The sequence below is a fragment of the Glycine soja genome, chromosome 19 (genome assembly GCF_004193775.1).
Source record: "Glycine soja cultivar W05 chromosome 19, ASM419377v2, whole genome shotgun sequence".
Taxonomy (NCBI): domain Eukaryota; kingdom Viridiplantae; phylum Streptophyta; class Magnoliopsida; order Fabales; family Fabaceae; genus Glycine; species Glycine soja.
In genome coordinates this window covers 45,666,593-45,806,810 of record NC_041020.1, presented here as the reverse complement: position 1 = coordinate 45,806,810, position 140,218 = coordinate 45,666,593, and the positions used below count along the sequence as shown (strand labels likewise).

Here is a 140,218-nt window from a genome sequence, read left to right as displayed (position 1 = left end):
AAACTTCAATTAATGTGATTTCTATTTTATGGATGGTTGAGATTTGAAGTTTCAAGGTTTGAGAGTTGTGATAAAGTGTGGAGGCGTGGGTGTGTGTATCGGTATCTGATGGATCCTCTTTTCTTTTGCACTTGTTTTAGCAAAAGATGCAATGCAAAGGGTCTCTTCTCTTCACCTTTAATGGGTAGGATCCATTTCAGCCGTGGACCAATGTTTTCTTAGTACTGTAACTTTTTTTCAGATTGAGCAAAATCGATCTGTTGCAATTAATTATTATATCCTAATTGTGTATCCCGAAAAATTACTTGTGTATTTGGCATGACGCTAAATTAGGTATGTATGGATTTTTGGTTAAAGAATTCAAAAGAATATTTAAAAGAAAATCAGTTTGGATCTTATTTGATTTTCTTTTATTGGAGAAAAACTTTGTTTGCAAGTTCCACGTTTGGTTCTCTGTTGCCAACACATCAAAATCTTTGTTTTTGGGTGATTTTGTTTTTATTTGTTAGATTGATATTGAAATGTGTGTCATAACAATTCTAATTACAAATCAAATATGTATTAAGTTTACAAATTCTAATCCAAACATACACTTAAGAATTCACATTAACATAAAAAACCACATCAAACAATAATGCATAAAAACATATAAATTAGGCATGCTTTATGGAGATGTGGATCAACTTTGGTGTGAAGAAAAAATACCTCAATGTTTGAATCAACATTGATAAAAGAAAATTTAAATTAAATTGACGTGATATAATTTGTAACACCTCAAAATTTATATTAAAATATTGTTAGAAAATATTTTAATTTAATTTATTTTAGAAATACGCATCACTTTTTTAACTATTATTTATAAATAATAATAAAATCTTCGTATATTATTTTTTAAAAACAAAACACAATGGTGGTAAAATGCTAAATAGTTACATCGAATTAAAATAAATGCATATGTAGAGTAATTCAGTTTCCATACATAAATAAAACAAAACTTATAGTGTCACAAATAAATATATGGATACAACTCATAATAGTGTGATAATAACAAAATACATTTTATATTCCTGGTACAATAAAATACATGTTTGTGAGAAAAACATCTCTCAAAATTCAACAAAACAATAAAGAAAACTAAGACTAGAGCATATCACTTGTCACATTAGAAGTATTGAGTTAACTAAGACGTGTCCTTGAAAGAATTGTCACTCTCTTCTTCAAACATTGGTTCCAATTGCCTCAGTAGTTCTTGATACTCCTTCATCCCCTCAAACGACATGTCTAAATGGTCACCTAGATCCTTTGTAACTTTCAGTGGGTGTACTTGATGTATGTTGTATTTGGTCTATCAATTGACACAACATGGACTTGAGTATGACAAGTGTAATGTGTAGTCCGCATTACGATGTTGAGTCATACTCGCTTTCTTTGCAAGCTACATTGAGCCGACAAACACCTCGATGTACTTGGCACCATCAGTACCTGAAATTTGTTGGTTGTAGAGATTAATCCCTTGCTCCTCGAACGCCACAAACAACAAACAATAGTAAAATAAAATTTAAAACATACAATCTACATAACCACTGTGTGTAGTTATCTAAACAAATAACACTCTCGCATCCTAAGCACGTAATTATCACACTTAATTCACAATAAGGCCCAATCATTATCACAAATCCTCCCAGGTCTTGATGGTTTTACAAAAATCACATGGATAACAGTCGGGAGTAATCGCTACATATAGATACATTGTACATCGACCCATCATCTCCCTACTAAAAAAACATAATCTCGGAGCCCGTCAGGAGTAGTAAAGTGAGGTTTCTGAGTTACCCACGTCAAATGAGTACAACAAATGTCGAGTAGTTACCACTCGCTAATTCCCGTAGCTTCTTCGAACCTCTCTGCCCACTACAGCCCAATGTATTTCTGTCCATCATCCACTTCGTCAAAGCAACCTCACCTTCTCATAAAATCTACCTCTAAAGTCACTTCTTTCTAAGCACCTCTACCTTGGTAACTAGGGTATAGGTAACTCAAATAAAGATGACCTTAGAGATAGAGGAGAATACAGAAAAATAATCGAGATTTTTTTATTTCCTTTTTTATTCAATTTTTTTTAAAAAAATAACACAACAAAATCTATTTTGTTGTGAATAAAAAAACTTAAACAACAGAATTGAGATTCTGTTGTCATAAGGGGGTGCCAAAACAAATAACAATGGAATCTCAATTCCGTTGTGATAAAAAAAAACGTACATAATAGAGTTGAGATTTCGTTGTGATAAGGGGTGCAAAAAAAAAAATATAACAGCAGAACCTTGATTTTATTGTTATGTCTAGAGCAAAAAATATATATACAATGGAATTGTGATTTTATTATATAATATACAATGGAATCCTGACTATTGTGATAAAGGGGTGACTTTGGTTATGCAACAAAATCATGATCTCATTATATATTTTATTCAATAAAATCATGATTTTATGGGAAAGGACATTCTTGGAATAAAAAAAGTTGTTAGTCCCTTAGTAGAGGTCAAGAGCAATTCCAATGAGGCCAATAACAATCCCCCAAAAAATTGTTACTAAACCATGACCAAAAAAAGTTTGGCCCCTAACCCTACAAATTCTTTATTGCTTAACAAGTCTAGGGTATTACTTAACAAACCTTATTATTTGTTTTGGTATACCTCAAGTCAATTATAAATTGAACAATCCGTAATACAAACTTGTATTATAAATTGTCCAATTTACAATACACTTAAGGTGCACCAAAGCAAATAATGAAGTACATTAAATAATTATCAAAAAGTCCATTGTTGCTCTGCTTTTTTTTTAGTCTAACTTACTATGAGAGCCTATTATTGTGCTTAGGCTATAACAGTAAGAACAAGAAACCTCTGTATGCATTGTTTAACTATGTTAATTATGGATAAGAATTTTTTTATTAACTTTTTGTTGTTAAGCATTTTCAAAATTTTGTTTTTTTATTGATGAACATTTTTTTTAGTATTTCCGATACCTATGTTTTTTTTTCCTATTAACAAATTTAGTTCCCACAATCAAGTAATCACATTAATGGATATTGATGAGGTAACAATCATATTAATAGTCTATGACTTATAGTATCACATTTAGGGTGTGTTTGTGTGAAGGTAATAGCATTAATGTCTATGGGGTGGGTGGTTGGTGGCAGAAGCATGCATGTTAGGTTGTGGGTAATTCCTCCCACAAGAATCTTTTTATTTTTATTTTGTATATGTGTAATAACAAGTATTTTTGTCCCAATAAAAAAATAGGTATTGTTCTCACAAACTATTTTTTTAAATGAATGTAAAAAAAATACAAATAATAAAAATATATTAATGCTAATTTTAATATTTTAATAAATTAATACTACTTGTATTATTTTTATTTTTTATGATATTGACAATGAAAAAATTATAATACATTTTTAATAAGAAAATGCACATAAAACAATTATAATATGTAGAAACTTAAATATTTTAGATTTCTTTTGTTATTATGTTATATATTTTGTAAAAGCTTTAAATATTTTTCTTTTATCAAAATATTATAAATTATTTTTCTTTCCACCAAGAAAAATTTCTAAATCCATCACAGGTAACAATTGTTGGTGATAATAGCAATGCTGTTATTATTGATGACAATGATATGAAGGGTGATCTTGATGTTAGTAATAGTGGCACTGAAGACAATAGTGATACTTAAACTAACAATGATTGCGTTGGTGATGAAAATGATTATTATCAAATGTTAGGAGAATATATTTTTTAGACTACAAATCAAATTTATAATTTATTTTTTTAATTTAAAATAAATATAAAAGTATTTTAAAAATAAGTTAACAACTTAGCTCATCCTCTGTTAAATATGTTTTGATTTAAAAATTTCATTTAAAAATTAAAAAAGAAAACAAAAATTGGCAACTATATGTCAAACAGTCCTAAGTATCTAACAGTGTGCTGGAAAATTTGTTGAGGAATAGTCAGTCTAACGTGCATTCACAAAGCATTATTATTCTCCTTGGTAATTCATTACACCAGAACAACACACGTTGAATTGTCAAAGATGTGATCAATTGACTTTTAAATCATCATAAAAGCCAAGGGGAACAAAAAAATTAAAAGGAGTGGTTGTCAATAAAACTAACTAGTGGGTAGTTAAGAAAACAAATACTCCGTTGATATATATAAAATTCAATAACCTAATTTATCAATATTAAAAAATATTAATTTAATTGATATTAATAAATTTATCTTAAATTTATATATATATATATATATATATATATATATATATTTTAAATTATCGTTATCATTAATATTCATCTTTCTTCTAATTATTTGTCAATATGTTTTTTCTATTCTTTTAATTAAGGATATTTATAGTATAAAAATAATTAATGTAATAAACATCATAAATAAAATCTTTAAAAAACAAATATTATATTATATTTGAATCTTATAAATAGAAATAAATGGAGTAAAAAATATTTTTCTATTAAAATATATAAAAGTGAAGAGATATGTTCTTAAAAAAATGAAGACAAATGTAAAATTTATTATACTGTTAAGTGAGTTAAATTTATATAAATAATGAGTTTATTTTAAATTATTTAATGTAAATATTTTTATATTATTAATTAATTAAAAATCACTCTAGATATAACTTTTACAATAATCATTTACAAAATTCTACAATTTTATTATACATAAATTATATTAAATGTTAGAACAAAAAACATTTACATTATCATTGTATTCTAATAAAATTCACAAATAATATATTTTTATTTATTTATATCTTATATACCTATTGGTTCTAAAAAGATGTGATACTTTTAAATAAAATCTCACTTTATTTTTTTTCAGCAATACGAGTGCCAAATATGTTCTCACACGATATAATATAACTCCCTTTCAATTCCTGTGCTTCAAGGAATGCATGCTTTAGATTAGACTTTAGAGACCTTTGACTTTGAGAAACATTTGATTATAGATAGACAATTTAGACATGCACTTTAACTAATCCATGGCTTACTCATCTCTTTAATAAAATAAGTCCACAGAGACACAGATAATCATGAAACTTCACCCACCAATGTTGAGTACGCCTGTGAACCTCACCCATCTGCTCTCTCATCGACCAAAAAAATATACGCGTTCACACGTATAGTTAAAGAAAAAAAAATATTTTGAGATCGAAATGCCAGCCTAGATAAAAAAAAAAGGAGAAAAAATTTAACGATGATATGATGTAATAAAAAAACAGATAAAAAAATAAAAATTATTAGGATGTCAAAATATCATCATTCTATAGTTAGTTAATCATTTCCTCCTCCTCAGTACGCCATAGTGAATTCCTTCAAGATCATAGTATATGTTATTTTTTGTCGATTTTTTATTAGCCTAAAATATTTATTAACTTTATTAATGATTAATTTTTTTTAAATGATATTTTTGATGAAATCAAATAATATTTTCTCCATTTTCATATCCAATTTGAATTTGAAATTTTATTTAAGAGATTTAAGGTCAATTTCATTTAAATCAATCACATATTAGTATACTTATGTTTTGCACTAATATTTCATTTCAAATTCCATTAACCACATAAACAAACACATGCTAATAGTATCTTATTCTCCCGAAGATTTTGAGAAGAAAAAAATAATCTCCTTGCATTTATGATATGGAGGAAAGCAAGCAAACTATAGCATCCTAAAGGTATTGAGATTTAGGAATTTTAAAATATAAATATATTTATTGAAAGATAAAGATCGAATTACACTGTGCAAGATCTTTTTATGTTCTCAATTAATTATACTATGGCAAATGAATACAAAGAAAACGGTGAGAGGTCCCCTCATATGTACTGTTCGACTACTGTAATTAATAACAACCATTACGGCTGTATTTCATGCTTTCTGACTTCTTTTTTGTTTTATTTTTTTTCTGAATCATTACGGGGAGTTTAGATCCTGTGAACAACGATTGAATTACAATTAACAAAGCATTGAAAGTTAATTAATTAAAGTGAGGAAACTAAAGAAAAAAGAGAGTGAAAAGAGCCACAAAGCTAAGCACCTAGTTTATGTTATTGGCTGCAGCAACATCATTCTCAGCCACAAAAATGTTGTTACCACTCATATTGTATTATCCAACTTGGTGCACTAGTCAATTCAAAGTTTCAAACTGACACTGCCCGTAGTCAGTTCTGTTCGATTGCTTTCATGACTTGATGGTGAATAACTGCGTCTCTATATTGCATCAATAACAATCTCAAAACTGGTTTGGATTCTTCTTTATAATGCTGTTTGCTTTGGGCCACACTCCACATCTTGTTTCAGTTTTGTTTTTTGTTAATATAGTAATTCTTTTGGCTTTTCCAAAAATAAAAAACAACAGTCATATTATCACACGGCCGGGTTGAAACTGGTTTAGTTGTTAACTCTATTCATCTTGCCATTTTTATTTGACTGCTTTTTATTAAGCTTTATTTAAGTTGAATTAAAGAAAAGAGAGACACTCTATGTTTTTAATGTTTTTTTTTAAACAATAATAAAATAAGAGAGATGGATAGAAGTTAAATAGAAAATGAGAGTGCACAGTTAATATATATAGGGAGAGAGAAGAAGTTTAATTCATACCTTCTTTTTTCTTAATTTTAACTACATAAAAACAATAATTTCACTCGTGCTTCAAAATTTCTACAATGCCAATCTACTGATGTGTATAAATTTTTTTTAGTAATGCGTATGTTATAATCTTTTTAGTTTAAAATAATTATTTAAAAACAAAATTATTCATGCATGCTCAATTGTTAGATTACCTGCGTTTAGCATTAAGTTTAATAGGAGTACTTTTTATTTTTTTTAGTTATCATTTTATAGTTTTTGAAATATATATTGACTTTCTTTCTCCTATGGAAAAATTTAGATGGATATTTTTATTGAAAACCTCTTTTCAATCAGATATTTTCATTTATAAGATTTGAATCTGAATTTTTATATAAAGGATTTGATCATAAAGTTCTATTCAGACTATCATAATGTTGGTGGACAACTATTTATTTAAAATTAACTACTGAACATAAAGTTCAAATTTCTACTTCAATTGGATTATGGTCATAATAGTACTCCCCAGTTTTAAGCCTTTCGGTTCTTTAAATTTAGTGTATGCTTTCGACTTCTATATACCAATCTTTGTTCATTTATTATTACCATATGTGGCTTGACATGTGAACACATTGTACATTCGAAGATGAGCAAGCAAGTTAATTAGCACATGCACATTGATTTTACAATACATGACGTAGTAGCAGTCTTATTCGTGTAAATTAGAATATGTTCCTCTCTTAGTCGACGCATTCCAATAATGCGGGCGTGCATGTGAGTCATTCCGTATACGCCTTTCTTTGTCTTGTCACAAGCCAAACTCTATTTCTGGCGTAAGGCTTCAGAATAAACCCTGATTTGAACCTGAATTAAACTACCTATTAAGCATTGACCATAAGCATCACAATGCCACTGTTTCCACTTCTATAATTTATGTTGCATTTGAAATAATAATTAATTTCTTCCTTGACAACCTCTTTATAAATCTACAAACAAAACCTGGAAGGAGTTAATGCACCAAAAAAAAGGAATTCATTGTAATTTTGAAATTGTAATTAACTTTAGAAGTTTTTTTTTGCATTAAAAAATTAGTTTTTAATCAACAATTTTGAATGCAATTTATTATCTAAGTATGCATACTCACTTTAGACTTTAGAGGAATCAAATCCTAAACTTCTGTGATGTTTTAATAGTAAAAAAAATAACAAAACTAGACATAATCCTATTGTGGGATGAGTTAGGATACTTATACTTCAACAGTTCAACCTCTTTGCTTATTTATTCTAATTGAATGAGAGATTAAATTAATCATGAATACATTTTGTTACAATAATATTTTTTTCTCTCTAAAACGCCAATAAGTGTTATCTAAGTGAGAGATTGTTAAATATTTGTGGGTTAATTATTTAATTTTAGATTTTCAAATAAGATTGATTATTAAATTCATGTTATGTTATTTTAAATTATGTTGATGGATATTTGTTTTAGACTTATAATGTGAATAAGCGTATGATCGATGAGTTAAACTCTCACGTGATAGTTGATATTACAAACGAAGGGTTAATTACTAATCTTATCTAGAAGATATGATATTATCATATTTTTAAGATAAAATTATCATCTTTATAAATTAGAAGAATTTCTAACCACCAGACAAACAGGAGTTTTTCATCATTTCGTTGTTTCTGTTTTTCATCAAAGTAGAACGCATGGATTCAAATTCTGATTCTCCTAAAATTATTTTATATGTTATAAATATATCGAAATTGTACAAAATTTTAGAAACAAAAACAACGCATAGTCACGGACACTAGTGGACCTACGCTGCATAGTCAAATGCATTTCCTTCATCCTCCACCAGAAAAAAAAAAAAAGAGAAAATATCCAACAAATATTGCTGCATTTAAGATTTTTATCATTTCAAACGCCGAGTTATAAAGAGCTGATCAATACATATGGAAACATTAATGCAAGTTCATGGTACCACTCAAAGTTGAAAAAAGCATATGTTCAATTTGTTGCCAACATTTTATACGAGGTTGGCTTTACTATTAAATACATAATAGGATTGATTAGGTTCATATTGACTGATTTTTTTTTTCAGAAGTTATTTTTAGTGGGATTGATTTACTATAACTTCTGAAAAAAGAATCCACAAACACCAAATATTTAATTGAATCCACAAACACCTATATTCAATTTTATCCTAAATTCCAACCAGAGAAATCCACGAACATCAAATATTTTATCATGTTTCCTTAATTAACTAGAACAATGATTACTATTTTTTTAATCATGGAATTATTATTACTATGAATAAAGGTACTGAAAGTTATCTCCTAATCACAATCCTAACTAATCAAGGAAGTTAATAATGATAATTAAGATAAAAAAATAAGACAATCAATCCTAAAAAAATAAAGAGAAAATAAAGAAATTAATCTTATAATTATATTCTTTTTTTGTGCAATTAAAATATACTCTAAGATTTACATTTTAAACTATTTTAATATATAACTAACAAAAAAAATAAAAAATTATGTTAATGTATTTAATTTCTTATATTTTAACATTTTCCTCAAGTTAGAACTTATTAAAATTTTATGCTTGTTACACATAACTATTTATTTTTTAGGGAATAAATATTTGTTCTTTTATTACAATGAATATTTGTTTTTGGTATAGATTGATACAACAAATATTTGTTTAATACACATGATTAGAAAAATAATGTAATTATAGACATCAATAACAAAACACAGTCTTAAATATTTCAAGAAAATATGATAAGATATCTTCATACATTTGCATTTTAATAAACAAGTGCTTGTTGTAAATTTTCTGATATACATGCATGTATGTTGGGTTTGAATAAAAAACACGTATTTGTTTTAACTAATTTATGATTCTTTATTCCCATAGTTCAATTTTAGATGGGAAAAAAAATGAGGAAGTTTTTATTTTTTCCATTTTTAAAAGACATTCACTACTTTAATAATTATTTATCTTTTTATATATTAAAATTAAAATAATTGAGAGTGGTTTTAGAACCTATTCTTCAACAAGACTATTATTAGATTTTTTTTTTCTCGGTAATTTCTCTCCCTCTTCTATCTTTCAATTTATTTTTTAAAATAAATTATCAACAATTAAAAACCTTATATAAACAAAATGTATATGCAAAATATTGACCATTAAATTTCTTCTCATTATTATTCACTTTATTAGAGAGCGAGTTACACAACCAACATATGGTTTAATCTAAGTGAAATTGAGTTTATATTCTTAAGTAAAATCTGGCGTTTGAGCCTTGTGATTAGATATCTAAATTTTTTAAGTACACAATTTATCACAGTTTAATAATAACAATAATAATATTTTAAATTTCAATTTTATTTAAATTTAAAATAGTATGTACGGACAAATTGTTAATATTTCCAATATATTATATGTGTTGTTCATATAAGACCACCAGTTAAAATAGAAGTTAATAACTTTGGTTTGGTCAACGCTTTTCAATCATACCACTTGTGCCCCTCGCGTCCTTGCTTATTCGTTTTAACCCTCGTTCACTACTTGTTTATTATTAAAAAAGAACTTCCATTTCATCCGATGTATTTTGTTTCCTTCTCCTTTTGTTTTCACATTGCTTCCTGTCATCTCAAAAGAGGCTTCCAAATATAAGATTTATAACTTAAAAGGTCTTTATTTCCTATATGTCAGTGTTAATATTCATTCAGTCTCAGTAAAAAAAAAGTCAATGGACTAAATAAATAAACGACTATTTACAAGTTCGATGTCATAAAACTCAGTTTTCACAATGTGAATTAAAAAAAAAAACATTACTATTTTTTTTATATAAAAGTTATTGTCGTACAGGATTGTTTTAAGATTTAAAGTTGTCTAACACGAACATAAAATGGATTCTGTTCGTCTATTAGTCCTTCCATGTCTCATATAAGATAACTTGTTTCCTTTATTATGTGTTAAAATAAGATATAATAACATTAGAATACCATGGAGATATGATTATACACGTATTGCATATACTTGAATATCGAATGTGTTTGAAAACTGTTACACCCTTTACCCGACATATATATAAATAAATAAAATATATAAAAATATCGATAAATAAATTCACGTGGATAAAATGTTCATATTTACTTTATTATTATCAATTAAAATTTACTAAAAACATATTCAGCTCAATATAAGACCATCAAAATTTACAAAAATATTTTATTAAATCAGTGAGGTAAAATAAAATAAACTAACATCATGCAATTAATATAAAAACTTATGCTCCAATGTTACATCCTATCAAAACATTGTGTCCCAACGTCTTTCAGCACAAGGTTCCTTAAAGCAATTCACCTAGTCATCTGCTCCCCCGAACACAAAGTTCAAGATCATCACAGGATCCAAACACAACCAACACACAGAGAGTGAGTTATCACATTTCTAACTAATAGAGAAGCAAAACAACTAGATATACATATCATATAAATAGAATAAAACTTATTTAAACATAACTCATGTAATTCCACCACTTTGTCATTCAAAATTCACTTTTCAATTATCAATCACATTACACAAAAATCACACACTCCGATCAAGACATAATAACACATCAATTTCATAATAAACAATTAGCAAGCGTATGCAACAATTATGCTAAGACTCAAGCCTATATGCAATGTAGTACCATGTCACTGAAAAACTACCTTGGGACGCTTAGGAGTACATAACAAGACACACTACACAATGAGTATGTCAGGTCACTCCCACTAAGTAAAATCATAGGGAGATCAGTCAGGGTCACGTTGTTTTGCGAGAATGCTCCAACCATGTGAGATCGGCACAGACTTAAATGAACACTCAAATCGGGTGACCCCCAAGGCTTACACTCCGAAGAGTCTGTCAGGGTTTCTCCCTCCTGATTCAGGTCCAACCCTAAAATAATTTTTTGCATACAGACACTGCTCATGAATTATATAATACCCACGACTTCACATTCGTGTCTTAAACATGTTTAACACAATTGCGCTACAATTTAACACTGGTTCCTAAATAGGAAACCTACACTTTTCTCTTTAACACAGCGTATCAACACTTTTTTCAAGATAACACTAGTCGGATTATTATACAATTCACAGCTTACAACACAAGTAATGTCACATCAAGTGTTAACCACACACTTATTCATAGTCAAAACTCATTCACAATTTTACATCTCATAATGTCACAATCCATCATCACATGTTTACACGTATCTCACAAATTAACACATATTCAACTTTGCACTTATACTCAATCTCAATAACAATATTATAATCTCAAAGCAACATGTTATTCCACAATTCATCACATATTCCATTTATAAACACTGTTTATGAATTATACCTCACACTCGCGTTTCAAACATGTTTAACACATTACGTTATAATTTAACACTGTTTCCTAAATAGGAAATCTACACTTTCCCTTTAACACTGCGCATCAACACTTTTCTCAATATCAACACTGATCGGATTATTGTATAATTCATAGCTTATAACTCAATACACACATGTACCTCAAATCTAACCATAATATTCTCAAACTTCAACACTTGAATAATTTTTGGAATCACACTATAACAACACTACAATATTATTTATATAAAATATTAATATAAATAAATATATAGCTAAATCTATATATATAAAACCAACAACATACATCATATTGAATCATGAATTTCAAAGTAAGCTTTCAATGTACCAATTCTAACTAATTATATGAACATTTTCTCGTATATATAAGTATACATGAATTCATATATATTATCTAAGAATACAACACATAGTCTACTAGAAATCTTTGGTCAATTTCAAATATAATATTAATTTTAAACTATATAAAAAAACCTAAAAACATGAAAAAGAGAAAATACAAAATCAATATCTCACTCCATCTTATGCTAAATCTCTACTTAATTTCATCAATTTAAGTTAATTAGACAAAGATTCAATTTATAGGATTCACACTCAACACAAGAACACATCAATTTCATAACAATTTCTCATTGGGACATCAACTGGTTCATCAAAAATATATAATTCACACTTATAATTATAAGGATAGAATAAAAAATTGCAGAAACACCCAAAAACCCATTTCAATTGATACTCTAATCCCTACACATGTTCTCACTAATCCCTAATTGTGAATAACTTATCCCTTACCTCGATGTAGTCACTCAAGCGTTCTCCGTTATCAATTGTGATATTTCTGGTGTTCTCTAGAGCTCCTCCTCCGGTTGCTCTGTTAGGGTTCCCAAACGTTAGGGAGAAGGAGAAGGAATCGAAGCCTTCATTCCATGGTCCTACGTGTGATGCATCTTTCTCCCTCCGCATATAGTACTTTGCAAATCCCAACGGTGAAGACATGAGAAAATGAATCACAAACCACATATCCAAATTTCACGACAATCTAACGGTTAATGAATTCAAGATCGTAATTTTATCGAGACAACTCAGGATTTCTGCGAGAAAGGAAAAGTTACAATGGAAGGGTATTTCTCCCAATTCCGACATGTTCTCATAATTTCCAATGGTGGAAAGGCTCCAAATTGAGTTGCAAACCTGGTGCTTAAATTTCACAACGATCCAACAATAAATGAGTTCGAAATTATCATTTTTCTGAGACAGGTTTTGTGGTCTATGAAAAAAAGAGAGAATTTTGAGGAGAAAGGGAAAACGAAATTCAGAGGAAGAGGAGACATATCGGTGTGAAAATGGACCTAACACGTCTCTATTTATAGTCAAGGTATTTACAACTTATTATTTACTCAATTTATTTATTTTTATTATTTTATAAAACAAACTATATTTTATTTCCTATTAAATGAATAAATAAAATATTCTCTTTATTTTTTCTAAAATCATTATTTTAATTAATAAAATTATTTCTCCATATTTATTTAATAATAAAAATCTCACTATTTTCTAAAACTTTATTATTATTTTTTTTATTAAAAAAACCTTTTTAATTTATTAAAAAAAATGAGACGTTACAAAACCCATTAGGAACCTATTTCACACTTTCCAAAGTAATATCACCATGATTTTTTCAAATTAATTATATGTTACTTCACATTTGATAATTAATTTTGATTGATCCTACCACTACCCAAACATGTTAATCATAAGATATGATAATATAACGTGTATGAGATGATATGATCTAACCATCTGAAATTCCAGATTCTTGTTATTGGAGTGGGTCGATCGTTACCAATGAATCAAAAGACATTTGATTAGACCGGTCTATCATTGACCGAAAAATATACAGTCCCCTATATTCAAGTGTATAACAAAAAGAGACTAAGAATAAATTAAAAATATACGAAGTCATTCGTTCCCCATCGACGGAAGGGTAAAAAAATCAATTAGAATATTTGACATTTTGAATGATGAAAAAAAGTTTCATATGGTAGATAAATTCAGATCATTGGAACGGATATATAGTTAGATAAAAACAACACAAGTGAAAAAAAATAGTTGAGTCAAGGACTGCTTATCATATCATATGACGTGGTTAGTGATTTAACCTTAATCCGTTCAAGTAGTAACGCGTAACGACTAACAAAGAACAAACCCCTAACTCTCTTAACCCCAAAGCACACGGTTTGTAACCCGTTAACTTGTTAGACCCACCCACGCTTTCTCTCTCTTTTTATAACAAGTCTCAAACTAACGGCATATTCTCTCTCTCTCTATATGCCGCAGCGCATGCTTTGATCGGCCAAGTCATCTCTCTCGCTCCCATTCTCCGTATTTCCAAGATCCCAACGCACTGTCTTATCCTCCCAGATTCCGGTGAATCCCCCCTTCCCTTTTAATCTTAAATATATCAACAACCACAACCAACAACCTTAACCTTTTTGTTTGTTTCTACCAAACACCATTTTTTTTTTCTATAACAGAGTAATGGTGGTGAAGATGATGAGGTGGCGGCCCTGGCCGCCTCTCCTCTCGAAGAAGTTCCAAGTGAGGCTGCACGTGCGGAGGCTCCAGGGCTGCGATCTGCTGCAGAACGCTGCACTCCAAGGTTCAAGATTGGTCCTTGAGATTCGCTGGAAGGGTCCTAAGTTGATCCTTGGCTCTCTGCGATGGAACTCCGTCGCCAGAAATTTTACTAAAGAGGCGGACTTTGAACTCGACGGCGGTGGCGCCGCCGTCGTTCACTGGGACGAGGAGTTTCAGACTATGTGCAATTTGAACGGTTACAGAGACAATGTCTTTCACCCTTGGGAGATCGCTTTCACTCTCTTTAATGTCAGTCTCTCTCTCTCTCTCTCTCTCTCTCAACCTTTTTCCCCTTACAACGGAATTTGTTTCAATAATTTAAAAATTGGATTGTCAAATAAAAGAACCAATAAAAAAAAAAGAAGACGACTATTTGAATTGGTGAAATGTTGTTCCTCCTTCAAATTTGGGGATTATTACTGATCAAAATAGAAGGATTATTGTTCTAGGTTATTTTATTTTTAAATAAATGGTTTGGTGGAGTATTGAAATTTTGGATGATCGGGTTCTTTTGGGTTGTCACCGTCTTTGTCTTTCATCTGTTTCCTTTTCTTTGTAATAGGTTTGCATGTGTCTTTGTCTGGAACTATTGTTCTGTCGTATCTTTTATCTGCCTATCTGCCCTTTTAAATGAATGTCATAATACTGAATAGGTGAGCGTTTATTTGTGTTCCGCGTTACCGATAATAATGGTGTTGACTTATTGTTTTCTGACTACTAATAGGAGTTTTATTATTGAATTTTTTTGGATTTTTCCTTCCACAGTGGGAACTTTTGTGCAGTGGTTGACTTTTTTTGTCTAAATGATTTCTGTATTTTTTTTTTTTAATTTGTCATAGGTTAATTAATGCCTAATTTCAGTTCTTTTTTTCCACGGGTTAATAGGCAAGGGCGTTGTTTTTTTTTTTTTTTTTAAAATCTGAACAGAATTTGTATTTCACTTTTGTAGGGATTGAACCAGAGGCCAAAAAACAAGGTTCCTGCAATTGGAACCGCATTATTAAATATTGCTGAATTTGCATCTTCAACTGATCAAAAGGATTTTGATTTAAACATTCCACTCACACTAACCGGAGGTTCTGGGGAGCCTTCTCCTTTACTCTGTGTGAGTCTCTTTGCTGATTTCTTTTATCTCATGCCATATAGGAATTCCTGTATATAGGCTGGTCCAATTTACAGTCACAATCATTAAAATTCTAGCTTTCAGGTTTTGTCTTGGATTTTGATTGTATGCAGATATCAATAAGTTTGATGGAGCTAAGCGTAGCTCAAGAAAGCTTGGAGCCAGTTCAGAGATCTATAGTGCCTGTGCCATCGCCCTCTGCCAAGTCGGGAGAAACAGCCTTGGCAGAAAAAGATGAGCTTTCTGCAATTAAAGCTGGTCTTAGGAAAGTAATGATTTTGACGGAGTTTGTATCTCCCAAGAAAGCAAAAAAGGGTTGTCGTGAGGAAGAAGGCAGTGAAGGAAGGTGCTCTAGGAGTGAGGATGGTGAATACAATTATCCTTTGGATTCTGAGTCACTTGATGATTCTGAGGAAGGTGAAACAGATGGGGGGAAGGAGGATTCCAGTGTTAGGAAGTCATTCAGTTATGGAACACTGGCTTCTGCAAATGCTGGGGGATTTTTTCATTCCAATGCGAGAGTAAATTGTAATGATGAAGACTGGGTTTATTACAGCCATCGCAAGTCTGATGTTGGGTGTTCACAGAGGGAGGATTCTACTGCTTCTTCTTCTCAGCCTTATTTAGTACAAAGTTCCAAGCGCAGCATACTTCCATGGAGGAAGAGGAAGTTGAGTTTCAGATCTCCTAAAGCTTATAAGGGAGAGCCATTGTTAAAGAAGGTGTATGCAGAAGAAGGTGGTGATGACATAGACTTTGATCGCCGTCAACTTAGCTCTGATGAATCCCTTTCTTTGACTGTAAGAATTCTTTCTTAAAACCTGTTTCCTTCTCATTGGAGTATCAATCCATGTCTTGTTTGCAAACCTTCACAATTGATCTTTCTGGGGAGCAGTTTTAGCCTAGTCCTCATTTGTGTGGTAATGATTGTAAACTAACAAAAATGTAGTGTATAAATCTCCATTGTTCATGAAAGTATGATACATAAGCCATTAACTTTTGACATAATTTCTTAATACTTTTGTAACTTTTGTTTCACACTTAGTTTATTTTATTCATGTTAATGGTTTTATATTTTTTTGCCAGTGGTACAAGATTGAGGATGACACGTCTGCACATCGATCATCAATCTCTGATTTCGGGGATGACAGTTTTGCTGTAGGGAGTTGGGAGCAGAAAGAAGTCACGAGTCGTGATGGTCATATGAAGCTTCAGACACAGGTCTTCTTTGCTTCAATTGATCAACGCAGTGAACGTGCAGCAGGTGAGAGTGCATGTACAGCTCTTGTTGCTGTGATTGCTGACTGGTTCCAAAATAATTGTGATCTTATGCCCATAAAATCACAGTTAGATAGTCTAATTAGAGAAGGCTCCTCAGAATGGAGGAACTTATGTGAAAATGATGCCTACAGAGAGCGGTTCCCTGACAAGCATTTTGACCTGGAAACAGTCATTCAAGCAAAAATACGTCCGCTTACTGTGGCTCCTGGGAAGTCCTTTATTGGTTTTTTTCATCCTGAAGGGATGGATGAAGGCAGATTTGACTTTCTGCATGGTGCCATGTCTTTTGATAATATTTGGGATGAGATTAGTCGTGCTGGACAAGAGTGCCCCAGCAATGGTGAACCTCACATTTATATTGTTAGTTGGAATGATCATTTTTTCATCCTTAAAGTTGAATATGATTGTTATTACATCATTGACACTTTGGGAGAGAGACTTTATGAAGGGTGCAACCAGGCATATATCTTGAAATTTGACAGCAACACAATGATGTACAAAACGCCAAATGTTGCTCATTCATCAGACGACAAGACATCCAATGACCAGCAAACTGTAGCAGAAATATTAGATCCTAATAATAGTCAAACCCAACAAGTAAATAGCAAGGAGGTGGATTCTGTTGCAGGGGAAAAAGAACAGTTGAGGACTGAGCAAGAAGAACAAGTTATATGCAGAGGGAAGGAAGCATGCAAAGAGTACATTAAAAGCTTCCTAGCTGCAATCCCTATCAGAGAATTGGAAGCAGATGCCAAGAAAGGTCTCATTTCTTCAGCATCCCTTTACCATAGACTGCTACAAATTGAGTTTCACTACACCCAACTGTTAGGTGAAACATCACCAATGGCTGAACTAAGAGACCTTAGCTCTTGCAATAACTAAGGCTTCTACATAACCAAGCTGTAAATTGAAGAAAATGCACGTCTATTCTAACTTATTTTACTACTTTAACCATTGATGTTCTTCTGATTTTGAAGTGAATTTAATTAACATATGGAGGCTCGTTTAAGCTTTTGGTGCGAGCAATGAGTGAGCTGAGCTTTTATTTGTGCAGTTCTGCGTGGCACTTGCCTTGTTTTACCTGTATTTTTCCTTGGGAAGGTTATTCTGTAAATGGCTCTGTAATTTCCTTTTTCAAGTGAGTGTATGCTTTTGGCATCTGAAATGTAAGTTCTGAACAGATTCTACTAGTAAATGGCAGGTAACTTAGTTTTTAAAGACTCCTCAGGCGTGCTTACTTTTGTTTTGCACTCTGATTCCGAGGTTCTACTTAGTTGCTTCGGGAAAGATTAAAATTTTATTTTGACTTTCTTTTGATTCTTGTTTTAGGATGTAGATATGTTTTTTTCTTGCTTTGTTACTGAACAATACAGGTTCAGAAGATACAACTTCATTAGTTTTGGGCTCAGAAATGAGTTCTAATCTCCAGTTAACAATTTATCATCATTTTACTATTTTTACTGAATGTTTACTAGGTTCTACTTAGGTTCCTGTCTCCATGGAACTGGAACAATGTAGTTCACTTTTAAATTATAGGAAATGCAGTTATTATGAACATAATGAATCGTTTTCGTAAATTTTGAACTACAGAGTCTCCTTAAATTCCTCGTTGGCTTAAATATTATTCTCTCTCTAATTATAAGATATAATTGACAAATTTAAGCTTATTAAAAAAATTAGTTAATTTAATTATTAATTTAAATATGTCCATATTTATGTTTTTCCAAATTTATCCTTAATTTTTATTGAAAACTTACTCATTTTCTACAGCTTTATAGAAGAAAGAATTTTTTTTTTAGGATATTTTAATAAAAAATAATTAATGCACAAAAGAGATAAAATAAAGTCTTATAATAACAATCAAAATAAACTGTTAACTATGTCTTATAGATAGGGATGAAATATATGAGATAAGTGTTTTTTTTTAAGTATCAAGTAGTCCTTTGTTAAACCTTGATGACTAGAGTTGTGATGGCATATGCAACTAATGCAGTATTTAGTTCAATGCAACCTAAACCCTCAACGCATACTTATTTGATGAGTTTTTTTTTTTTTTATGGTATGACGAGAATAACATCAATGCTTTTTCTTCTTCTTCTCTCATTTGCATATTTCTTCAAGCCTTCCTCAATCCATTTGTATTTGTCCTAGGCACCTGACTAAAATAATCTCAATTCCATAGCATAGCACCCACCGTGTCCAAGTTTAGGGTGAAAAGCATCTCCAGCAACACAAATGTTGTCTTTACTATTATTTCTCAACATGCATGAGCTCCTGGGATGTTTATGGGTAAGTTTTTTTAAAAACATTTCTAAGAGAAAAAAAAATAAACTTCTTCATAAACTAAAATTAATTCTTCATTAGTTAATTAGTTTTGAGTATTAATCCGGAACATTGTTGGCTAGCTTTTGGATTCAAAATTTTGCGTTGGTGGCAGCACTAGGAAGGAGAGGTGTGATCCCATGGTGGAATGTGGTACGATGCTCTAGTTGCGGCGACACGAGGTCTAGGTCGCAGTGGTGCCAGGCCTTGGTTGCGGTAATGTGACAAGTGACAACGGTGGCTTGGTCATGTAAATGTGCGAGAAATTAAAAATTTTGGAGTTGCACGAAGCATGAAAAAAAAAGATGCAGGAAGCAAAGGCCGTTGTATAGGATAGTCATGCGTGATTTATTAATTGGACCTCGGACGTGAATTTTGCATAAAAATTTGGCACCAAAGACAGAACCAAAAAACATACATTATTATTATTATATAATTCATAACAATAGATAAAGGGAATACTGCATCTTGATCTCTCTTTTTACGAGATATATGTGCTCATGTATACTCTTCATAAATAAACCCATATTCTTAATCAAAGGTTAAAATGAAAAAAAAAAAGTATACAGAAAAAGTGAATCCAATATAATAAATAACCGCACATTTAGTAGTACTTGGATCCAAAGTGTGCTTCAAAACTCATGTAACTGCACAATACCTCATCTTTCAATTAGAATCGAAAATTTCCCACTTTCTTCAAAACATACGTAACTGCTTAATGCCCAAAAAAACACGCTAACTGCTTCCATTTTCATTTTTTATATTCAGTATCCACTCTAACTTACAGGGTTTGATTGAAGAGATGGTGAGGAGTTGTGTGTCGCCGAGTTTAAGTAGGTGTGTGGTTTCGACGTTTCACTTCTTTGCGCATTACTGACTCTTTAATTAAGGGCAGATCTACATTAGGTGTTTAAGGAAAATTACGTTGTCTGGTTATAGTAATTACAGTCTACTGCATTTGGCTGTCTAGGAACAAGCTTTGAAGATTATCAATTTTCTGTAATAGAGGTTATTAGCAAGATTAAGTTTCTTATGTATAGACAAGCACACCTGTTGCATTTGTTTTAGCATCTTGATATAGGTCTTCTTGTATTAGGGAAATTTTTGATTTTCTTTAACTGCGGGATATGCCCCATTTATTATTGTATCATTTTGGGTTTAATATAATTTACATTTTTTCCCAAGTAGGCGTGTGGTACTGGTGGCATGGGATTGAGAAGAGGGTTCACATACAGTTTGCATTTTTTTTTTCTTTTTCTTTTTTCTTTCTTTCTTTTCAGTATAGCTTTTGATTATTGCATATAGTATTTGTTCAATAAAATGTTCCTATTTTTTTTTTTTTTTGGCTTTTGTACAATTTTCTTCTTTGGCTAATTAATAATTTACATGTACATGTACATATAGAGTCTCTGCTAACTATATGGCCATTGGTGGAGTGAAGATTGATAGGACATTTTCCTTAATTTCATTTTTATTTTTTACTTAAATTCTTCCTTAGCTTGGACATGAATGTATTGTTGGTATTCATGTTTATCTTCATTTTATATAATCTAACAATACTTTCTCATTTTGCATTTTTACTATCAAATAATCCTATCTTATTAGTAATATAAATTCTTTAATTTTGTTTGATGGAGCCACTGCACATGAAGGGAGTTTGCTGCTGCGCATATGAAAATAATGCAGTGAATCAATCTTCATTAGATGTCATAAATTCTATTACTGACAGTAAATACATTTTCTCTCTAAATTTGGCATCTGAAATTCAATTTTTTTTGCTGATTTTTATTTGATATATATTTTTTTACTTAATGTAGTTCTACTGTTGTTTCTAGGAGCATTGCATAACTAACATGTCACTGTTAGGTGCCCATTTGTTTCTAGGACCATTACCTTTTGCATAGGCTTTTGTTGACGTACCACAACATTTTTTCTTTTTTGAGGCGTAAACGAGTTACTAAGCTAACTACTTTTATTTCTTTCTTTATTATAATTTATAACCCAAAACTAGAACAATTTTTACCTCCGCTTCTGTTGACACTACACTTCTACTCACTGTTAGGCCTAGCACACTGGAGGAGTTTCCTCGTAACTCTGTTGCGTTTTTTGTCTATTGAAAAGCGACATGTCTCCTACTAATTTTGTATGTGTAATTGGGTTTATCTTGTGTGGATGAGTTTCCACGGTATCTCGAGGAAGAGATCAATCCACGAGGATAGGATAATACGCTTTTACTCGGTTTCCATTTCATATTTTGTTATTGCTTCATTATTTTGTTTCTTTTCTTCTTTTTATTTTGGTTTCTATATATAGTAGCGAAATCTCTAGTATATTCTAACAGGGTACGTATAACTTCTTGTCCAACTACGTACCTTTTACGAAGTTTGGCTTCAAAAGCCATGGATCCTAGCTAGCTCCACTTAAATTAACACCTCATTTTTTTTTTATGAAATCATCGAACTTAATTTTCCCATTCAATCTTGCAGGACTAATAATAACCGAGTAACATGTTTACTAGTCAGTAGTCACTACACAACATTAGCTTGTAGTTTTTACATCTAATAGTACGAGTTTCATACAATGCCCATTTCTAAGGACTCTACCAGATAGGCAAGGCTGGTTCGTTACATGCCAAGAAAAATTAAGACTAAAAAGAGAAAAAATCAATATAGTACATGAAGAATGATATAGAACTTATGGCCACTTTTGCGTTGTGTTTTCTTTTCATTTTCAGTTGATATCAATAATTATAAAAAAAAACATCACTTTTTTTTTTTTACTTTCTATTTCTTATTTTTCCACAAATTTATAAAAAAAAACAGTGACAGCAAAACTAGATTAATTTTGTTGTCACCTTTTCTTTAACAAATTCTTAATTGAAAACAAGATATAGAATAAAAATAAAAATGATGCTTTTGTAATTAAAAATATATATCAACTGAAAAATGAAAACAAAACGCACCAAAGGTGAGATAAATATCTTTCTAGCAGCAAACGGGGCATTTGACAAGGCCATTCTCGTTGCACAAAGAACATCTAACGAAGCATTCATCGTTGTTTTTGTTGTCGCTATTGTCAGTGAACACTTTGCAACTTCCACAACAGTTGGAACAAATAGTGAATCTCATGTTGGCGCAGCCAGTGCAAGGAGAATCACTAGAGTGAGTTGGTGTTCCTTCTAGAAACTTCCCAAGCCACCCCATCTCATGCAACCCAACCACTTCATCAGCTCCTCCAATGTACCTTCCCTTGATGAAAAGCTTCGGGGGAATCACTTTCCCTCCCAAGATTTTCCACAACTCCTCTCTGAACTCCAAGTGAAGAGACACGTCCCTCTCATGGTACATTATTTTGAAGCTCCTCAACAAGAAACGGATCGTGTTACAGTCCTGAAAGGTTTTCCTTATCCCTCTCAAGCTTGTTGTGTAGAGAATGATTGAGTGGCTATTCCCCCCTTGTGGACGTAACTCTTTGAAGTCACTGAGAGATGGGTATTCATTATTGTTGCACGATGGCATTTTAGTAATCACTAACTTTTCTTCTGCGAGTTCTGTGATCTTTTTGGAACCAACGGTGGCTTCTTCCTCCTCAAAATGATTATCATCCTTAACCGCTAGCTCGGGTAGGTTGTTCCCTTTGTAGTCATCATATGAGGTTGGGAACTTTTTCTGAAGAACTAGGTCTTGTTTCTTCAAGTTGGTTATGGTTGGGACGAGTTTTAGTTTTCTCACAAACCTTCCTCTCACCATTATTCCTTTCGAGTTTTGTAGGTTAGAAAATTGGATGGCATGTGATTGGTGTTGTTGTTTGTCACTCAAAGATTGAAGAAAAGAAGAGGGTGAGAATGAATGAGCTACGGTGGGGTTAACGATGAGTTTTCTCTTTTGGTTTCAAGAGGGTATACAAAGTGGAGATTGAAAAGCTGTGTGTGATGTTGGGTTTGCTTTTGAATTATGATCACTGGGTGGTGTGGGGCCAAGGCTATACCCACTCCCCATCTTTTATCAGGTTAGAGTGGGACAGAGACGCTTTACTTACCAATACCAATTTGGTGCCTCAAATCATGGTGTGGAATATGTAGGTGTTAGAATACAAGTGTAACAAAGTTGTGAGAATCATAAGGAGAAAATTTATAAATTTAAAATTTAAATTTTAGATTAAAATATGTTATTAGGTTCATTTGTATTAGATTTATTTATATGATTGCTCATGATTCATTGATAAAAAATATATCGATATTTCCTCAATCTCTTAATTGCAAAAGGATATTTGATAATTGAAAACTATAGAGTGGCTAATATTCCCTTATATCATTTGCCAATTTGATGGGGCAAACTATACCAGCCTTATGTAATCTCAATTGGGCACATGATTCAGGTGGTTTTGATACCAAATGCTACTTGGGGTGCCCTTGGACCACAGTTATTTGTTTGCTGAATGCGAAGGAGACAAAATGTGCCGGTCATCATGATTCGATACATTCGGCTAAAAGCCGCGTTGTCCTCAGATTGTAACAACCTTTGGGATAAATGTTTAACACAACTATGACTTTGTTGGAAACTAAATGAGAATAAAATTGTATGTTAATTTACTTGTGTTGTGTTGATGGATCAACAATAGTTAGTTAGCTAAACTCTAGCCTTGTAACATAAATCTGTTGTAACCTATTAGTTGTGTGATACCCATTTTCTGTAACTAGAATTGATGTATATAAGTCTCAGCTGATGTAATTCTTGTAGAAAATATTCTTTAGATTCATTGTGATCAAATACAAAACTCTGAGTGCAAGTGAGGAGAGGCTATTGTAAACTTCCCTAGAAGTCTTGCTGCTGTATGCTGTGTAATTGTGATCAAATAATGAAGACAGAGTTGGCTACAGTGTGGATGTAGGGGTCTCAATTGCCCCGAACCACGATAATTTTCTTGCTGTCTTGCTCTTTTCTTTACCACCTTTGTTCTTAGCTTTCTTGCTGTGTGCGCTTGCATATCACCATTTCTGCAGTAATATCATCAAAGCAATGCAACAATTGGTATCAAGAGCCAGGTTCTTGAAGGGATCTTGCGATGGGGACAAGGTTTGATGTGGAGAAGTTCACAGGGGAAAATGATTTCAGCCTGTGGAGGATCAAGATGCAAGCTCTTCTTGTTCATCAAGGGCTTGATGATGCACTACAAGGAGCCTCCAAGCTTCCATCTACACTGTCAAGATTTGCTCAGTAAAGCTCACAGCACAATCATTCTTTCTCTTGGTGATGAGGTTCTTCGAGAGGTAGCTGAGGAGAAATCTGCAGCAGAGATTTGGCTGAAACTTGAGAGCCTGTATATGACCAAATCCCTAACTAACAAGTTGTACTTGAAGAAAAGACTACATCAACTGAAGATGGAAGAAGGTTCTTCTATCAAAGAACATGTTTCTTTGTTCACAAAGGCAGTTTTGATCTGAAAAGTGTAGATGTGAGGATAGACGAGGAAGATCAAGCAGTAATGCTATTATATTCTCTTCCATCATCCTTTGAAAATTTGGTAGACACTATGCTTTTTGGGAGAGATACACTCACCTTGGAGGAGGTTAAAGCTACCCTGAATTCTCGAGAATTAAAGAAAAAGATAACTGAAAATAAAGGTGAAGGTGGAGATCCCGAGGCATTGATGGCGAGAGGAAGATCAGAAAAGAGGGATTCAAAGAGCAAGAACAAGAGGAGGTCCAAATCCAGGAACAAGAAGGCCGGCTACTACTGCAAGAAAGAGGGTCATTTCAGAAAAGAATGCCCTGAAAGGAAGAAGAAGAACAATGGTAAATACAATGATGAATCTGATATAGCAGTGGTGGCTGATGGATATAAAAGTGCTGAAGTGCTCTCCATCTCAACTGAAAAGCACAATGAGGAATGGATTCTAGACTCGGGTTGCTCATTCCATATGACACCCAATCTAGAATGGTTCAGCTCCTATAAGGAGATAGATGGAGGGAAGGTTCTCATGGGAAACAATATGGCATGTAATGTCATTGGCATTGGAACTATTAAATTGAAAATGCAAGATGGATCTGTAAAGTTGCTCCCTGATGTGAGGCATGTTCCTGAGCTTAAAAGGAACTTGCTCTCTTTGGGAATGCTAGATCAATCTGGATGTTCATTCAAAGGAGAAGGTGGAACTTTAAAGGTATTCAAAGGTTCATTACAAATAATGAAGGGTACAAGGCAGAATGGCCTTTACAAACTGCAAGGTAACACTATCTTGAACTCAGCTGGCCTAGTTTCTATCTCTGAACCAAATGCTTCCAAACTTTGGCATTATAGATTAGGTCATGTGAGTGAGAAAGGGCTAGAAGAACTACATAAACAAGGATTGATCGGTAATGGGAATTATCAAAAGCTAAGTTTTTGTGAACATTGTGTATATGGAAAACAAAAGAGAGTTAGTTTCCATAATGCAACTCACGCAACTCAGGGTATCCTAGATTATGTACACTCTGATGTTTGGGGGCCAGCTAGGGTACCTTCATTAGGAGGAGCAAAATATTTCATAACTTTCATTGATGATTGGTCTAGGAAAGTCTGGACTTATTTGTTGAAACATAAAAATCAAGCTTTTAAGTGTTTCAAACAATGGAAAATGCTTGTGGAGAATCAAACTGGTAGGCATGTGAAGCTGCTCAGAACTGATAATGGCCTTGAATACTTAAGTGAGGAATTCAATGAATTTTGCAAAAACAATGGAATAAGAAGGCACAAAACTGTTAGATTGACCCCTCAGCAAAATGGCCTTGCTGAAAGGATGAACAGGACCATTTTGGAGAGGGTGAGATGTATGTTGTCCAATGCAAAATTGGCAAAGAGTTTTTGGGGAGAGGCTGTGAATACAACATGTTATCTAATAAACAGATGTCCTTCAAGTGCAATTGAATTCAAAACACCAGAGGAAAGATGGACAGGAAAAGCTCCAAGCTATGAAAACTTAAGAATTTTTGGATGCATTGTATATGTTCATTCTAATGAAGGCAAACTTGAACCTAGAGCTAAGAAGGGAATCTTCTTAGGTTATCCGGAAGGAGTGAAGGGATATAAAGTGTGGTTATTGGATCCTGCAGGTCCCAAATCTATTATCAGCAGGGATGTCTTATTTAGAGAAGAAGACATGATAGTAGATTATCAACAGAAGTCTGATTTAGTTCAAAAGGGTGTTCAAGCTGAGCAAAATAGACACCCTGATCAAGGAATTAGGTTGGAGGTGGAGAAGCTTGCACAAACATCAAGTCCAGTAGAGGATAGAAATGAAACATCTCGTGATGAACCTATGATTTCATCAATTCCTGAACCTGTTGATACTTCATATAACCTGGTCAGAGACAGACAAAAAAGGCAGATTAAAGCTCCTGTAAGATTGGGTTATGCTGATCTCATAGCTTATGCTTTGAGTATAGAAATTGATGATCAAGGCTCAGAACCAATTTCTTACAAAGATGCAATTTCCAGAACCGACAATGATTAGTGGAGATCAGCAATGCAAGATGAGTTTGACTCTTTAATGAAGAATGATACTTGGAAACTTGTTGAAAAGCCAGCAAAGCAGAAAGTTGTAGGGTGTAAATGGATTTTCAAAAGGAAACCAGAAGAAACAGGAATGGATAGCTACAGATACAAAGCAAGGCTTGTGGCTAGGGGTTTCACACAAAGAGAAGGAATTGACTATAATGAGATTTTTTCTCCAGTTGTGAAGCATACAAGCATCAAAATCATCTTGGCACTAGTTGCAGTTCACAACCTTGAATTGGAGCAAATGAATGTAAAAACAACTTTTTTACATGGGAATCTAGAAGAAACAATCTATATGAGTCAACCTGAAGGATATGAGGTAAAAGGGAAAGAGGAGATGGTATGTTTGCTGAAGAAATCTTTGTATGGACTGAAACAGTCCCCAAGGCAGTGGTACAAAAGATTTGACTCTTTTGTAGTGTCAAATGGTTTTAGCAGATGGTATGTTTGCTGAAGAAATCTCTGTATGGACTGAAACAGTCCCCAAGGCAGTGGTACAAAAGATTTGACTCTTTTGTAGTGTCAAATGGTTTCAGCAGAAGTTCCTATGACAGTTGTGTCTACTTCAAAAGGTTGAAGCCTGATTGTTTTATCTACTTATTGCTCTATGTAGATGACATGTTGATTGCAAGTGCAGATATGGAAGCCATCAAAGAATTGAAGAATCTGTTGCAATCCGAGTTTGAAATGAAGGATTTAGGGGCTGCAAGGAGAATACTGGGAATGGATATTATCAGGAAAAGAAATGAAGGTCTGTTATATCTATCTCAGTCAAGCTATGTGCAGAAACTATTGAGAAGGTTCAATATGCTTGATTCAAAACCTGTATCAACACCTATTGCTGGACATTTTAAATTGTCAATCACTCATTCTCCACAAACAGAAGATGAAATCAAAGATATGAGTAGAATCCCCTACTCGAATGCTACAGGTTCACTTATGTACGCTATGGTCTGTACAAGACCAGATTTAGCATACTCCGCTAGCATTGTAAGTAGATTCATGGCAAATCCTGGAAAACAACACTGGAGTGCCGTAAAGTGGATCTTAAGATATCTAAAGGGTTCAAAGTCTGTTGGTCTGGTCTATGGAAGAAATTCAGAAGGAATCAATGGTCTGTCAGGCTATGTTGATGCTGATTATGCAGGTGACATTGACAAAAGAAGGTCCTTAACAGGATACTTATTCACTTTGTATGGAAGTGTCATAAGTTGGAAGGCTAATTTGCAATCAGTTGTGGCTCTATCTACCACTGAGGCAGAGTATATAGCTCTCACTGAAGCTATAAAGGAAGCCATATGGCTTAAAGGTCTTGTTCATGAGCTCGAAGGAAAGACTGGTCCTGTTGAAGTATGGTGTGATAGTCAAAGCGCAATTGATCTCTCTAAAAACCAAGTTTTTCATGAGAGGACAAAGCATATTGACATTAGGATGCATTACATCCGAGACATCATAGCACAAGGTGAAGTTGAAGTGAGAAAAGTGGCTGGAGCAAACAATCCTGGAGACATGTTGACAAAAGTAGTTCCATGCTCAAAGTTTACTCATTGTTTAAACTTAGTGAACATTGGAACTTGTGACACTTGAAGTCTCTGTAAGAGACTGGAGGAAAGAGAGCTTGCTGGTCCTAATATTGAAGATCCAAGGTGGAGATTGTTGTGTTGATGGATCAACAATAGTTAGTTAGCTAAGCTCTAGCCTTGTAACAGAAATCTGTTGTAACCTATTAGTTGTGTGATACCCATTTTCTGTAACTAGAATTGGTGTATATAAGTCTCAGCTGATGTAATTCTTGTAGAAAATATTCTTTAGATTCATTGTGATCAAATACAAAACTCTGAGTGCAAGTGAGGAGAGGCTATTGTAAACTTCCCTAGAAGTCTTGCTGCTATATGCTGTGTAATTGTGATCAAATAATGAAGACAAAGTTGGCTACAGTGTGGATGTAGGGGTCTCAATTGCCCTGAACCACGATAATTTTCTTGCTGTCTTGCTCTTTTCTTTACCACCTCTGTTCTTAGCTTTCTTGCTGTGTGCGCTTGCATATCACCATTTCTGCAGTAATATCATCAAAGCAATACAACAACTTGCAATGGTGAAATACCACTAAGCTGGAGTTACTTAACTCAATTTTGGTAAATCCTATAATGTCATGCAAATAAGATTTAAGAACTTCACAAGTTTTCTTAAATCCTTAAGAACTTCACATAAAATGGATCCTATTATATTACAATTCTTAAGAACTGGTGCTTATATAAAAACTGCTACACCAATTGCTCAAATGGTGAAATATGTAAGAATATTCTTAAATATCTAAGAATCCTCACAGATAATCTTGAGATTTATAGTCACTCCATTTCTTTGTTTTTTTAGAAACTTGTTGCTAATGACACGGAAAAAGATACAAGTAATGGAAAAAGATTAATCATTGAGTAAATTCTCATTTGTTGATAAAAATTTAGCAACATTGTAAACAAGAAACTAATTAGACTACTAACTAGTCCTTTTTGAGAGACTAATGTGATTTTTTTTAAGGATTGATATGATTAATATCTGTAGTTCCTTAAGAGTCATGATTGAGGTTTTGCCTTAGAATTAATATCGATTATGAAATTTCTAGTAGACAAATTTAAGATTTGTTCTTGATTTTAGTAAGATTAAGTTTACAATTTCTTGGCAGTTTCGTTGGTTTTCATCCTTCCCAACTTTAACTATCATTTACACTTTTTATTACTCCAAAGTCAATATATTCATTTAATCTCCCTTTCAAACAAAGTTTACATGACTGAACCTTTTTCTGCAGAGACCACATATTTTTAGTCTTTTCCCATCCGCAATCAACTGCTGTTATCACGCACATAAAGTAACACACTAAATACCTAAAGATTAATTGTTGCAAGCATAAATTAAGTAAAAAACTAGACATCGCAACCGATGATATGTCTATTTCCAAAAAGGTGCATCAATAATTTATCCACCAAACATGTTGAAAGTTGAAACACATTTGTGGCTAAGCATATAATGCACCCTTAAGTCCTTGTATGATTTATAGATATGGGTATAAGATTCCCTGGGGGTACTTATCATATGCTATACAGGTTTTAATTAAAAAGATGAAATGAAGCATATGCATCCCTCGTGTCACATATCAATACGGACACAACTTATTATTCAAAATGTATGCTATAGATAAGGAATCTATACCATTGCAAAACAGCTACACCTTGAGCGTGATTAGCACATACAAATAATTAAAGAAGTACCAAGTTTGTATAGTTTAATCTATGATTTGTGTAGTGTAGCTCAGAATACTGATCAAGTTGTAAAATAGAAGGAACTAAGTATTAAAAAGATACTTTGCAGTGTGTACAAAAAAAAAAAAAATTATGAGCCTGATCAAGACCTAAAATTGAGTTTACTCGGCTATCAGCAACAATGGAAATAAACCCAGTATCAAAACCAAATCCAATGCAAGTCAAGTCTCATTTGTTGCCATCGAACATCTTCATCTTCAAAGAGTACGAACCCTGCAAACGTGGCACACGGTGAGAAACATGACAACACAAATAAAAATTAACACTAATTATACAGTATACTAGTGTAGATACTAGATACAGTGGCTTGTTAATTATTGTGATTTGAGTTATGCAACATGGTTTATAAGAGAGAGTTGAGAGAAAATAAGATTATTTGATTGGGTGAGTAAAATAAATACATTAAACCAGCCTTTTTTTATGTTTTTTTTTTTTTTTATAATTCCGTTCGAGATACAATTAAGTACTAAATGCGAACATATCTTTTAGAAAAAATTTAAATCCTAAATGTCACAGAAGACTAACTCCTTCCCTTAGACTCAACCCTTGTTGATACCTCAAGTCTACATCGAGCCATTTATAGGTATTAACCAATTGTAGTAACTAATTAGTTAATTAGTAACTAATTTCTAACAGCACCCACAAGAAGGTGTTCACAATAATACCAATTTGAGATGAACTAAGTGCATATGAGTTCAAAGGAAAATGCTAAAAGTTACAAATTCATTTTCGTAAAAACCACACGAACAGTGTATTTTGTCAAATTCCAGTTTTATTAATTTTATTTTTCAATTAATATCTGTTTTAAAATAAAGATCCCCCCGTCTGATATTACTATTCGTGCAGTGGCAGTTCATACGAAATAGCAACACTCCAATGAAAAATGTCATAAGTACATTAGCTGAACGGTATATATTTACCAAAACTGTCAAAAGTCAGTAGACAAAAACTTAACCATCAAGTAAAAGTCACAACACAGCTTAATCACTTAAAAGAAGTAAACATGTTTAACTAACTAGAAGGAAGAAGCAAAACAATGATAAATGCTTAACCACCAACAAAAGTAACCAAAGCTTAATCATCAAGATAAAAACTAAAATATGAAGCTTAACTACTCAAGAAGCATAATTAATAAGATAAGCTTTATCAGTTAATGTTGATTAATGTTCATTCTATGAATAGAAGAACTGTACTACTGTTCCATTATAAGCCTTACCGGTTACTTCAGATGCTTTCTTCAATTGACTCTGATTTAATGCTCTTGCAATCATTCTGGAATTTTTAGGCATTTTAAATAAATAGATTATAGGATTTTTTTTCGTGTACAAATAATAAGTAATTTTGAAGTTCTATGAATCTGATATAAGCTTCGCAAAGGTTGTAGCTTACATCTCCTTGGATAAGGTGTCACGTTCAAGTATTGTGTATAAAACAAATCACTGTCTGAGTTTTTTTTTTTTTAACAAGAAATCACTGATAGAGCTAATTTTACCATATTGTAAATGAAAAACTTGGATTGAATTTCCTCATGTTAAAGTGTGTTCTAGAAAGAAAAAAAAAGTTTACATATAAAATAACCTCAGGACAATTAATACAAAGATGTTAGGATTTGGGATTCGTGCTCAAAGTAGAGTGGGTTTTAGCCTTTTACTGAAAGTCTGAAACCAACTACTATGTTTATCTATGTCTAGTTGTGTATAGCAAGCGAAAGAAGCATCTCTTATTCGGGCTATCTTTTTTTCTTTTATTTTCATTTTTAGGGGTGACTAATTCAATGCTTGCAGCCATTTATTGTTCAGCAACATGAAACTTAGGCCAAGCATATGTCGTAGTCCAGCAATGCTTCTTGTTGCTTCTTGGTGAGTGTTAAGTAATTGAAGTTTTCATTAAACATACATAAAGCAGAGTACAGCCATACCTGATAGAAAAAAATCTTAAGGATTTACGAATAACAGTGTCTATATATATAAGGAGAAGATGTATCAAGTGAGAATATATATTTTTACGTAAAAATGAAAAAAATGAATATTAATTATTATATCTTAGTATAACTAATTAAAATTAAATATATAAGTAATATGAGTTGTTTTAAAAGTTATGTGACTCTTTTAAATGATCACCGAACTTTATATATATATGGTTAATTATTTATATATATGCTTATGTAATTAAAATTTATTCTTTTTATTCTTACGTACATAAGAATATTATTTTCAAAAGATATATGTATATATTTATATTTATAAAAAATATGTATGTATTTATGTATGTATATACACACAGTTGACTAGTTCTTAACATAGCTCAGAATTGTGACTTCATCTAGACTTACGTCAACTATAGAGTGCTGTGGTTCAAGAACATTTGGAGTGGGTCTTCTATTCCTCGTGGGTGGAGCAAATGACTCATGTGTTCTGGTGCAGAAGTAGGAAGTTAGAGTGAGGGTTATGATGAGCAAGAGAATTCCAATGGAAATTTCTATGTCATAACTATAGCCACTGATAGTGGCAAATCCAAGAACTTAAGTCAGTAGATATAAATTATAAAAAATAAAATGAGTGGATTCAATTATATAAATATAAATAAAATAAAATATAAAAATATAAGATTTTATTTACAAATTCAGTGAATTTTAAAAAATGAAAGGGTGCGAATGCACACCCTCATACCAATATAAGTCCGCCACTGGTCACTGATGTTGCTTGAGCCAAGGAATCCAGGGGAATTAATTGATGTGTTGCTACTCATCTAATGTATTGAATAATGAATAGTAATAGCTTTTTCTGGAGTTTAGGAGATCATAGAAATGGTTATGTTATGTCATAGTAAAGGTTAAGGGTTTGGAAGATTATATCAAAGTCAAGTACTGTAACATGAAATAAAAATAGAGATTATAAGGTATGGGGCTAACCAATAATAAATGACATATGTAATAATGACTTATATTTCATAATTAATCAAGTAATTTAAAATTTAAATTATAATTAACATTAAATATAAAATAAATTTTGTTAAGAGGATAATATCTATTTTATATATTATCATCCTTAATAAAGATTAATCATATCTTCTTATTCTTATGTACTAATAAAATGATAAAAAAAAAAGTGATACTGTGGTTGTGGTAGGCTTGCATCTAAATAAAGGAAAATTGCATTTGGCATTGTTGGGACAAATATATGGAGACAACGTAATAAGGCATTGCATGTGGAATTCCTATCACTTTTCTCGACCTAGTTTATGGTTACCCTCTTCATATGTTTTTGTGCAGGTCAATGATTCTTGTAATAAGCCATGTTAATATATATGCGTGCTGATTTCATGATTTGAGTTGACGTCTCTCTTTCAACTAACGTTACTAAATTTTATCTCTTCCGATCCAATCATGTGTTGATGATATGCGGGCTCCACATGATGCTATTCATTTTTAATCTCACTGAAACTAAGATCAAATGTACAAACAAAAATATTAGCAGTTATACTCTTGTCTCGGTTCATATAAAGTTTTTCCAACAAAAAAATATTAGCATAAACATTACTGACAGTGCGATGCATTATATTAACAAATAACAAACAGATCTGTTATATGAAATTCAAATATATATAATCAATGTTTCATATTATTTGTATATGAGTCGGCCTAAATTTTAGTTTACTCATGTCAATAATGTGTACCAAAATATTTGGACACCAAATTTATTGAATTTTATTTAAATAAAGTTAACGAAGTTATTAAAGAATTGTTAAGAAAAAGTCAAAGTTGGTTGCTAAAGTCATCACTCTTGACAAGGTTTATTAGCATTTAGCAAAGGAAAAGAAAACCAAATTTATTCTAACACTATTAGAAAATAAGATTTTTACATCGATTATTTAAGACTTTTAACATCGTTTATTAACCGATGTTGAAAGTACCAATATGAAAAATAATATCGTTAATATTGGTTTAAAAAATCGATATTAACTAATAAATACAATATCGATTATTTAAATAGTTGCGCTTTGAATATATAACAAAAAAAAAGTTGCGCTTGAATATATAACAAAGACTTATCATACAGAAGGAGAAAAAAAAGTTGTAAAACATAAATTAAAGACACAAAGAGGATTGAGCAACTAGAATAACAGAGATAGTAAAAGAAAATAAAAAATAGAAAGAAAAAGAAGAGAATAGGGAAAGAGAGGAAAGAAGAATCAAAGACCTAGCGAGGGCGAGAAAGCGGTTGGGAAAGAAGAATCAAAGACCTGTAGGAGAAGCTTGTGCTGGTGAGAGGTTAGGGTTCTTCGTCTAACTGAAATTAAAATTGAAATTGTGAGAATAAATAGGAAGAGAAAGAGGAAAAAGATCGGACGGTGAGAATGAAATGGGAAAGATGAGATCCAAGGGTGAGGATAATTATATTAACATCTTACGACTATTATTTGTTTATCTTCTTTTTTTAATAACTTTAGTTAATTACGTTTTCTAATTTACTACTTATTTTTCACAGACTTAATATGTCTATACATTTTGATGAGAATCAAGTATTTTAGCTTTTTTCTCAAAAAAAAAGTATTTTATCTTGGCTTTAAAATAACTTTTCCACATGATAATTTCTAAATATAGATTTTTTACTAACGCGCTGAAGCTGAAGAAGTCTTTATTTCACTTAACTTTATTCCAATATGGTGTGGATTTAGTTCTTTTCTTTTTAAGATAGTCTTGTACTCAAAATGTTGAATTCCAAATATAATAAAGAATGTGTCTAAAATTCTGAGTCTAAATGAAGCAGGTGCACAAATGCAGATGAACATTGTAATTTTAGCTCAACTTAGAACTATATATGAAGCACTTTTGCATTATATTTCCAATATTTTCTTTTGGGTTAAGTTTACTATTTTTTAGTCGCTAAAATTTTTAAATTTTTTGTATTTTGTCCCTGAATTTTTTTTATTGATATTTAGTCATTTAGTTTTTATTTCGTTCTAACTTTTAGTCTCTTAATTTTTTTTTCCGCCTTTACTTTTAGTTCCTTAAAATATTAAAAATAAGGATAAAAAAATTAAAGAACTGCAAGTAAGAAATTAAAAACTATAAAAAGACTTAACAATTTAGAAACTAAAAATAAAAATTTTAAAAAATGTAAGGACTCAAAAAATAATTTATCTTTTAATTTTTTTGGATTGATTATGAAACTTAAAACACATTTCAATGCGATTGTTGTCTTCATGGCCATACACGGCTTTGTACATTAACATTATATTATGTCTTCATTTTTTAGTTCATGTAATCACTTAAGACATACACCATGACAACACTCCCATCTCCTTCACTCCCATAAAAGACCAAATTATTACTGGGTTTTCAAAGATTAAAAAAATGCATTTATAATAAAAACAAATCGCGGAAGGTAGCTGTACGTAATTTGTTCTATAATTTATTTATGTTTATAATTCTTCCACTTTACGAGTCACAGAATAATGTTGCAATGAATATATAACAAAAAATAGAAAAATACCATAAAAACAAAAAGGGCAAAAGTCAAAACAATAAATTATATATGCATATTAAAATTAAAATCAAAACATATTTACATCAATAAAAAATATTATATTTGTTATTTTTAAATGCTTACCTTTTGAATTTGTTATTATTTATTAATTATTATATATTTTTAATTAAAATATAATTAATAATTCAATATATGAATTTTTAAAAGTATATCAATAATTAAAGAAAAAGAGTTTATATTAACATCGGTTATTTGAAAAACGATGTCGTTAAACACTTACAACATCGATTTTCAAAATAACTGATGTTAAAAGTGAATTTAGTGTGATTTTAACATCAGTTATTTAAAAACTGATGTCGTTAATCACTTACAACATCGATTTTTAAATAACCGATGTTAAAATCACACTAAATTCAGTTTTAATATCGGTTATTTGAAAATCAATGTTGTAAGTGTTTAACGACATCGATTTTCAAATATTCGATGTTAATAGGACGATGTTAAAACTCATTTTTTTAGTAGTGTAATAGTCTCACGTGCGATTGGGAACTAATGTAATACAACATTGGAACATTTGCTTTGTGAACCACTACCTACGGGAAGTAATGTAAACATGTCATACAAGCATACATTAACCAATTAACTTCACTAGTTACAGCAAATCAGTACTAATACTAAAAAACATGTGCTTCCATCAACCCAGGTACAAGGGTAAAGCGAAAAATAATGAACAACACACCTACCTTCGACAATAGGGTAGCCAAGGGCATAACGGGGCACACACGAACGTCGACGCCAAACAGGCAATCACGACACAGCTGGCAACCACAGTGGGGCAGCCTACGGCACAGTGGTACTGCGACAACGTTGATGCGTCATAGGGGATGTCAAAACTTCGAGGTCCTTTAAGGTTTTCAGCTTCGCGGCGTCGTGCATAATGCATGTGAAACCTAATCAAAAAAGCTTTTTTATTTTTTAAAAAATGAACAAAGGCGGTTTTTTATTCACACCCGTCATAGAAATAAGTCATCAAATTACCAAAATGCCATCGTATAATGCCTACAAAGGTGGTTTTTTATTCTCTTAATTTTAATACCACAACATATATTTAGGCACAAAAAGATCAATAGAAATGGAAGCAAAAACATAAGTAAAAGCAACATCATTCACCAACAAGTTCAATTTCTTTAAAGAAAAAAAATGCAAGATTTATAAATTAAAAAAGTTAATTTCATTGTTATATTTATTATATATAAAATAATGTGACTAATGTTATAATTGCTAACAATTTTTTTATATAATTAAATATAAAATAATACACACACAATCTGTTTTATATATAATTAAATATAAAATAATTAATGATTATTTATTTTAAATAACTATTAAGGATATAAAATAATCGGTAAATTTTTGTTAATTTTTCATATGTGTCATACAAATACCAATAAGTCATTGATTTGAGTGGTATTTGATTCATTTCTCTTAAGCAATGTTTCGAATTGAAGTCTTGTGGATAAAAAATATGATTGAGAGAGAAAATCTTACCAAAGGTGACTAGGTGCTAGGTCTTTCGATGAAAATCAGTTATCGACAAAATCAATGAATATTTCGTATCAATGCTATGTAACAAAAGAAATGTGTAAATTTATTTTTATTAATTAATTAACATGTTTTTTTTCAATATATATACATTCATATGAAAAAACCTCATATATTTAGTAAGTATAAAATAAATTTTTTAAATTTAATAAATATGTTGTATTTAATAAATATAATAATCAACATTATCATATAAAAGTTACTTTAATTGATAGCATTAAATATCCATGCTCAAGTCTAACTCTATTTTGCTTGTCAATAAGTCCTAATAATTTTTTAAAATAATGATTGAATTGAGGATAGAAAATATTTTTAAATTATTATATTTATATTTCAATTTTCATATATTAAATGATTATTAATTAATTACTTTTTATTTAGCAAGACTAAAATCGTTTAATTATAATACGTAAGAAACTAAGAGTGTAATATATTTTTTAATCTTGCTAATTATTATATTTATTAAATACAATATATTTAAGGAATTTAATGTATGTTATTTATGTTTATTAAATATATAACTTTTCATGTGAATATACATGTATATTAAAATCTATTATTAAATAAAAAGTAATAATTAATAATCATTTAATATATAAAATTAAATACGATATATATAAGAAATTTAATACATGTAATTTATGTTTATTAAATATATAAATTTTTATGTGAATATATATATACACACATATTAAAATATATTATTAAATTAAAAGTAATTAATAATTATTTAATATTAAAAAATTGAATTTATTAAATACAATATATTTAAGAAATTTAATAAATATAATTTATGTTTATTAAATGTATAACTTTTTATGTGAATACTAGGAGAAAGAAAATGACAGAAAAGTGTGATAGAGAAAAAACATCACCCTACAGGTGTATATTGAGCGAGCCAATAACAAAATTGAAAATCAACTTGTCATGCTTAGGAAGAAGAACGATGAGAAAGACATGTCAAATTTCATGCATCAAATCCATGATGGTCTTTATCTGATTTTGATGCTAGTGATATATCTCGTTTACTTTCTTATGTGGAGGGGAAATTGAAGGGTTTTTGTTCACTCGTTGGCAAGTGTACCAAATCGTTACAAGTAGTAAAGTTCTCGGAAGTCCGAGTGTCGAATCCACAGACCCAATTTAAAAGCAAGAGATAAGAATTTAAAATAAAAGATAAAGAAAGATAAAAGATAAAGTAAAGAAAAGATAAGATACTTAAAGATAAACTTAGAAGAGAAAAGAAAAGATAAAAGATTGAAAGATCAAAATAGAAGATAAAATATTTAAATTGTGATATGATAAAGATAACTACTTCTACGAAATTCAAATAAAGGAGAAATAAAACCTATATAATAAAATTGCTAAAACCTAACAAGTCTAATCAGCCTAGATATATGGATTCAGGATTTGTCTGTTATCAATACCAGTGAACTAATTTTGCCCCACATCTATCCATCTACTTGCCCCTGATGCCTCACGATGACAAGCCTACCTTAATTACCTATCTTCCAAATGCCCTTTGCGAAGACTCAATAACTAAGATGCATTAGGATTACATTCTAGATGTTTGCTAAAGCATGGACATTGGGGCATTAAGTCATGCTAACCCAATAATTTCTTTCTTTTATTGTTCTATTAAGCGTTACCCTCTCCCGAGTGGCCTAACCCTTAAAACCGATTCACGCATTCATTCCTTATCCCTAATTAGGCTTTACCCTCTCCCGAGTGGCCTAAAGACTAACATAAAACAAAGTCCGAGATGCAGAATAAGCAAGAAAGAAAAGCAGATAAAAGAAACTGGAAGGAAAAACCCTCTAAAAGATAACCCGATAATTTCCTCCTTTTAGTGTTCTCTTAAGCGTTATCCTCTCCCGAGTGGCCTAACCCTTAAAACAGATTCAAGTATTCATTCCTTACCCCTAATTAGGTTTTACCCTCTCCCGAGTGGACTAAACCCTAACAGAAAACAAGTTCAGAGATACAGGATGTAAAAAGAAAGAACGGTAAATAAAGAATCTGGAAGAAATTCCTCTTTCTATTGATAACTCTTGAAATGCTCCATACATCATTGGCTTTTTAGGCCTGCCAGGCCCTAGCTAGGGGTATTAGCCACTCATGGTCATGAGGGCTTTACAATGAGAGGAGGGGTGAAAGAAAGTAAGAATAAATGAAACCCCTAGGAGAGGGGGTTCTGTGGTGGTCTCCTATGTCCCTTGGATTGACTCTCTATTTATAGTTGCTGAAGTGGGCTTTGGGCCTTCGTAGGCGCTCTTAGCGCGACACGCCGCGCTTAGCGCGTGTACTTCCTGGCCCGCTTAACTCGTGATGCGCGCTGAGCGCGCGTATTGGGTTGGGCCTTCTTCAAATTTTCTTCTTTTCTTCAATTTTTTTGCCCTTTTTGCTTGTTACACCTCCAATTTTTATATCTGCACCCAAAAATTTAATTTAATTAATTTTCTAACTTTTAATCACAAATAACTGCTAAATAATTAATTTCAAGTCAATATTTGACTAATTTTCTACTATCAAAATACAATTATTTAGCAGTTATCAGTTTTAGAGTGAAAACTGACTTTTCTGAGCAGCAGTTGTCTCCTAAACCTTCGAGACCACAAGTTTCTTGTCCTCTACAGAATGATGTTGATTCTTGGGCTACCATAGATGAACAAGTTTTTCAGCAACAATAATTCTTCGGTGATCTGAAAGAAAATGGTAACATAAGTAGTGGTTTTGATAACAATATAGCTGGTAGCAACATAGGGCTACCACCACATACATATACACATGTTGGTGATGTTGATTTTGAAGGTTTCAGTCAGGGTGATGTTGATATGGTGTTGCCTCCAAACAATTTTGGAGGCCTCATTAATGAAAGTAGCTTAGGGTTTGGTGTGTTGCCTCGAGATGATTTTTAGGTATCAATGGTAATAGTGATTCAGGGCTCGCTTTTGTATGGAAGCTCTTCTAGTGAAATTGGAGGCAATGACATATGGTCATCTTATGGAAATTTTGGAGGCTCTCAATTGTTGGAAGCGATATGATGTTGCCTTTCAACAATAATTCCCAAGGCAACATTATTGGAACTTTCATGGGAATAGGACAACATGATGAAAATCAAGGAGGATCCGTTAACAATATTAATATAGGGCTATGGGGTCATCAAATCACCCTTGGAGCCAATAATGATGGAGCTGCCTTGGAGAGATCCATTCATCCAAACTTTGTTTGCACTACCAATGGCGAAAACTTGAACCTTGGATTTCCTTCTCATGCAAATCTAGCTAGTACCGGTGAAAGAAGTGATATTGAATGACCTACATTTGCAGGAATTTTCTCCTTGAAGTTTTTGGTATATATGCTAAATAGGTACGATATATACTGAGACATGGTCAAACTACTTCTCTTCATGAATATCTGTTTGTTTTAAGTGTTATATATTTCTTTCGTGTTTTAAGAATTATTTGACAAACTTATAATATAGTATGTTTCATATCCTTCTTTCAGAGTAATTGTGAAACTCTTTTACTTTCCCTAATTTTGTTGTCCTTTTTTTTTTCCTAATAATGTTTCATTTTCCAAAATAAATAAATAATAATATTGTGACATGATATGATTCTCTTTTACTGCAGGTGAAGAACACCCCATTTCATGGTAACCATGGAGATCGTTAGTTCTTATCATGCTATGGGCAAGCAATCTTTAGTCGAACTTTCTATAAGAATATTCACCCTTGGTTAGTTGTGATATTCTTGATGTTCTTACTGATCATGCATGTTGGCTATTCACATGAAAGGATATTTTATCTCTTTATATGTCAGTTTTTAAGTGTGTGATTCGCGTTGTAATGGTCATTCATTTTATGCTAAATTACTTTCCATAATATTGAAATTTTTAGCCTGCAAGTTGTAGTCAATGTTATTTTGGCAATGTTGCTTTATGTTACAAAATTTCATACTTGATTAACTAGTAATTTTTGTACAATAAAAGTTATAATAATTTGACAACATTTTTAAAATGTTACAAAATGTTATATTGATATCACTATTAAAATATTGTCATTAATATGTAAAAATATTGTTAAAAGTCTTTAATGGTGTAGACTTTTATTAGCGTGTTGATGGCTAAGACCTGAGAGTAGGTGCGGAGGAAATGGGTGCGTGGCATTGTTGTAGAGTACTACAGAAAGGCACCTTTAGCCTCTCTTTTTATTCATAACTATTATTCCCTTCGGGTTGTATTATAAGAAAAAAACTTTTCTTTTTGTCTTAAATATAAATAAAAATTAATTATTTTTATATTATTTAATAAGATTATTTTTAAAATGTGATTCATTTAATAAAGTTAAAGAACTTCTTATGTTTAATATTAAATTTCAATGATAAATAGTAATTTAGGAAAAAAATTATTTTTATTTTGAAATTAGCATAATTTAATAAAATTAACTAATTTTTTTAATGAGTGTTAAATCATTTTTTTTGCGTATATTAAAGAGAGTATAGGTATATAAAAAAATTTGTTTTTTAGGTTTGACTTTTGTTATTTTTACCTCCCCAATTATTAAATATACCTCCTTTCTAGATTTTTTCCCAATAAATAGTTCTATACTAAACCCACCATGGCATTATAATTATATATTTGCTAATGTGCGGATATTTCTTGTCTAGTTTAACTTTATAGGTATTCATATATGCATTTTTTGAAAGTTCTTTACTGAAATAATGGGAAGAAAAAGTTGAAGGCATTCGCTTTTCTCTCCTATTGTTCTTCATGGAGCTCCAAAATTCGAGCCTTTGCATCTTATGACCTCATCTAACTAGCATTATTTGTTATAAACCGTATCTAGACTAACGAACACCCTAGAAACCATGGTTAGGGATGCAAAGATTACAAATTTGGGTTGTGCTTTTCATATGGCTTTCAGTAGAAAAGGAAACCAACATGTTTAATTTACTCGATCTTAAAATATTATCCAGGGTAATCCTTTTTTCCCTTCTGACGTCTCAGGATAATCTTTGAATGCAGCGAACGGTTGATGCTAGCTCTCAAAGTAATAAAGTAGAATGTGATTTCAGAATCTCATTATAAATTCGCACTTAAATTATAAGTCTAAAACCTCGAATTGTCAATTATCACATCGCCCTTGGAAATTATAAAAGAAACTTAGGGAACAAGTTTACTTGATTTTGAGTTCATATAGTTATTTTCTTCGAGAACTTAATTTCTTTTCCACTTAAATTATAAATTTATTCTGAGTTCATGTCTTTCTTGCTTAATTTTAATTATATTTAGTGATTAATTAATTTTAAAAATGATTTTTGGTTAATAATTAGTATACTCTTGACTGAAAATATACAAATTTAATATATTGTTTTTTAACCAAATGTATTGATTATTTAAACGTCACTTTACTGTAATTATTTTATTCGATACTGTTATCACGTCTTGATTGTTTATGTTTTTTGCAAACATTATTTTGATACGAGAAGTTATAATTTTTTTTAAGAATTAAGTTTCTCTAATTATTTTTTCTTTTTTGCAAATGAGGCAAAGCCATTATATTCTAATCGATCGAGGTAGTGCTATCCCAATAAAATTCTGTCATAGCAGTTCGATACACATCATAGGAGGTGAAAGAAACATAGCAAGATCAATAGAAATCTGATGAGAATAAGCTACTAAAACATCAGCAACACGATTCTCCTCCCAGTTTCTCTTATTCTGATTTCTAAGAATTAAGTTAGTATTTACACTTTAGAAATATCTGTGCACTGAAATTGAAAGAAAAATAATCATTAGACTAAAATATCTCTAACATTTCACATTTACAAATTTGAAAAATTATTTAATAATTCTAATTTTTAATAATAAATTGAATCACGTAACTTTTTTATGAACAAAGAAATTTTCTCTATTCCAATTCTTTAACTTTAAATGTGGATTGGCGTCCTTCAAGGAGGTTAATTGACTTATCAAACACTCACATTTTTCAGGTTCTGCTTGAGGGGATGCAAATCGTCTTCCTCCATGGATATCGAGAAAACTGACTTATCTAGGCGCTCATGTCTTTTAAATTCAACACTTGAGGGACTATGAATTGTTCTCTCATGAGAAAGTCAACCATGCATAACAAAAGAAGGGCAGTGCTTAACACTTGTAAATTGATTAAGGGATGTCTAACATAGTAATAGGGTGATAGGCCTTTGACCCATAGGCTCAATCACACTCTCTATTGAAGGACAAGTGTGTCTCCATCTTGGGTTCAATTACACTCTATAAATAAGGGTGACTTTCTTGCTCACCCAAGGTCACGAATATGAGGGCACACTAAGAGCTGTGACATCAGCCTTAGGCTCCTCGGTGGTGTTCCCTACGTGAGCAAAATTATTGTTCATGCAGGTGATTTTCGCTTGAATAATTCTTATAATTTAATAATTTATTACACGTCACTTTAGGTGTAAATATTAGCACACATTTCATATATATATATATATATATATATATATATATATATATAATTAGTAAAATTTAGGGTTATATTATTTATATAATATTTTTTATGATTTTTTTCATTAAATTATTAATCTTATCATATATTTTATTTTTCTGTTCTTTTCCATGGAATGTTTTATACAAAAGTAAAGTACAACTAACATTTGTATAAAACAAATACTTATATTCCCTTTTCTGAAGGTGAGAAAAAATAAAACTTGAAAAGAAATTTTTTATTACTCCATTTTCAAAATTGAAACTTATATAAATATTTTTTTTAGTTAATTCCAAGATAATAGAATAAAAAAAGAATTGATTGTTGACCCATATTAGTCAAAAAATTTGTATTAATCAAAAAATTCTTAAATATGATCCTAAAAAAAGTAATTGACACACCTATTTCGACTGAGGAGAATAGGTCATTTGACAGGAAGACACAAAAATTATAAAATCTTGATTTTCACACATATAAGATAATATAGGAAAAATCTTTTACATATATATATATATATATATATATATATATATATATATATATATATATATATAAAAGTGTATATTATCCATTTTATTCAAACAAGAGAGTACATGAATAGTGTATTCCAACTGTTTTCATCACAATCTATTAAATTTGTTTATAGATGCTTGATTTAATAAATAATTATGAATGGTTAAAATATTATCATTACTTTTGTATATAAAACTTCAAAAGTTATGTGTACGGGTACAGACAAATTAAACGTAGAAACAAAAATGTGATTAGCATGCCCACTTGAAAACAAACGCAAGCCAAAACTTTTAGGAATGAATGGACGTCTCTTTCTCCACACCACAACCTGTTTTGGTTTTTATTTTAACACAAAAGGTAAGAAAAGCACTCTTGGCCTATCCACACGAAAATCATAGTGGTAATCTGCTAAATGCTAATAGCTGTGGATCCACATCCTATGTGGAATGCAAATGTATAGTAGTAATAGCCAAAATACAAACACACCCACCTCTTTTTTCTACGTACGTGCCCTTACGTTAGATTTCCACTTGGAAGCCCATTGTGCTTTTGGGTCACCACGCGTTCTTCATAACAGTTTCATTTTAAAATTTTCATTTAACTACTTTAATTTTTTTGGAGTATAGTATTTGGGTCATTTTCTAATTTTTAAGTTTTCAATTTTAGTCATCATATTTTTAAATTGTGTAGTTTTGAGGCATACTTTGATAAAGAGTATATTGATATCAGTCTTAATTTTAAAATTAATAATTTGTTTTTAAAAAAATATTTCGCAAAATTTAAAATTTAATAAATATTTTCTTAAAATATATATTGAATTAAAGATATATTAAGAATTCATTTTGAGAACGATGGAAGAAAGAAGCAATTTCCTAATTTACAAATAATATTTTATTATATAGCGTTTTTTTAGAGAACTGATTATATGGCGTTAGACTTGTGAATAAGACGAACTGATTATATGGCGTTAGACTATCTGTATTGTTTTCTTTAATTTATCTCTTAGTAGAATTAAAATATATTATTTTTTAATTTCATGACTCGTTCATTTCTTTTTTAAAGTATATTATAAATCTTGCATGTTATGTTTCGTAAACTTCTTATATGTTTACCGAACGTACTTTATAAATTAGAAGGAAAACATTACGCAAGGATATACATAGTATCGCAGAACAGTTTACTACTAATGTATGTAGATTTGGAAATTTCACTTTCTTGTCTGGGCTTGGTTTGAATAATTAATTCCTCTAATTACTGAATTGATGAATATTTATTTACAAGTACAGATAGTTTAAAATTATTACACTAAATAGAGTTTGTTTTGCAGAATTCCCACTAATTTGTAGTTTTAATTTTTTATTGTCATGAGAAATTTATAAATATAGAAATGTAGAATGAAATGGATTAGTTAGAGCTTTGGAGATTGAATTTCCTTCAACAATGACTTCCTGAGCTTTCCTTTCCTTTCTCCATCTGCTTCCCTTGCTTAATAGTGAAGGTTCCTGGATGAATGAATGTTGATTTTGTATATAAAATCCACTTTTTGAAAACATCTTTTCACATGATCAATCAAAATCGTCACTATGCGCTAAGCCTACACCTGCACACTAAACCCATATGCAAAGTCCAGATGGCATGAATGACCGTGCACTAAACTGTTAGATTCGCACTAAGCTACCAAATGCATGCACACTAAGCGGTCAGATGCAAGTCTATAGTTGACCTCCAGGTTGGCTTCTTGCGTTAAGCAGACTCCTTAGGCTTAGCAGTCCTAATGCGCTAAGTGAGAATGTTGCTCTGAGCGCGACACTTTAGTTTTTTAATCCTCTTTCATACCTCTATTATATCTCTACAAATAAATACAACCAAAATTATTATAAAATCATTACTTTAGCATCTTCTATGTAAAACTCAGAAGAAGCTAAGTTCTTGTTGTTTTAACAAAAAAGAAGTAATAAAAAAGAAGAAAATTAGATAATTGTTATGTGATTTCAGTATACAAATGACGTATGCATACCACTTATTAGTTAGAACCCTTCATCGATTAGAATCCTCAGTAGGTAGTCTTTTTTTGAGATCTCGACAATCAACTCTGACATCGCTCGACTACTCTCAAGATCATTGATTGTCACCACAAACTAACATGAGATTTTTCAACGTGCTTTGCTCTCACTCACATGATTTCTGCAGAACTTCCTAGAAGGTCACTCATCCCTATTTCAAGTCAAGTACGTTTAGCTATGTAGTTCTTAAATGATAGGCTACCAAAAAGTAGATGCATCTTATTGGTATATGTAGTACCAGTTAATTCTCTTACGTCATCCTTAACTGTACAATCTCATACTTGTACAACCTTTGGATTCTTGTCATTCCTATGTGATTCGTCTTGGATGTTACATGTCCACCAACTTTCTTTTGGTTCGTCTAGAACCACACCATACTGAAATAAAAGTTAGCTCTAATACCATTTGTAATATCTTTTATTGTCGACTTTTCGAAAATTCTCATACTACGATATTTTATACAGTGACACTTCATTCAATATCATTGTTGGTTAAAATCTTCTATCTGTTAGAATCCTTTCTAGATAGTCTTTTTTGAGACCTTAACAACCAATTCTAACACCGCGCGGATGCTCTCAAGATCATTGACTACCCTCACAAACTAACACAAAACTTTTCGATGTGTTTTACTCTCACTAAGACGTTTTTGGGAAACTTTCCGAAAGATCACCCATCCCATAACTATTCCAAAGTTAAACACGTTTAATTGTAAAGTTCTTAAGTGATAAATTATTAAAAAGTAAACGCATTTTTGTTGATATAGGTAGTATCAATTATTTTTTTAAGTCATCATTAACTGTACTGTGTCTCATACATGTACATTCATATTTATTTGATATTTCACCTCTCTCTCTTTCTCCTTGTTTGACAAAGTTAAACTTTTATTACAAGAGTAAAAAGATATTATAACTCATATATAAAAAGAAAAATAATTATGCACTGAACAGTATAAATTTTTTTTATAATTATTTAATTATAATTTATCATGTATGATAAATTTATTAACTTTTAAAATAATTATCTTAAAAATAATTCAAATAATAATTTATAATTAAATAACAATATAAAATTATTTTATATTATGCATGCATATACATTAAACTCATATCTAAATGCCATTATCATTTAGAAAGTGTTTAATTGGTTTCGACTCAAACACCTTAAACACATGCATATGTGATGTAAAAATGAGAAGTAACTATATTAAGTTTGTTCGTTAACATGTAAAACTGAATCAATTTTGGGTATATTAGAGAGAAACACGCACTTAGTCTTTTTGTTAGAACACTATTTAAAACATTCCAAAAGGCAATTACACTAATAATGTGAAAAAGAAACTGCATTTTTATATTATTGCACGCAACAATTCCACGACAGTATTTTAATTACGTCTATAACACCCGAAAATCCTATCTAAAAACTATATCATATCACCAAAAAAAAATTATTAATAAAAAAATATGACCCAAACAAAATAAAATCACAGAATGATATGCATCATAATTTTCTTAAGCTTTTCTCCATCGTTAAATCCCAGGTTGAAAAAGATAGATTTTTCTCTTCTCAGAAAAAAAAAAAAAGATTTTTCCTTCAAGCGGTAAAACCAGGCTTGCAAATATGATTAACCACAAACTGGGTATTATCCATACTAGCCCACTCTATTTTTAATCCATTTTATACTGTACTATTTCCCCCCCCATCCTAACCGCATCTTATTTACCAATTGAAATTGGAGCACGTAGATTATCTTTCTTAGAGCTTCTGTGCATTTAATTTGATCATTTTATATTTTGATGATTCTACTCTTATATTTTATTTTCATGTCATTTGTTCTTTTCTTTATTATTAGATATTTAAGTTTCAATAACTTTTTAACAGAAAAATATTTGACGCTTCACGGAATGCTAGTGTATTTATGTTTCTGACATATTAAATTTCAATGCAAAATTACGTTGGTTACGCCCTCCTCTAAAGGAAAATACGTAGTATTGATTTAGCCAACACTATAATGGAATTAATGTACTTAATCATTATCATAAAACTTCCAATTTAGTGTTCGCTAGATGAACGTAAATATCTCTTTCAGCATTGACTATAACCGATGATAAATTGAAAGTTATACCTTAATGATCAAGTACATTAATGTTCTCATAGGTGTAGCATTAACCTGACCAATGTTACATTTGGTTTCTACCTCTTTGTTTTCTCTCCATCCATTGTTGCAGCATCCCTATCTTTATTATTGTCTTGCCCCTTCAACCGCTTCAAATGAGTGGGTGTGATTGTGGTGGGAATGAAGGGGTGTGGTGGTGGTGAGTGGGGGATTAGGAGAATCTAAAAAGAAAGAAACCAAAGAAAAAAAAAATGTTCTATATATAAGAACACTATGTTGATGCTAGAACATTAATGCATTTGAAAGAAATGATATAACTTTCAATTTATTAGTCGTTTTTTTAGTGATAATGGCATTAAGGTTTCTAAATCTATGATTAAAACAAGAGACAATTTATTCATGACATGCAGGAAGTGGTGTTAATGTACACTTATTGGCTTTTGCCAAATCACGTCTGTTAAAAAATATTAAACACGCTAGTAATTTATAAATTTATATTAATGTGAGTTCTGACCTATGAAGATGGGACAAAAAATGAAAATGTGGGGACACATACATGTAATAGGACGAATGCTTGAAGAATGAATCTAACTATGGCATCTCATAGAATTTGGAGATGACAAACTAAAACTCCAAGAATACAGGGTATTATCTTCCAAGTGACACCTTGGATCCCTTTCTGATTGAAATTTTAAAATTAAGGAAAAGAACCCTTCATAGAAAAGAAATAAGGAAGAGCAGGAAGCAAGTCTATATACAACTGTGAACCTAACTATATGACATCTCATAAATTTTGGAGATGATGAGTTAAAATTCCAATAGTATTAGGTATAATCATTCCATGACACCTTGGATCCTTCTCTACTAAAATTTTAAATTGAGGAGAGTAACCCTTCATCATATAGAAAAGAAACAGGGAAGAGTAGGAAGCAAGTATACGTATAACGAAGAATATGATATACATATAATCTATATAAATAATATGGAAATCAAAATAGCATTGAAAATAAAGAGCAGTATATTTATCTGTACTTCAAAGATGCTACAGAGAAAGTTTCTCTTTAAGAATTACGTACATTAGAAAAAAAATACAACACGAAAATATATATATTTGATACAATAGTCTTGGTAGGGGATTCTGTTCTCATTTTTTTCGGACAAAAATACAAATAAGAAACAATAGATAACATATATAGTGAGAGGATGATAGAGATCCATAGTTATTTCTTGACTATAACGAGGACAAAATAATTAATAGTAACAAGAAAATCATTACTTTTTCAAGACTGTATATCTATTGATCCAATCTTAAAACTAATATTTTTTTTTAAAACAATGACTGTGCATATTCTTTTTTTTTTTTTAGGTAAGACAATTCAAACAAATGGATATTAATGTGTGGTCCTTTTTCCTGTACCTTTTTCTCTATGATTTTTTCCCCTTTCCGTTTCCCTTCACATACATCTCTTTTTAGTTAGTGGTTAATGATTATATATGTTGCCATTGCATTTAAATGATGTAAAATTGTTGGGTGACAAGGTTCTTATCAGAAACGAAGGTGGGGAAAGTAACAAAGGCGAATGAAAAAGGAGCCGGATGATGCTACAAAGGAGCTCTTGCTAAGTAATAACTCAAGAGCTACTTAATTTGCTATATTTTCAACGTAGAAATTAAAAAACAATTTAGCCGGCTAATGAAAATGAAGTTCAATAGTGTAGGGTGAAGGGAACAGAATCTTCACAAGTCGCTAAAATTCAAATGGCTCGTAGAGACAACTCCTAAGTTTTATAAACCATTTTTCCCCTTATTATATTTCAACACTAAAAAAGCTATGGACTTGAGCTTTACTCTGATTGTTTATTGTATGGGCATGACGGAAGTTATTCAGTCAAAATTAAAATTGTCACAACCTGTACTTCTGTAATAATATCTTTAAATTTCTACCACGTACATATATACTTATTCCGACCATATATAGAAATAACATGTATAGGCTCTTTTTTTAGAGGAAAAGGATTGAGTGTTTCAAGAACTAATAGTGTTAATAGGTACATAGTCAAATATTCACCACCGTATCATTTTTCTTCCTTTAATTAGAAAAAACAGGATACTACATGTAACTTAAAACTAAATTCTAAGCTAACACCAAAAGGCCGATATATATATTTGTTGTCCCACAACATAGTATATTATATAATTGCTGCCATTAGCGAAAGTGATAGATAACTTTAAGGTAGTTAAGTCAATTTAATTTTCAAAGGGCGTGAACGGTTAAACTTTTGGGTGTTGGAAACAACAAATCTATATCTAGACAATTTTCTTGAGCAACCAAATGGGGCAAGGCAATTAAAGGTATATATGATGCTCCCATTGCTGCCGACCCCTCCAATGAACTAATGGGCCAAACCAAAGCCTACTTATTCATTTCTAGAGCTAAGCACATCTCAAATATTTAAAACTTTGCATAAGGTACCTCTCCCACTTGCATTAGTGAAAAATATAAAATTAAGGGACATTGCCACAAATAGAGAGGGGTGGTCATTAAAATATTGGCACAGTTTGGCCACCATCATTTTTTTTGCACCATCCTAATCCTATTTTCGGTTTTAGAAACACAAAACTGAACAAAAAGAGGTAGAAAAGCAAGTACTACTGTATAAGATACTACTACTACAAAAAGATGAGTGGCAGTGAGTGATGTTCTAATTCATATAAAAATAAAATAATAATAAAAAAACAGGTCACATAGTACTAAAAGGAGGTGGAGGGACTTTGCTATCCATGAAAACGAAACCTCATTGGTGTGTTGTTTTCCATTACACTTGTACTCCTTCTGCGTAGGATTCGATGCTGCTACTCCTTCTTCAGTTTCTACAACTGAGTTTCATATGTTAGTGCTCTCCCTTTGTTTCTTCTCCATCTTGGACTTAACGGTTATTGTCAACTCACTCTATATATGGAGCTTGACTTTTCTGTTTTTGTGGTTCTTCTGGTGGTGTACTTGTTTATGTATCTGGGTTTTGTATTCTGTATGTAGGCTTATTTTCTGGTTTATTGTTTGTACCTTTCTGTTGGGATAGTTGTTGGCCTGTGCTTTTCTTTGATTGCAATTCCCATCTTACTTTTGTCTTCTTCTAATTATCTTCACTTTTATGTCCCGCTTTCAAGCTAAAGTCTTCAGTTTTATTATTGCTTTGGCGTTCTAGATTGCTCTTATTTTATGTATTGTTATTATTACTGATTATTATTAAGGCATGGAAATTGAAATTTGTGTTTTGATGTATATTTCAATTCAGCTTCTTTCTGTTGATGTTTATGCTGAAGACTGAATAAAAATCTGAGGTACATACTATTTATGTACTGATTCTCCTCTTCTCTTTTCTTCTTTTTCTTTCTTGGAAAAGTTGATCTTTTTAAAAACTGTATATTTCCCCTTGGCCTTACTGTTTGACTTGCTTTGGTAATTGTTTTTCCATCTTTGCTCACAGAAAGTTGCTTACTACAAACCAACAAGATTAAACTAAGAAATCATCTTTTGGACAGTGCCTATGGCGATGCAAACTGTTTATCTTAAAAAGCATGAAGGAAATGCACACAATTTTGTGGGCACGTTGTCGTCTGCAGCTTCAGCACCCTGGTGGAGTGCTTTTGGATCACAATCCGTTCATCAGGGAGAATCTTGTGGCCAAATGAAACCCTTTGCATTGGAGCTGCCTAACTGCATAGACCAACTTGCTGCCACTAAGCTATCAGCAAGAGGAGCTGAGCAAGTGTTGGGTGAAGGGCATACAACTCAGTTCACCATTTTTCCAGGTATTTAATTTGGTTTTGGATGTATCACTTTCTAGTTGAGTTGTACAATTTAGTTACATGTGTTCTTACCGAAACAGTAATAAATTGTTTATGGAGTTGTGACTTAATGTGAGTATAACACACAGATACAACAACAGCTAGTTCCTGACTTCCTGTTCATCTTTTTGCCATAAATTTTTGGGAGATAGATATCATGTGAGGTGACTTTTATGATAAAGAAAAACTAAATGGTCTGCAGATATTAGTTTAGGGCGTGTTTGTGAAAATATTGAAAATCCGTTTAATGTGAATCCACCAAATATTTCTAGTCACGTTTGATTCCTTGGAATGTGTTTAACGGATGGGCAAAGTGTCGAACACCTAAACAAAGAATATTCTTTTTTTTAGTAGGCTTTGGATGGCTAGAAACTACCTTACAACAAATCTGTCTATAGAGTGAACTCTTAGTGTTTTTTTCATGAACGCAGAACATGGTAAAACAGCTTCAATATGTGGACCTGATTTTGTTTTAAGAAATTCTTGGTTGAGAGAAGAATGAAGAATGATATGCAAACAATGGAGCTTGTTATTGTTCTAAATGATGGACTGTCACCACCACAAGGAAATACATTATACATATGAAAGATCTAAGGACTTCAACTTAATCTTTCATGTCAATTACTAAAATTAGAGTGTGATTAGTTGCGTTTACTGACTTGTACTGGTAAAAGTAAAATAAAAAAAAATGCCTTCATTGAAAGCATTGCAGGGGAGACTTTATCCCTTTCCCTAAAGAAATAGAAAGGTTAAATCACTAATTTGATCCCGTAATTTCGCTCCAAAATCAAAACCCTTTATAAAGGCCCTTGTAATTTTCAAGTAATACAAAATGGTCCCTATTATACTTCTACAATTTCAATCTAAACAGGGAATAAGTCCAATTAATATGGTTGATTTGCATTGTTTGAAACTATAGGGACTTTCTCAATGGTTTTAAAACTTAAACTATAGAGAATAAATTAAATTGAGTGGAACAATAGGGAACAGGTCATTAATTTTTTTTTTTAAAAATGCCGTAGAGAGCATTTCACGACTTAATTGGCTTCAATTTTGAGCAAACCGCTTTTTACATACACCTCACAGGGCCAGTAGGGACTTCTGCTTTGCTGTGTTTCACAAGCTAGGATATTTCAGGGGAAATCCATAGACTTAGCTAAGGTGGGTTGAAGCTTGAAGCATGCTTGCAATTGATAGCCTTTGGAATGGAGATCAAATCGTAAGACAGATAAAATAAGATTATCCATTTATCCTTTTAGGCCCATGTGCTACATTCAAACACACTTGAAATTGAAATTTTCTTGGTCAAGTACTGAAGCTAAAATTATATCAGACTCCGGCGTAATTGTTGACTGCTTAGCAAAACTATTCTATGCATTTTGTTTTTGAACTGTTTGAAGTGACATTGTTTGCTGCACCTGATACATCCATCAACTTTCCTGTGGGTAACGTTAAGACGTTTCTTCTTCAGATGGTTGTAAAATGTCAGATGATGCGCAAAAGCTTCAGACAACCATATCACTGCAGTCTTCACTTACTGATCCCCACTCTCGTTTTGAGATAGGATTTAGTCAGCCCATGGTAAAACTTCTTACAAAACTAATAACTTTGATATTTTAGCATTTCTTTTTAGTGTGTAAACATATTTTGCTTATGCTTGGTATTTTTCCCTTTGTAGTTATGTGCAAAATATCCTTACACGGATCAATTTTATGGCCTCTTCTCAGCTTATGCACCTCAAATTTCGGTTTGTATTTTACTCCAGCAAGCTTCTTAATCCATATAAGCCATACCATGCTCTTGAGATGCTTTTGCCTTTAGTTATCATTTGGTGATCTAGTGCAAATCTTTCTCTATTTACCAAATCATCTATGTACCATCTGTAACAATTTAGGGACGTATAATGCTGCCACTTAACATGTCATCTGATGATGGACCAATTTACGTAAATGCTAAGCAGTACCATGGAATCATTAGACGTCGGCAGTCCCGTGCCAAAGCTGTACTTGATCACAAATTGACTAAACGTTGCAAGGTATGATTCCTCATATTGGAGTATCTAATATTTATTTTCATCTTTAAACTAACAAACATAATGTGGCCTCAGCCTCACTGGCCTTGAAAACATAGTAATGATAGGCTGGTGTGGCCTAACCTTTGTATAAAGTGGTAAATTATCTCTGTCAAGCAACGTGTACTATATATACCCAAGACAATATGTGGTATATTTGTGTTAGCTGGATGCTGCAGCTATACACTTCTATTCTTTTCTGTTTCTGTCGGGCAGAGATAATATGATGATGAATTATGATATGGATTACGTTTAAATTTTATAAATTTTATCATTAAGGCATTTGTGTAATTCATAGATCCAATCACTCATATTCTATGCTGATTACAAACTTCGATTACTTGTGAAATAGTATTGCTTTCTTTTCACTTTTATACTTAATTGAGTTTTATGTTTATCTTACAGCCCTATATGCACGAATCTCGCCATCTCCATGCAATGCGGCGACCAAGAGGATCTGGGGGTCGCTTCTTGAACACTAGGAGTTCTATTAACGGAAATGGTAAACTTGGAAATGAAGTGCATAAAACTGTTGGTGAACAATTGCAGTCTAGTGACTCTCAGAGTTCTGAATTCCTTCAATCTGAGGTTGGTACTTTGAATTCATCAAAAGAGACTAATGGCAGCAGTCCAAATATTTCTGGTTCAGAGGTGACTAGCATGTATTCGCGGGGAGGTCTCGACAGCTTTTCTCTCAATCATCTTGGATCTGCTGTCCACTCTTTTGCAAACATGATAGATGGTGGGCGCGGTATGATCATACCCCCCAAATGGGTTGCAGCAGCTGGTAACTGCTACAACCTTAAAGTTTGATTTGCAAAGAATCAAGAGGGGGGCTTGCTGTAGCATTGCACCAAGTCCATCCTTGATGAGACCAGATGAAGAAGCTTCTTTTGCGTGTGTTGGCTGTGATAAGTTTCGCTCTGTAGGATCTTCCTCACATTTGGTCTAGGCAATCCATCCTTGGCTCATTGTAACTTTAGGCAACTCATCCTTGGCTCGATGTACCTGTAGTAATTTGTCTTTCTGCACAGGAATGTCTTTGGCATGGTACAAACTAATGACTTGATATCCTGATGCAGAAGACAACTATGTTTCTGTCTTTGTGTGAAACTGAAAGCATAAAACTCTAGTTACTTGTGCTTCTAATAATGTCTAAACGTGGTGTTGTATTTTGTATTTGTGACTTTGAGGAACAATGTATAATAGAACCTCGTCCTGTGGTCTTTGTTAGAAAAATAAAGCATTGGTGTGTTTTATTCCTCTTGAGCAATGTCAAAATTTTATCATCCTTTACATTTAGAAAATAGCAAGTTCAGCAAACTGTCCCAATTCCCAACCAATGCAGCAAGCAAGTCAAAAGTAGGTGTAACTAGACAACTTTTGAAAATTTATTTGGTGGAATATCTGATAACCACATCAATTCATCAGCTAAAAGTATGTAGTTTCTTTCCATAAATAAGTAGATTTCATTTCATACTTTGGTGGACTTAGGTGATTGATTGGAAGGTCTAGTTAAAAAAAAAAAAAAAACGCCTGATGGATACTATTGACGTTTGAGGGTGATTTGTGGCGATTAAGAGATGGGGTTATTCACTGAAGCCAGATGGTATCATAAAATTTGAATCATAAGACTTCTTTGACAAAAGAAAAAAAAGGAACATGGTTCGTTTGATGCTATAGTAAAACTTATGTGGCTCTAGGTGCTTTACTCAGTTAATTCGTTTTTCAGGTAACATACAATTGATTGTTCTTTAATAATAATAAAAAAAAAAACACTGTGATTCTGCATAAGTGGAACAGAGATGTTGGTTACTTGAGATTTGAAATTTCCTCTAATCATTTTGACTTTTGAGTCAAGGAAATTTAGCTAGAATATTATACTTTCTAATTTTGGGGTGTTAAAGGCTCAAATTCTCGCCAAATCACCACCTCCAAGGCATCTGCAAAACAAATTACTCCCTCAACTTCCCTTATCAGCCATTTGAGTTCATACTTAACTCATGAGATTACTGATACAGGTGTTTCAAAGGATTGTTATGGAGTGTTCTAGGTGAGTTTTAAACTATTCGTGATTCACCGATTTTAATTGATGAGTAAATTATTTTAGTGTTTATTTGATACTTTTAAAATTTTACAATCATGACATCCAACTACTAAGATTATCAACGGTCTATAATATTATCAGTATACAGTACATGCAATACCAATGTAAAGAGCAAGCTGTCAATCTATCAGAAATTATAATATTTAATAATTTTGTTGATTTTTATAATAAATAAGTCATTTCTAACCATTAGTTTTAATAATAGAGTAAAACATCTTTACATAATATTATTAAATTACATTTTTTAAAATTGTTTAATAAAAACATTGAATTTTTCACTAAATAACAAAAACCATACAAATTCGTGTGTAAATTTTTTGGGTATTGTTGGTCATATATTACGACTAAAATTAATATCTAATCCAATCAATGGGTTAAAGACACATGTGATAATTGATCGATGAAAAAAAAACAATTACAAATGAAAACGATGATTATAATTTTAATTTTTGAGTAAAATAATTGAAAAAGGAAGAAAAAAAAAATGTACGCAGAGAAACCTTATCCTACTCACGCGGTCAATTAGAAAACCCCAATTCAACAATGGATGTCTCCTCCTTCATTATATCCCCTTTCCACACTCAATTCACTTCTCAACTTTAAAAATTGAAACCGCATCCCTCATTTTCTCTCATTCACCCAATGGCTGCTACGGCTTCTGTTTCCTCTTCTATCTGCAACAGAATATACAACCTTTCCTTCACACACCCTTCCCTTTCACTCACCAGCAGCAACTTCCCTCAAAGACCCGTATCTCAAAAACCACTCAGTCTCAACCTCGAGTCCCAAAGTTTCGCTCTTTCCTTTCTCCCACTTCACCGTCTTCCCCCACCTTTCGCTGCCTTTGATGGGTTGGAAGTAGCTCAAGATACCACAGAGTCCCAACAAGACGAACCAGAACCAGAAACCGTTGAAAAAACAGAACAAGAGGAAGAGCAAAAGGTTTCAGACTCCAATGATGCTGGGAGGCTCTATGTTGGAAACTTGCCATATTCAATCACTAATTCCGAATTGGGCGAGCTCTTTGGAGAAGCTGGCACCGTGGCGTCTGTTGAGGTTTCTTCTTTTTCCCGTTTTTGTAATCCTTTTTCCCTGTTTGATTGATGAATTTAAGGTTTTTGTGGTGCAACCTATTGCTGCTCTGTGTTTGATTTTGTTTGATTGAATTCTGTAGATTGTGTATGATCGTGTCACGGATAGAAGCAGGGGATTTGCATTTGTTACAATGGGGAGTGTTGAGGATGCTAAAGAGGCAATTCGAATGTTTGATGGCTCTGTAAGTCTCATACATTAGCAGCTACATAGTATCGTTCATGAGAAATGACCACACTCTTTTACCACTTTTTCGGACACACTCTTTTATTGGATGTAATTCATGTAAGTCCTTCTAAATATGCGAGTTTCATTCCACATTTGGTGGGTTTCATGTAAGTTCTTTTATTGGATGTAATTCTAGTGTAGTGAGACACATGAATTTCAATCAACAAGGAGAAAAATATGTTGGAAGGAAAGTGTTAGATTGAGTGTTACTAGCACTCCTATGTGATTCATTTATGCAATCTTCATAATCATAATCAGAATGATGTGCTGTTCTAATTAGTTAATTTGTTTTGTGTTGTTCCCTTTGATCAATGTAGTGCTAGAGATTCCCAAGAGTATGTACTATTATTTCATTAAATTATCAAAGGATGATGAAGTCCTAATGAATTATGATAATGACTTATCAGCAAATGATATACATTATTCTTAAAAATTGAAAATTTCCAGGTTACAAAGGAGCATTTTCTTTCTTTTGGCACTATTTATACTAATATTTATCTATAGAGGAGTGTTGGCAACACACTATTATTGTATGATTCTTAATAAATTTTAGCCAATAAAAGTGTGATAGAGGGTTTTGTAATAAATTATCATTTCAATGCTAATGTTAACGACTGTTTTGTGAACAGCAAGTTGGTGGTAGGACTGTTAAGGTAAACTTCCCAGAGGTACCTAAAGGAGGGGAAAGGTTGGTAATGGGGTCAAAAATACTGAACAGCTACAGAGGCTTTGTAGACAGCCCTCACAAGATCTATGCTGGCAACCTAGGCTGGGGATTGACCTCACAGGGTCTTAGGGAAGCTTTTGCTGAGCAGCCAGGCGTATTGAGTGCCAAGGTCATCTATGAGAGGGACAGTGGAAGATCTCGAGGTTTTGGGTTTGTTTCTTTTGAAACTGCCGAATCTGCACGGGCTGCTTTGGACATCATGAATGGTGTGGTAAGAACAATTTTGGTGCATTAGTTTTGCAAGTTCAAGTTCATCTTATGGTATTTGTCTAATCATATAACCATTCCTTCTGAATGTAATGTAATGTTTTTCAGGAGGTACAAGGTCGGCCCTTGCGGTTGAATTTGGCTGAAGCAAGGACACCTTCATCTCCTCCAGTAATTCAGAAAAATGTAGGAAGCAATGTTGAAAGTTCGGAATTGGTGTCTAGTGCCAGCACATAAGGAAATATGATCTATCAAAATTTTGCCCGCAAAATGCATGTCATTCAGCTTCTTCCTGAAAGGTTTTCTCTTGGCAAATTTCCTGTCAATTGCTAGTCACATTGGTATACACTAACTAGACCTTCAGGCAGTTGAGAAATATACTTGTTATTGAACAAATATTGAACATATCTATAAGGGGTCGATGTTAGTTACAGTTTGTAATTATGAAAGTCTAGCTTTCACAGTTTGGTGAACTAATAATTCATTCAAGTGATAATTCTTTTAAGTCCTAACTTTCTGTTGAGGGAAAATAATGTTAAAATGGAAGGCAAGGGAACATAATCTGAACCACTAATTTGCTACGATATGTTAGCTTGGCTTGGCTACGAGCATGTTCCGAAGTCAATAATACTTCAACTAAAGAACCCGCTTTGATGTTAGCAAAAGAATAAGTTTCATAAAACTTGAAAAAAAAAAAATAAAAGAAAAATCTGGCGTGGTACTTGATATCACGCTTTTAGATCGATGTCCATCATTATCAACAGATTTTATGGCACGTTTAATTGAATAACATGTTCTCACAAGGCATGATGTTACGAGTGACACACTGACCGTTGTATCATCTAAATCCAGACTTGAACAGTTGAACTCAACTGACTTTAAAAAAAAAATGTAAAGAAACAACAATGTTTTGAGGCACTTTAGGAGACTACAGATGGACCACCAATCAGCCTCCTTTGATTTACTCCCAGTCGTGACATCCTAAACATTAATCATCACTGCGGCTTATCGTATCCCTCTTGGCTTTCAGTATCGTAGTTTTTTTTACAGGATAATCTCATGAAAATACAATGTAATAATTTGTCGTACACTCATTAAACTCTGGAAATCAGTTCTTGATTTGCCAGTTGTCACTTCCCAAAAAGGGACAGGACAGACAAACTCAGTTCCACTTCAAGGACACTACCAAGCTTTCTCAAGAAAATGAGGATTTGGTCTACAGAACAGCTCCGAATATAAGCAAAGAAAAGGCCAAGTCACTAGCAAGTATGTTTATGTAGAATTACCGCCAGCTAGAAGAGCATCAGCAGCAGAATCCAAGTCATGAGGGAAAAATATCCTGCCAAGCAAAAAAATTATTGGAGCTCCAGAATACATATTATGTGAGAAAAATACACGTGCACACCAATAGAATACCAAAAGAGACATTCCTTGTGCCAACGAGTTACCAGCAAATTAGGCAAGCAACATGGAACTAAAAGCATCCATCTATATATAAAAGTAAACTTCACTTGAACTTTAAGAGCTGTTGATCAAAATTTTAACTTCATAATGTGACCTTCATGTCAACATTTTTGAGTCATTAGATCGAAACTTTAAATTCATAGTCATCATTAATATAATTCAATGTGATCTAACATTAATGAAGGATTATTAATTTTTAAAACTTAATCTTTTAGATTTTATTTTTATAAAAGATAATTATGATTGAATGTCTTTTAATTTATTATTTTTATTAAATAAAAATAGAAAAAACTAATAAAATAAGAGATAATGAAGCTACTTGAAAATAGTATTCGATCTAACTTTTCTATTAATATTGCTCAACAACAATAATAATGATATACAGTTTTAATTATACTAAATGTAAGTGTTCAATTTATGATGCAATTAAGTTAATCAATTCAAATCTTCAATAATATCACATAATTAAAATTAATATCTTTAAAATCATCAAATATATTATTTTAAAATAATTAACAACTATATCTATTTAATAAAAATTACACTATTTCAACAAATTTTAAATAAATTTTAATTTTGATAATAAATGCATTTAAAATTTTGAAGTGGCATTGATGGAGTCCTGGAGATGCACGAGATAGCTTTAATGCTACTAGAAATCTTGAAGTGGCATTAGTCTCTTGAACCGGAAATAGAAGTTGTCCCATTTACAAATGATGTTGAAAGAGAAAATGAAATTGATACTATTCCTATTTCTTGGCAATTAAGAAATTTCTAATTTCTAATTTATATTTGGTAATGTTTAACAAGTATGTTTTATTTTGGATTTTGGGAAGACGGTGATTTGCAAAAAAAAAAATTATATTTATCAATGTTTAAGTATATTCTTAATTTGAATTTTTTTAATGTATACTATACGTATTATATCCTACTATTCCAATATTTTTCAAGAATTGACATTGTTGTATTGGATATGCATCGTATCTGATACCATTGAGTTTGTGTATCATTGAAGATTAGTAGTTGCACAAGTTATTACATACAAGTTACATCAGTAATGGACAAGTCTAGAGACAAGCTATGTTACCTGCAAGTGTTATGGTACAATGTTCTGCTGAGGTTACTCACATCGTTGATGCCTTTACAGCCAGCAACCACTTCAAGAACTTGCCTGGAAAATTGAAGTCATATTATTTGAAGAGTTATAGTTCTATAGGTAAATTTAAATTCAATTAGACATAAGTCTAGAATAATCTTAAGAAAAACAAGAAGGCAAAACTAGCAAACCATGTTGAGGGTTTAAATTTTAGCAAACTTGAATATTCATTGCCTAACTACAATTACATTGACCAGAAGATATTTCTTGCGGCCATAGTACCAAAATGATATAGATGCAGTTAATAAACTTGGAAGTTGGCACAAGCCAGCTTAAGCAAAACCATCCCACTTACTTAACTAAACAAGGTTCATTGCGGCCTTTAACAATGCACTCTTGATCATACTTCTCTTTCTTCTTAGAAGGCCATGTAGATTTAACAAAACCAATTCCAGCATGAGTATTCTTGATTTCACAGTATGGTGAGTCCGTCTCAATCATCATTCTCTCAACTGGAATACCCTTAACAACATCAAGGTTCTCAGTCGTCTTCAGAGAGCACCCATTTATGCCTGCCACAGACAGAATCAATGATGGGTAATATTCATGGGATTTGACTGGAATGCTATTTAATCCCCACAATCCAATATCTGAAAGTGAAACTTTATGCAAGTTAAATAACAGGGAAATAGATACTCAAACACACCAATATCCTTGTTATAGAATTTAGGTGGGAAAGAGAAAGAAACAGAAAGATAGAGAAAGAAAGAGGGAAAGAGAGAAGAAACAGAATTGAGAGGATAGAAGGAAAGAAAAGAGAAACAGAGAGGTCTAGGAAATGTGCACTGCACTCTGTGATTATCATTCAGTCGGTCTAAAATACAATAGACTTGCCTTATTTATAGACAGCTACCTAACAGCCATAAAATAACAGTAGCTTCCTAAAACTAACTAACATCCTTTTCTTTTTATAATTACATAACAATCCTCTACAGAAACACATCATTAGCCTTACATAACAAACAGACCACTTGTATGTTTATTTTCTGCCTTTTCTTCTTCCTTTTTTTTATTATCCAAACAACAGAACCAATGATGTAAAAACACAAAGCTTTCACAAACTATATTCATCTTTTTACCTCAAGGAAATTGCAATTAGAACAACAAAAATCTACTTGAGGTTCTACTTTTGGAAAGGCAAAGCCTAAAATTAGATACATCTAGGAGACTTCAAATAGATCAACAAACATAATAAAGCTTGAAAAAGTGGAGTTACCTATGTACATTTTATCAAATGAGAGAAGCTTAATGCAATCATCCATACTACCAGTAAATGAATGGGTGACTCCAGCAGTGAACCTGACGTACAAGTAGAAATGGTTAGTCCAATTTACATCATGAATTGATTATCATAATAAATACAAGAAAAAATGCACTTAAATACTTAAGTTACGGTCTTGTATATTAAGCACAAAAATAAGGGTAAACGAGATAAAAAACCTCAAGGTTATTTATTTCTTATTTGCAAGTAACCTCAACGTTGCACTGTTCTGATGGATATTAAACCCCATATATCTATCTTTCTCTAAATTCCTGAAGTTGAAAGCAGAATAACATAGCCTAGGGTGGAAATTATACTGTCTTAACAATCCACACAATTAAATTCATTTCCCAATATAATACAATGATCAGCTAACCATAAGGCACATTAAAGAAGAATGATTTGAATAGTCAATTTCAAAATAATGAGATCCAGCAATCACACCTGTCCTTATTTTTCTCCACTATTTCACAGAAATCTGCAGCAGCTGCTCGCATGTGCAAAAACATAGGCAGTTTTGTGATATATGCTAATTCAAATTGCTTCTCGAAATACCTTGATTTCACAGATAAGAAAACAAATGACTGGTTGATTATTTTAATATATTACAAAAAACAATAAAAGAGAAAAGGAGTTAATAGGACACATTTCTAATAAAGGTAATCGTGAGACTGCATACTTCTTTTGAATCTCTGCTGGGCAAAAATGAAGCCTGTCATAGTCCAATCCACATTCTCCAATTGCAACCACCTTGCATATGAAGAAAAGTAAGAATAGCATAACAGTTGTTTCTAAATGGTTATTAGGTAGTTTCTGAACTAGAACACAAGTTCTGCAACTAGATGAGAACGACATGCACAATGGCAATGTCTAGTGAGCATGTTTATTACAAATAAGGTGGAACTCAACTATTTTAACACATATATTACATGAATAAATCAATAAGATTCAGAACTATCTAAGTCTGAAATCTCTAGTTAAAATTAAGCGATGGTTGATAGTTGTTTCACATCTAGAGTATAACCATACCTTTCCTTTCTGAATTCCCTCTTTAGCTAAAGACAAAAGAGCCTGGAAATGCTTTTCTGGATCTCCACTCTCCTCAAATTCCTGAACCAATACACTAAGTCATAGTTACAAACACTTCCATCCAAACCACTGCTCTCTGAAGAAGAGCTCCTAAAGGATAAAAGCAACCTTGCAACGTGTTGGATGCACTCCAACTGTGCAGAAAAGTCTTCCTATAGTTGATCAATAAATCATCAAATTAGTAAAAATCCACATTCTGCATTTGAAAGTCATCAAGAGAAAATGACAAACCATCTGTTTCCGCAATGGCAAGTGCCTCCCTTGATTCTTCTAGAGACCCACCAGTTACCTGCAACGCAAAAAGCAGGTTCTAACTAACCACAAACCATCCAAACATAAAACACATTTCAAATTTTATGTGATCAAACTGGTGTGTAAAAAACCTTTTTCCAAACAAATGCCCTCATTTTACTTTCAGAATTTATTCTCAACAGCTTTAAATAGCTGAAGCATCTCACGTTGTCCCAATTAAAGCATATAGAATCCTCTTCATCGACTTTCAATTTCATAACTCAGTATGATTTTTTTTTTGGTAGTAACTTCTTTAATTAATGATTAAAGCAGAACTATCACTCATAAGAAAATAAAACTTGGCATTACAGATTTGAAAGGTTGGTTGAGAAACAGGGCAGGGGCACATTACAATAATTCGGGTGACGCCGGCAGCCCAAGCTCTGTTCAAAACAGTTGCAATATCCGAGACGTGACATTGCTTGCCGTGGTAGATTCCCTTAAACATGCCATCTGTAAATTTTTCGAATGAGAGAGAGAGAGAGAGAGAATAGATGAATGGAAAACAAAGTGTTTGATTAAATGGCTCACCGGTGAAGTTGACGGCTATATCTGCATTTGTTTTGTTTCGTTTCATTGCAAGGAAAAGAAATAGTTAGTTGGTTTCAGCTTAAATCTCAATTAATCAAAACGCAAGTGTCTTTCTTACCTATCATTCGAATGCCTGCCATGGCTGATTGGATTGACGACCAGTTGCAGGTGGAATACTCGTCGATGTCGTCGTACGTAGATAATACGATAAAGCACAAAAGCTAATTGGGCTTTCCATTTTCGGGGCCCATGTTTTTTTTGGGGGGGGATTAACGGGGCAAAAGCCCAAAGAAACTATACCGAAATCACGTGAGCGTGAGCTAACAACAACTGGCTAATAGCGCGCAGTTTTTTGACTCCTTCTCATAACATGTTAGTGATATACTTAAGTATAGTAATACTTCGATAAAGACAAAATTCAAATGCAGTTTTTTACTTGGTTTTGAAGTTATTCTCTAATTAAAATTAGAGTTTCACCTCAATAAAGATCAACCTATTCTTAATGTCAAATTCCAATTATGATTAAAACAATACTAAATGCATTTAAAAAATTCTATCTAAATTTTATCCATTTATATAAGTGGATTCCACGTTCTGACAAGAAACTGATTGCTTGTATAGATAGCATCAAGTTGTAGTTACTAAATATATATAAGTCCCGCTTTAATGATGCAATTATATTAGTAAGATGGAACTCCTTAAATTTAAGCAACTCAGTAGTTCTTAAGCTACTGGTTTTCCTTTCTACTCCGTGTGGGCGAGACTGGTTAAGAAAATAAATTAATGAAAAATAGGCAAATATGACCCTCTCCCAATACATAGTATTTCTTTTTAAGTCGGTAGAAACAAACAAAAAATAATTAAATGAAGTACAGAAAACAAAATGATACGTAATTTACTTATATTATAAACCAATAGAAAATTAACTTTTATAAACTGTACTGTAGAAATTCAATTAATATTTACACAGGCACGTACGTACGTAACCAACAAATGAAATTGTACATAAAAGTATATATAGGATTATAGGTCATGCTATTGTATAATGATATATACTATATACATCCACACTTGCTTAATTTGTTACATGAACAACATCATCTAGCCGTAACCCTTTGCCTTCATTCTCTTCTATTTCCTCTTCTTTCAAAGAGACCTAGAAGAGATAAAAGTGTTTTAGCTCCAGCCTAGCCTCCATGCTAGTAAAAGTTCCATTGTCAGAAAAATCCTCAAACAGACGTTAAACAGCGGCAAGGAAAAAAACACACTACATTTATATTAATATGATCACAGAAAGAAAGGAATGCATTTTCACATGGGAAGAAGGTCAAGGCATGCAGCTTTGACTTGACTTGACTACCAAGTTCTGATGTTATAGCCACCACTCACCAATGATCACAATTCACACACCAACCCCATTTGATCAATTTCTGAAAACAATAGGGAGAACTATGACCAACACGATAATGAAGAGAAGTATGGCGAAACAAGTGCAGTTGCGGGTGTTCTTCTGATGACTCCTCACAACCTGCAAATGCTGCACCCCTATGCTCACGAAGGAGTTTGCAAGTTCCATGTGGCTCTCTATGTTATCCAAGTGTTCACCCTGGTGTTGGATCAGCACTGCCATGTCCATGAACACTTGGTGCAGCTCGTGTAGATTTCTCTCTATCTCTTTCATCGTGTCGTGCCTCTCCTGAATCTCTTGGATGGTGTCCATGATAGTGGCTCTCCCTTGCTGTTGGATGGCTTTCTGTAAGAAAGTTTCACTCTCACCTGCTCCACCACAATGTATATAATTGTGATATGATTAGTAAGACACACAAAATTGTCTACATTTGTTTAACCTGATTAATTTTGCGCAATTCATCCTCACGTCCTCAGTTACTAGCTAGCTAAAAATTTTGCGCGTCTAACAATTAACTGTGAACTATTAATACAAATTAAATGACAATATACTATATACAGTAATGTATATATATAAATGTGATCAGTGTAACACACAAAAAATTGTCTTCAACAATTTTCTATGCATAAGCTTGTCAAAGACTTAAAACACACATATACAGTATATGTTTAAAATTGATCTTGAGTTTGACAATAATAACAATAATAGTAAAAGAACTTAGTCTTCATAAGTTGTCTAAAGAAGTTTCACCTGTGACACAACAACAATTTTTCTAGATATTTTATATACAAAACTTCTCAAAAAGACTAAACACACTCGTGTACATACAAGATATAAAATGATCGACACAGTTTAACTTCTATAAAAAAAAATAAAAAACAAAACGTTTTAGACGTTGTTCTTTAATATGTAAAATTTTTATTATAGAAATTATTGAGCTAGGTAAAACTTCAATGAAAGAATAAAACCGAAAACATAATTCTTCCATGTAAGTTAATTATTAGAAGAGAAATAGTGATTAATATATTATTACCCGTGGAGATGAGGAGGTCAATGGTTTCTTGATCAGGGTTTTCTCCAGTGACAGCGTAGTATCTACGTTGCACAGTGTCTCTGTACTCGTACGATATCTGCTCTCTCAGCTTATTGAAACTCTCCATGGACTGTCTCAGGTTCTTCGTCAAGGCCCCCACAAGCGCGGTTCGGGTCCGGTCGGAGTATGAACCGGGCCCGCAACCGGGCAAGGAGAGGGTCGCTTGGTTGGTTCGGTGAAGAGCCGCCAAGCGACCCTTCACGAGCTTCGCTTTGGTGAGAGAGAGAGCCACGTCCAGGTCCATGCGTGACCTAAGCTCCCTAACGCCCTTTGGGCTGTGAAGCGCTTTTCCGTGTTGGTTTGTAGCACGAAGGCTTAGGTGGAGACGCTCTAACTCCTTCAAGTCCTCCTTCACTGATTCCACTTCTTGGAAGAACTTGTCCAAGTCCATGCCACCACCTTGTGTTATCTCGATCACATGCTGATGTCGTTGTTGTTGCTGCTGCTGTTGTTGTTTTCCCTTTGAGAACAAACCCGATAACAAGTCGTTCATGAGAATATATGTTGTATGTAACAAAAGAAAGAAGGAATAGAAGATTGTTTTGAGAATTAGAAAATTAATTAAGGATTGTGTTGGGTTTTATAGGGTGGTTGTTGTACTTGTTTCATTGAAATTTAAAGTTGCTGGTGGATAAAATCAAAACCCTAGTACTTGAAGCGGGAGAGATCGTGGCTATCTGGTCAAATGGATGAATGGGTGGAATTTGTTTTTGTAGATTTCATATATACTTGAAGCATAAGGAGAGAAAAAAAAAATAGTGGAACAACACGAAGAGGAAGCACCCCACAAATAGACGGAACACGAAAACGGTTTCTTAATTAGTTGAGAGGATTAATTACTTCTAAACTCTTCGTTTGATTACCACTTTAAGTGTCATTATATAGTAGCCAGGATGAAACTATAGTTGAAGTGTAATGGTGTTCTACGGCGTGTACCGGCTGAACATGAAGCTTCCTATAGATACTTGGTCCTTCAACGTTGGAATTACTAGTTTCAGTACAACACTTATCCGAACTAAACCGTTAGGATTAATTTCTTAGTATAATTAATTCGATCCATTCCATCATAATTATTTGAAGAAGAAAAATTAACATTATTCTATTAACGTCATATTATATATAATTAAGGGAAGTGATAGGCTTGTAGCAAAGTCTCTAATACATTCTTTTTCAGGTACTATGTATTGTTGTTTGAAATTTAATAAAAATTATAAAATCATGAATTGATTTAAATAAGAAAAAGTGATATCTACAGTTTTTTATGATATTAATAAAAAAATTCATTAGTAAAAATTAATTAAAAATTATATTTGTTAAAAAGTATATATATATATAGAGAGATACATAGATAGATATAATTATTTCTATCTGTATTTCACTTAAATTTTTATTTTTTATATATACAAGTTTCAAAAACACAGGCTCAAAACACCTTTGGAAGAAGAATATTTTTTCTGTAGAAGAAGCAATTTCAATTATATTTTATATTAGGTATGTTCGTGAGACAAATCAAAACCTAATCTTATTCCGCTCAAAAATTTAATAACGACGTTTTTTTTATTTAAACTCTAACAGAACTCGATTAAAAATTGACAAGATATACATGAGAAAAGATCATGTCAACCTTATTTATTGACATAATATATTAATTACATATTATATAGTTACATAGTAAAATTAAAGAAATTTATTGAGGTTTTTTTCTTCGTTATTAAGGTATATTTTATAATATATCTTTCAAGACAAAATATCAATATAAGAGATATATTAAGAATATATTTCCTAACATATTCTGTTCTAATAATTAAAATTGATTAAAAATTATAAAATTTTATGGAAATTACATCTTATTTAATAAACCTTTATCTTAATTTTGTAATTTTTTACAATTAAATTTTAACCAATAGGAGATAGTATGTTAGAATGAGTGTGATAGAGAATATCATTCTTCTAAAAGTTTTATCAATATACATATAATATTTTATGAAGAATATTATTCTTCTAAAAGTTTTGTTATTAATATGTAATTTTTAAAGAGATTAATTATTATGCACTGACATATTTTTTTAATCACAAATAATGGCTAGTATAATTTTTAAGATATTTATTTTAAAAATAATAAATTTATCATACATAATAATTTATAATTAAATATAATATAAAAAAATAACTTATGTCTGTTGTGTAAAAACTATACTTTTCAAAAGTATATATAAGACATGTAATAATTTATCCAAACTACTTTTTAAAAATATTTTTTTCTCATCCCTTCTATATTTTGAAAAGAAAAAGGAGAAGAAACAAAGAGAAAAGAAATGAATAACATAAAATAAAATGAATATTCCAATGGGTTACAATGAAATGACAATAAGTTTAAAGAAGAAAAAAAGAGTTGAGAAGGGATTGTCATTATAGTTATTAAAAAATAAACTTCATGTTTATAAACTCGGTTAGTCAGGTACTAGATCCTAGTTAGACCGGTTTAACGCGACCAATTTTAAAAAAAATAAAGATGAACCCCTTCTATGTTGTTGTTTTGATGTTTTTATTATTATCAATTATTATTTTGAATTTTAGAGTATGAATAAATTTTTCTTTCTCAAATAATGTTAATTATATACTTATATAATATATATATATATATATATATAATTTTAAATTTTTAATATACATCAAATCGGTCAAATCAAACCAATTATTGACTCATTGATTAAATCACTAACTCACTACTTCAATCAAGTTAATAAGTGAGCCGAGTTTCACAACTATACTCATGATTACTTAGCTCTTACTAATAGCTAGTAATATGTGTGTAACTTGGGTTGTTATACTGTGCTTTTGATTATTTATTTAAACAATTAGAGCAAAAAATATTAATTTGAAATATTTTCAATCATAGCTATTAAAAATTTAAATATATTTATATTTTAAAAATGAAATTATTTATTACTAAAATTATATTAAAGTTTTTTAAGTTGTAATTAATATTTTTTTTTATAAAAGCTTACATGTCGGTTAATACGTGTGGTGGATTCAAATGTACGTGCCTGATTTTGGGAACTTTTATGTATAAAAAGACTCTCACTAAAAAAGCTCCCCCTACATCATATTGGAATGTTCCAACTTTAAATGGGATTCCCACTATTGTCCTAAACAGGGAAAGAAGTGTACATCAAAATCTGAAATTTGTTTGCTTAAAAAAAAAAAAAGCTTACCTTTATTTAAGTTTTTATTTTCTTAAAAAAAGTTAAAATCATTTACCTTTTTCCATATAATATATATATATATATATATATATATATATATATATATATATATTATGTGTAAAAACTCATAAAAAAAACACAAATACTTTTTTATTTACATAAAACAGAAACGTTTATTTTTTATTCAAATGTATTTTTCTAAATAATGCTTTCTCAGTTTAATTTCAAAAATTAATATAGTTTTTTTAATTTTCATAAATATTTTTAATGTTATTTTAGACTAAAGAAATTGTGAAAAAAATAAGGAGAAAGACAAAAGATAATTCATGTCATCTCTTTTCGATTTACAAAATGATAACATGCCTGTAATTTTTTATTTAATAACAATGCTAAACGTTTAAAAAAAAATAGTCAAATATAATTGAAAAAAATATAATTTATAAGAAATATATGTTAATAAGTGATAGCTTAAGTAATTATTTAATCTATAAATACAGAAAAAATGTGAAAAATTATATCGTGCGTGAAAACTTCACCTTTAAATTATATGGGCTAAAATATGCACATGCTTCTCTTGCACCTTTAAGAGTTACTACTAAAATTAAATGAACTCGTAAGATAGTTAATAGCAATCAAATAACATTAAGACTTTCATATAAAAAAAAATTGAAAAAAAGTTGTTTTATTCTCTCTCCCGTCTTGGTTCTTGCCTTTGTTAATCCATATTTTCTTACTTCATTTATTTAAGTAAAAAAAATAGAATATAGTCCATAAAAAAAATAAAAATTACTTTATTTTATTTAAATAAAATCTATTTACTTTAAAATAAAGTAAAAAAAATTATTTTATTTAAGTAAAAAAATTATATATATTTCTAACTTTAAATTTTGTAATGTGTCCATTAAATATAACGTTCTTTTATATACTAGGTATTAAAAAACTTTTATCCTTCAAATTATTCTACCACGTACTTTTATTTTATCAAATAAGAACAAAATATATTATTTTATCATTTATTTGTATTTCTTCTTTAGAAACATGCATGAACTAAGAACATATTTAAAAATAAAATAATAATAATAGTACATTCTCTTATCTGAGAGATATCTTGATTTTAAATTTTATTTTAAAAATCTAAATAAGAATAAAATTGAAAAGTTAAATAAAAATGAAATATCAGGAGTACGAATGAACATAAGTGATTAATTGATCTCACGCTACCTAATTACATTAGCTTCTCATGACTAAACTAATCCCACGTGTCAAATTAATTAGTCCTAAGACACGAAACAGTAGGTATATATTCACATCATCATGGAAACTTCGGTATTTCTTGCTTCATTAAAAAGGAATTGGAATTAAAATTGAAATTACGTATAATCTGATTGATTTGCCATTATGTGTAATTACTAGAGTGTTGTTATCCGTGCATAAACGTTTTTTTTTAAATAATTTTATAAAATAATTTTTAAATATTTTCTAGTAAGAATAGTTCTTACTTTTTTATTCTAACCATTTAGTTATGAGTTATTGTTGTCTGCTTCTATTAATGATTGATATACATAGTAATTTTTTTAAAAAAAAAATACAATAATAGAAATAATAATTAATTATATGTTAAGTAGGTTAGTAATTTATATAATTATTGAAAAATAATATTACAGAGCTGTTGGCTATAATAAAAAAATCAAAATAAAAGATTTATAAAATGAAATTTTCATTTATTTATTTTTAAATTAAAACTTAAATTTATGTGACCCATGTCATTCATAACATATATGTTAATTTATAGAAAAATAATATAAAACATTTAAAATTTTAACATATAAGAATTTTTAAAATTTTGAATTAGGAATTATAAACTAAAATTAATATTTTTGTGCTAGATATCAATAATGTATCATGAATATAACAATTTTTAAGTTATTAATTATTATCGTGTAATATAAATAATCAGACGTGAAGATCCAATTAGTTATTATATCTTAAAATTTGTTATTTATTGAATTATAATGAGTTGGGAGATATAGTGCCTGATCCAAGAAAAAAAAATATAAACAACTATATTACCACACTTAATAGAATATGTATTTTTCCATAAAAAACATAGAATTGTGTATTTTATTATATAAATAAATTAAATCAAAAATAATTTTTTTTGTTAATTTTTTATGTAAATAAAAGATATTTTATTTGCTTCTAAATTTTATTTTTTTACTCAATTTACATATCAGCTTATTTAATTATTGATACATTGTTATCCCAAATTGAATTATCTTTGAAAATACATGTCTTTTTTATTTTTTTGTTTTCTTGATCATTTTTTATTCTCCAACTCTCTTTGAATTCAAAATAGAAATATCAAATACTAATAACTTTCATGATTACGTACATTGATTGTGAAATTATGCTCAATCATAAGTTACTATAAAGATTAATTTTTTATGTTTGAATGTCATGATTGTCTTTAAATGAAAAATGTAAATATCAAAATGATACAACTGGCACATCCTGAGAGAAAATCAAAAGTCTCTCTAATACAAGAAGGACTATATCAAGATGTTAAAACAAATGCAACAAGTGCTTGTCTATACGTAAGAAACTTAATCTTATTAATAACCTCTATAATTGTGCATAAATTATTATCTATGTAAATAAGTGTGAGCTTAACACATAGGCAAAAAAGAGTGGAGGACAACAAAGAGGATTATTATATGGAATTAACAAAAATATTTATTTAAACAGTTTAAATGCAATTTTGATATTTTTATTTTGCACGATTCGCAATTTTGGTTCCTTCGTTTTAAAATAAAGACACTTGGTCCCTCTATTTTTAAAAATTTGTGATTTTATTCATTTATTTTAAAATAGGGACATTTGGTTCTCTTATTTCAGGAAGTTTACAATTTTAGTGAAATCCTTAATTTTGACTACGATTTATTTATTTTATTTTGATACAGTTGAACCTTAGATATAACATATTCATTTAATGTATTATAAAAAATGGTTTAATTAATTATAATGTAACAAATAAAAAAATAAAACATAAATAAAATTAAAGATTGAACCAAAATTATATTTTAGTCAATTTAAAATTGTGTTTTAAATATTTTAGCAATTTCATATTCATCATTGACAATTAATTTTTTTATTACTTGCATCCGTTGTTATTAATAATAATGATGATGCAGTTAAAAAGTATAATATGTATAATTATAATAAATCATTGTTAATCATTTTCATTATTATAATTATAATTATAAAAAATCTGATTGCAATCAATTATTATAATTATTATATAATTTAAAATGAATTCTCTTTAAAAAAAATTTAAAAAATGTATTGCTTAAAGTTCTTCAGAATGTCATGTGTAAATATTTCTATTCAAAAACATTTTCTTATGTATCATTATAGATAATGCCAACAAGATGCCGAGTAAATCTGGAATGTTATCATTTTTTTGAGGATGACACTCTTTTCAGGATTGGGGTTCTTGGTAATTATCAGCGGTGAAGGAATGCTTACCATAAAAATATGAACATGCTGTTAAGAATTAATAATGAAATAAAATGCATCTTAAAAAGTTTGGACCCTTTGGTTTTAAATTTTTAATGCAGAACCTATGGTTCTTTCTGAATGATACTGATCAAAAAAGAGAATGAAAACTGATAAAAAAAAAAAAAAAGGGAGATGATCATGTTCCATCTTGTTGCTAAATCACGCTCAAATTAAGGTATGTTAGTTTTTATTTTTCAACTAGCATTTCACTTTATTATTTTTTAAGTAAATAAATTAATATAAAGATCATAGCATTTTAAAAATAGAATTTAATTTAAATTTTAAAATAATATAATTACGATAAAAATATTTTAAATATAATGGGACTAGTAAGAATTTAAAATAAAATAAGATTAAATTTAACAAAAAGATCATAGCATTCTAATAATAAAAATAATTAATATAATTTTAAAAATCCCCTATCCATAAAAAGTTGATGACTATACTTCTAAATATGTATGCATATATAAAAGCAAATTCATTAAAGTAAAAAAACTTTGAAAAACCTATTTATTGCTCTGATAAAAAAAATTATCATTTTTCAAACCAATAAGTCTACTAGATAAGATGAACTAAAGACAAATTTTGGTCATACATAACAATACAAGTAAATGATAAGAAGCGAATTGGAAGTGGAACAACATCTCAAATCCCAACATACGAGTGATGCAATTAAACTTGATCAAAAGAATAAGAAAATATATAAATAACACATGTAAGGTACAAAACAAATTTTCTCGTATGAGTGATAATAAAATAAAATACATGACCCACCAGGTCATAGTGACGCGTCAGCCATCAAGTCATTAATTCAACCTTTAAACCTGCCGAGTCAAATCAGGCCACAGGCAAATCATAATGCACAAAGTCTGTTGCATGACCAAACCATTTAATCGCTCAGACCGGTTACGTGTCTGATTTTCGGACTAACGAGTTGACCTAACTGGTCTAAGCTGAGTTTGATAACATTGCTTTTAAGTATATAAACACTAAATAAAAGAAATCACATTATTATAAAAATTTCAAATCTTTTGATAAAATTATACCACTAATTTTAAAATAACTTTTTACAGTGTAGTAAAATCTTCTTGTCTTAAAATTTGGAACAGTCACCAAAGTAGGCACTCTGAACTGCTTCCGATCATATGTAGCAAAATTAGAAAGAACAAATGCTCCAAATGATTCTTCAACGCAACATTTGGTGTAAGTGTAACCAATTCCTGCGCTGCTAACGCGTGCACCCCGCCTACAGGAGTAAGGAGTGAAAATTTCTCATTTGATTACCTGTGGTCCACTCAGCCATTCCATCCCTAGTTATCCGTGGGGCATGCAAAAAATTGTTAAGATTGTCTTCATAAAAGTACTTTCTTGCCTCCATAAAAATACTTCCTTTCTCAAACTTGGCCAGTCCAATTACGCTTGCCTGTTCGATGAATTTTATACCGCCGTCGTCATTATTGTTCGGACAAAAAAGAACTTGAGTTTACCACTTTTTCCACCGAACTTTTACACTGTCCCTATTTCCTAATGACATTTTAAAAATACATGGAAACGTATATAATATATACAGCCCCCGGTTACAAATCACTTCTAAACTTCTAGCATGAGATAAACGGACAACAAAACACTCACTAACTTCTCAAGTGGACTGAAGCACGGTAAGATAGTATTTATAGCCCTGGCACTTGCCTGAATGCTGCCTCGTTTCATCACTATCTCCCTTACCATTGGATGGAAGTTTCCAATTCAAAACATAATTTGACAGGTCGTATGTCCCAGGAGAGAACACACAGATCTGAAGAGGAATTTCTGCAGAGGACATAGCATCAATGTGGAGATTGGTTGAGATTGATCCAGACCAAATATATGAGGACACACTTTCCAATGATGGTGCCTTTCCTGGTTGGGTTTCAAGAACATTTGATGTGACTTTCAGTTCATTCACTGGTGTAATATCATGCCACCCTGCTTGGTTATCAGTAGTTGCTGATTGAACCACATTTACACTGTTCATGTGTCCACCATTACCAGCAGAATCTAAGGTGTCAATGCGTACAAAAGCAGTGGCACCAGAAGAATTGTAAATATGCATCTTCAGACTTATTTCACAGAACGATGCAGAGAAGTCATGGTGCAAGGTTTGAGGTCCATCCACTAGCCATGAAATAGGGCCCGTGCTAGCAGTACTAGTAGAAGACAGAAACATAATAACATAAATGCCCCCACAATTAACATACACATGGATATTTAAAATTTATTATAAAGTAAAAATTAGAAGTATTATGCATGGGAGAAACATACCTGAAGTGACACGCATGATGAGACATAACATGAGGAGGATTGGGAAAACCCGGATCGTCATTACTCTTGAATGGCCGAGAGATCAATACAAAATCAACAGTATTTAAGTCACCCTGATCATACAAACAGATGAAGCTCGTATCAGTAAAAGGAGAGAAAAAACAATAAATAGATAGTGTAAGAATTTTGTAAAAGTCAATCATAAATGTTCTATGACACTGGAAAAGAAATTTGTCCTTTAAACTTTCAAATTCCTTAAACCTAGAAACTATGCCTGTTGTAGTCAAAGAAAACTAAAAATTATATTCATATTACACATTGAAATATCTTATCTAGCTGCCTGGTTAGCTAACCAACAAAAAAAAGTGAAACCTAGTAATATAGCTAATTGAAACTTTGATACTTGTTTTTGTCCTAGTGAAACTTCAAGTATGATAAAATAGGATGAAAAAATATCCTTGAGCTGTGAAAAATAATTAAAACAAGACAAAAAGTAAGGAAGCAAAGAAACTATAGTGCAATGCAACCCAATCCCTTCACAAATCAGATATGTCAATACCCTTGAAGCAACCATGGACTGAGAACCAAAGAGAAGCGAAGAATATACTCCAAAGTAAACTTATGGGCAAGGAAAATCATTTGAGGGTGTGGACATTCCAGATTTTAAGAGAATATGGTAATGACAAAAGTGTGAGTGCTTAAGTAGGTGGAAAAATTTGCAGAGAATATCACTTTGCACTTGCCTAGTACCCTTAAAAAAAGGTATAAAAAAATATAATAAATGTTTAGTCTTCGTTAGAAATTATTTTTAAACCTCATATGCTTTCTACTCTTCCACTTTCACCTACACAATCAAGCATACCCAAATGGTATGAAATTCATTACAAAAAAGATACACTTTGGTTGGACTAAAATAAAAACAAAATAAATGTCTACCTCATATGAAACTTCCTGCTGCAATCTTTCATAATGGTGGAAATTGAACAAAGGTGCACTGTTTATATCATAAACTAAATCCTCACTGCTTTGGGGTACCAATCTTACATCACTTCTGACAGGTAATGTAGATATGTTGTCCTCCAATGTCAAAAACCTCGAAGAATTCTGAGGGCACACAATAAGCTAATTCAGCTAACTGTAATAATCACATGCACACACACATACAAATTTCAACTAGTGACCACATCTTGCACAAGCACGTAAACAGATGATACATAATATAATAATATTAATAGCATATTTTCGGGAGTGTTTGAATTACCCACACCTGAGTTGGAATAATGTAAACAGGTTTTTTTTATAAAAAATAAAATTGAATGCTTGCATAAAGTTAAAATCAAGTTTGTTCCTAAAAGCATGTTTGAGTAGAAATGAAAAATGTAGCATTTATGTTGGGTTGAGAATTACATACTAGGTTTGAATACTAACTTATTTTTGAAATAAAAGTTCCCAAACATAAACCACTTCAACCAAAATGAATTTTGTTAAATCAACATCGTTCAAAATCAAGTTTGCAAGCACCCAAACACATTTTTTTTCAGATAAAATCAAGTCAGGTTAAAACACATAACTCAGATAACTAAGCATTTGAATATACAGATTCTGAAATATTAATATGTGGTCCATCCCTGAATTTCTGCATCAAAGTTTTACATCGTATCAATCATCCCTGAAATATTAACTAAGCACACTTATTCTTTTCATGTGATAAGGTCATGCCACTATGGTGGGAATCGTTGTCTTGGATAAATGGAGTGGGACATCTCCCGCAAAATCCGAGACACCATTTCCTCCAACATTCCTCTTGCAGGCTGTCGGGGATCAGGAGGCAGCGTTGGCAGATATCCATAACTAGGAGCATTTGGCATCATAGGAATATGATTGTCTTCTCGAATGACAATTTCAATGTCAACAAATTGATGGAGGATGCTATATTTCATTGCTGGACATGGTTTAGAAACCTGGAAAAAGGATTTGACTTACCTTTCCATTACTGGCCCAGCAATATCAGGGATGGTTTTTGTAATGAGGGGGGGAGTATGTTATAGGTATTGGGTAATTATATACCAAATTTACAGTCAGATGTTTGGTAGCCTAATTCTTGTTAATTAACTTGTATTAGGCTACCATACTTCTGCATATCTTGGTGCTGATGTGTATTTTGTACAGTAGCTCTTGTACTGCTGTTTATATCTAATATATTAGTATTTTTGCTGATAAAAAAAATCTAATTTTTTTTATGGTTATTTCTGCATCAAAGATGAATTCCATATTTTCTTAGCCACCACTCATTCATCATAAATTATTTCTTTACAGTAATATATTGTGAAAACAACATAGTGATTGCTCAAAAACATTTAGGTCACTCAAACTATGGAATATGGATACAACCATGTAAAGGGTTTTTCACCCTCTAACATGAGGAAAGAAAAGAGTTGGAGATCAATAGCATATTTTACAACAAAATAACCACTAAGGTTCATATTGTTCAACATTTTGTTTCAAGTCACCTGCCTCTAATTGGAATTATCCCTATAAATTATGTGTTTCATTTACATCATAAATTAAAATATTTATATTAAACCATTTAACAAATTACTTATCCATCTTTTCACATTTCAACAGAACCCATCAAATGAAACCCAATTCCATAACAAAACATGTAAAACGATGAATCACAAAAATCAAAACCTATAGCACAAACCTTTAGCGTAAAGAAACAAGATATTGCTTGGCCAGCCTTCAATGATTGTGAAGGAAAAATAGTATCAGGAGCTTGAAGTAATGAGATTTCCCAGTGGAGACCAACAGACGACAACTGATAAACTTGGAAACTTTCTGAGCTAGTCTTGTTAACAACATCCAATCGAACAAGAAATTCTTGTAATTTTAATCGAGAAGGACTTATTTGAAATGAGACATCCAACGACGGTAATACCTACAATCACCAAAATTTGGCACTTGAGAATTAACTAGATCTATGCCAGGTATATATGAAAATTAGTCATTTAACAGGTTCTTTTTTTCACTCATAATGCAGCAAAAAATCATAGAACACAATTATTTTTCAATTAGTTTTATAGCCACCCAAGGGAAAAGAAGTTACAATTTAAAGAAAATAAAACCAGTGACACCCAAAAGTTTCTTTCAGTATTCATTATACTAACCTGCACATTGTAATGCAAGCGAAGAGTACGATACTTGATGACACTTGATGCATCTCCCATCTCATAATATATGCTCATGTAAAGTGATGTATCACCTGGAACAGCAGCCCTAAACCAAAGAGGCCACAAGAAGGGTGTTTCACCTTGAACTGATGTGCCCTGAAAGGAAGTGTAAATCATGTGACCAAGAAGTAGCCAAATTAGAATAAAGTTTTGTTGAAAATCAGGAAAGGATATTTACATTTAATGTTTAGAGGTTTATAGGCAACAAAATATTTGATTTAGAGGAAACAAAATGTCCTCTATTTATTTGTAATTAATACAATAAGCCTATATAAAATGCTCCATGGAGCCTTAAGACATGGTTTCAGTCTAAATATGCTTTTGTTTCTTCCTCTTTAACAAGTGTCAATACACAACTTAAATGGAAAAGATTCAACACTGACCTCTGGAAACAAAAAGACTGTGTCAGACATGATATTAGAATTAGCATACACATCACTTGGTACTGCAACTGTCCTCTTTCTTAAGCACGCAGGAAACTCTGACTTCATATTTTCTTGTTTCCCAATTATCAGGAATCTAGGATGACTTATCTTCATCTTCAGATTCTGCCAAAGCCACAAATGGTATTAAGAAAAAAAAGTATGCCAGAAAGAGGAGGAAGAAAGCAAGATCTGAAGTTCAACCCAATACAGGGTCCTGCTAATAAGGACAGTGGTAAAAGAACATGTAACACATACTAAAATGATTTCAATCGGCTAAAAAAGGAAGTATTAAATCATGTGTTTTCAATATAACAATTGTTTTTTTCATTAGCATTACACACACACACATACTCTAGAAGTAATTGTTATATAAATTTCAGCTTAAATACCTAGTCCCTCAGAATATAGTATTTTTTGGTTACAGTCCCTTGTCTACCCCCTGTCCGCATTCCAATTGGCTGTAAATGGGTGTTTAGAGTAAAAGAAAATCCCAAAAGCATGGTCAACAGGCATAAGCCCCGCCTTGTTGCCAAGGGCTTTAACCAATACTTTGGCAGTGATTATACCGAGACCTTTTCACCAGTTAGCAAACCTGTTACTGTTCGTCTCATTCTCATTTTGGCAATCATTCATTGCTGGACCCTAAAGCAACTTGATGTCAACAACGCTTTCCTTAATGGGATTCTTGAGGAGAAAGTCTATATGACTCAGCCTCCTGGCTTTGAATCTCATGGCAAGTCTCTCATATGCAGACAACACAAGGCAATCCATGGGCTGAAACAAGCCCCATGCGCCTGATTTGATAGGCTAAAATGTACACTGTTACAGCTACAGTAGTTCAGTTTTGCAAAAGCAATTGTGATCCGTCTGTTTATCTACTCTAAAGGGACTGCAACTGCCTGTGTTAGTATATATTGATAACATCATCCATAGTGGTAACAATTCTGCAGTCTGCACTTTTGCAGACCCTAGTCTTTCGGTTCAACACTGTCTTTTCCCTCAAAGATCTTGGCAACCTGAGCTACTTTCTTAGCATTGAACTCAAACCTCAGTCTGATGGGACTCTATCTTCACTCAGCAAATATATTTGTGACCTCTTAGCTTGAACCAATATGTTCAAAGCCAAGCCCATTTCTTATCCAATGGTTAGTGGTTCCAAATACACCAAAAATGGTTATGGTTTTCTGACATGCGAAAACCTATAGATCTGTTGTTAGTGCACTGCAGTATGTTACAATTACATGCCCAGAGATCACTTTTCCAGTGAACAGAGTCTGTCAGTTTATGTCTCAGCCCCTTGAGACTCACTGGGTTGCTGTCAGTGTCAAACACGTCTTGAGATACTTAAAAGGCACCATCTCCTGGGGTCTATACTTGCATCCAGCCTCAATGAATGTTTCTTTGTCCCTCATTGCCTTCAGTTATGCTGATTGGGCATCTGACCCAGATGACTGGTGATCTACCTCCGGGGCCTGTGTGTTTCTTAACCCTAACCTCATATCCTGGTGCTCCTAAAAGCAGACTGTCATTGCCCGATCCAGAACTGAGGCCGAATATCAAAGCTTGGCTCATGCCACCGCTGAAATCCCATGGACGCAAACACAGTTGTCCAAACTTGCAATGCAGCACTCCACACCTCAGGTCTATTGTGACAATTTGAGCACTGTATTTCTTGCTAACAATCCAGTTTTATATACCTGTACCAAGAACGTGGAGCTTGACTTCTTTGTACATCAGAAGGTTCTCGCAAAGCAACTTCAAGTTCTTCATGCTTGTTCTTCAGACCAATATGCTGATATCCTAACCAAAGCTCTCTCCCCACACGTTTTACAGATCTTCTACCCATGCTCGAAGTAGGTGATTCAGCAGCTTCTCACCACTGTTGAACTCGCGGGAGGGTATTGGAGTAGTATCACTCTTTGTGATATGAGCAGTAGCAGCCAGCTCAGCACTGTAACTAACTTCAATTATGTGGATCATGCATTGTTCTGATGATGTCGAAAAGAAATCATTTGATTGTCATCATAAAAAAAGAGGAGAATGTGAATGTATGTATACATGATTTTGATGATGTCAAAGATAAGCGCTTCTCAAGTTTGATCCAAGTCAAGAATTCAGAAATTCAGAAAATAACTCCCAAGAGTCACAACTCTTCAGAAAATAACTCCTGAGAGTCACATCTGTTCAAGAGATTTTTGAATGGTCATCAAAGGCCTATAAATAGATGACTTGGGACACAAAATGTATGAGAGAGATATTCCAAGAGAACTTAATTGCCAAATGCTCTCTCAAAAGAAACTCTTGGACAAACACTTGCAAATCCAGTTTCTCCATGGACTTCAATTGTAATATCCTTCTCTTCAAGAGAGAATTCTTCTTTCTCTCTTCTCTTTCAAAGAGATTGATTAAGGGACTAAGGGTCTCTTAAGTTGTAAGGATTCTTGAACACAAGGGATAGGTTGTCCCTGTGTGGTTCAGACTTTGTAAATGGAATTTTATAAAGGAAGTGAAAAATCTCAAGTGGGTTACTTGAGTACTGGACGTAGGCACGGACTTTGTCAAACTAGTATAAAAACTGTGTTTGCATTCTCTCTTCCCTTATCTCATTCATTTTATTGTAATCAATTTTGTCTTACATGTTTAAAGAACATTATTAAATTAATTGTTGTTTCTTCTACATTCTGAACCTATCTCTTCTTTTAGAAAGGGATTAAAAGTTTGTTAGTGGGAAATTAATTCACCCCTTCTTAAGATTTCTGAGGTCACATGTCTAACAAATAGTTACAACTGTATTTGAGTTCTGCTAGGAAACTCGGGTACTATATATAACTGAACCCTCATCTTCGTAATTGGATTTTCATTTTCAGAAATACAATCTCTAAGTTTCATGTTCATTTTCTCTCAAAATCTAACAGTCACAAACTAAACATTAAAAAAATATTTAGAAGGTACTATATGAAAGATTGAGAAACCATTGCTATAAAGTGGTCCTCCAGGTTAAAAATAAAATACCACAATAAAGGGAAGGATTAGTTCCTAATTACTGGAGATATGCTCCTTTTTTTTTAAGTTTCAAAGACAATGACATGATATTTTATTTGTCACATTATCACTCACTGTCAGTGGTGACCACTAAACAGAGGGGACCATTTACCGATATTTTAAAATTTAAATTGAAAGTGAATGGTGAAAAATATGGTTGTTTTACATGATAATGAGTGCAATATTTATATACAGTGAGCAAGAATCTATCCCTAAGTTTGGGGATTAGGATTAACCTATCTATGTATGGAAATAATCAGAAGACAAATCAACCTAATTATGCAGTACAGTATTTCACATTTCACTAATTAAGTACAATATCTCAACAATTTACAAGGACCAACACTTAACAAAAAAATTGAAATACCAAAACTACATTAAGTCATATTTATAGGGATTAAAAACCTATTTAAGCCTTAAAATTTAGAGCAAGTTGACTCCAGACATGGTACCTTAACAGGAAACTCTGATGGATTCCTCAATTCCAAAACAAGTTGTCGTAAATCTCCAGCATATGTCTTTCCAGGTAGAGGGTGAATGGAACCCTGAAGCTTGGGTATGCTCTGGGATTTTAGAAGAGGAAAAGCTGTTTTAGTTCAAACTTAGAGACTACAAAAGGGACTACTTAAAATTCATGTGGAAAAAAAGAGAATAATGAGAAAGGGTAGGATAAAAGCATGCACCTTAATCACCATAAATTTAAATTTCTCATTTGGCAAGTGATTTTTTTTCCTTCTTCCTTTTATAATCTTCTTTGGGTGGCCCAACTTAAAGTTGTGAAAGCCAACTATTGTACCAGACAATTTCCACCTAACACCAAGAATTTCAAGAGAACCCTCTGCCCTGGGAGTAACTGATAGTTGAATCTGGAAAACAAGTACTTGACAATGTTAATTTTGCAAAAAAAATGATAACTTGAAAATATAATACTCAAACAAACACATATATAAAAAGATAATAGCTACCAAACATATAGCAGAAAAGGAGATGAAAATTCACTGTAAATTTAATGTGATTCAGAGATTATTGCTAAAATAAACCTGTATCAGGAGGATACAGTGCCAGAATGTTGAAGACTGATGAAAAAGGAAATTCAATGGAAAAAGAAAATGTCCTGGGCAGTTAAGTCTCTCCCAAAAGTCCCAGCTAGAACAAACAATTATCTTCATTTTCAAGGACTGAAGTCTAGAACCATTATACTCAAGCTTCAATAATTGGAGATATGCACAAAATTAAGATGGAAAATGAATTTCTTGATTTTCCTCAATGCAACTCAATTTGCATATTTTAAGTCAAAACAAGCTCTCTCATACTAGAATTTGTCTCTAAAACAAAACAAACTCACCATGGTTGTTTCACCACCTCCTAGTAAGAAATCAACATCAGACACCATAAATGAGGAACTGTCAGAGCTCATATTCCCAAAGTGGTCAACCTCATTATCTTTCTCCACACTTGACTCATTCTCATCTGTAGTACCCATATGACAAAGTATACTAATGAATAAACATAAAAAAGATGAAAAAATTAATAAAAAAAATGGTAGAAGATATAAATAGAAATTCATAGCATACCTGATCTAACATCATCAGTACTGGCAGAATACTTGCATACAAGTGTAACACCAGATATGGGAATTGAGATTTGTAGAGGATTTTTAAATTCGATATTCACCGTCACAGCTTCTGCAAATGGGTGCAATAAAACAAACAATGCACCAATAATACATAAAGGGGGGGAAAGTCAGCCTATTGTTCTGATTCCTTAAACCATTTTAAAATATATATATATATATATATATATATATATATATATAAACAATTTTTTAAAAAATTTCCCCTTTATATTTTTATATTTTACACTAATATCAACAGGATTTACACAAGAAAGTCCAAATGCCATCAAATTTTAAAATTAATTTCTAGTAAAAATCAGTCACTTCATAAACTGACAAGTTCAATTCAATTCCCTAAATGAATGGAATCAATGGTCCTCCTCGAGTCCATTCATCTTCTGCAAAACTGGTAGGATAATGAAATATGGGAACTGTTTCAAGTTTTAACACACAATTACAATGAGTACAAGCCAAAAGTACTAGGTATATTTCAACTACTTAAATTAGCAATAGTTAAAATGTCACAACACATAAAATGTATATAGAAACGACATTTTAAAGGCGAGTTTCAAACAATTAATTTTGTTTAAATAATAAAGTATAATTACTTTTCAACTATATGTGTGTGTGTGTTTTTAAAATATTTGTAAGTCTCACTTAAAATTAAGAAGAAAAAAAACCTATGAATTTAGTCCTCAGCGTTATGTGTTACTGTATTAGCACATCATTTAAATTGTCGATATATTAAATCTTCAAAGAAAAAATAATAACCTAATTGGTTTGTCAACAAATAAATTTTTAAAAAAATTAAAATTCCACTACATTTATTTTTATAGAGGGCTAAAGTGACGACCCAAAAATACTATCTAGGAGAATAATTGACTGTGTTCACATGTTGAGAGTTGTAAGATTTGAACATAAAAACATTAATATCTTCATTGTAGACAAACAATTTTGCAAATGTTGTCATTTAAAATTTGTAGATACTACCGGTTAAAATTGTTATGTGAATTTCATTCCTGCCAACATTTTTCTAATTAATATCTTCATTAAAGATCCACCTAGTGGTGAAAGTTGGGATAAATACAGTGAGAGTTAGGATATATATACATAAAACTTAGGTTCGTTCTTTATTATTGCAGTTGCCAAAAACATCAATATCTTCATTGTAGACAAACAATTTGTCAAAAGCATAAATATAATTCAATGTGATTTTCTGTGATGCACAACAAGATGGTTCAATCACTGTTGTGGGCAGAATGTTGCATTATTATAGGCAACTACAAGAAAATTTGTCTCAAAGGAATACATCACATTATAGTTACTACTATAAGTAATAATATTGTTCCATTTTCATCCCAGACACAACTTGAATAACTAGACACCAATTACAGAAGATATAACATAAATGAAGACATATCCGCTATGAACTAGTGTATAACTAACAGTGACACATGCAACAGTTTCATGTGCATAATAAGGATGAAGAGCAATATTTAGAGGTCCAAAGTTCGACACCATTTTGATTTTTCCTTTCCCTTTAATTTGTATTTACCATCATTCCTTCATGAAGCCAGAACAGTATTGCTATTACATAAAATGTAAGGCAGCAAATGAACTTCTTATCCTCCATTAATTAGTTAAGAGAATACTGGAGAAAAATTCAAGTGAAATAAAATGAAATATAATGATTAAATTATCATCAAATTCTACCACATACCGCCTACAACACAAACATTGGATTGACTGTGCTTCTTTGGGATAAGCTTTGATTGCAACTCCAACCAATTTGTCTTGGCAGCAGAGAATGATGGTAGCATTTCCTCCTCCAAAGAACGCCACAAGCCTTCTCTAGTATTAGCCTGAAATGTTAGTTGCCAGAGAGTGGTGACACTTCAAGCCATCAAACTACAGCCATTAACTAATTTGTAACTTATGTGCAATAGAATCCATGAAACAGAAATGCTTCCCTTGGAAATTTGAAAGTACTACTACTAACACAAGTATTACAATGAAAACCCATGATATAAAGGTTATAGCAAAAATTTAATTGAGGACAAAATAAATTCCTAAAAATCCATTTGCAAACCACACAATGAGAATCATAATTTCCACTCTTTGCTTGTAATCACCTCAGCGAGGATTCATACTCAGAACCTACCATTATCTTTATTGAAGAATTGATTGCGCCACAAGAGTGCTCCTACTGTTCACATGGTATAGCATTGTTTTGGGCTAAAACTGGTGTTATTAATTTGTAAATGGGGAGTTATGTGGCCCACTCAGTAGTTTGTTTTAACAGTTCAAAGCAAACCTAAGCCAATTTCACAGTAAATGAAGCATATTGGCCATAATAAGCGGCTAAGATTGCCAGGACATGAGCATTTTAACTAGAATGATTCTTTAGTAGTTTGATCCACATGATCCATAGTTCCTAACAATCAGGTAAAGTCCTTTATAATGAAAAACAGAAAGATGGAAATTGGTCCGTTCATGCTTTCAAGTAATGTAAAGGGACATTTTAGATAATCAAAACCTATCCTTTGTCCTTCATCTATGTATTGAGATTTTCATGTTCAGTTGCTCTGTGGTTTTTTAACACAGAAATACAAACAAATAAGCAACTCAGAAATGGAACATGGCTTGCACTTGAAAGGGGAAAGGAAAAGGTGTTTCACACCTTTCAATAAGGTCTAAAGAACAAGGAACAAAAAATTCACCTTAAATCTTAAAATCAAGTAGAACATAGAATTTGAAAAAAAAAAATATTGGAATAAAAACTTAACCACTCAAGAGGCTAATTAGTCAATAGACGATTACTCATTAATAATTTTTTGAACAGCTTTAACTAGTCAAATGCTTAATTGTTCCTAAACTGTAAAATATTTTCATGAATAATCCTTCCTTGCAATTTCACTCAGAGAATGGGGAAGCATAGAATTGAATTCAACTTACAGCTGAAGGTGTTCCAAAAGTTCGGTAATCTTCGAAGATGACCTTGAGTGAAGAGATGTTGATTACAGGCAATTGAAGTTTTGTTACCTCAAACATCCGTCCAGTTTTCTATGATATACACGAAAAATTAAGACCACTGTCAAATTAATTAGCTTCTGTCCTAGCATCAACATGCATAAAACACTGAAATTATAGATTCATGCAAAGTAAATTCTGTGAGAAATTACAAATTACAACAAATCAAATTATTTTGCTTGTTCAGAAAAATATTATACAAACGATCAGGTTCTAATTTCTATATTATGATATCTGAAAAGGCAATAGAGGCACTATCACCTCCACAATTTGAAGAAAGTCGCCCAGGAATAATTCCTGTGTTGTCTTGGACTGGTGACTACAGGCCAGGATTTCCGTCATATGCTTGACAGCCACGTCATACATCCCAAGAGAAGCATACCACCTAAAACAATCATCTCGATTAAGAAAGTTCAAAGAATGTTGGTACCATACTTCTTGATTAAAAAAAAACAAAAACATTATAGCTAAACCAAGTCTAACTTACTGTCCTATATGGAAATGAACATGATCATTTATATAACTCCAAGTAGTTCCTCTAAAAACAGAAAGAGCGCTTCTGTATGTTCGAATTGCATGTTTGATCTGAGCATGTCGAGGTCAAGGATAAAAAATTAGTAAGGAAAAGCAATAGTGCAATACATTATGAAATAGGAAGTGGGGTGTCTGCATATTGTTGATATCCCAATACCTGATCACACTTTTTATACTGCTCACCAGAAAGCACTAGATGAAATCCATATTTGCGTAACATAGAGGGTTTAGACAACAAGTAGCAATACGATGCTTGTTCAAGCATCACAGCAGAATGTAGGATATCCTAAGACAAGGAATTGGTCAACAGCAGAAAACAATAATCCCGAATTACAATTATTTTTATTTTTATAAAAAAGAAAGCACTACCTCACCACAAATACGAAAATAAACAGTAGCTGCCTCCTTATATTGATCACGTGCCTTTAACATTTCTATCCACCACAGACCACATCGTGTTGCATTTAGCTGACCCAACGATCCAAGTTTCTGGAAATATTAAGTTTATTAATCAAAAAGAGAATGCAAAAGAAGTATAGCAGTAACAGAGCATTACTAGAAAAAACATGTTACTCAATCTTTCTCATGATCCAAAATAAACCATACATACTAAATATGTGTTAAAAGCATTTTCCATGCAATACTCAGCTTCCTTTCTTGATTGATCCAACATGAAGTACGTAAGTCCCATCATTTCCTGAAAAAATAAAGTAGGCAAACAGATCGATGCATTTCAGAACATTCTACAATCAGAAAGTTTATAATATGGCATTGGAAAAATCAAAGTTACATAGTGTTTGGTTGGAGGGAAATGAAGGGGATGGGGAGTGATCTTTCTAAACTTTTGTTGTTTCGTTCAATTCTTAGGAGGGGAGGGGAGCAAAACCCCTCTTCATCTATTTTTTTTCTCCCCTCCAATATTGGGGGGATTTAGAGGGGAAGGGAAGGGGATTTAAAACATTTTAACTGTAATTATAAGGATACAAATGTAAATGAATTTTTAAAATCCCTCCCCTTGTGAACCAAACAAGAAAATAGCTACCTCCCCTCCCCTCCTTTGAACCAAACAGTCCCTTAAGGAACTGCACCACTAAGAAAAAGAACACTCCAAAAAGAAGTGTTTCTTGTAAAATATTTTTTCCTTTTTCTTCAGATAGGGAATGATATGATAAGTGCAAATAAGTAATAGAATAAAACTACAATGTCGAAGAACATCTTTAATAATCAATAGGCACATTAAGCATGACTAATAAGGGCATGAAGTGCGTCTGAAATTCTGAATACTATGTAACTTTACTTTAAAAGTCAGTCAGATCATTTTGATGACAAGCAAAGAGCCATGTCAAGTATCTCATCTACAATATTTCCAGTGTTTCAATGTTTCATATTTTAAGAAAAAGAATGAATCCCTCAGTAAGAACATAACACAAAAGGGTAATAGAGATTCAGCTAGTTAGATAAATCATAGAATTAAATGAAGGGAACTTATTCCTTATTTTGGGAGAAAAACTGAATCCAATTCAACATCCTTCCACTGCTTCTCTACAGAAAATCCTAATCTAAGTAATTTGAACCCATGTAACAACCATGCATCATCAGAAAACCCACTGCATTTGGAATATAAAAAATAAAATTACCTGCACACCAGCATAACGCTTCCAGGCTTTATCAATCTTGTAATCGGTGGAAATTAGGCGATAATTTGACAAGGCAAGTTCATAATCTCGTAACATGAAAGCATAATCACCCAAAACTCGAATCTGGGATTCAATGGAATTAAAGTCATACCTTCAACAATGGAAACCAAAACCATATTAGAAAAATGCAAGAAATTGAATGATACATAGCATTACATGTATATTCTATCATAAGATATACTCCCTCTGTCCCTAATTATAAGACCCTTTCAACTAATTCACACCCCTTAAGAAAAATAGTTAATTTAGTTAATCACGCTAAATCTATCAATAATTTGTACTATCATTCTAAAATTATCCTTTTATTATCTCTCTATTCACTTAATTGCTTATCATTAATGTTTGGAGAGAGAATAATTAAGCAAGAGTATGCAGGGGAAAAAAATAATTAATGCATCTAGAAATTAGAAAAGGGTCTTCTAAAAAGGGACAAACAAATTTCTGGAAAGAGTTTTATAATTAGGGACAAAGGGAGTAAATAAATAAATATAACATACGTGGGACCATTGAGAGAATCTGCACCGTCTTCTTTCCCTTTTCTCCACCATAAATTTTTTATTTGGTTTTTAAACCCTTTTCGTGTTGCAGAAACCTAAAAAAAAAAAAGACATTACAGAAAAGGGTAAAGGACAATCAGAATATAGGTCAAAATAATAAATATTGGGTCTGAAATAACAAATTCAAAACATGAATTCAAAAAGGGCAAAACATAAAAGACCTGTTGATTGAGTAAACGAATTTTTTGCTCCATATTTGGAATGATGTACTTGGATGCTAAATCTTGCATTAGATCTTTTATCTGCTCTCAAGGCAACAAAAATGGGTAGCAAAAAATGCATCTACAATGTAAGCATGAGTCCTATATAATGAATCTAACAGCATTGCTGGTCGCAAAAGCAATATACCTCGTTGATATCATCAATGTTGAGAAAGCAACCAAGATCTTGACTAGGAGTAGGTGAGGCATCAGTTATCTGTTACAAATTTCAGGAGACAACAGACTAAATTGCATACTTTCATATGAATGAAACCAAAATTTTATATTATTTTAGCATAGGTTCAAAAGGGCAAAAGAAAAAGGAAAAGCATGAGGCAAGGAAGATGAACTAAATAATCATATTTTTATTTTGGAAAAGAAGAAGCACCTACAAGTCCTCCCCAAACAAACTTACATATGAAGCCCAAGGATTATCTTGAGTTTTGATTGGAGTATCCAGGGAAGAATTAATGCAAAGCAACGAACAGTCACTTGCCCCAAATGTACTCCTCATATCTGTCAATATTTTACTAGCTCTGTCGAAGAAGAAGAATAAGCAACTCGAATAAGTTTAACACTACATACAACTAATAAATTAATTCCCACGGGAAAATAATGATTAGTGAATGCCCAAGATAGCATTAGGTTGCAGCAAACAACTGTCAAGTTTTTCTAATAAAACAATTTTCACTTTCAATGTTAATTACCACACTATGAAATTATGAGAACAAGTGATTGGTCATAGATAAGAAATGGGAATTGCAAAGAATCAATTTGGTTTATACCAAGAAAGTCTACAACAGAAGTCATTTATCTTTAACAGGGATTGATGGAAAGTTACCAAAGCAAAGAAAGAGACTTACATATGGTTTTTATTAACTTGGAAAAAGCTTATGATCAAGTGGCAAGAGGTGTTAAGGAAGACTATGAAAAAGAAAGGTGTTCATGTGGCTTATATTTGGGCTATACAAGACATGTATGAGAGAGTAACTACTAGTGTGAAAGTTCCAAAAGGTGAGACTAAGGACTTTTATATTGGGATGGGATTATATTAAGCTCATCCTTAAGTCCTTGTTTAATCTATTTTCTGATGTTTTTTTTTTGAACGGCCAAAAATATCATATAATATATAAGAATAGTACCAGAGGTACTACAAAGATACAAAAGAACAAAAGAAAGCCATAGGCTTAGGCTAAGGAATAAAGCCTACATAAACCTCCCCATCAATAAGCATTACAAGATCCAGCCACCCTTCCCTTACTAGGTGAAGGCAAGAGACATGGATGAGGACCATTGTTGAAACGGAACAGCAAAGCCCTTTTCCCATCCCCTCAACCAAGACCAAGTTCTAAAAATAGCGATATCCACCAGCTTTGAAATAGAAAACTGTTGATTATTAAAAATCATGTCGTTCCTATAATACCAAATAGAAACTATTGCTGCTATCCACCAAATCTTCCACTTTCTGTTAGTAGCCTTAGGAGCAGCCAAAGAGAAATGCTGAGTGAAGTTGTCCACAGGCCTACAGTGCAAGACTCTTGCTTCCTGATGTGCTTACTAGGGGCATACAAAAGATTATCCCTAATTGCAAACTTTTTGCAAATAATATAGTTTTCATTGAGGAATCAAGGGAAGCAATTAACTTTAAACTTGAGCTTTGAAGACAGATTTTGGAAACAAAGGATTTTCACATAAGTAGGAGTAAGACAAAGTATATGCATAGCAATTTTAGCAAGAGACAAGAGGAATATGACTTGGAAATAAAAATGCGAGAAGTCATACCTGTCTGCAGGGCCATCTTGATTATCATGCACTAACAAGTAACGCTTTGAAACTTTTGGATCCATTGCACCATCATTAAGAAGGGAAGGAAGCTTGTTGGTATTAAAAAGGTCAACAAATCTGCTAATAGGTTGTTCATCCTTTGATGAAACAGCTACAAGACCTGCAAGTTATTTTCAGGAGGAAAGATAAATAAATCAGAAAAGATACATTCAGAAGAAGGAAAGTAGAAGATAAATTCAAAAGCTAATTATGTATTGATACTAGTATACTACTATGTAAGTTAAAAAAGAAGAGCTCTAACTGATCCCAAATCTTACATATCACAGGATGGTCAAATGCTTCATGGTCTGAAAAGGAAGCCACACGAACAAGCTCTTTATTGAGAAACCGAAACCAGGAAGGTGTATTTTGGTATTCAGAACCTACAAAAGTATTTGTCAATCAAACCAAGTCTTAGACAATGACAGAACTAAACTACCTTGACATCACACTTTCACAACACATTTCAGCACTGTAAACAAGTGGTGCCTAGCAGAGCAATAATATTTGCTCAACCTTGTCTTGTTCAATTAAAGTTTAATGAAACTAAAAAGCTCAGTGTCCGAGCTCAGCTCAATTCCAACCCCAAGCAATTCAAAATTAGTTATATGATGTGTATTGTATAGCTGTACATTCATCCATATATAAATTAAACTACTATAACTAATAACTAATTATTTTACCATGCAAAAGCCAAGTATATGAACAGAAAAAACACAAAAAGAAACACATATAGTGGAATGTCACTTACTCGACGAAAATTCATGATTAATTTCCGACACATCTGAACAAGACTCAGAAAACTCTTTCTCCCCTGCCTCTGTGATAACTTGCTTCAGCTGCTCTTTAGCTACCTAGTAAAAAGGTGCGGATACACAAATAGAACCACATAATAAATCCTAAACATCGAAGAAGGCGCGGAATATTCAACAACTCTACGAAGCAAGCACATCCTAAACATCGAAGTCGCGGCATTGATAAAAAAAAAAAACGCGCGAGCAAGGAATTACCTTCATATCGGGCTTCCTCACATCGGAAGCGTAGAACAAACGCAATTTGAACTTGTGAAGGCGATAAGGTTGGTCACTGGCGGTCCTAACAGGAACTGCGCGAGGGAAAACGGAACAATGCTAGTGAGGAGTTAGAAGGCGTAACGGATTACGAAGATAAATAGGATTGAGAGATGAGGTTACCGTCGATGTTGTTGAAGGAGCAGAACGGCGTTAGCGTCTGGAGGAAGGAGAGGCCGTTCTTGAGGGAAGCTTCTTCGACGGAAGGAGTTGAGAGGAGCATGACCACGGGAGTGATCTCCTCCAATAGCATTTGCCCCAGCGGCGTCATCGCCGGATCCATCATCACCGGCGACACTGTGGTGTGAGGGAGATGCAGAGCAGATCGGATCTCTGCTGCCGTCAATGGCCAACGGGAACCCACACAACACAATACACAGTTCAATCTAAAAGGAAAGGTTCTCTTTGCCCTCCACGACGTCGTCTCGTCTATCGGAGTCCAGGCAAAGATTAAATAAGGAGACAACTATTATAAAGAAAATAACTATATTATCTCAATTATTATAACATTTTATTTTAATTTTTAACAATTAATATATCTTTTAAAAAAAATTACACTTCAACTATTATATATATAAATAATTTCTAACATCGGATACAAAGTATTTTTTTGCATTGGTTTATATAATTTTTTTATAAAAGAAATGAGTTTAATTTTGTATATATGCCCCGTAAAAAAATTATATTTTGTATTATCAATTCATCAATAATTTTGAAGGTATAATTAGAAATTGTAAAAAATGATAAAGACCATAGTACCAGTAGTCTCATTTGACTTAAAAAAATGCAAACAAACTATAGAAAAAATGAAAAACATAAATAAAAAAGTCTAACAACGTATAAATCCACAACAACAATCTTAAAGAAAGTAAGATGAAAATATCAAGAAAATTTAAAAATAATATTAAAAATAAAAGTGAATTAACAAATGGATGTTGTGTTATTTTTTTTCGAGAAAAAACAAATAAAATAAGAGAATATTTTTTTATCGAGAGAAATGTTAATTAGTTAATTTTGTTAGAAATTAATCTATAATATCTTTTTATTTTCTTCTTTCTTCACTTTTCCTCAATAATTTACCGGGCCGATCTTATATATCTTCTGCAAATGATAAATGAGAAAAGATGATAAAAAAATAAGAGAGATAAAGAAGTTATAGAGAAACCTATTGTAAAAGATCATGTCTACCTCAATTCATAAGTTAACTGAATGCTAAATTCATTCAACCAAGTGAGCCAACATTTTCTCAACAATAAATGTTATGATATGAGTGAGACAAATTAACTCAAATTGAAACTGGCTTTTTACACCCCTACTAACAATAACTCTATTCTTTTCTGTTGAAACAATAAAATTAATATTTCACTCGAGATTCAAGAACAACAAGCACCACACTAGTTGTGCCATTCTTACTCTTATTTTTCTATTCTCATACCCTAGATTCTTTTAATTAAAATTCTTATTCTAACACCCTCCCTCTCATTATATTTTCTCTTAATCACATACCCCTTATTATATTTTTTACAAAAATATTATCCACATAAGCACGTTTCCATTGTTGACAACACAAAATAGAAATGTGTTCCTGTTTTGCAATGGGGTATCATTAAAACACAAAATGGAGATAGATTTCCATTGGATATATGATTTCATTCATGTTGTGTATCACAAATAGATGCACATTAGAAACTCATTTTCCATGTGATTCATAACGAAAATGCATTTTTGTTGTTTATCACACAACACGAATGTGATTTCATTGTATGTGATACATACACTTTTTGGAGCTTACTGTGTCAATGTTGGGATTCATCATTCAACAAGACGTGATTGAGCTTCTAGCCAGCTATACTTACAAAAAGCCTTCATGTTTATTCCTTTATGCCAGATCTCTTAATACTCCGAGAAAATCTCCAATTTTAAATTTTAAGCGCCTTGGTTCAAAACTATCTAATAATACAGTAATTACTTAATAAAAAGATTGTGTTGTTAATTTTTTTAAAAAAAAAATAGGATTTGGACATTTCAAAAAATACTTATTTTACAAGACAACTCTTGTGACGTGATTTGCATTTTTGCAATATCAGCTGTACTTTATTTGATATTGTTTGTCTAAGTTAATTAATGGGAAAGATAAAAAACAAGAAAAAAGAAAAAAGAGAAGAAGCATTCATTCGCAACAAGTAACGTTTGCTTCCTGGTGGAGTGTCATTTGCTATTTCATTGATATACTACTATAGTTGTAAATTTGAAAAGAGTTGCATGATCCGAGAAGCTCAAGATCCAAGCAATAATAACTATCTCTTATTATTATTATTTTGAAAGAGACATTCTTTCTTAAGAAAGTGCCTACTCAGTTTAATCCCATGTGCCCCTTTCTTGAAGAAGAGTCGAACTATTAGCGTACTGCATGTACATTAGTGAAGTGAAGCGAACGAATTAAAGTTGACATAACTTACAAGATTGAACTATGCATTGACCGAAAATTTTTGTTTAATTTCCAGTCAGATTACTTCCTCTTTAACTTTATATTATATAGAAGAAAAGATGAGTGAAGCACTTCGTCTAACAAAAACAACGCTCCAAAGTACTGACATAAACCAGAGTTCAGAATGAATCAAAACAGGAAGCATTATTTGTAGTTCATTGCATAACAAACAAGCTTGGTTTAAATTCTAATAGATATCAGTTTAATCACAAATTAAGCAGCGTAGAGAATAAGCCAAAGCAAATCAACAGTTTCAAAAGAAACCAATAGTGGAATCAGTAAAAATTAATGCAAAAAAAAAAATATATTAACTTATTCAGCGCACGAGGGCGCTGAACAATGATTAGGAGGCAACATTAAAAAACTATAGTATATATGAAGCTGTGATTTCATTTTGCTTGATTAGTATGGAAAAAGCAAGATGAGAGAAATATGTGATAAGGCTAAATATTTCTATTTTCAAGAGTCAAGGGATTCAGATTGGGATATCGATGTTAAACTTTTGTTGTGGGATCTGCTTCTCATATACCTAAGCTGTTGGTTGTTGAAAGATGAGACTTGAAATCATGCTACCGAGGACTTTGCCTCCCCAATTTGCCTCCCCAATCCCCCCACATCTCCACGAATTAGACACCGACACCATGCATCAGCCCGCGGGCCAGTGACAACACCTGGCCTATGCATGTTCATGTGCATGGCCGCGTATACATATCCAAATTCCCTTGATCTCACGTGCATTATTTTTTAAAAACAAACTTCACCCCAAAACACTCAATAACTCAAGTTTCATCACCCCACATATAATTAATTAAACTCTAGTTAGCCTTTTGCACTTCACCTTAATTTCTTGGTATATATATATATATATCAGCCCACTAAAGAGAGAGAAATGAAGTAACATGATGGAGAAATGGTGGAAGGCTAATAATGTTGAGATTTCACCAAATTGTCCTAGGTGTGGTTCTACCAATACCAAGTTCTGCTACTACAATAACTACAGTTCAACTCAACCACGGTACTTTTGCAAGGGCTGCAGAAGATACTGGACCAAAGGAGGATCCCTCCGCAACGTGCCGGTTGGTGGTGGCTGCCGCAAAAGTAGAAGCGCTAAGTATAATAAGACCTTCAGACAAGCCAATAACTCAGTTGGCTATTCTGATGATTTAATGGCCTCACCTAATTCAGTGGTGTCAGATGCTCCAAGTATTGATCTAGCACAAGTTTATGCGAGTTTTCTCAACCAGAAGCCAGATCAAGCCGTCCAAACAGTTCGCTATCCTAACGAACCAGATTATTATTCATGCCTATTGAACACTACTGATTTTGGCCATAGTGCTCTCTCTGAAGAAGAACTTGGTCTCACTGATTGTTTGCATTTTCATGAACAATCCACAGAATCACATTTCGGTGAGAGTTTCCAAATGTATCTTTTCGGGTTCAACTCTATCCATAATCATCAAGAATATTACAGTAGCAGTTATGATACCACAAATAATACAAATTTTGAGTTGCCACAGTTGCCTGGTGAAGAGACAGAAATCTCACACGGTGATATGTTGTGGTCCAAATCCAATTCTGAGATGATGCTCGATCATGCTTTGCAAGCCTCCCAACCGCCCCTTTTTGGACCTCAATCTCATGATGCAGACTTCATTATGGGAAATTGTTGGAGCCACTTCGATTTGCCAAGGGATGCTTCTTTTTCCACGCTTTGATAATATGTATGATTCTTCAATACTATTGCCTCAATTTGTTTTGCTTCTTATATGTAATTTATAGTTTATGTATAGGTTCGGTCAAATCCACTAATAAATAATTTGAATATGTAAGCAAATACAGTCTTAATTTGTGCTATATGTTCCATAATTACTTAATAAGGATCAAAAACTCTTTTCTATATATCTTGATGAACACATTTCAATATCTGTACTTCAATCTAGCTCTACAGTTTTGAGTTTATATATATATATAGATCCGTTTTACTCTTCTTAATCATTTAAACCTAAAAACACGGAGAAAGATAAAGCAGAAGTATAAAAACAAATAGATTTCATTAGGATTGAAAGCTGAAAGAAAAAGAAAAAAGCCCAGATGAACTATTTAATATTGAATCGTAACAGTAGAGCTTTTTTTTTACACCACAGTAGAACGGTTAAGCAGAAGGAATTATTCAATCACTTCTTTTTTTTTCCTAGCAATAAGAAATTTATCTGTAAGCATCAAAACTCACATCACTTCCTTTAATTACAACTTTCCAGCAATTCCCCGAATTGAATTGAATTACCTGAGCAATTAATTGGGAGAGTTACAAAGAATAATGGGCTTCAATTGAAACCATCAATGAATTTATGTGAACGTGATTCATGAGATTAATAAGATTGAACAATTGGCTTCAATTAAATTAATTATATGTAATGGTGTCGCATGCTAGGAGGAGGTGGAGTTTTCGGGGTCTGGGCTTTTTCTTCCTTCAACTTCCAATCCTAAATAAAATCTATTTGTTTTCTTTTTTATCTTTAGGTAATTATGAATAAGATCCTTTAAGAAATCTCATTAGTGTGAGCACTTTATACAAAAATAATTAATTTTTTATTTAAAATATTATTATAAAGTATATACCGTTGGATTATTTTATATCAACGGGTTAAATTTGATATAAATCTAATGACTTTAGTGTAAATGAATTATATAAAATATATACCGACTTGGTAAGGATTCCTCTCACTAATTTATCTCGACATTATTTTGATGTGAGACTTTAATCTATCTTATTTTTTCAAATATTCATAAATATTTACCGGTATTCATGGGTTTGCAAAAATGCGCAGACAATTGTTTATGGGAGTACTTGGGATTGGCGGGACAAGTATGGGTTTTTCATATTAGTTTTGGTTTGGGTCTAATAATTGGAGGCTGATTAGTGATTTTTGGCATTTTCTTAAGGTGCTTTGAATATATTGATTTTTTTGGTTGCAATTTTGACTTATGTTTTTTTTATATATATAGGCAGTAATTTTCTCTTATGTAACCACCGCTTGACACATATTGTGTTAAGTCTTTGGAGTTTGGAAAGATGCGATTATTTAACAATAATAATGTTCACGTTCGCCCATATAAAAATAAAAATACAAATTGTACTTTAACCCTTATGTACACTAGCTAATAACATGACCTAATATATGGCATATGGTGATTACACTAATTTGATTCTGCTTTATTAATCGAATAAGTTGATTACGTAGTAGTAAACTCCAATTATGCCCTCTACTTGCGATTTATATAGAAACTTCACTAGTCTAGAATGTAGGTTAATTACTTTGACTATTGATTTGAAATTTTAAATACTACTAGTAATTTTGTGTTGAGGCAGAAGTCTTTGACAATTGTATGGGTCAGCAGAAGGGTACTAACTTATGCTGTTTAAAATTATTAAGTGCTGAAACCCAAATCAACTGTACGAAGAACTGATCAATATTAATGGCCAAGACGAGCTAATAATATTGGTCTCTTTTTCAGCTTAAGTTGGTCAGAAAATCATATTCAAATATATACTACGTTCGTTCACGTTCACGACTATATTGACCTTAAACGAACAGAATATGACACAGAGAATTTAATAGTAGAATTTATGAACCACATATTATTTTGTAGCGAGCTGACCACCAGCCCCACCACAGTGTCTTTCTTTTGGGGGGGGAGAGGTATTCAAACTTTGAAAGTCTGGACAAACTGAAACTACTTCAAATTAAAGAGAGCAACCACCCTACATAAAATATATATGTGCAACACATTGTCCTTCAAAATTAAGCTCTGGCCCCTCAAGTACGATAACAAACGTTTTAGCTTATATATACACAAATTGATGAAATTAATACTTACATTAATATATTGATCTTATAATTATTCTTAGTAGACAATGATCTTATGATCACCGTAAAATAGTCATAGACAGCATAGATCACTGACGGATTGGCAATACCTTGTGCAAGCTTATACAAATTAATTATTAATACTGTATTATTAATTATGAAGTGGTTTGACTAATTCGTGAGCATTATTGCTTTGGAAAAATTAATTATCTGTTGTCATTAATCCAGCTCTCGCCGCAGCTTCAGATTGATCGGGCAGTTGTTTCCATGCCATTATTTTTCGGACATCGAATGGATTCTTCTGTTTATTATTTTTGGGTCAATATGTATAGATCGATGAACAACTTTATTACTAACAAATCATATTAGGTTTCAAACTTTACAATGGATTTCAGTTTGAACGTCACATTCACAACTAGGGGCTCTCATTTTCTAGAAGAACATATATCACGATTGATTTGTTGAAGGAAATCAAACCTTTTATTCAAAAAAATCCAACAACGTACTTGCAAGCACTTGACAAATTTTTAAACTATAACAAATTTCGCGATCCTTCTTTGTTGAAGTAGTCTGAGGTGCGTATCACAACTCAATCATTCCTAACCAACGCAACGACTCTAAGAGTGTTGAGTGCAAGAAAAAATTAACATTAATCATACAATCATGCATAGACAATTTTTTTTTTAAGTATAACTACTTTCTTTTGTCCAGGGCATAATTATCTTTTATGCGAATAATACTTGAATTGGAAATATTCACGGTAAGGTAGAGCTCTTCCAATAGTTTTTATTTTTTTCCATATACAAGAGAAACTAAATATATATACTACCCAAATCAACTACTCGTTGATAAATACAATGAATTTTAATTATACATATCAGAAATTGATCTTCATATAACTGCATGTATATGATTTTATGATAAAGGTTTGCATTTCTTACTAAATGCATTTCTATAGTATACTATGCAGAGAAAAAATGTTTCTATATAAATTATATATCTCTCTCACACACATTTATTATTAAAACTATAACATATATAAAAGCATGTGACTCTAAGTAACAGCACTAAAAGTTCCTTTCAACTTTTATCAATACTACTTTCATTTGATATGCCTCGACAATCACATGTGAACAGTGAGTTATGTGAGTATTAAAAGTTCTTATTTTGCTTTCCGTAAAAAAAAAAAAAGTTCTTATTATGCTTTTTTCAATTTATTCAATAAGTCCAGTTCCCCAAGTTAGTTATGTGGGCAATTACAATTTCATACTCAAACAACATTTTTAATATTATAAAGGAACAAGTTTCTTTTTGACAGGTAATGGAAGAAGTTTTTAATATGATTTATATTTAACAAAATATTGTCGTTACGAAACAATTAATTAAAGCCCTCCAAATTAGAATCAGTTGCTTAAATGGAAGTAAATTACTTTAAAAAGTAATTTAATTACCTCAATTGTGATTTGGCCACGCCATGTGGTGTACAACTATAGCATTTTCTTTAATCAATTAAGACATGCCCACCATATTCAATAATAATAAAAAGACATGTCCACAATATTCAATAATAATAATAACAAAGACATGCCCACAATATTTGCTTGCTCCAAATTCAATTTTTAGCATTTCAACTTTTCAAAAAGTCATTGAATTTAAAAGGGAAACAAAAAAAAAAGAATTGAACTCAAAATCTGGAACAAAATCGTGATTGATTAACCCTTTCTTCTTCTCATTTCTGTGTCAGCTTATAGCAAAACAAAAATCCATTACACAATTGTCAGGAAATACAAATCAAAACCTGAATCTCACTACCCACCTATACTTTTTTTGTGGGGCAATCAATGCTTAGTTGCACCTCATATTTATAACTTACACCTAACTGTATCCTTTCCAAATAATTCTGTACATTAAAATTTCTAAAAGAGGCACCATTCAAAATTCTCGTTTTGTTTCACACATAATTCGGGTATGAATTAAGCAAATTGTTCGGTATGCATGGAGAATTCCTCCACGCCCGAGCATGCAATTTGAGTATCTCTCTAGCTTTTTCCTTAGCCCTGTTTCCACTATCCACCTGAAGCACCAAGCACAATTTCGCGACCACACCGAGTTTCAGCATTTCTTGAACAACATGTGGAGTCGCAGAGAACCTCGAAAGAGACAGAATAATCTTAACAGCTCTATCATTCGCCAAAGTCGAAACCCTTAGAATCTTTTTGGACACAATGGCAAGACCTGCTGCATGGCTCAAAAGTTCTGCTCTTCCCTCAGCACACTGGCATAGCAGCTCCAACAACACCAGCATCATCTCACAAGGCTTTCTCTCCTTGCAATCGAGAAGAAGCTCAATCAAAACAGGAACAGCAGCTGCTTCCACAGCTCTGATCCTGTTCCTCCCCCAAGGAGAGAATTGGATCAGGGTTTGAAGGGTCGCCTTTGATGTCTTCTGTGAAATTTGATCCTTCAGGACTTGTACCAGTTCGACAAAAAGTTCTTGTCTTAGATGCAATAGTTGCACTGGTTCAGCCACTTCGGAAATAGATTTCAACAAGAACACAGCATAAGCGCGTGATTCAAAGAACCCCTTTTGCATGACTCTTGTTAAAGACTCAATAAACTCGCCGTTTCTGAAGCTTAAGAGAGTCTTCAACCCTTGTTCGGATAAATGAAGATTATGAAGCAAACTCAACGCTTCATCGCATGCACTTGTTTTCAACTCGAATCCAGATCCGTCGTTTGAGTCAGCCTCATGTGAAGAATCAATGTTGCGGTTGGTGTTGATTACAATTGATGCTAGAAACTCAACAGCGCCAGAAGCCTCCATGCACCGCTTATTTGTTTCGCTTCCGGAAGAGATGGATTTGAGTCTTCTGAGGCATGTGAGAGGGGAATGAGAAGCGTCTTTGAGAAGCTTCGAAATTTGGTTCTTGTTAACGGGGGGTTTAGGGGTTGGGATCCTTTCGATGCCGTGAGAAGCGTTCATGGAACACCACGCTTGGATGAGTCTACGAAGGGTGTGGTTTGGTGTGAGATCGGTGTAATCTATCAAGGGCAGTTTGGTAATGGGGCATGTCGTGTTTTTCTTCGAGAACAGCCAGGTTTCGATGCTTTCACGGTCGTAGGTGATGCCCGTTGAGACCGTCACTGGATCCTTCATGATATCTAGCGAAATGGGGCAGAGAAAGAACGAAGGAACATCGATTTCGTTCATGTCCAAGTAGATAGATAAAATTAACCTTAACCTTGCGTAGATCAGAAAAGGAATTGAAGATGAGTTTGTGAACAGAAGGAGTTGTTGTTATGAGTTTGAAAACTTTGGAGTTGAGAAATGAGAGAGAGGTGTGGTGGTGTTTATATACACAAGTGCGTGTGCAAAATGTGGTGAAGTCAAAACACGGAATAAAAAAAAAAAAACAGAGCCTCCATTTGAAGAGAGAGAGAGAGAGAGAGAAAGAGTGTGCGATGACTTTTCCAAAAGAAGGAAAGTCTCAACTGAGATTGGGTTAACGTTACCCAGTCGTTGGTGAACACGTACATGAAACAAAAACATTAACAGAAAAAATGAGTGAAACATTTAATGCACATGGGAGAATTAGCTACTTGACAGCTTTACCTGTCGTATTCTTTACTGTCTATCAACTTGTTTCCTTCTTCTTCTTTTTTTATCAAACAATTTGCTTCTTTTCATCCTTATCCTCAACAGCAATGAAAATACTACTTGTGATGCATATTAATTTTGTTCTCTCTTTTTGATAAAATTAATTTATAAAATAAAAATTAGTTTTTTGTGTAAATTTTTTATTTTAATCGAAAGTTTAAAAGATTTGACTTTATTTACTTAATTTGTAGATGTTATTGTTACATTTACTATTAAATATATTTAATGAACAAAAATATTATTTGACTTAAGACTAATTTTACCCGTCCCTAACTTGACTTTCAAAATTAACAAAACTTGGTAAACACTTTAATTTAGAGTTCAAGCTCAACTTTTTCCACTCTAAACATCATTTGTTGGACGAACCAGATTAAGGTTCCCTTGTTTTGAAGTTGATTACATTATATTTTGCTAAAAACGAATATTAAATCATTAAACATATTCGAGATGTGTGTTTAAATTAATCTCAATTATATATTTTTCATTGGAAAGTATGAAAACTATTCTCAATGCTATAAAGGGGATTAATTTTAATCTTCACTAAAAAAACTAGTGCTAAAAAAACTTTTTGGAATATCCTCAAATAAGTTAAAAAATTATTATAGGAAATAAAAATCATTTTAATAAATGAATAAAAAGTAGAGATTTATAAAAACACTCCTTACAAATGCATATATTTATTATAGGAAATTGATTAAGGAACGATAAGTAAAAAAATTACTTCAAAATAAAACGATACTTAATTAAAACTATCAAAGTAACTAGTTAGAAGGATGTCTAGAATTATGTTGGTTGCAAAAAGGATGCATAGAGTGATTTTGATTAAAATACCGTATAGTTTTTTAGTGCTATTATTAAATTTTTAAATGAATTTTATAATTTAATTTTTTAACCGATTCCCTGCATTTCTAATTTGTCTTATTGGTATCCTTACTTTATTAGTGGTTATTCAAATTTCGTTAATTTTTCTTTAACTATAGAAATTTATTTTAAAATATAAATAAATTTAATTATATGGATTTATTTAACAAATAATTTAATGTAAGAGACTTATTTAAATACTAGACAAAATTATAATTACTAATACAGTGATTTTTATCTAAAAGGAAATGTTTAGCATTTGGGTGCTGGGCGACAAAGTAATGTGTATATTTCCACCACATAAAGTGTGTACAAATTAAATAGCGTAAAGTAAAATGAAATCATTGGGCGTCGTGTCTCATGAGTCTTCAATTCTTACTATCTTCTTCATTTGATCTAATAAGTAATAAGTACCAACATATATATACTTTGACCAAGTACTCGTCCCCCCCTTTTTTTAGACTTTATTAAATTGCATTTTATTGAAATGCCGGCACAATATTTTTATTTTAAATTACAAAAGTTATAACAATAAATTAACTATTTTAAACACAGTTTTATTATTAATTTAAAATTACTTTATACGATTTGAATTGCATCTTTATTTAAAGATTTTAATTAATAATTTCATGTTCTTAAAATAAATAATAATCTTAAATTTATGTACAACAAGCTCGAAGGCAAATAATACTTTTATATATAACAAATCGATAGTAGTTGTTTAACATACAAACAGTATATGCATGAGTACATGACATGTCCAAATGAATGAAGACAAGTGAATTTATTCTGGTTAGTGCATGTCGTATTCTTTTCTTTGAGGGCTTGTAACTCCCAAATACCGTAGTGGCTATACAATATCAAATTGTTATATTAAGTATATTACTCTAAAGGTGAGTTTTTTAATTATTTCCAATTTCCTACTATATATAGAATGAAAGCAATAAAATTCATGCACGTTAATTGTAAGTGTTTTCAGTTAGGTCAATCACCTCATCTGTGTTTAAGAGATTCTAGAGGACAATAACATGGAATATAAAATATTCTACATTTGAACATCTTGTATATTATAGCTCATTTTCGGCTTCGGATTTGAAAACTTTTTTATATTTTACTACGAGGACTGAAATATGAATGCAAACTATTCCCAGGATTATATATTTTCTGTCGCACAAGGTTCCTATATATTAAACAATATAAAATCACCTTAATTATAATTTTTAAATGCTTTTTAATTCTTAAGTCATGCTCTTAAACAATATAAAATACCTTCATATTTTCCCAGGGATCAACTTTTCTACCTGGCATTTCATAAAATTTGAAATAATTGTTTTTTTATTATATCCGATTGAATTTTGAAATTATAGTACCAATTATTTCTCTTGTTAGTCTTGTGCTCTACACAATGATTGATTAGTTTTTCTTGAGAATTGGATCTAATCTTTGTACCCTTATATATCCCTTTTGATATTTGATCACTAGTGACATGAAATCGGATTCTAAGTAAGACCGAAAAGTAATCTTAGAATTTAAACCAAATGATTTTACTCTCTACATTACGTTGCTAGAAATAAAGCATAACGTTTTGATTGCAAAAAGCATGAGAATATAATTGTAATGTTGGAATATTTATTATATATGCGAGGGATTGATATTTAATAAATGTTCTTAGGTTTCAAGTGCGAGGAATCAACTTGGGATAATTATGTGTGTATCAGTAATGTTAGAAAATGATTTATACATGTTAATCTTATTAAAATACTAAGGGTATGAACGATGAAATCCAATCTTATGTCTTCTTAATTTAATTCAAGTCGTTATTATTGTTTTCGTGATTTATGTACTTCCAACACACTAAATTATGTATTTTCTTATTTTAGTTATTTCCGTAAATATGTTATTTTTACTTTTTTTTTTACTTTAAGTTGTCTTTAGTTAATCAAACCAAAACCAATGACATTCGATTAAATTTGTATATAACTATTAAAATGATAACCTTTATCTGAATGAATTAAGTAAATTCAAGTTCTTGTGGAGACGAACTCTTTTATAAATGTGAAACCTACAACGACAATTAGTACGCTTACCAAAAGTCTTAACAAGTTTCTAGTGTCGTTGTCGGGGACTCGAGTCATCCACTTAGTTCTTTCGGATTTAAACTTCTAGTTTGGTAGGCTATTTTCCTGTGTAAATTTCTTTTGATTTTCTATAAATTCCCTCTTTTCTTTTTTCTTACCTTTGTACTTATCTATAGTAATACTAACAAGAATATCTAAAAGAGACGAAAGTTTTCCTCTTTTATGAATACAATTACGTTTTTGGAATGAAATTGCAATTTTATATGAGAAATTTTATAATGTCAACAAAGGTTAATTTTGTACACACAATATTAATATATTTGCAATTTTATTTCTCTTGAGCGTAATAGTCACTCTAAAAGAATTAATTAGATTTTTAATTTAAAATAGTCACTCTAAAACACTATTGGTTTATATGGTGAAGAAGATTAGGGTCAAACTTCTAAACTTATGTTTAATTAGATTTTTAATTTAAAATAGTTGTGATTTCAATTTTTTTAAAACAACATTTTAATTAATCAAGGATTTTTTTTTTAAAAGTTTCTTTTATTATTGAGAAGCCAAATGACATAGCAGTTTTATTGGTTAAAAAACCAATAGTCTCAAAATTCCTAAAAAAATTTAGGGTACCATAAAAACTCTCTCATCATAATTACATGTAAATTGTAGTTGTTAAGTTTTTTTTTTTACAGCAATTGTAATGGTTAAGTTAATATTATATTGTTTGTGTTTTTTAGGTAACTTTTAAAACGCTTTAGGAGTCCGTGAATAAATGACAGATGAGGTTGAAAATTATGGATTAAGTAAAGGTTTAACTATTTTTTTACTTTTGGTTTTTTTTAAATTATTTTTTTGTTTTTAATCCTTGTAAATTATATTTATTTTATTTTTAGTACTTAAAGTATTTTAGATAGCGTTTTGAACAATAAAAAATGTTATCTAAAATAATATGAGGACAAAAAATAAAATAAATATAATTTATACAAGAACGAAAAAAAATATATGATAAATTGCAAAAACTAAAAGTATGTTTAAGCCTTAATTAAATTATTACGTAAATAATTATTATTTTTCAAACCTAAATGATTAATTTATGTAAAGAAAAACCAACCTGTAAGATACTATTTTGAAAACAATCTGTAAAATTATATTAATTCAAAATCAATTCTACAAACAAACACTAAAGGTCAGGTATAAGTCAATTGAAAAAGCTAAATGGTGCTTTTTGCGTCCATCGTTGGTGAGCCTGTTGGTTTTCCCTCTAATCCTAGCAATTTAGCGAACAAATTATGATATTTTTAAATTTCTAATTTCTAAAGTTCATAACATACTACTGTAACAGATGAGGATCGAATAAATATTTAAATAGTGTTGCATAGCATGTGACAGCAACCCAGCGACTATTTTAAGCCTTCTAAAGGCATCCCCTTGAGTTAAAAGACTTCAAATTTTTCTTTTAAATCATTCAATTCATTATATTACATTTTTTGCTTTTACAATTATCATTATATCAAAATCATTCAAGAATAATTCTATAAATTTTGTTTAAAGTTGAATTTGAAATAAAATTATTTATATTTTAGAACTTGTTTCGAAAACAAAAGTTTGCAGAACAAAACCAAACATATATTAAAATGCTTCAACCACAGTTGTAGTAGTCTTAAAACTGGCGATATTCCAAACACGCCACAACTCTGATACTCAAGAACCTAATGGGTAAATCAATTCGGGATGACAAAAGGCTTACAACAATAAGAAGCAACGAAATCAAAGATTCATACTTATATGGGCTAAAAATGTTATACTTTACAAGAATAATAGCTTATGTTTTTGTTAATTAACAGTCAATAGAAGTAATCACTAATCTAAACATGGCTTTATCTGTCAGTACGAAATAGTAGTAGTAACCAATAGTTTTGTTGGCTTTAATACGCCAAGAATGATCCAGTGCCAGTGTAACTTGTTGCCAATGCCTTTCCAGCTGAGGTTGGCTGAGAGAATGCTAGTTGAGAACGTTCAAGCTCAAGATCCTTGCAGAAACTCTTCCTGCCGCCAATTTAAAGTAGACCATAAACAAATCACTAAACTAGCAACTGGTTGAAGAATCGTTGCATTTAGGTGAGAGTTTCCAAAATTGATTTCACAAAATTAATTTTGAAAAATTGAAATGACACTAGAGGGTTTAGATGTTTTTATTCTCGAAATTTTTTTATGTAAAACTTGTAAATTTTCAACCTAATGAAAATCTACTTTTATCTCTTCTAATCAGATCAAAATTAAGGCAAAATCAATCTTATATGTTTGACAGGAGGCAAAATCAACTCTTAACATTTACTATTGTGAAACCAAACACACACTAACCAATTAGCACTCATTCAATGCAGCTAGTATTAAAGCTTTCAGAGATATAATTAGTATTACGTATTATTTTGATGCTTCCTATTGTGAAACCAAAACACAGACTAACCAATTAGCACTCATCCAATGCAGCTAGTATTAAAACTTCCAGAGATGTGATGTTTACCTAAAGCCGTGTTCCATTACCTATGTACTAGTTGGATCTATGCATCATTCTCTTTGCATAATAATACACGCAACATAATTTAAACCTACAATCTCATTCAAACTCCTCACTGTTAAGCTAATCTTAATGTCTTAATCTACAGATGCTACAGGAGATTTCAGTTGTTTACAAGCTTTGAAGATTTCCCTAATGAATTGGGCTTTAATTGCCCATCAGAAATGGCAAGTTAAGCCAAATTTAATTTACTTTACCTCACGGCATCAAGCAATTTGCTTGCAATTCCTTTTCTTCTGTTAGAGGGAGCAACCCAAATGGCCCTAATGCCACAAGCAGCGGTGGTTGGTTTGCTATCACAGAAGATTGCACCTTCCATCCTTTCAGAATCACTCAAGGAAGCAACTTTTTTTTCAACCTCCCTTTGGAAAATAACATTCCCAAACCGAAGAGTGGTAGAACGCGTCCTCACTTCCCTTTTCTTCACGCTATCAGGAGAGCCAGACACAACTTTGAATGCCTTTTCAATTGGTTCTGCAACGAGGCACCCAACAACCCTGTGAAGAGAAACAAACAGATACACCTTAAAGAGGTCGTGAAGGATCCATCCACACCCAAGCTCAATTTCCATCATACTCACGACCTGCTCAACTATTCTTCTGTGAGAAGTGAGGTCGATCTCCGAAACCAAAATGATTCGACCCGCTTCGAGGGTGGGAAGAGGGATAACATTTTCTTTGGTCCAACCCTGCAGAAGAATGGGAGAAGGAATAAGATAAATTGGGAAAAAACAAGGGAGAAAAGAGAGAGTGGAAGCAGAGAAGTTACTCTGAATTGTATCCCCTGGGTGTAGGATTTGTGAAAGTGGTTGTGGGATTTCTCGTCGTCTGGGTCGCCGGGAGTGAAATTGATTCCGCAAGTGGAACAGGCGCGTAAGAGGAAATCGGATTGGCCGAAATCGAGGTGGAATTGGGCGTAGCTCCTCTTCTTGTTTTTGACCACCGAAGGAATAACGGCGTTAGGGTTTGGAGGCCTTCGGGTGTAGGTGTTGATGATATGGTGTTGCTGCTTCTCCCAGATGGACAAGTCGTCGTCATTGTCGGCAGAGACGGAAGAGGAATCGGAGGTAGTAGATTTGAAGAAAGCGCTAATCTTGGACTGCATCTGCGAGGATTATGGATGTAAAATTATTTGTTCAAATTATATGATAAGTGCAAATAAGTAACATTATAAAACTACAATGTCCAACAACAACATCTTTAATAATCAATAGCCACATTAAGCATGACTAATAAAGGCATCAAGTGCGTCTGAAATTCTGAAAACTAAGAGCCATGTCAACTCTCTCATCTACAATATTTCCAGTGTTTCAATGTTTCATATTTTAAGTAAAAACTGAATCCAATTCAACATCCTTCCACTGCTTCTCTACAGAAAATCCTAATCTTAGTAATTTGAACCCATGTAACAACCATGCATCATCAGAAAGCCCACTGCATTTGAAATATAAAAAATAAAATTACCTGCACACCAGCATAACGCTTCCAGGCTTTATCAATCTTGTATTCGGTGGAAATTAGGCGATAATTTGACAAGGCAACTTCATAATCTCCTAACATGAAAGCATAATCACCCAAAACTCGAATCTGGGATTCAATGGAATTAAAGTCATACCTTCAACAATGGAAACCAAAACCATATTAGAAAAATGCAAGAAATTGAATGATACATACATGTATATTCTATCATAACATATACTTCATTTGTCTATCATTGACTCTTTCAACTCATTCACATCCCTTTAAGTAAAATAATTAATTTAGTTAATCACTGTTATATTTATCAATAATTTGTATTATCATTCTAAAATTATTTTTTTATTATTTTTCTATTCACTTGTTTATGATTAATGTTTGGAGAAAGAATAATAAAACAAAAATAAGTAAGGAAAATAAATAATTAATACATCTAGAGTATGTAGGACAAACAAATTTCTAAAAAAAATCTTATAATTATAACTAAGGACAGACAGAGTAAATAAATAAATATAACATAAGTGTGACCATTGAGCGAATCTGCACAGTCTTCTTTCCCTTTTCTCCACCATAAATTTTTTATTTGGTTTTTAAATCCTTTTCGTGTTGCAGAAACCTAAAAAAATAAATAAAAGACATTATAGAAAAGGGTATCAGAATATAGGTCAAAATAATAAATATTGGGTCTGAAATAACAAATTAAAGGGCAAAACATAAAAGACCTGTTGATTGAGTAAACGAATTTTTTGCTCCATATTTGGAATGATGTACTTGGATGCTAAATCTTGCATTAGATCTTTTATCTGCTCTCAAGGCAACAAAAATGGGTAGCAAAAAATGCATCAGCAAAGATAGTAAATTAAAGAAAAACATGAAAGAGGAGATAAATTCTTAAATTAATTATAATAAAAATAATTTAATATAAAATACTAATAAATTCATTTAATTTATTTATTTATATTACTTTTAAAAGATAAAAAACAAAGAAAAAAGGCTCTAAAAATATATGATAGTATATATTTTATTTAAAAAGAAAAAAATATCATTACTTCACGAATAGAATAAAAAATAAATAATAATTAATATTTTGTATAAAAAACAGAAATAAGTGTCACTTAAAGATCTCCATGTGATCATCTATATATTAATTTGTATTATATAAAATTTTATTGCCTAAGTTACATAAATTGTGAAAAACAATTTGATGGTGTCGGGATACAATCTCATTCATTCAAAGGAAAGCTGTCCAAACAGATTGGTCAAAATGGTGGTTCTCAGGGCCGTGAGTAATGAACAATGACCTTAGCCTCTTCAATCTTTTTTAAAAAATGTAAGAATTTATATCCTTTTTAATTTTATTTCCTAAGCATGTCTTCTCCAAAATACAAAAATTTCTCCTATAAGTTACTGGTCCCATTGAAAGTCGTAGCTTTTATTTGGAAGGCAATCTCAGATAGACTTCTAAGTTCTAACATAGGTGAACTAGCTTACATATAAAAGAAAGATTTTTTTTAGCACAAAACGACAAGTTGTTTTCTGTGTTCTGCAGCTTTTAAGCTACGGATAAATTACTTCTCAATTGTAAAGTCTCATATTATATTTTGGCAAATTAAAGTGCTGTATATGCATGGTAGGGAAATGATAGGACTCTGTCAAAATATGGAAAACTCATTTCTTGATGATGTACCAAGAAATTAGTGAAAGAAAAACAAGTAGAAAAACCCGGAAGTTAATAGTTTTATATTATTTTGTCAACCTGACTGCATGCATTTTCAATTTTACTGAATTGAATATCAAAGAGATGTTTCAACTGATTAAGGTTTAGGACTTGGTTATGAATACAGGCTAAAATGTGAGAATATTATTATAATATTATGTCATAATTTTAAGTGTTTAAGAAATCCAATCTCATGCATATCATTTTAAGGTAAGACAGACAAATAGATATTGGTATTGGTAATCTTTTAAAGGACAAAAAAAATCCTTGTAATTTCCTTTAATAAAAATTGTTATAAAAAAATACAATTTCAATTCTTTAAAAATTTAAATAATTAAAAGAGGAATTTTTTATTAAAAAATTTATGAGTTTAATAAGTGTGTACTTTTAATTGGGGTGGATATACAAACTGAGATCCGTGGATCCATCTAAGCCCGTAAATCTAACAAGCTTTAGAAGATTTGTTTAACCTGTTTAAGTTGAATGTACAAATAATATTAATTTGTTATATTAAGATTTTGATATTTAATTTAGGTTGTATTTACATTGTTATTGTTTTTTCTCGGCCTTGTGTTAGAAATGTTCCCTGGGACTGAGTTAGTGGTTAAGTTTTAATTTTATACATTTTTTATTTTTTAAAAAATATTTTTATACAAATGAATAAAAAAAATTTCATTCCAAATCTGGCCCGAAGAGCCCAAAATGAGAAATCAGCTAAGACGGATAGGTATTATAAGGGTCCTTGAGTTGAGCGACCCATAATAACATGTCATTGTCTGATGAGATGAGCATTCTTTCCATTATTGAATTGTAACTGAAACAGTGACCCGCGTGTTGCGTGATTGAAGCTACACCAAACGGAAAAATAAAATAAAATAAGAAACACAATGGGACAAAATATAGTGGGTTCACATTCGTAATGTGTTGTGATGTAAAGTCATCATGGTAATGGTTATGGGTTGAGGTAACTTCCAAACGGGCCAAATCAAATATATCTTTTGTGAGAAAATGTAGTTTACCATGAAGATATCTTCATTGGATGTTGTGAATTGTTTGCTCACCAGCCAGAAAGAGAGATTTTGTGGATCGTTCTTTTCTTCCATACTTTCATATCGTTGCTGTTGGTGTCAATTGCTTCTCATCAACTTAGCTTCAACCAGACCGTCACTTGTTTGTACGCATTATTATGCAGTACTTGGATAATAATGATTATGAGTTTGAACGTGTTAATTTTTTTTTTATAATCTTCTATGATTTATACAATAATTAGTAACACCCGTAATTATTACAACTTCTACATCTTTAGCTTGCTTCAATGAATCAATTTAATTTGAGTAACTATTTAATAGAAATTGGTATTCTCTTCCTACTACTACTGATACTGTCATTCTTGTTTGCCTGGAATAATTTATTAGAAAGAGGAAAAGAAGTGGGATACAAAATGTTAATGTTATACTTCAGAGCAAATTTCAAGTATCTCCCTCAATGTTTAAGAAACTTAAAGTATGTCTTTTTTTTTTCTTTTCAAAATTATATACATGTTATTAGATTTTAAAAAATTACATATATTTTTTTTATTTCAAACTTACACAATTTTTTTAAATATCATTTAAACATGTGATAATAACAAGTCATATTTATTGATAATTTTAATTAAAAAAAACAATGTTAAAAAGTTGAAAAACATTTTAGGAGTAACGATTTATTGAAAACGTTTTAGGACCTTTATTTATTTATTTATTTTTGAACAAGAGTTCCTTTAAGAGTTGTTAATTGTTATTACTCTAGTATTTAATTTTCTTAACTGCTTATCTCTTTCAACATATACTTCTCATTTTTTTAAATAAATTTTTAATAAAAAAATTAAAAAAATTATTATTTAGTTTAAAGTAACTTTACATTACAGCATAAAGGATTTATCATAAATTTAAAATATAATCTTTATATTTATAATATTTATTTATTACAAATTTTTATTATGAAAAAAATAAATATTTATTTTATTGTATATATAAAAATTAGAATAATTATATTAAATAAAAAAACTCACGCCCAAGAATGCTTTTTTAAAATTTTCTTCAACAATAACATATTTTGAAATTTCATTTGACATCTTATCTCTATTTTGTTTTCTGTTACATCTCTTCTTTTTTATTTATTGTTTTTTCTCAATATTTTTTTTAATCAAAATCATAGTATTATCACTTTTCTCTTATCTTTAACTTCTTTTTATTTATCCTAAAAAAAAACTTATTTTTATTTGACTTTTTCATCCCTACTTCCAGAAAGCCGGGACTAAAAAACACTTCCGTCACTAATTTAATAAGTATATCTCCTTTGTGCGACTCGAATATTCTCCCCTCCGTCCAAAGTCCATAATCAGCACGACTCCACGTGGTCCAACCTGATCTCGCCACATCACCACAGCACGTGCCCCTTCCACGTGGCAAAACCAATCTTCGAGAGAATTTCCGAAAATCTTAACCGTTAAAACTTGGTTGTGTGGCTCCTACGAAACACAACACATTGTTATTCTTCTTCTTCCGCGTTGCACACACACTCTACGAAACACACGCCAGCGTTGTTTCGCCATGGCGACGCATCCGCAAACTCCAACCTCGTCGAACGCGTTCTCGTTCATCTCCAAGGGCTGGCGCGAGGTTCGCGACTCGGCCGACGCGGATCTCCGTCTGATGCGGGACCGAGCGAACTCGTTCAAGGACCTAGCGACTTCGTTTGATCGCGAGCTCGAGAACTTCTTCAATTCCGCCACGCCGCCGTTCTCCGTGCCGGCGATGCGCTCTCCGCCGCCCAAGGAGATCGAGTTCGTCAAGAGTCTGCGCCCCAAGCTGTCGGAGATTCGGCGCGCGTACTCGTCCCCCGACTTCAGTAAGAAGGTTCTGGAGAAGTGGCGCCCTAGGACGCAGATTAGAATAAACCTTTCCGCGATTAAGAACGCGATTGTGTCGGCGGAGGAGGTGGGGCAGGAGGAGGAGGAGGGGATTGTGGATTTTGAAAAGAGGAGAAGGAGGAGGTTGAGTTTCTGGGAGGAGTGGAAAAACGATGGCGAGGGTGAATCTAGGGATTGGGAACCGATTCGAGTCTTGAAGACGCGGTTCAAGGAGTTTGAGAAGCGTGGTTCGTCTTTTGAGGCGTTCAAGAACAGTGAATTCGTCGAGAAATTCAAGTCTAGCTTGGTTTGTGCTTCTTACCCTTTTTAGTTATTTACTTGGTTTCAACTGAATTATAGTGTTTCCGTGTGTGTGTTTGGCTTTATAACAAGAATTTGGGTAGGGTTTTTCATTGTGGCTTAAGTCATTATTTCCTTGGAGGAAGAGCTTGCTTGGCTGAACCATTGTATTTGTCAAAGAAAATTTTCTGTACTGTTGGATTATTGGGGTTACAATAACAACTTGGGAGGAAGATTCTTCCCTGGTAAAAACCACTTTTTTGTGAAAAATTACTGGTAGAGCTTGGGTGATACTAACTGTTAGTAGGAGTGAACTTGCTTGTTGTATTTGGTTGTTCTTGTTGCTGGATGTTTTAATAACTATTCATCGAAAGAATTTTAGAAAAAACTTTGACATGATTTTTGCAAGAGCCCCAAATTTTGGGGGTGGGTGCAACAGTAGTGAGGTCAAGCCATTTGTTGGTTGGGGTGTGTGAATATATTACAGTTTTATTTTGTTTATTTTCAGCTAATCATATGTTATGCTCATGCATGTGATTTACCACCATTAAGTGTTCTTTGTTTGATGCGTGTTCCAGTTTGTGTTTTTAACTGGCGTTGTACTGTTGTAATTGGTGATATATGTTTTTTTGTGCATTTGAGCATAAATTTGATAAGTGCTTTTGTTCTGAGAATTTACATGTTCGTTTCTTGACTTTCTTGCAGAAATCAATGTGCAAGGAACCTCAGGAGTCAAAGGTTTGTGTGTAATATGTTTAGTTTCATTTGTTCATATGAATATGCCTGGGGCTCTGGTAAAATATTTTGCTCTTTGTGTAAAGAAACAAGAAGAAACTTCTATGTGACTGGTCAGTGAAAGGCCCTAATCTAACTTTCAATGGATCACTATGCATATGCATACACATGATACCTTGTTGAATACAATCAGTACACGAGTCCATGGATCCTTAAACAGCTCCTCTAGGCATAAAATCCCACTACTCTTTAGATTTTATTTAGCTAGATATTAAAAACTATATCCTTCAGTTAGTCGGCATGTGAGCAACATTAATGTTTTAATTTAGACATTAGAGCAATCGGTTAGGAGAAGATTGGTTGGATATATGATGCCAAAGAAATAGGGGCCAAGTCGCTTAAGCATGACATAGATGCTATGGATGAATTCAATAGTGTCATTAACTTTCCTGAGCACTGATTCTTGTCTGTCCTGAACTTGTGGCCTTGATTTGAATCATGAACTATGGCTAACATTTAAATGCATATTTCACAGGAAGTGCCGCCATTGGATGTATCTGAACTTCTGGCCTACATTGTAAAACAGTCTGGTCCATTTTTGGACCATCTTGGAGTGAAAAGAGGTACATAGTTATGCACAACTTTTATGGGATTTCCACTTTATATATCTTATCTGAAAGTTTATGTTTGTGTTTTGTTTTAATAAGTATGCTTTTCTAGAAACATCTTCGCTTTCGATGGAATGTGATTTTTTGTTTCTACATTCTTGTGTTTGTAAATCACCCTGTTAGTCCCCCCCTCCTAAAATTTTAAGCAGTCAATGCTTGGTATAAACATTCTTTCCAATTTACTGGTAAATTAAGTGCATGAAACAACCTAATGCTATGTTTTACAACATAATAATTCCTCATGTCTGTTTTCTTGTCTTCTTTTTGGCATTTGTCTTGCTAAGCTATATCACTGTGTTATTCTTGTTTTGTGATTGGCAAGCTGGAAGGCGTCAGCTTCTGATGTAGTTGTTAGCTGCCTCATTCCTTAATTATTCAACAATGTGATTTAATAGTCACACATTTGATGCAACTCTATAACAAGGGCATGCACATGGTGAGTCGATGCAGATATATTGTTCAAAGACACTAAAAATTGACTCGTACCATCTAATCTAATGATTTCTTGTTGAAAATAATTGTAGTCAATCTGATTGTTAAACTTTACTTAGTCTTGCTCAAAACTTTTCCCTTTAGTCAAATACTGTTTTCTATTCTGAGCAACTTATACTAAAATGAAATTAACGCGTCATAATTTTCAAGCAAGTGAAAATTTCTAGTGCTTGATAAGATGCTTATAGTTATTTAATTTTCCTCAAATTTGGTGCAAGATCAATTTTTCATGAGCTGGCAGGATTATATCTTTGGTTTCTTTGCTGTAGTTTTCTAGGTAGTCAGTTAGTTTACAGTTTAGGATTCACTTGGTCTGCTATTCAATTTTGATGATTCTTTCAAATGTGATTGCATTGCAGACATATGTGACAAAATAGTAGAAAGCTTGTATAGCAAATGCAAAAACCATCATCTATTGCATACCCTCTCTGGGGAAGAATCTTCTGTTCTAGGGAATGGAAACATAAATGATGAATTGGATTTACGAATAGCAAGTGTCCTTCAGAGCACAGGGCACCGGTATGAAGGTGGATTCTGGACAGACCATGCAAAGCATGTTCCATTGGACAATGAAAGACATGTTGCAATAGTCACAACTGCTAGTCTTCCTTGGATGACAGGAACAGCTGTAAACCCACTATTTCGAGCTGCATATTTATCACAATCTGCTAAGCAGAAAGTCACTCTGCTGGTTCCATGGCTTTGTAAATCAGATCAAGAACTAGTTTATCCCAGCAATGTCACTTTTACTTCGCCAGAAGAACAGGAAGCTTATATACGTAGCTGGCTTGAGGAAAGGATTGGTTTCAAGGCAGACTTCAAAATTTCTTTTTATCCCGGGAAGGTAACTTTTTGGTAAAGTTAGCTATTTCCTTTATGTTTCATATCACTACTGTCGGTTCTTACATTTTGAAATTCTCATGTGTAGTTTTCGAAAGCAAGACGGAGTATAATACCTGCTGGAGATACTTCTCAATTTATACCATCCAGGGATGCTGACATTGCTATCCTGGAAGAACCAGAACATTTGAATTGGTATCATCATGGTAAGCGTTGGACGGACAAATTCAACCATGTTGTTGGTATTGTCCACACAAATTACTTAGAATACATCAAGAGGGAGAAAAATGGGGCACTCCAAGCATTCTTCGTGAAACACATAAACAACTGGGTTACAAGAGCATACTGCCACAAGGTATGAGAATTTATCATCCTAGTATGTAAGCTTGGATTAAGTAGAAGCTAATTGACTCAACTTTTTTGGGCTTCCCTTCTCCTTAAAACCAGAAGCTCCTTCAATTAGCTTCTATAGAAGATTATTTTGGGTTTTTGTTTTGAAAGTTTCCTTTTTTAAAGCTTTTTTATAGCCTGACTTTTCCTTTTAATAAGGGGAAGAGAAATCCAGAAATCTCTAGGTCAAATGCTACCTAACTCGGTAGATTACTAGAAATGGTTTCGGTGTTTTTGTTGATAAATTTGTCATGGAGTTCTTTCATCATAAAAGAACTAAATGAAACAAGACAAAAAGGGACTAAATTATTTATGATTTATATTCAGGTTCTTCGTCTCTCAGCTGCTACTCAGGATTTACCAAAGTCTGTAATTTGCAATGTTCATGGTGTGAATCCCAAATTCTTGAAAATTGGAGAAAAGATTGCTGCAGAGAGGGAGCTAGGGCAGAAAGCCTTTACAAAAGGGGCGTATTTCTTGGGAAAGATGGTGTGGGCAAAGGGATACAAGGAGTTGATAGATTTATTAGCAAAGCACAAGGCTGACCTTGATGGCTTCAAGTTGGATGTATTTGGAAATGGAGAGGATGCTAATGAAGTACAGAGTGCAGCCAGAAGGTTGGATTTGAATCTCAACTTTCAGAAAGGAAGAGATCATGCAGACGATTCTCTTCACAGGTAGGTACACTTTGAAAATTGAGCTTCAAATATAGTAAGATATAAATTCACTACAACGGTCCCCACATTGTTGTGAAACATACCTAAATGAAATGGAGAAAGTAATCCATTAAGTTGCATCTATTGATACATGGAACTGAGTTATCTTTTAATCCCCCCTATCTTCATAAAGTGAATTGAATTAATTGATTATGTGATTAGAAAATGCAATATCCAAAGCTATTTTTTTTATACATGCATAAATGCACATTCACCTACACATGATTCTTTCTCATGCTTTACATACCCAGACTCCATCTGGAACTTGTTTTGATTAAATTTGGTTCTTATTTATTGTAGGTACAAAGTCTTTATAAATCCCAGCATTAGCGATGTGCTATGCACAGCTACAGCTGAGGCACTTGCCATGGGCAAATTTGTAGTTTGTGCTGATCATCCATCAAATGAGTTCTTCAGGTCATTTCCCAACTGTTTGACTTACAGGACATCCGAAGACTTTGTGACAAAAGTAAAAGAAGCTTTAGAAAATGAGCCTTATCCTCTAACACCTGAGCAAAGATATCAACTTTCTTGGGAGGCTGCTACTCAAAGATTTATGGAATATTCGGAGCTTGACGGAATCCTGAACAAGGAAAATAATGGCGAAAAGTCAAGGGTAGATAAGGGGAAGCTCATTGCTAAGTCAGCATCAATGCCTAATCTGACAGAACTAGTAGATGGAGGCTTAGCATTTGCTCACTATTGTCTCACTGGGAATGAATTTCTGAGATTATGTACAGGAGCAATACCTGGGACACGTGACTACGATAAGCAGCACTGTAAAGACCTTCATCTCTTGCCTCCACAGGTAGAAAATCCTATCTATGGCTGGTGAATGGATTGACTAGTTTGAATGTTTGAAGGAAAACTTGTCACACCAGATTATGACAAGCAGTACTGTAAAGCCATCATCTAAATGCCTTTAGGTAGAAAAATTTATGGATAGCTGGTGAATAGATTTAGTGGTTTGAGTTTGTAGTTTGTTTTACAGTTGCTTGTGTTAGGTGCCTGCTAAGTTTTCAATCCTTAAATTTTGTAGTTCTTTTTGTTTTTGTAAGTGATGTAGTTCAATATTTACCAAAACACGTGTAGAAAGCTAATGTCTAATGTAAAGTAACTGAACGTTCTCCCACGTAACTTGTGAGAATAAGCTGTAATGAATTTGCATCGGTTTAACATGAAATAAATTGTTCGGTTATGATATCCTTCAAGAGCACAAGTCAAAATGATTGGAGAAATCGCCGTCCATGATTTAGAATGTTTATAACTGTGGACAGATTAACGTCACTTATCAGAAAATTAATAGGACTTCATGGGGGTTGTCCACTCTGCACAGGGAAATATTTGTTATTTTTTAGTTGATTAAATGATTAATTTGATCTTTTATCTTATTTTTTTTCTAGATATATTCTTTATTTTTTAAAAAGTTTATCTTAGTGTTTTATGTTTTCTAATTATTTCAAAATATTCTTTCGTTAGGTTAAAATTAACATCATTAATAATATTAAGATACTGGCAACTAAAAATCATAAAAAAAAACACGTTATTCTTTCTTTATCTTTAACACCGACCTCTTCCATCATTGTCATTTTCACCCATAAATTCAAAAAGGCAAAAATGGAGAAAGCAAAAAGATGGAGCCAACAATGCCAGAAGAGAAAGCGAGTGATGGAAAGACGCTTTTTCTTTGCTTCTCCTTCTTAATCTTTCTCTTTTTCCATCATTTCTTTCTTTTTCACCCTTTCCACTTTCAGACCTTCTCTCCCAGCCTCCACCTTATCTCTCCTCTTTTGGGTGACAATGTGGGTCTTGGTCCCGGGGACTTTCCTGCCAAAAATGGTGGATTGGATTAGGTGACTTAACCCATTAGCTCGCCCTGCTGAACCAATGATGGGGCGGAGCGGGACCGATTGGTCCGCCAGCCTGCCATATATATATATACTAATAGGAATTTAGACTATGAGTAATCATTTTGTATTTTTTTAAAAATTATAATGTTGTTGAAAATCAATATATATATATATATTTGTCATTATTATTATATTATTTTATAAGTTCAATTTCTCCAACACTTTTAGAAAAATTTATATTAAAATTAAATGTAGGATTAACAATTGATATATTTTATGTTCCTTAACTAAATTTATTTATTTGTGTTAATTTTATGAAATAAGATACTATTTTTTTTTATTTTTGACGAGCTGACTTACCAACCCACCCCTAAGCAGATGTGTTAGGATTTTCATCATTAGAAGGTGGGTCAATCCAACTTATTTGTTTTGATGGACTAGAAGTGTGACGGGACAAAATGGGTTGGACGGATCCGCTTTAACATCTCTACTTTGGCTGTTACTACGCACACAAAATACAATTGCTGGTACACCTAACAAAACAATAAAATTCCATTTTTTTCCTTCCATAAATTAGTATGAGGCTTACGGATTGACCAATTCATATGAGGCCTAGACGATGTTAATCCGTATTGGGTTTATGGATTGACCAATCTGTATGAGACCCAAACCATTTTTTTAATTTTTTTTAAAATATGTTTTATAAATTAATTTAAAATTAATGGTCCATGCAGAAATCGAACCTGTAACTTTTGCATTATTAGTACGACGCTCTAATCAACTGAACTAATAGATCAATTATGTTATAAAATAATTAATGTCGTTATATATAACGATAAAATTTCTAATGTATATTTAATGCACATGTAAATTTAGATAATAAATTTTATGACAATTAATTTTTATTTAATAATTAATTTGTTTACATTGACATCGTTTGGACCTCATATGAATTGGTGAATCCGTAAGTCCAACACGGATTGCCCAATCTGTATTGGACTTACAAATTTGTCAATCCATATCAGCTTTATGGAAGAATGAAAATGGAATTTTACTATTTTGTTGGGTGTATCAACAATTATGTTGTGCACAAAACAATGCCCCTCTACTCTTCCACAACCAACTCCATTCTTGACCCTCTTCAACCTATCACACCCTACAACACCGCAACCTCTTCTCCAACCATCACCAAACTCCAAGAACAACACTTGCTCCATGAACTAGAGTGCATCTACTACACACTCCTCCCCACACTAGCTCCCACCACCCCCAATTTGTTATCTTGTGGTATTTTTAATTAATTTTTAGAATTAGAACAATCTGGCTAGGATTGTGTTGTTTGATTTTGAATTTATTTTGTGAATGATTTTGAATTTGGTGGCTCCTAATTTGATTTCAAAAGGGGATTAGGGTGTGAAAGATGACACTATTTTGTCATTCTTATTTTAGCCGCTAGAATTTGAATATTATTAATGGTGTTAATTATAAATTGACATAATGATTAATTTGAATTAATTTAAAAAAAAAATTAAAAGACTAAAATAATTATTTTTAATAAAAAAGTTAAATTGAACAAATAAAATAAGATAAAGACCATTTAGCCTTTTTAGTTAGTAGTAAGAAGGAGGGAGAAACATTGAAGGAATTAAAGGGGGGGGGGGGGGGGGGGGGGGAGCGTTGAAGGATGACATTTTCAACTCCATATTCCACTTGTTTAGGGGAACTAGGCATGAAACATCACGCCACTTAATTTGGAATGGGGCAACAAAAGTCAGGTGCTAATCAAACTTTAGACAAATTAATGGGTGACGTGGGGATAGGTTTTGGGTTAATTCTATTAAATTTGGTAAGTGATTTATAATTCACCGTAAATTTTTGACACGGTTGGTATTTTTTATTTTTTTTATCATGATACGGTTGATAGCTTATTTTGACTTTAGAATATGAAAACATTCACATTATTCTAAGCTTTTCTATGTAAATAAAATTTCGTAAAAAAATTAGTGAGTCAACTTAGCGTCGTAAAAAAAAAATCATAGGTTAGTAGTTATTTATAATTCACTGTAAATAAGGTGGGTCAATTTCTTTATAATGAATTAACCTTAAAGTTAATTAACCTTTATTTTTCAGTGATAACCTTTCAATGGAGAAGGCTAACATGAATTCATAAGCATAAAGGATAATTTTAAAGTCGATATTAAACGTTAAACAAAATAATTAATTTCAGCTGAATTTTAGATTATTTTCTATATTTACCTCTTCTCTATATTCTATTTTTTTTATCATTCTTTTCTGAGTTTATTCTTTATTTTAGCACCAATCTTTTTCTTTTAGCTGACCCACTCTTTTGACCAGCAAATATTATATTGAGTCCCAATGTCAAGTTGAAATCTTTTATTATAAACCTCAGAAAGTCTTGACCAATGTATGCCACAAAAAAGACTTCGTTTTTGCTGGTGCAGAAGTAGTAGAAGTTATATTGCCAACCTTGTCATATTACTTTCACGCTCAGCTTTACATACATAGCGTGCGGTGCACTTTGCATTCATTAGCTAATTAATAACCGTTTCATTTGATAGTGCAAGTTGACATATAGGCATGTGATTCCCATTGATCAAGTCTGGTAACCCTCCTACTAAGAATTAGGTTTCAAGATAACCCTCACCCAGTGGTAAGGCATTGGAATTGGGATTAATCTCATTTAGCCCATACTTACCTCTGCTATCCTGTACCATCGATCAGGTATATCGTGCGATTGTGCCCAAATGCATGTCTACTTTTACTACCGGGAAACAAATTAAGATGGGTTCTCAAAGTTGATAGGAAATAAGAGATACCAGATGCATGTTTGGTACACTTCAAATCTTTTACTTGTTACAGAAGTTGCATGTATGTGAATCAAGGGCTTGTATGGTGATAAGTGGGTTATACAAAGTATATAGAAATATAGGGTTCTTCTGCTAATTAATCCTATAGTGTTATGCATGTTAGTTATACAGAATAATCCTTAAATTCTTGCAATGAAATTCCAAAAGTACCTTTTGTTGATTATTGTAAGAAGCTTGATTCTTCATTATACAGACATCCTGCAAACTAGAAAAAGTTTTGAAAAAAATATGTTTTTAGTTCATACTTTCAATTAAATAAAGTATATCAATAAATTGGGTCCTTAAAATTTAAAAAATATGTAAATTTAATCTCTTTTCTCTAAGAGTTCATCGTGTTTCTTGAAGTTATATAAGAGTGACTAAATCCATATGTTTCTTAAAATTGATAATCAAAATTTTTAATATATAAGTAAAAGACCTTGATCATGTTTTATAGAAGATATAAGGATTAAAATTACATTTTTCTTTAAAGTTTTTATTGTAGCCATTTTCATTTACAATCAAGCAACTGATAGATTCATGCATCTAATAACCTGTTTTATGTAGCTATTTTCATTTACAATCAAGCAACCGATAAATTCATACATCTAATAACCTGTTTTTTTAAGTTAGAAAGGGTTAATGTTTCTAAAAAATTGAGGACTAAATTTATCAACATGAAGATATAGAAATTATGATCATGTTTGACTGAAAGTACATAGAGACTAAAATCACATTTTTCTCAAAAAAAAATTTATGTGACTATTTTCATTTACGATCAAGCAAAGTCGAGCATCTTTTAGGAAGACACTTCTGATAAATTCATGCATCTAATAAACTATTTTCTTATACTTATATTTGTCCACGTTATTTTTTAAGATCCAAGTGATTTAGTAGCAGAGGTGCAGCTTTCTAGATATTGCTTGAGCTTGAGCTCTTGGATTATTATAATACCCACGCACTGCTTGTCCGAGTCATTGGAAGACAGAACACAGAAGTAACTCTAGCACAGTTTTTTTGTCTTTTTACCTTTGTCTTATTGTGCACTTTCTAAGCAGTAAAGTATAAGAATTCAATGCTTGTTTAACTCTGCTTACCTTTTACTATTTAGGATTATTATACAAACTGCTTTTTATTCTAGTATTTATTGGGATTGATAGATCGCAATTGTGTTTACCATGTTTCAAAATTCTCTTTCACTTTGGATTAATATTAAAACCTCGCTCTGGGTACTCACCGTTACTTTAAATACGGTATATCGTTAATTAATATATGCCCGTACGCATTTCATTTCTTAAAAGTCATTTGCAGATGAAGGGAAAAAATATTGACAGTGTTATGTTTAAGCGGCAAAGTTTAGTGGTGGTTTCACATATGTTCAAAGTGGGATTATTAAAAGTCCTGAAAATCGAGAATTTAATATTCAATTTTTTTTTATAAAATGATGATTAAGAAATTTGAATCTAAGATCTCGTGTAAATTACTCAAACTCTCACTATTAAATCAATTCCAGTGGGTAATTTTGAAACATGCATGAAGAAATTGAAATAGAAAAACACAGAATAACACACATATATGCCATTAACTAATGGTACGTGAAGAGTTTCATGTCACTAGTATCGTACTATATAAAGACTCCCCCCTCCCCTTTTTCTGTCTCTTTGGGTTTCCCAAGAGGTATATTCAGATGGATACTCTGTCACGAACTTTAGTTTCCAATGAAGCATGCATCTTTCCGTACCCTATATATGGAAAACATTATATTTGCTCAAGCCTCAAGGAATCCTCAATCTTTTTTTATAAATTAAAACAAACTTATGCAGTTACTCTAAAATATAAAGTATATAGTAAGTTGATTTTCTTTTAGAAGAAAATTCATTTATCCTAATTTTTCTCTCCTATAAACGTAAACTAGATCTTTGTATTTATGTATGTTATTTGCATTTTTTTGTTAAGTGGAGTTGAAAAATTGAATGAATATTAGTTGCACATGCTATATTGGCTTGCACATGCTATAATTTGTTTCTCAAAGAAAGAATATTAGTTTATCATATTGCCCAAAGGAAAGGAACAAAGCATCCTATAAACTTAAACTTTTAAGCGACAATTTAATTATAGATTTAGTTTTCAACACGAGAGTAATCATAATATATCAAAACAAAGTTTTAATACAACAATACGATTCAAACATAATACTTCAAATTTAAATATTAATTTAAGTCATAAATATAAGGCAATATAACTCCATGTGTTTCTTGTAGCGAGGTGGCTCGTGTCAATTATAGAAAGACTAGTTAGTTGGTTGATGAGGGGTACGAATTTCTCATGTTTAACGTACGATAAGCTACTTCGTCGTTTATTGCTTGCACAACTTGTTATCTTAAAAAGGGCTCATAAGTCACGTCCAAGACTCCAAATTAAGGCTAATTACAACCCAACACGAACTGCTATGCGCATCAATCTCCACCAATTTAACGCACGATCACTACTTCCGTAAGGTCAAAGAAAGCTGTGTTCTGTCTATACATAAACGTGCTAAGTTAAATTCAACGTAATCCGCAATATAGAAAATTTAATCGCTTATCCAAACTAGCATTCTTAGAAGCAAAAAGGCAGGGGTTCGCTTTATTTACCTTATGCTCTATCTAGTCGCTTAAATATCAAAACCTTTGTATATTAGAAGTTGACTACGGGTCTTGTAGAAATATTTTTGAAAAAAAAATGAATCTAGTAGAATTAATTTTAAGAAATTTTTTGGTTTAAGAAAATTGATTTGTACGTGCGTGTTTGGATATTATTTTAAAAAGTGAGTTAGTTTGATTTTGTTTAGTTGGTACAGTTAAATTATTTTTGGAGTGTAAATAAAATGTGATTTGTGGATCTCATGTCTAGAATCAATTCTTCCCACGTATATAAAAAAATAAAGAAATTACTTCTCTCAAAATCAATAATCAATTTGAATTAATATACATGCATGATGACCAAAATCTGTCTATACTATATAAAAAAAGAAAAATATTTTCGAAAAGGAAATTTACATGTGACATCTTTAGGAGTTCTACAAATTAAATTCATTTTTAAAAAATTAAATTAATTTGTAATAACTATGAAAATCTGCGTATAACATTGATTTGATTGAAATATTTTTTTTAACATAATGCATGCTATTATTATATAAATCAATTGACATAAAACTAAGTGATTAAACACAATTAGTTAATATCTTAAAGTTAAGATTAAATTATAAATATTTTTTTAATAGACTTTATTTATCTCCTAGTCAAATTTTGGACTAGTCAAAGTTTCATTCTCTGATGAATTGAATGATTAAGACAAAATTAAATGACATGGATTTTAGTACCAAATTAAACTACAATGAAAAATACAATCTATAATATATATTTTATAACATTGTTCTCAGTATATTTTGTTCATAACACACATATCTTGAATTTAGATTTTATTTTAAAAATATATAATTATAAAATTCATTTCATACAAATATTTAGTTTTAATTTTTTATTGTGGTTAAGAACTCTAACATTAGGTTGCTTGAAATATAATTTCATAATAATTATTTAAATTAATACCTTATCTAACACATAATTATGTTTTAAAATCAATATCTATCAGATATATAATTAACTATATATCTATAATGACCAATAATAATTAATAATTAAAAATATACTTTAATCGTTAATAATTTTTACTACAAAATTAAGAAAATGTTTATATATTTAAAATATTTATAAAAGATATTCAACTCTAGTAATATTACATAATAAAATAGAGTCAGATTAATAAAATTTAGCATTGTACGAAAAGTTTGATGATGCGTGGGATGCAACAATTGTTGCTTCTGATTCAACTCATGTTAATCATCATAGTTAAATCGAATAATATTTTAACTCTAGATTTCGCTGGTTCATGATTTATTCGTTTAATTCTGATTCGGTCTAACTTAGTTTTTTCATTAAACATTGCTTGAAAGAGACTAATTATACCTTTGTTTCGAAACTTGGATACTTCATTTGAGATAAATTTTAATTATTCAAATTTTCATTTTGTGATATCCAATTTTTCCAAAAATCATTATTTTCAATGCCGAAATGAAAGTTTTTAATCGTAATGTAATTAACAAATTTTAATGTATTATTATTCATTTTTAGATAAATTATTAAAAAAATCACGTGTCAAATATTACTAGTCGTCATAAAATTATTTTATGTCAACTAATTTATCTTGTATATCAATTAAGCTCAAAAATAAAAAATGAAATTCTATTTTTATTTTATTTTTTTACAAATTTTAGCAACTCTTTTTTTTTTTCTTTTCAATTACCTCATTCATTTTATGACAAACTTCTTCTTCTCTTCATGTGTCTTTCATGGTTATTGAAAAATTGTAAGATGCTATTATACAAAAATAAATTCACAAATAAAATACTTTAAACAATTACTCCGTACTCGTCCTTTGGGGGCTAAACTCCATACCGTTCATAGGGGACCCCTTTACCCTTTATTTCCCCCCCTTTTATTTTGATAAAGTGTATTTTGGCTTTCAAATTAAATTAATCTTAATTTGTCGTGAAATACTTAAGGTCCTATGTTTACTAGCCATCCAGCAATTTGCTTTTAGAGTTCCACGTTCCAGGCATCAACGTAGCTAGCACCCATAATGGCTATGTCAATTTTGTTTTAACTTCACTAACAATTTGTGGCTCACCATGAATTTTTATCAAAAAGCAGAATACAGTAGGCATAGAAAGGAGGCAAAGCACCAAGTGTGGTTGAGAGCATAGCTATAGTTTATCATTTAGTAAATAAAATGACAGCTAGCATAACCTGTCACAGAAGAGAAAACGTTGAACTTTTTTATTTATAAAATTAGCAGCGCAAAACATCAAGCTAGAACCAATGATCTCAACTAGCTACTAGGTTGACACCAAAAATCCTAACCATCATATGCAGTACCGCCAAATCTTATTAAGAACTGAAAAGAAGGAAAAAAAAAAACGAACAACATCAAACGTGGGGGGCTAAAGCAAAACCAAACCCACGATCAACAGAAACGTAAAGATCGAAGAAATTAAATTAAGGTAAGAATATTAAAAATCTTCTAACCTTAATCTAAATACTCTACATTGCAAGAGTAGAATTACATCGGAGACTATTAAACTAAACTATGGAATACGAATGTTGAGTCATGACAAATAACTAGTCTCAAGTAATTGACATTGACAACTATTTACAAATGTTCGGAGGGTTTTGTTATTGGTGCTTTTTCTTTCTCTAGAGAGTCTGTAGTTATATCTGGGATCGTAATTTCAACATGGTCGACGGTGTTATCAATATCCACAACAGGTTTTATGATACCTCGATGAAGAAGGGGAGGCTTCTCTGGTGAGACATTGGGTTCTACAACACTCTTGAAGTGGGCTAAGTGAGAAAACTCAGAAACAGACTCATATATTTTCTCCACTGACTTGGTGATTTCTTCGAGTATTGATGCAACTGTGGCAACTGGGATTATGGTGAGGAGATCAGTATTTTTCAACGAAACGATTTCAAGGGCAACTTTGAGGTTTTCAATTGCAGTTTTTGAATTTTCTATGTGAACTTTGGCAGCTGATGGGTGTGTCATTTTTTTGATTGATGAAGATATTGCCTTTAATGCCTTGTTGGACTCTGAAGTCATCTTTGTGCATGGTGCCTGAACTTTACACTTGAATTCCAAAGATACCTGTAGTAACCAAAATGCATGCATATTAGCTTCAAACTCATAAAGCTAAAATTGTTTTTTTTTTTTTTTTGGTTTTGGAGTATTCTCACAAGTGTATATTTATTAATTGCAGCTAAAAGTTTGCTTAAAATCGTTTTCTTTTTAGAAGTTGTTTTCCTTGGTTACTTTCAAGCTAAAATTGTTCTGATAATAGAGATTGAAGTGAAGGTCTCAAATATTTCGCGTAGAAAGAATAATGATCGATGTACATATTACTTGGATTTCCGGGTTGAGGTAGTTGTTAAGGGTTTCAATCTTGTAAGCACATTCACGAGTAAGTGCTCCAATCTTCAAGTACTGCTTCCAAGGATGACGAAGAGGAAAACGGCCATGTCCTGGTTCCCACCTTGCCAAATTTGCCTGTGCAATATTATATAACGTTAATATTTGATCAATCTAGCAAATGAAAATGTTGAATAATATCTCAGAAGTAAGAAACAAAAAAGAACTTACCAAGGATTCTTCACTTGCTTTAGAATTAAGAACACTTTTATATCCTTCAAGAACTGACTTCTCACACTTTTTTGTATCCTCCGAGCAATGAAAATATTCGGTTTCGAATACTGAAAATGGTAAGAATTATTTTAGACATATTAACACCTATGCATCACAAAAAGAAGCATGTAAACTAATTAATGATGGATCAAATATATATACTACCTTCTAGATAATTTGCCAACTTTTCAATATTGGAAGCCACCAACATGTGAAGGTCTTCACCTGCCCATACTGGACAAATGAAAATGGAGATGACCATGCAAGCTGCTGCTCCTATTAAAATTGTTGAAAGTCTCTGATGAGCAAGCTCGAAGAGTTCTTCCACTCTATAACCCGAGACAGCGACCAAACAAAATGTCAATATAAATACCACAATCCCATAGTCATATCTTTGCTTGATTTTTGGAAAAAATCTGAAAAAAGTAGCCCCTGCGGCTGCAAAACACAACACAAACCATTTAACACATTGATTAGGAAGCAAATGTTAACTTTGTTTATTTTTACGATAATTACATCAATAATTTTATTAATAATGATTTTTGATTGAATAACAGTATTAAATTATTAGTATATGATCATTAAACTTATAGCATATATATGTATATATACCTAAACTGAAGACCAGGATTCCAAGGACAATAGGTTCTGCTCTTTCTCCAAAAGCAGTGGCCAAGTGTTGCCCTCCAACCCCTAAAGCACCAGCTAATAATGTAGCAAATCCTCTATTTAAACCTTTGCTAAGGGTTGCACCTGGTTAATTATTAGGAATAAAGCATTAATCTTTAAGTACTCTTCAGACTTTGGTCTTTAATTATATAATAAGAAGCAATGTGTATATGATGTCTGAAACTTACCTACGCTGAATTCAAACACTACCACCACTGTCAGAACAGCCCACATTCCCGCAACTCCGAAGCCATCATAAAGAGGCCTTGAGTAGTAAACCAAGGACACAAATGTGAGAGCAATTGCCACTTTTAATGAGTGAATTACTCGTCTGGGGTCATCTTTTCCAATCTTTGTTATGCTTCTTGCGAAGTTGATAACCTTGGTCTTGAAGTTCCTAGGCATAGCCACGAGGCAGTTCCCCAAACGAGAAAAAAATCCACCCTTGTTTACTTGCGTTGTTGACTCAATATCCATGATTAGATATGGAGTTGAGAACAAACCTTGCAAAAATGTAGTGTGATATAGCAAGTTCTAGAAGGAAGGAAGGAACAAAATAACAACTATGCAAGCTGTGAGAAGCTTGGGAAAAAATGACTTTGAAGACTGATATTTATAGGAAGAGAAGTATCTTTCAGCAAAGATTTTTTTAAGTCAGATATACATGAGTTGCTGTACGTCCTTCTGCTGAAACAGAAAGACTGTTTCTCTTTGAGAAAAAAAAATACTTTGTCACGGCACTATGTTATTATGATTAAATACAAATGCCCATAACTCTAAAAGTATATACTTTTAGGAATTCATTTCACTCACCAAAATAATGTACCAAGACATACATAGACAGGGAATGTTAGGACTAATGCTTCCAGCTATGAATAGTTTATCCCCGAAGCAGATTAAACAAAGTTAATTTTCAAGTACTTCTGCATAAGAAAGATAGAATATGGTAGTAATTTAGTAAGACAAGTAACTGGTACATATACTGAAGTCAGAGTCAGCCATGAAATCGCTGTATCCCACCTCCTTTTATTTTATTTTATTTTTTGGTAAATTGTATTTACCTTTTTTAAAATGTTTTGTCTAAATAAATTTCAGTTCTAACTAAGGGATCCAACTTATTACTTGAGAGGCTAAGTAAGTTGTTATAAGTTCTTTATACTTATTTTTAATTTCTACATATAAAAAATTGTTCTATTTTTAAGCTTTAAATTTTATCATCCTTCATGTTATATATATATATATATATATATATATTACCACTTTAATTCTCTTATTTCCTTCGGCATTTATACATGATAGGTGAAATATTAGAGCATTGAGTTACATCAATGTGGCACCAGGAGAGGGAATCAAATTATTTTAAAAATTATTCTAAAAAACTTATTAAATATTTTTAAGAATATTTATGACTAACTAAATAGATTTTAATCATATTTAAGAATCATGATTTTGAAGAATCATAATTTTTTACTATGAAAAATTTTTTCCCAAAAAAATGCTGCCTAAAAGAATCATTTGCTAGATCAGAGTTTTTACCAAAAAATCAGTCAACTAGAGAACCTTTTTCTTTTGAAAAGAAAACCCTTTAGATTTTCTATTCATTCTCATAATTTATATGTAAACTTTTATTGGCGTGAATCTAATTTTATAATTATATACCTTTTAACTAAAAGAAATGCGCGGGTAATAAATTATTTAACGAAATGTGTGTTGTTAGAAATTTTACTTTTTACTAAATGTAATCATAAGATGTTGAAGTTAGTTCGACTATTTTGGATACAGAAATATTTTATATAAAGGACGTCGGAGTATTCCTTATATTCTTATTTATATATTTCTTATATTCTAAAAAATGTGTGAGATTAATTTCTTTATTTTTCAATTTACAAATTATTTGAAATACATGCATGGATCGGGAGGCTAGTTAAATATCCAAAGTGTCAGTAGTATAAACAAAAAATGGTTTATAACGCTTTTATTACTTAGTTGACTTAATGTTTAACTAAAGGGTATTTCAAAAATAAAATAAAAGAGTGGCAATGAATGAATAAACAAATAGATAAGATCACATTCGAGGGTTACTCGGAAGTGCACAACAGAAGGATTGTAGCTACGAAAGAGTACTTGTCGTGGTAAAGCTTGCGGAGATTGTTACAAATTAGGAAAATGATATTCATGTATTTGAATTTATTTTTCTATAATATACTTTTTTTTTCATCTGTCTCTCTTTTTACTTTCCTATTACATTTTGTTTTTACAAGGCAAATGAAGATGAAGTTAAAAAGAGCACAAAGAGTGTTATAACCTATATACAGAACACAACCTTCAAGGACTCCCTGATAAATCGGCCGAAAAGGCTTCTAATTAATAGGATTAATACACTAATCAAATATAATTGTACTTATATGACCGAAAACCCCTCGATCATATATTAGAAAGACCCTCAAACATAAAGTCAAATAGATGTCGGTCCTTTGAAAACATAACTATCCAAACAAAGGTTGAAGAATCTAGTTTATCCTAATTTAATCATTATATCAAAAGCTGTTATCACTAGGTAATTTCAAATTAATATCCTCTTAATTAAAAGGTAAGGTCCAATTGTTCATTTTTCATTTGTAGCTCTCATTTATCAAGCACATTAGTAACTTGAGTATCAAAATGTACCGTCTTTATAGAAAAGGATTAAATATAACAAGAAAGAAAATTGTCATAATATCTCCATATATGTATTATGTATATAAATGTACATTGTTAGTGTAAAAAGTTTGAGACTATGAACTAATAAAAAATTATCTTTATATTACTTTTAAGTTAATTATTATAAAAATAAATAAAATTCCAATAGATACATAATTAACTTTTTCTAATTGAATAAAAATTCTATAAAAATCTTTTATTTGAAGCTTATGAATAACCCACACATACAGAGAGCAGATTTCATTTTCTTATTAAATATGCAATGGCTTTCTCTCTGGTGTACCTTCCCACCCGGGGGAAATACCTACTAGAGGCCAAATTTCATTCATATCAATTAAATATGTGCAGTTTGATTAGAAAGTGGGAAAATGACGAAGCATGCATAAGTCGGCCATTAAAGTGGATACTAAAAAAAAAAAATGAAAAACCACCTTAAAAATTTGGACCAACCGTAGGACTTAAAAAAGGAATGGCGAATTAATATATATTGTTTTCCTTAAAGGAAAGCAAAAGAACACAAAATAGTGTTCTGGTCGAAATTTCTAACAGTGATTAACTTCTTTCTAGCAGCCACATGTTGATCAATTAACTGCTTTATAAGCAGACTTTTAAGTTCATTCTGACACGAGGATTTCGTGCCTATATATAATTAAACGCAAATGCTCCACCGAAGAATCTAGTTACAATCACACATTTGAATTTTGAATAGAAATATATCTTAGCAATCAGTTCATGAACACATGAAATGATAATCGCGAGATTAGCCTCATCTCCAAACAAAAATAAAGAACCTACTAATTAAAAATTATGCTCCACAACCATGACCCAACAATAGTTAGTGTATTCCTGCCGATAAAAGGAAACGAGACAAAGAAAAAGGATAAGGCAAAAACATGTTTAAATCAGCATTTTCGAATCTCCAAATAATGCAAGTAAAGTGAATTTAGCATCATTCTATTTTTTGTCATAGCCAATAGAAAGAAATATAATAAGCACAAAGGAATAAAGCAATTAAAAAAAATGAAAAGTGAATATAAGTGCAACAAGTTATTAAACATTTGATAATGACCCCACACACTATCTCTTTGCATTTGTGAACTTAATAACATAAAGAAAAGAACTTTCAGTTTTCTTCACTATACTGGGAATCATTTTCCAATTTCTCGACTTGATTATCCGACTAAGCCGATGATATAATTGTTTAATTTAGCCATGTGTATTGAATCAGTTGCAGTGTCAGCAATCACTAGTATGGATAGGATCTGACTCACTCCTATTTTTTCACTAAATTTTCCTTTTAAATGAGAATGTTCCTAATATTTTAAAGTTATACTCCTTACTAGGTTTGGAAAATGAAAATGACCAACAAATCTCATGTGAGTAGGGTTGTTTCATGTTGAAGAATTTTCCATGTTAATCATCCAAGCATTACAAGCTAATATTGGTCTTTTCAGCTTTAAATCATTTTAACTCAAGCTTTTGGCATCAGTAAAGTGTAACCACTATATACGGTTAGAGGGGGAATCTTCAGAAACGGAAACAGCAAGTTAGAAATTAGTGCAGTATTTTGGCGTCCCAAATTCGATTTAATTTCAGTCTTAGCGTTGCTTTCTTTCTTTTCAAATAAATACACTTCACTTATATCCATATAGTTAGTTATAGGAATCACTGAATGACCTGAAACTAACATAGCAAATGGAAAATTCTTATTGATTTTATTTATTTCGATTTTAACTGATAAACAAGGCAGGTATATACTTGGAATGTTCCTCAAGACTTTGCCCAGCAGAAGAGAGAAATAAATATGAAATAAATGGGGCCCACTGGAGAATATCCAAGTCATATATATATGCTAAAATCAGTGCAGTTTATGTATATATATATATATATATATATATATATATATATATATATATATATATATATATATATATATATATATATATAGATTTTAGCATCTGCCACTGCACTAGTAAAAAAAGTAGCAGTGGGAAACATTTATTACTTTAAAATATAATCATAATATGATAGACGTGATAATCTCTCAACTATATGTTTTAATCTAGAGCACTCTTAAGAACATTTAATATTAAGTTTTTATATTTGCACACATTTTTTTCTATCCTAAAACTTTACACTTTTTCTTTGGAATAAAAGAAAGAGAAGGGAAAAACACATTTTTCATCACCTATAAACTGATAACTTGTTTTAATTTATTGTATCACAAGAAGTTTAAACTTTGTGTGTCTATATATATATATATAATCTTTATGAGTAAGTGATAATTAACTTATATCAAAATAAAATAAGGATTTAATTTTAAAGCTCTACGGACATAACCTCCATAAAATAACAAAAGAATATGTTTATACACACGCACATCAAAAGAATATGTTTGTAATAATGACTAGTGGACATTTATTTTAAAGCTCTACGCACATAACCTGCATTTTTATTTTTATTCGCTAAATAAAATATTAGCAATCATTTAAAATTTATTTATTTTTTCCTCTCAAGCAATTCTTTGAAAAAGCAAATGAAAAGTCACATATTGATAGACAGATATACCTCATAACGAGATACTAGATACTCAGTCAATGAGATTACATATAAGAATAATGGATACTCCTGTATATATGTGTATCAGGATGTGTTAAATAATGAAAATACGGATCAACTAATTGTAGGTTATCTTATCAAATTTGCTTTATTAATTCTACGTGGATAGGGTTCCAAATATGTAAATGGAAAAGGATCATTACACACTCACACCCAACGAGAGTTAAGAAGAAAAGAAAGACAAATAATAATAAAAAATATGAAAGGAAATATGATATAGTATAATAAAAAGAGAGAGAAAAAATGAGATGAAAAATAGCCACAGGTTGTTCCTGAATTCTCATTCTGTATCACTGTATGTCATGTTGGTAATGGGTACATGGTCAATCACGTATACGGACGCTGAAGAAACTGGGATTTAATTTTCGAATATTAATGTACACATATGTCTGTCCTCTGCACTTCTGCGCCTCGCTTTCTTGGAAAGGATACAGAACTAAATTGCAAGAGGCTTATCAACAGAAGCCTCTGGTCACAATGCATTAGGGTTTATGCTAAAAGTGATTGACTATGACAATGTACTAAGTTAATAGTCAAATTAATAAAGACCCGTTTAGATAAACAACTTAATTAACATTTTATACAAGAAATTCTAAACATGTAAGAGTTTATGCTAAAAGTGTTTACAATTTAATAAGTTATTTGCATTTGGATAAAAAATACTTATAATTTTATAGTGTTTGAATACATTATTACATAAGTACTTGAAAACATTTTCTCATTTTATATATTAAAAATTTAAGAATAAAAATATAATTAAAAATAAAAAGTAACAAAAAAATTTAAAAATAACATTCTATATACAACATTATTTAATAAGTACTGGTCATTGTTTAAGTATTTTTAGTTTGCAAAAAACAAAAAACTAAGAATAATAAATTGAAAAAATTATAAATCAATAATTTATTTCAGAGGAAAAATTATAAATCAATCCATAAATTAATTCCATGTATATTATTGTAAAACTATGGTTTCAACAAATATATGGATTATGCATGAGAAAAGAGTGGCAGAGATTTTTAATGCTGCATTCGTTACTTAAATTTAAAGTCATACTTATTGCTTTTTATAAGGTTTAATTTATAATTTGTTTTGCATAAATATTTTTAAACTAAAATCCACACAATTAAAAAATCAATGGTCAATTTTAGTAGTTTAATGATTTGCATCATTTTAATTAGTGTTTGAAATAGGTTAATTTTTATAAGTATAGATAGATAACATTAATTGAGACTTTTTTCTTTTGGCGGAACTTAAAAGATTTTGGTAGCATATCATATGTAATATTTATAAACAAGTTTTGTCCATATCTTTGTTTTAAAATTATCTTATTATTTTTTATGAAAATATTTGGTTTTGTTAAAAAAAAAAATATTTTTACACATCTTAATATAAAACAAACCTTTAAATGAACTAGCAATCAAGCATATTTATACAAAGACCAGGCCTAGACCTAAAAAATAGGCTCGTAAGGAGTAAAAGACCTTAACTTAGACTATAAAAATATAAAACAAGTTAGATTAAACTTAGGTAGGATCCAGTCCAGTCCAACTCATTTTCATCCCTAATGTTGACAACACGAAGAGTGACCACTAGAGTGAATAATTAATTTGTTGTGTTGAAGAATATTGTGACATCATTTTTTTGTCAAATGTGTTGCTTTATTAGGAGGTGTAGGGGTAGGGTTATTTTTTTTTATCATAAGAGAATTATATGAGAGGAAGAAATAGATCTCAAGTTTGTTTTGTTGGCAATTTGGGGATAAAAAAATGAAAAGGGGGAGTGTAGAAGAATAAAGGGGAGCCTAAATAGCAATAGTCCCTTTCTTTATTACTACTCAACGATAATGAAAATCCAATCAACAACTGAGCTAAAAATAAAGCCCACACGTGAGTTTTATGACGTGTCTTTCTGGGGATACCTATATCCTACACCTCCCACAACCACCTTTGAAATTATTAAATCACTCTTAATGAATAAAACCCTCAACCCTGTCACATGCCTCCTTCAAAAACCTACCATAACACCTCATTCCTTGTGACAGCAACACCTCCTACTCGTGATGGCGCGTCTCCCTCTAGTGATTCTTGCAACAGATTGAACCATCCCACGACGATAACACCTCTCATCCACCTGCAACCTACTTGTTGCCATTGAAGGTGAGTAAGTTCCTTTCATTTCTTTTGGCATGGGGTGGGGGTTGGGTTCTAGTAAGGAAAGTCTACAAGTGCCCATAATACATGTTTTGGAACACCTATTTCGAAACAAGCGTTCTGGAATACTCATTCCGGAAGCCTATTTTGGAATAGGTGTTCCAGAAGGCATTTAACTATTTTTTAGAATGGGCGTTCAGGAAGCAACAAGTGCACCCCAGAACAGGTTTTTTGGAACAGTTTTGCTTCTAGAAAAGGAGTTCTAGAAAATGGTTTTTCAGAACAACCATTCCAAAAGCAAAAAAAGTCATTTTGCAAAGCCTGTTTCGGAAACATGTCCACAATGTGAATGGAAAGTGTTGAAACATAGTTGGCGTGGAGAGTTGATGAAGGAGAGAGACTTTTGCGTTGGAACCAATGATGGCTGCAGGAAGAAGACTTGAGTTGGAGAAAAAGAGAAGAACTGGAAAGCGGGATGTGCTACAGGAAGAATGAACAGAAGGGTGCGCAACTGCTGTGTGAGAAAAAAGAGAAAGAAGGGGAAAAAGATAAAAAGGATAGGTTGGTTTTTTTTTTTAAAAAAAGGGAGGTGCAGAATACACTTAGGGAGGTGTAAGATTCTAGTCCCGTCTTTTTGTCAATTTGAATGTCCTTCCATTACTAAGGAGACAAAGATCATTTATAGAAGTAATTGTTCATAGGAAAAGTTTCTATTTACACCACTCTTTTTATTCTTTGTATTGCTCGTTTATTTTTCTAATTACTTTTTTTATATTTAAAAGTACTCTTGATGGAAATTAGTTTCTATAGAATAATTTGTTTATGCATTACAGAAATTAGTTTCTACACATTCCATTATAGAAACTTATTTTTGTAATGTGTATAAAAAATATATTACAGAAACTAGTTTCTATAATGTAATTTTTTTTATATGTTGAGAAAAACTAATTCTAAGATTTGCGAAAAGCGCAGAAAATTAAAGATCAAGCTGCGAAATCTCAATAATTGTTGGCTAAGACCTGGTCTATCAGGCCAACTATAAAGCCAGCAAGCTCCAAATTACGTTCTTCCAAAGAAAATAGGAGTACAAGCCCACGAACTCACATGTCATTTCATTTGGATCATGAGGAACGGACAGGAGCAGTTCAAAATTCGGCTCTCACTATTTACACTCCTATTTTTCTTAAATAGACCTCATGATCCTCCTTTCTACCTCTCAATTACTCATTATACCTTTTTTCTTAAATAAGTATGCCCTTTTAGTTTCCAAAAATGTATCTCTGGAACTCTGCACAATTTCCAAAATACACTTCTAGAATAGTATGAGTTATTCTCGAAACACATTTTTGGTAATAACAAATTATATCTAACCCAAAGTACTTAAGAGCCATTGCAGCCTAAATCGTTGATATAGACTTGGATTAGAAAATGAATGAATGCACTTAAAGGAAATAAATCATCATCAAAAGGTTTGTTTTGTAATTGAGGTGTATAATATATGAAGTTAGTGATGACGTACCTTGAAACATAGTATTACATGAAGGAAAATATAAAATATTGTATAATAATGATGAAAGTGCAGGATTATAGAATGAATATACGGTGAAGATAGTTTAAAATTAAGGTTTAAAGAATAATAAAGATAAGATAAAAAAAAGGGATTCACCTCTTTTAGAAAAATGATATAATAGGTAATTGAGAGGGGCATGGGGATGTACTTAGAAAAAAAAATGAGAATGTAAATAGAAAGAACCTACATTTTTTAGAGAAGGATTTAGTTATGGGCCTAACACTTTATAATTTATGGGAATTGCTAGGTGCGCCCAACAACATTGCTGGTGCACCCAACAATTATGTGAATGGGCAAAATTGCCATTGTTTAAAAGTTTTAAAAATAAACGTG

At 31.8% G+C, this 140,218-nt stretch overlaps 12 protein-coding genes across 23 annotated transcripts; 5 read left to right on the top strand and 7 right to left on the bottom strand.

The window, feature by feature from the left end:
* The first annotated feature begins 14,323 nt into the window (after positions 1–14,323).
* Positions 14,324–18,422, top strand: LOC114400217. The gene is made up of 5 exons (XM_028362556.1): positions 14,324–14,508; positions 14,616–14,967; positions 15,668–15,823; positions 15,955–16,641; positions 16,928–18,422. Exons 2-5 carry the CDS (start codon positions 14,620–14,622, stop codon positions 18,002–18,004), a joined length of 2,268 nt encoding a protein of 755 aa, XP_028218357.1. The 5' UTR covers positions 14,324–14,508; positions 14,616–14,619; the 3' UTR covers positions 18,005–18,422.
* A 3,560-nt stretch (positions 18,423–21,982) lies between these two features.
* LOC114399771 (uncharacterized protein At5g39865-like) lies at positions 21,983–23,399 on the bottom strand. Its single transcript, XM_028361989.1, has one exon. The coding sequence runs from the start codon at positions 23,191–23,193 to the stop codon at positions 22,429–22,431; it is 765 nt and encodes a 254-aa protein (XP_028217790.1). The 5' UTR covers positions 23,194–23,399; the 3' UTR covers positions 21,983–22,428.
* Positions 23,400–51,315: 27,916 nt separating this feature from the next.
* On the top strand, positions 51,316–55,746 carry LOC114398046 (nuclear transcription factor Y subunit A-10-like). Of its 10 annotated transcripts, none has more exons than XM_028360165.1 (7): positions 51,316–51,450; positions 51,857–51,902; positions 52,104–52,373; positions 53,881–53,990; positions 54,088–54,156; positions 54,304–54,444; positions 54,886–55,746. In XM_028360165.1, exons 3-7 carry the CDS (start codon positions 52,109–52,111, stop codon positions 55,291–55,293), a joined length of 993 nt encoding a protein of 330 aa, XP_028215966.1. In that variant the 5' UTR covers positions 51,316–51,450; positions 51,857–51,902; positions 52,104–52,108; the 3' UTR covers positions 55,294–55,746. The 10 variants fall into 10 exon arrangements, with proteins under 10 accessions (XP_028215966.1, XP_028215962.1, XP_028215961.1 ...); XM_028360161.1 differs by having other exon boundaries at positions 51,317–51,450; positions 52,049–52,373; XM_028360163.1 differs by having other exon boundaries at positions 51,427–51,493; positions 52,049–52,373.
* A 1,368-nt stretch (positions 55,747–57,114) lies between these two features.
* LOC114400006 (33 kDa ribonucleoprotein, chloroplastic) lies at positions 57,115–59,353 on the top strand. The gene is made up of 4 exons (XM_028362245.1): positions 57,115–57,643; positions 57,762–57,863; positions 58,537–58,845; positions 58,950–59,353. The coding sequence occupies exons 1-4, from the start codon at positions 57,230–57,232 to the stop codon at positions 59,076–59,078; spliced, it is 954 nt and encodes a 317-aa protein (XP_028218046.1). The 5' UTR covers positions 57,115–57,229; the 3' UTR covers positions 59,079–59,353.
* A 241-nt stretch (positions 59,354–59,594) lies between these two features.
* Positions 59,595–64,865, bottom strand: LOC114400004 (putative deoxyribonuclease TATDN1). Of its 2 annotated transcripts, none has more exons than XM_028362243.1 (12): positions 64,752–64,865; positions 64,634–64,654; positions 64,455–64,555; positions 64,043–64,100; positions 63,920–63,963; positions 63,752–63,832; positions 63,402–63,472; positions 63,167–63,277; positions 62,678–62,760; positions 61,757–62,051; positions 61,393–61,476; positions 59,595–60,180 (listed from the first exon to the last, which is right to left on the bottom strand). In XM_028362243.1, exons 1-12 carry the CDS (start codon positions 64,771–64,773, stop codon positions 60,114–60,116), a joined length of 1,038 nt encoding a protein of 345 aa, XP_028218044.1. In that variant the 5' UTR covers positions 64,774–64,865; the 3' UTR covers positions 59,595–60,113. The 2 variants fall into 2 exon arrangements, with proteins under 2 accessions (XP_028218044.1, XP_028218045.1); XM_028362244.1 differs by having other exon boundaries at positions 61,757–61,973.
* Positions 64,866–65,560: 695 nt separating this feature from the next.
* On the bottom strand, positions 65,561–67,946 carry LOC114399878 (syntaxin-121-like). Its single transcript, XM_028362096.1, has 2 exons — positions 67,075–67,946; positions 65,561–66,409 (listed from the first exon to the last, which is right to left on the bottom strand). The coding sequence occupies exons 1-2, from the start codon at positions 67,625–67,627 to the stop codon at positions 66,057–66,059; spliced, it is 906 nt and encodes a 301-aa protein (XP_028217897.1). The 5' UTR covers positions 67,628–67,946; the 3' UTR covers positions 65,561–66,056.
* Positions 67,947–74,892: 6,946 nt separating this feature from the next.
* LOC114399056 (trafficking protein particle complex subunit 8-like) lies at positions 74,893–93,873 on the bottom strand. Its single transcript, XM_028361157.1, has 27 exons — positions 93,547–93,873; positions 93,364–93,458; positions 93,105–93,207; positions 92,632–92,736; positions 92,312–92,474; positions 90,945–91,065; positions 90,678–90,746; positions 90,491–90,571; positions 90,270–90,364; positions 89,713–89,863; positions 88,686–88,772; positions 88,445–88,564; positions 88,233–88,361; positions 88,029–88,126; positions 87,803–87,926; positions 87,467–87,574; positions 86,232–86,373; positions 84,471–84,581; positions 84,242–84,366; positions 83,580–83,762; positions 83,349–83,459; positions 79,813–79,977; positions 79,367–79,525; positions 78,904–79,137; positions 77,136–77,303; positions 76,200–76,312; positions 74,893–76,084 (listed from the first exon to the last, which is right to left on the bottom strand). The coding sequence occupies exons 1-27, from the start codon at positions 93,707–93,709 to the stop codon at positions 75,538–75,540; spliced, it is 3,870 nt and encodes a 1,289-aa protein (XP_028216958.1). The 5' UTR covers positions 93,710–93,873; the 3' UTR covers positions 74,893–75,537.
* A 2,914-nt stretch (positions 93,874–96,787) lies between these two features.
* LOC114398346 (dof zinc finger protein DOF3.5-like) lies at positions 96,788–97,756 on the top strand. Its single transcript, XM_028360533.1, has one exon. It carries the CDS (start codon positions 96,811–96,813, stop codon positions 97,624–97,626), a length of 816 nt encoding a protein of 271 aa, XP_028216334.1. The 5' UTR covers positions 96,788–96,810; the 3' UTR covers positions 97,627–97,756.
* Positions 97,757–101,485: 3,729 nt separating this feature from the next.
* LOC114399026 (E3 ubiquitin-protein ligase PUB22-like) lies at positions 101,486–103,116 on the bottom strand. Its single transcript, XM_028361120.1, has one exon. The coding sequence runs from the start codon at positions 102,989–102,991 to the stop codon at positions 101,732–101,734; it is 1,260 nt and encodes a 419-aa protein (XP_028216921.1). The 5' UTR covers positions 102,992–103,116; the 3' UTR covers positions 101,486–101,731.
* A 4,916-nt stretch (positions 103,117–108,032) lies between these two features.
* On the bottom strand, positions 108,033–110,614 carry LOC114397927 (protein CHROMOSOME TRANSMISSION FIDELITY 7-like). 2 transcript variants are annotated; one of them, XM_028359994.1, is made up of 5 exons: positions 110,185–110,298; positions 110,151–110,152; positions 109,724–110,059; positions 109,153–109,643; positions 108,033–108,423 (listed from the first exon to the last, which is right to left on the bottom strand). In XM_028359994.1, exons 1-5 carry the CDS (start codon positions 110,243–110,245, stop codon positions 108,303–108,305), a joined length of 1,011 nt encoding a protein of 336 aa, XP_028215795.1. In that variant the 5' UTR covers positions 110,246–110,298; the 3' UTR covers positions 108,033–108,302. The 2 variants fall into 2 exon arrangements, with proteins under 2 accessions (XP_028215795.1, XP_028215794.1); XM_028359993.1 differs by lacking the exons at positions 110,151–110,152; positions 110,185–110,298 and adding an exon at positions 110,419–110,614.
* Positions 110,615–114,664: 4,050 nt separating this feature from the next.
* On the top strand, positions 114,665–120,381 carry LOC114399117 (digalactosyldiacylglycerol synthase 1, chloroplastic-like). Its single transcript, XM_028361231.1, has 7 exons — positions 114,665–115,344; positions 116,043–116,075; positions 116,608–116,695; positions 117,592–118,076; positions 118,161–118,427; positions 118,790–119,139; positions 119,479–120,381. The coding sequence occupies exons 1-7, from the start codon at positions 114,739–114,741 to the stop codon at positions 120,011–120,013; spliced, it is 2,364 nt and encodes a 787-aa protein (XP_028217032.1). The 5' UTR covers positions 114,665–114,738; the 3' UTR covers positions 120,014–120,381.
* Positions 120,382–128,750: 8,369 nt separating this feature from the next.
* Positions 128,751–131,411, bottom strand: LOC114399776 (aluminum-activated malate transporter 8-like). The gene is made up of 6 exons (XM_028361993.1): positions 131,032–131,411; positions 130,787–130,927; positions 130,340–130,612; positions 130,133–130,242; positions 129,896–130,039; positions 128,751–129,640 (listed from the first exon to the last, which is right to left on the bottom strand). Exons 1-6 carry the CDS (start codon positions 131,318–131,320, stop codon positions 129,146–129,148), a joined length of 1,452 nt encoding a protein of 483 aa, XP_028217794.1. The 5' UTR covers positions 131,321–131,411; the 3' UTR covers positions 128,751–129,145.
* Positions 131,412–140,218: the final 8,807 nt, after the last annotated feature.

Coding starts and splice junctions, on each gene's coding strand:
- LOC114400006 (XM_028362245.1), top strand. CDS start 57,230: ATGGCTGCTACGGCTTCTGTTTCCTCTTCTATCTGCAACAGAATATAC. Junction 57,644..57,761: donor GCACCGTGGCGTCTGTTGAG/GTTTCTTCTTTT, acceptor TGAATTCTGTAG/ATTGTGTATGATCGTGTCAC. Junction 58,846..58,949: donor TGGACATCATGAATGGTGTG/GTAAGAACAATT, acceptor AATGTTTTTCAG/GAGGTACAAGGTCGGCCCTT.
- LOC114397927 (XM_028359993.1), bottom strand. CDS start 110,514: ATGTTAGGAGATTATGAAGTTGCCTTGTCAAATTATCGCCTAATTTCC. Junction 109,644..109,723: donor CCCAGGGGATACAATTCAGA/GTAACTTCTCTG, acceptor ATTCTTCTGCAG/GGTTGGACCAAAGAAAATGT. Junction 108,424..109,152: donor AAATTGCTTGATGCCGTGAG/GTAAAGTAAATT, acceptor AATTGGCGGCAG/GAAGAGTTTCTGCAAGGATC.
- LOC114399776 (XM_028361993.1), bottom strand. CDS start 131,320: ATGGATATTGAGTCAACAACGCAAGTAAACAAGGGTGGATTTTTTTCT. Junction 130,928..131,031: donor AGTGTTTGAATTCAGCGTAG/GTAAGTTTCAGA, acceptor ATAATTAACCAG/GTGCAACCCTTAGCAAAGGT. Junction 129,641..129,895: donor ACCTCAACCCGGAAATCCAA/GTAATATGTACA, acceptor TGGTTACTACAG/GTATCTTTGGAATTCAAGTG.
- LOC114399771 (XM_028361989.1), bottom strand. CDS start 23,193: ATGGTGAGAGGAAGGTTTGTGAGAAAACTAAAACTCGTCCCAACCATA.
- LOC114400004 (XM_028362243.1), bottom strand. CDS start 64,773: ATGGCAGGCATTCGAATGATAG. Junction 64,101..64,454: donor CCGGCGTCACCCGAATTATT/GTAATGTGCCCC, acceptor TTTGCGTTGCAG/GTAACTGGTGGGTCTCTAGA. Junction 60,181..61,392: donor TTGTACCATAACACTTGCAG/GTAACATAGCTT, acceptor TTTGCTTGGCAG/GATATTTTTCCCTCATGACT.
- LOC114398346 (XM_028360533.1), top strand. CDS start 96,811: ATGATGGAGAAATGGTGGAAGGCTAATAATGTTGAGATTTCACCAAAT.
- LOC114398046 (XM_028360159.1), top strand. CDS start 51,517: ATGGAGCTTGACTTTTCTGTTTTTGTGGTTCTTCTGGTGGTGTACTTG. Junction 53,991..54,087: donor TAGGATTTAGTCAGCCCATG/GTAAAACTTCTT, acceptor TTCCCTTTGTAG/TTATGTGCAAAATATCCTTA. Junction 54,445..54,885: donor AATTGACTAAACGTTGCAAG/GTATGATTCCTC, acceptor TTTATCTTACAG/CCCTATATGCACGAATCTCG.
- LOC114399878 (XM_028362096.1), bottom strand. CDS start 67,627: ATGAACGACTTGTTATCGGGTTTGTTCTCAAAGGGAAAACAACAACAG. Junction 66,410..67,074: donor TGACCTCCTCATCTCCACGG/GTAATAATATAT, acceptor GTGGTGGAGCAG/GTGAGAGTGAAACTTTCTTA.
- LOC114399117 (XM_028361231.1), top strand. CDS start 114,739: ATGGCGACGCATCCGCAAACTCCAACCTCGTCGAACGCGTTCTCGTTC. Junction 116,076..116,607: donor AGGAACCTCAGGAGTCAAAG/GTTTGTGTGTAA, acceptor CATATTTCACAG/GAAGTGCCGCCATTGGATGT. Junction 118,428..118,789: donor CAAGAGCATACTGCCACAAG/GTATGAGAATTT, acceptor ATTTATATTCAG/GTTCTTCGTCTCTCAGCTGC.
- LOC114399026 (XM_028361120.1), bottom strand. CDS start 102,991: ATGAACGAAATCGATGTTCCTTCGTTCTTTCTCTGCCCCATTTCGCTA.
- LOC114399056 (XM_028361157.1), bottom strand. CDS start 93,709: ATGATGGATCCGGCGATGACGCCGCTGGGGCAAATGCTATTGGAGGAG. Junction 87,575..87,802: donor ACTTTCTTCAAATTGTGGAG/GTGATAGTGCCT, acceptor TGTATATCATAG/AAAACTGGACGGATGTTTGA. Junction 86,374..87,466: donor CTTTTGGAACACCTTCAGCT/GTAAGTTGAATT, acceptor CTAACATTTCAG/GCTAATACTAGAGAAGGCTT.
- LOC114400217 (XM_028362556.1), top strand. CDS start 14,620: ATGGTGGTGAAGATGATGAGGTGGCGGCCCTGGCCGCCTCTCCTCTCG. Junction 14,968..15,667: donor TCGCTTTCACTCTCTTTAAT/GTCAGTCTCTCT, acceptor TCACTTTTGTAG/GGATTGAACCAGAGGCCAAA. Junction 16,642..16,927: donor ATGAATCCCTTTCTTTGACT/GTAAGAATTCTT, acceptor TTTTTTTGCCAG/TGGTACAAGATTGAGGATGA.